At 41.1% G+C, this 144179-nt stretch overlaps 2 protein-coding genes across 3 annotated transcripts in view; both read right to left on the bottom strand.

Moving 5' to 3' along the window:
* Positions 1-28984: 28984 nt before the first annotated feature.
* On the bottom strand, positions 28985-101699 carry LOC115369531 (transmembrane protein 132C). Of its 2 annotated transcripts, XM_030066164.1 has the most exons (11): positions 101694-101699; positions 96896-97220; positions 91551-92472; positions 74251-74397; positions 60841-61012; positions 55167-55310; positions 51813-52021; positions 42868-43048; positions 42475-42588; positions 41369-41560; positions 28985-31466 (listed from the first exon to the last, which is right to left on the bottom strand). In XM_030066164.1, the coding sequence occupies exons 2-11, from the start codon at positions 97074-97076 to the stop codon at positions 29967-29969; spliced, it is 3762 nt and encodes a 1253-aa protein (XP_029922024.1). In that variant the 5' UTR covers positions 97077-97220; positions 101694-101699; the 3' UTR covers positions 28985-29966. The 2 variants fall into 2 exon arrangements, with proteins under 2 accessions (XP_029922024.1, XP_029922023.1); XM_030066163.1 differs by lacking the exon at positions 101694-101699 and having other exon boundaries at positions 96896-97268.
* A 15003-nt stretch (positions 101700-116702) lies between these two features.
* Positions 116703-144179, bottom strand: part of rimbp2a (RIMS binding protein 2a) — a 122937-nt gene continuing 95460 nt past the window's right edge. The window contains 14 exon segments of the mRNA XM_030065921.1: positions 116703-117415; positions 121008-121208; positions 122158-122229; positions 126166-126266; positions 126768-126936; positions 128849-129018; positions 132373-132507; positions 132905-133007; positions 135038-135184; positions 135516-135671; positions 136396-137244; positions 138474-138625; positions 141517-141540; positions 142622-143440. Coding sequence (XP_029921781.1) covers positions 117188-117415; positions 121008-121208; positions 122158-122229; positions 126166-126266; positions 126768-126936; positions 128849-129018; positions 132373-132507; positions 132905-133007; positions 135038-135184; positions 135516-135671; positions 136396-137244; positions 138474-138625; positions 141517-141540; positions 142622-143440 — 3326 coding nt within the window. The 3' untranslated portion in view covers positions 116703-117187.

Here is a 144179-nt window from a genome sequence, read left to right as displayed (position 1 = left end):
AGGACATACATTAAAAAAAAAAAAGTAATAAATTAGTGTGGTTAAAAACTAAATGTCCTTATTTTCCCATATGCTATGCTAAACCAAAAACAGCCTTAATCACATCTTTTGTTAAAGACGGCAAAAGCGCTCCAAACCACCCTGCTTGCTCTCTGGTGCGAGGAAATAAATGATTAGGAAATCAAAAGATAAATTACATTTTTCCAACACTTCTATGAAACAATATTACCGCTGTCTGAGCAGCTGATTAATGCGAGAGATTTTCAGCTATCATCTGTGTGAGAAAGAGCGGGGCTGGAGATTCCCACTTCCACAATCAATACGCTTAAAATCTCACTCTGCCGCCGTAATCCCACAGTAATCTAAAACCAGCCAATATTGGCATCTGGAGTCAGAAATATTTCACTACTCCTGGGCCGCTATGGTCAAAATGTCTAATCAACAGTAAACAGCAACATTTAGACGCTTTCTGTCTCGTTACGGTTGAGATCATTGATTATAGAAAACATTACACACATTAAGAGAGAGTGCTGGTGGTGGAGAGCTGGTAAGCAGAGCTGAACTGGTTGGGTAAAGAGGTTAATTGTTTCGACAATCAAACACGAGGCAGGCTGTTTGCAGTAATGTGCATGTGCATCTGTGTGTGTGTGTGTGTGTGTGTGTGTGTGTGTGTGTTGGTGAAGCTAGAGAGGCGTGCAAGTGGCTTGTACCCAGCAGGTAAACAGTGAGACCATTACTGTGTTTGTTACTCTCTTTCTCTCTCTCAGGGTCCTCACTTCAGTTTTAGTGTAATGTCCCTTTAAAAGCATGTAGTCTGCAGTGTGTTCTCTCCTCCTTTTCTAACTGCAGGGAAAAGATCCCAGCTAACACAGTTACTGTTGGAAAAAGGAGCTCAGTCACTTTTACTGCCAGGACATTTGAAATGAGACACTTTGGACTTTTACTGCAGGACATTTTTACTGCACTACTTCTACTTCTACTGCAGTAAAACATCAGCAGAGGAACAGTACTTCTACTTCTACTGCAGTCACATACCAGCAGAGGAACAGTACTTCTACTTCTACTGCAGTCACATACCAGCAGAGGAACAGTACTTCTACTTCTACTGCAGTCAAATACCACACCTTGCATGGCAGGATTTGCCGTCATTGTGTGAATGTGAGGCAAACACTGTAAAGCGTTTTGAGGGGTCAGTAGACTAGAAAAGCGATAGAAATGCACTCCATAGGTCGTTTATTCCAGCCCTCTAATCCGACCCAAAGGAGCATCTCCAAAATTAGCAGTGCACACGACCCACAGGGGCTTCTCTAATACGACCCAAAGGATCGTTTCCAGAGCTAACATTACCTACCTAAAAATGAACATTGCACCAGCCTGGACTTGCCCTCATGTCGGCTGAGTGAGAGTTGTGTTGTTGGACCGACCTGCCCTCCTTACGCAGATTTTGCTCCCTTAATACTACGCCGCAGTGTAGTTATTTACATGACCACTAGAGGGCGCTTAACTTTAAAATGTAACTTTAGGTCATAATAAGCTGCCGTACAAACAACATATGGGGTTGTTCTTTGCTGGAGGACAGACCCACTGTATGTGAGTTAGAGGAAATAACTGCCCGTGCCAGCAGGGGGCAGTAGTGTTAAAAAAAAAAAAAAAAAAAAAAAAAAAGTAAACCAGATTCCTCAGGATTGCAAAAAATAACAAAACAAAATAGTCCATCATTTCCAGCCCATAATCTGTTCAGAAACTTTTGCTTGTGGAAGCAACTCGCTCTCTCTGTTCGGACAGCTCGCTGGCTAGTTGGCACAAAATCATTACACCTTGAGACTTTTTTTTTCCGCTTCTCTGATTCGCCGCCTTGATTTGCTTAGGCGGAGCGGCCAATCAGGAAACTGTCTCACACACGGCCTCCGCTGCTGTGTCAACACGCTGAATCGGCCGGTCGCAAGGCCCAACAAGAGCCGACGAGGACCGACAGGCGACCGGCGGCCCAGCGTGTCGGGGATCTTTCCTCACAGTGCAATGCAACACGCTGAGGTGTGTTTGCTCATTGCGGGAACAAGCTGTTATGTGTGTGTCAAAATCCTTGTTTACCGTGGATGTACACCGTGCGCGCGTGTGTGTTTGCGTGTATCAGAATTGCGAGGATGTGTGATGCATCCGCTATCCAGGAGCTGTGCGACACAATATCAGAGGCACGCTGCTGCTGAAAAAGCGCGCTCTACCTCTCGCCTGATGCCCGACTTGTCATCAACGTTACTTCAAAGTCTCTCGTTCCCCTGCAGCAGATGATCTTGTCAACAACGACAAATCTGTAATTCTCTTTCTGTCTCAGCCACGTAGCACACACACACACACACACACACACGCGCGTACACACAGCACACAAACGCACACGTAAGGGCCCTCCTGTTGACAGAAAAATCCCCGCACAGCTTGCGGTCTCGATTCATGTGACAGCTTCCCCACACCTCGGCTCGTCTGCGGTGCGACACCTATTGCTTTTCCTTCACGGAGCCGTACAGGCAGCCCGAACGCTGCACAAAACTGATTAAAGATAATTGCTGTGGTAGACAGACTAGTGCTGAATTAGTGTTTTCTAAGCAGAACCGCCTTTTCTTCTCGGGCTGCTTAAAACACATTTAGCACAACGGCACAATTGACATAATGGCCTCCAGCTAAGCATGGGAGAGAGAGAGAGAGAGAGAGAGAGAGAGAGAGAGAGAGAGAGAGAGAGAGAGAGAGAGAGAGAGAGAGAGAAACATGCATTAACTGTTTGTATCTCTTCTCTCTGCTGTTGGGTTACAAAAAACACATTTGAGTACTTAGACTTTTTTGTGGTGTCTTCTAACCCAATGCTTTTATTTTTCAAATAAAGTCATTTTCTTACTGTAGGTACATTTTCAAATAAACAAGCTGTCACTTGCCTCACATTAGTATTTATCCAGATTCTTCTACTGGGGCAAAAACAAATTTAAAAAATCCCAACTTATGCTTCTGCGTATAGTGAAACACAGTTTAATAAATGACTGTAAAGGAGATATTGCAGTTGTCATTTCTGTTATTTCAAGGATACAAGGAAGTTTACTGGTCATTATACAACAGGTTGTATATTACCTTGCATAGTTAACAGTGGGGTAGTGAGAATAACCACCATGTGCAAGGCAGGGCAAAGGACTTCTGCTTTTTTTTTTTTTTTTTTTTTTTTTTTGTAATGCAAAAGTACTTTAACAAGTTACTTTTCTCAATAGATACTGCTAGAACACAACAACTTCCCTTTACTGGCATTAACATTGTATTGTAACTGGTTCCTTTTAAGAGTAACATGCCGGTGCAACGCGGCAGAAATGAGGGAAGCTGGAACGCATTAAATTTGAATAACATATTAATTATACATTCCCGACTTTCTTTGATTCTCCAGGTAGCTACGTGATGATAAACCCTGGAAGTGATGCGTTATTTATTGATATGCATTCAGTTTTAAGTGTGGTTTCGGTTTATCCCGCTGTGCTGATTTGAATAGGAAAGTCCATTCTACTCTACTTTAAGTTCAGTTCAACAAAGGATCTAATCTTACAGGATGAATGAGGATTTCTCTCATGTTGTCACTAATTACTTTACTGACTTGTCTGTCATTGCGACCCCCTACTGAACTGAATTTATTTTGACCTTGAATCGCGTGTATGAACTTGACTGACAAGCAGGAGGTGAACCCCCTCCCCTGGAAACGACTGGCGGTAAACAATGAACAAACAAAATAATCTCACACACTGCACCTTTAATCACCGCCTATCGAGAATTCACCCGAAATGCAAACTTAAATAGATGCACGGCAATTTATGACCCATGCAATATTGATAGACTGAATGAAGGCCAACCCCTGCAGTTTCATCCTGTAGCTGTCGTGCACGGTGATGTATTTCGGAGACAGAGGAAAGCGGTGTGTCAACAAAAAAACGACTCTGTGGAAACAAATATCAAGAGGATAGATAACTGCGGTGACAATAGCAAGATTGAGCAAACAAAAGCGGGTGGAAACAGAGGGACAGAGTGAGTTTGTTTGGGGGCGGCAGGTGAGATGAATGCAGCGTGTCTGGGAAGAGGGACTCGGGAAGAAAGAGGAAAGAGAAGGAGGAAGAGAGGGAAAATAATGGTTGTCAAGGATCAAATGCATGGAGGACAAAGAATCTGTTGACTCTTTGAACGGCAAAATACCTTCCAAAGAGGCTCAGCTTCTCTGAAATGTTCATCAGCTGAAAATAAATAATATATATAACTACATAATATAAAATACTGTATATTATAACCTCTGCCGCATGTGACAGGTCAGGTCTCTTTTCCTTTGCTCTCATCCTTCGCCTGCATACACACAGACATGCACTGCCACAAAGGGAGACGCATGCAGACCTTGAGAAGTATACACCCGTTCATGTTTGGACACATGCACACACACACACTCTGCTCATCAGATCAGACACAAGGTGGAAAAGTTGCAGTGAAGCCAGAGTAGAGCCTGAAGGTATCTCAGGGATGAATACAACGATTCTGTAACAAACATCTTTAATGTTGCATGGAACCTCTGGCTTGCCATACAGTCACGTCACTCTGTTTTCTTGAAAAGCACCAACACTATTACTCCAAGTTTGAAGAGAATTCATAATTCCTAAAAAGGATAAAGAGAAAACCAAAAATGTTCTCTTAAGGAGCGAGCATGAAAACGCCTTGACAGAGGCGATTCTGGGCACTAATGTGGCGCCAGGCAGAGAAAAAATACAAATAAATAAATAAAAATTGGCCCCCTTGTGACGGCCATACATTGTCATAACGTTACCCACCACTCAGCTCATGTTTAACTGATCACTCGCCAATGAACATTTCATTTTCCCATGTTAATATATACATAAATAGCAAATAAAATATGTAATTTTAGATGTAAAATAAATAGAAATAAAAATGTTAATTAAAAAATAACACAATCGCAGAAATCTTGGCAAATGCCATCAATGCCGTTATGAAGCTGACCTCCACTCTGTTCTTAATATTTACTCAATCAGCTTGACTCAAAGTAATGTTATAGCTGATTCAGTTCACTCAGGCCTTTATGAGCACGGCCACTGATTACATAATGTGGTTGTATTATACAAGTAGTGTAAGTATTGTGTAAGTAGTGTCTATGCTCATGAAGGTATATGCATTGTACTATACAAGTATGTTAAGTAAGTAGCCTTTGTTGGGCAAATAGCACAAGTTGTATACTGTTTACCAAAGACTTGTAATTTGATTCTATAGGAAGCAATCTTATATCTTATACTTTATTTTTACTCATTCATCTTGTAAGGTAATGCACTTCAGCAAATGCAAAGCCAATAAAGTGCAAAAACCTATATCTTATCAAGCAAGCTGCGTGAGAGTAGCTTGTAAATAGTGATAATTAATAGGCGCCTCCATGTTACTGACTCAAATGTACAAACAAGTCAAACCATTCGACCACACAGATCGTTTGTTCCACCTTCTAATACGACCTGAAGGAGCTGGATATTAGATCACAAGGTAGCAAGCTAGCTGCTAAAAATGCTTGGTTGAGGTTAGGAAATGGTTAATGTTAAGGTTTGTGCTTATGGTTAAGGCTGGACAAAGGTCAGGGTTAAGTTTATGAAACTTTAACTAATGTTATCTAGTAACACCTAAAAGTGAACACTGTGTTGAGAGACCTTAAATTAGTTTTCTGGCTCCCTTATCACTACGACCAAAGTGTCGTTATTTACCCCACCACTAGAGGCATCACTCAACTTCAGACCTTAACTATGGGTCCTGATAAGCTGCTGGACAAACGACTTATGGGGTCGTTTCTTGTTGGAGGACAGTCTCAAATACACTGGTAATGTAGCAGAGATAGTAGCATGTAAACGCAGGCTGTGTTTAACTTTACAAGGCTTTGTTAATGGCTTTGCTAATATAACAATGATCCTTATTATCATATCAGTTTTCACGTACCGCTGTCCTGCTTCTTCATCTTCTTCCTTTTTTTTCTTTTCTCGCTGCCAGAGGGATAACTTCTCTTCATTTTGAAGCTTCCAAAAAAAAAAAAAAAATGACACATGCAAGATGGGGCCCTTTACCTTTTCAAAACGACAGAGTGGACCTGAAAGTGTCGGCCCAGTAAAATCCTTGAACCCCAGAGAGGAAATTCAGATTATTGGGGCCGGTGACTGAAGCCAAATTAAATCAACGGTGCCGTGATGTGTCAAAGAACAGCACACACCTGTGGTAAAGCCAAAGCAAGATTAATGTAAATGCTCACTCCTCTTTCTCTTTGAATATTTTAATCTGTCGTGTCACAGCGGTATAATCTTGTTTGGACAGTGGGGGAGATTGTTATCCCACTGTCTCTTTTGACAAATCATATTCCCTGAAAGAGACATAATTCCCTAAAAGGTATATTAGAAGTAGTAGTAGTTGTAGTATTAATAATAGTAGTGTTAATATTATTACATATGAAGACAAAGTGCTGAATTGCCCCGTCTTTAACCACATCACTGTATCTCAAGTCAAGTCTAATTGTCCTAAATGCAGATTTGTGCTATGTGCCCGTAAAAGTGAGAGAAATCCTTTTTCCCACCACAAAACTTCATGTGAAACAGAAATAACTAGAAACAGGCTGTCTGACACAGGGACATTTTCCTTATATTTTGCTTTCTACTTTGGGAAAATTTCTAACCAAAGTGTTTTGAATTTAATCAAACCTTACCCCATGAAAAAACATAGAAATACAAACGCCCATTACCCTAAATTTATACTTTTTTTTTTTTTTTTTTTTAAACAAATCTACCAAGCATAAACCTAAAATTAACCTTAACAGAAATGTTTTAATTAAGTATCACTTCTGTCATTATGTTGTGTAAGCTTCTTCAAATGTACCCTTTTGGCATCACGGAGAGTGAAATGATTCATAAACAGAATATTGCAGAAAAAAAACCCACAAAACTTATATGACTCACATTCATGAAACACTGTTATTGGACCCCTCGATAACACACAGAGTTTGCAGTAACTAGTGAAATGAAGTCAAAGCTGAAGCTAAAGTCAGCAGAAGGAGAAATCAAAGATGTGGCTGCTATTCAAAGGCAAAGGGGGGGAAAAAACAAGCGAACAGAAAAAAGTTTACTGAGAGAAAAAAAAAACATCAGAAAACAAGAAAAGGGCGATCATTAAAACGTCTATCATTAAATTCTCAGCGACTAAAGCCACTGAAGTTTAAAGCATGTGAAAATTTATGTATATTATCATTATTATTATTTTTATCTTAAATGACAGCATTATCTGCATCTGCATGGGCCTGTACTGCTGAGATGCTGGTTGATACAGAGTCTGCTGCATCTATACTTCCTGAGCAAGTCCATAATTATCACTTGCATCAATTATTTGTATAGATGCAAGATAATCCGGCTTAAAGTGAAGCTCCTGACCTTCTCCGAGCAGAGAGACGGACGGCGCTGGGACATGCAGAGATCAAACCAGGCTGACTGAACCTGAGTAGGGCCGTGTTGTCTGTCCATCAGCCTGACACCCGGCCTACGCCTCCCGACGCTCCACCTTGTCAACCTGTTGCCCCGCCGGGTTTCCAGCTGATCCACCCAAACAAGTGGAAGCTCAGTCCAACAAATGTGAGCTGAGAGCTGCGCTGGGAAAACCAAGAACCTTGAAGATTCGAGGATTCGGGGCGAAGAAAATCGGTTGCTTTTACCTCTTGCAGTTCAATCCGTACTGAGCGGAGGTATTCCAGTGTGGAGACGGAGGCCTTCACATGTCAGTATGTGTTTCATGTCGGCCTCAGCTGTGCAGATCAACACCTCGGTGCATTATGTTTTTTTGCACCTGGCTAAGCGATGAGTGTTAACCCGCTGCCGGTGGCCTTGAAGGAGCCGCCGTCTTGTTAACATTCAACGAACAGCAGTCCCTTAACCGAGCGGTGCATCCCTGGAAACTCAGTCTAAGTCCAGAAAAGAGTACTGAATTTCAAAAATTACACTCAAAAGTTAAAACTATCACAATTCACATTCAATTATTTCCGAGCTATTGCATTCAAATTGAAATTATGCATCGCAAATTTAATTTTTGGAATTAATTTATTCAATAAATGCATGTTTTGAATTTAGCAGTTCAGCATGAGCATGACTAATTCAAATTTATGCAATTGAAACACAGTCTCTGCTGGAACTAATCTCTCTCCATAATTAATTTAATAAACTGGGAACAACTGGGTAGAGGGATTTAGTGAAAATGAACCTTAGCCTGTCAAAATCAAGTCGAAAAGGATGGAATATTTATCCCGGTCCACTGCGTTGAGCCAGGTTGACACAGCATCAGTGATACCTGTGAGACTTAACCCCTGACACTGATAACCCATGCATGGAAAATAACTCATGAGTAACAATATACTGAGCATCACCTAAAGTTTCATCCCAAATATTGGAAAACATAGATTTTTCAGGGGCATCCTCCAAAATAAAAGACAGCAGCACCACTATCTCGCAAAATTGACACTTCACACCGTCCTCTTCTCTTTTCCTGCCTGAGAAATGGGGCCAAATGTTCAAATTCAGATTTTTTTTTTTTTTTTAACTTGTGCTATTCAAATGTCTCAATGAATCTCAAGTATCGACTTTCCTAACCTTCTTGTTAAAACTAAAAAAAAAAAAAAAAAAAAAATCACCGGGCCTTGCTTCTTGCAGTACAAACCCACAGCTCTCTCCTCGGTTCCTGAATGAGCAAACCTCTTGCAGCTTCAGAGGCGCGAGGCTCTGACCCCGCGCTGAACTTGGCACAATTTCTTTTGAGCATCACTCAAACAAAAAAGAAACTGTTGGAAACTTACCAGCGAAACCGGAGGATTTTCATGTCTGGCTTCAAGGGTGACATGCAGAATGATAGCGTCAGCGACTTTTAACACTTTGTGGGCACTTTAATGTGGCGACTCTTTTTGAAGACTTTTTTTTTTAAACTAGTCCACTGAAATCCGACAGATGAGCTGCCCAGAAACTTTTTTTTTTTTTTACAACAAATAAAATATCTATAGAATATGAATAGACCTTTCACCTTTGAACTTTTACATAGAGTCTACGCAAAGGTTCAAATGTGAAAGGCGGTATAAATATTCCATAGATATTTTCAGTATATTGTATTTGTTATCACTATGCAAAGCTTCTTCTTTTTTGTATTGAGCTATTTATGTTGTCATTGTGTTTACAGTTTTTTTCAATCGCTTTTTGAAACTGGGATCCACTTTGTCATCATCTTCACCTCCAAACCACAGCAGAAGTTTTCTTTTGCAAATGTATTCATACCTTTTCATTGGATTCACACATTTTTCATGCTCTTTTGCACGACACTACATGGCCCTGACTCCATTGACTTCACTATGGTAGTCAAAAGCAAAACATCTGCACACAGCTGATAGAAATGTCCTGCATCACTGTGAAATCACTAGTACACCTGCATCACTGCCCTTTCCACAAATCTCCATTCACCAATCAATCAGGATGCACCTACAGAAAAGGGGCCTATAAATTGTATTCTGTATTTTTTTTTTCAACTCCTTTGAGTTTTTCTGTGTAATACTGTATGTGAATTACAGTATTTCAGTTTTTGCCATCAATACAGTAAAATTTCACTTCAAAGTCTTTCTGAGTTTGGATGCAATTCTTTACTGTAAGTTCACATTTGAATGTGCAGCTCACAGGAGAACCTTGTTCAAACTGATAGCTGTATTTTGTATTCTGCTGTCAGCTGTGTTACAGTACAGTAGAGCTGATTGAAGGAATCTACTCATTTGGGCAGAAGTTGAGTTGTTTGAGGGAAATATTGGCTTTTGCTATTGATTTACAATATGTAACTATGTAAATTGTCAAAAAAAAAAATATGACTGCAGTACACACAGGAAAAAATAAGGTTGAACCGGCTCACACTGAAAAGGGTATGTTGCATTTTGGTGTTGAGTATGAAGTGAGTGAGTGGCTGGATTATGTCGCTTGACTGCAAGTTGTATTGGGCGGTGACAAAATGTGCTTTTGCTGCATGTTTGAAATGTTTTGCCATGGTTAGAGCCTTTTGCAAACAAAATGTGTTATTTTGGGAAGAGCGCCTCTCATTAGGCCTATGTATTAACTGTTTTGATACCAGGGTTTCTGAGCTGACAGAGGAGGTAAAGCGATTGAAAAAAACTGTATTCAGATAAAAAAAAAAAAAAAAATTCTCTTTTTTAGTATTGAAAGGAATATTCTGTGTAACCTACCATTGTTTGTGTGCAATGTCTGGACACAAGAATTTCACAATTTGGATCAGTAAAGAATATTTGTCTATCTATCTGTCCACTGATTTTGTAAAATGAAAAATTTTGCAGCTGATGAGCCAAGGGATGTAATTTGTATTCTCTAACAGCAGCTGAAACACACTTTAACACCAAAAATGACAAAGATGCACACAGCTCCTGGTCTTTGTTAGTAAGGGCTGACAATGATAAAGATGTCCAAATATCTGTGAACAAGACTCGCCGCGCACAGCCAATATTTGCAATCAGGTGCTGCTCGGATACAGGAGCTCTCAGTGAAGTGTGAAAATTAACCACTGCACACGCAAACAACTTTACTGTGTCTTTATTTGCTCCCAATAAAGATGCAATAAAGTTATTTCAGTGTGCGGTGGTTAATTTTTGCCTTCACATGTCCAAATAGCTTTTGGCCATTTTAAGGCTGCAAAACTCAAACAGGAAGAAACACCACAAGCTCGTTCTTACAAAAAGAGGGAGCCAGAAGAATATGTTTGCAGAGACTAAAATCAGAAGCCTGCGCAGACACACAGGGAGATATAAGCTCTAATTATCTAACACTAATTGCAATTCTCTAGTCCTAATTTTTTTTTTAAAACGTCTTCCTCACGCCTTTTCGCCTCTAAGCTGCACTTCTCTCTCCTTTGGAGCTGAGACTTTTAACTCAGCCTGCAGCCCTCGCCGGCGCTGCTTCAAACTATCGCTCTGTCTCAGGAACACAGGGAGTCTTAAGTGCGTGTCCACGAGCTGACAGACTTAGTCCACCAAGGCAGACCGCTGGCTTCAGCTGTGATGTCTTACCTCTGGACCGCTTAGAAACAGTGATGTGCAGACGCTCTGCAGCCAAAACAAACTGTCAGCCATGAAAACACTTTCAGCCGGGATCTGCAAAACACTCCTCAAGCTAAAACTCAATTTAACAAACACTAAACAAGACCAAAAGAAAACGTATGTTGCAGAAAATCCCGGCAGTGAGAAAGATAAAACACAGGAAGTTACAGTGAAGTAACGAGGTACTACAGAAAAACAAACAGGAGCCGTGTTGCAACCACAAAACAAGGAATAACTGCCATCTGCAAGTCAATGAGCAAGACCAGGCAACTGTTCGGCAATTAGTGAAGCCAAAATGGCATGGCATGAAGTAAGAAGAAAACTACAAAAGCACAGAGAGAAAAAAAAAATGCACACAGTGGACGGTTTGGTTTGTTAGGACTTCAATAAACAGCGACTCCGACACAAGAACGGTAGCAGCGCTGAACACTCTCCATGGATTTTAGGGACAAATGTAATTATTTACTTTCCTCAAAAGACAAATTACCAAATCAATACCGGAGAGGGTAAGGAGGCCCGACCAGACAGGACAGAAACGACGGAGAAGCACCTGTACCGAACACCAAACGCAAGAAAGAAAGAAAGAAAGAAAGAAAGAAAGAAAGAAAGGAAAAAGGAAAGAAAGACTCAAAACATGAAAGAAAGAAAGAAAGAAAGAAAGAAAGAAAGAAAGGAAAAAGGAAAGAAAGATTCAAAACATGAAAGAAAGAAAGGAAAAAGGAAAGAAAGACTCAAAACATGAAAGAAAGAAAGAAAGAAAGAAAGAAAGAAAGAAAGAAAGGAAAAAGGAAAGAGACTCAAAACATGAAAGAAAGAAAGAAAGAAAGAAAGAAAGGAAAAAGGAAAGAAAGACTCAAAACATGAAAGAAAGAAAGAAAGAAAGAAAGAAAGAAAGAAAGAAAGAAAGACAAAGGAAAAAGGAAAGAGACTCAAAACATGAAAGAAAGAAAGAAAGAAAGAAAGAAAGACTCAAAACATGAAAGAAAGAAAGAAAGAAAGAAAGAAAGAAAGAAAGAAAAAGGAAAGAGACTCAAAACATGAAAGAAAGAAAGAAAGAAACACAAACAAACAAACAAACAAACAAAGTATTAAAAACAGCAAGAAAGAGCATGAAGAAAAAGAAAGCAAGCAAGAAAGAAAGATAAACAGAGAAAAAACGAGAGAAAGAAAGCAAGACAAACCAAGCAAGAAAAGGAGAGAAAGTAAGAGAAAGAAAGTAAGAAAATGAGAGAAAGAAGAAAGCAAGAGAAGAAGGAAAGAAGTAAGAGATAAAGCAAGCAAAAAGGTGAGCAAGAAAGCAAGAAATACAAACAAAGCAAGCAAGAAAGAAAGAGAGAATGCATGGAAGAAAAGAAAAGAAATAAAGCATGTGGAAAAAAGAAAGAAAGATATGGGCGAAATATCTGAGCTGCTGCAGAGCTCCTTTGCAGCCGCAGGTGCAAACAGGCGTCTGATTAATTGGACACACCTGGACGCAAATCTATAAAACATACATGCACATAAAATGTGCACACAATATCTTCAGAATGTATTACAAAAAAACAACATGGGTGGGAATGTATGTAATCCAAAAAATGTTTCAATAAAAATCTTGCAAAAGTCCAGCACCATCCCAACCACAACATCTTGCTCTGCATTATTTCAAAATCCTTCCTGTTTCTCCTCTTATCTTCTCTTTAGAAGAGTTTGTGGTCATATTTATTTCTCTCAGAGCAGTTGTTTGTGATTTAAGACATAATGCTCAATTCACATTATTCCATCGCACATGTGGAAGTGCAGTATGTGTTCAGCCGTTTGCTTCAGATGTGAAACCGCTGCCTAAAAAAAAAACCTGAGGATCTTCTCTGGCTCCAGTTTAACTTGTGGTGAGCAGGTTAAAGGGGTTGTGCAGCCATGCCGTCTGCGTTCGGGAATTACTTTGCAAATTAAACCGCCACTAATCTCACCTGACTGGAGGAGGCCATTCATGCATTTATCTCCTCTTGCTTAGATTAGTGTAATTCCCCTTTACCTCTCCTTTACCTCCTAAAGCCCCTCTCGCTCCTGCAGTTTCTATTCTACAGCTGTGCTGCCTGGCGTCCGGTGTACACACCATGTCATCCCAAAAATAATCACAACCCGATTGAGTTAGATCCACCACTGAAGGATCAAAAAGACGCTGATATATCAGTATTTTTCAAATGCTTGGCTGCTCTTGCCGCGAGTCCTGGCTCTTACTGCACAGCTTGTGTGTGTGAAGCTGAATCAATAACTAATGACTAAAACGGCTCCTGCTGAAAAAACTGAAGAGGAGCACTGTCTAAACTTTCTGGCACTCTTTCTGTTGTCCTTCAATGGCAGGAGAAGAAAACACTTATAGTTTTAACATGAGGCTTTTCTTTAAAATGAAGTTCTTACCGAAGACAACATGGACTCGATGTTGAGCTAAATCAGACTTGGAAAGAAGGTTAGTTAGTCCTTGCAGATAGACGAGTTTGCCTGACAGAGTGAATGGACTTTTTCCACCGTGGGGCGCAATTAGGCCCAGGGGAAACTGCCCCCTGGCTCTGGTGAGCAGCATGTAAACACGGCGATTTCATTTGACAGGCTCACAGCAACTTTTGACAGCTCACAAAACGCCTGATGGAGAGTTCAGTCTCCCGGCCCCAGACTGTTTGCATACCAATAGCCTGCCGTGCACACACACTAATACGGGCTTTTCTCCACATTAATTCAGTGCTACCACTGAAGGAAAATTAATTTCAGAACTAGAGAAAATGTGAAATGAAAATACCAGCGTCATTTAAGCTACATGGTGTGGCTCTATGAAATTGGATAATTTTACAGAGTGCAGCGCTGTGGTTAGTGTCATGAGAGCTTTTTGATTTTGTTAAGACTTGTTGTTTCTGTTGGTCATGTCTTCTAATTTGTCATTCTGTGCACCGCTCGCTCGCTCGCCGGCTCCTCTGATGATAATTTAATTCAACAAAAGCATCCGAAGCCGGCTCCAAGGTCAGCCGTGGTCCACAGCCCAAGGCGGGATCCTGAGAGGGAGCCCCTACGCTCGGCCTTAAAAATGAGACAACAGCAATGACAAACACCGTGTTGGCCTCACATCAAACATTTTCTGATAGCTGACAGGTCAGAGCGTCTCCACATGACAGCTGAGCCGGGCTTTGTGGAACCAGGGAGTGGGAAATATCAGGAGTTTTCTCCAGGGCAAAAAGAACTAACCTGTGTGGCGCTCCAAGTCTGTAAATATAAATATTTCACAGGTTTACGCCCGATCCAGCCTGTGATTGGATGGCGCCCTCTATGGCTGTGTGTACGATCTATGTCCACGTTCAGACACACAGCTTGAGCGCTGATGCTCATAAATAAAAATGCCCTCATCTCACACCTCACTGCCATCGCCGCGTCCACCTGCAGGCTCTGAGCCCTCATGAGACGCTGCTATCAGTCTCTTTGTCTGGACCGAGCAGACAACAGGAGCCACAGGTGTCTTTTAATCAAAATAAGGGTTTTATTTATTCACAAACATCAAAAAAGACACAAAGCAAGATCATCAAATGAAGGTTCTGGGCTGTAAAATGGGTCAACTAAACAGAACTAATCTAAAAATCGTCTCTCAGCAACTTAACGTGGACCGAACTGAACAAACTGACCCAACCGAATGAAACAACTAAGAAACTCATTTACCAGCTGATCAGCTCACTTAGACACACAACAAATCAAAATAGCTACGAAGAAAACAAAAACCCAAATTGCTCTCAAAAAGTTAACATAAAACTAAAATTATAGCTATGTAAACCATGCATAACTTTACTAAACTTTAAGTCAGAAATTGCCTTTAATGTGTGTGACTACAAATGAAACTGCAATCTAACTAACTGCAAAACAAACTGATAAATTAGGGTGGCTCCATATGCTTATTTAACATCCAATGAAGCTATACCTGCAGTTACCGACTGTAAAAAAACCCAAACAAACAGATTACTAACAGGAGAAAAACAACAGAAGATATAAAGTATGTGGATATATTGAATATAAATCCATATAAGCACTTAGCAAAACCTGCTTTCTCACAAACACTGATCCCAGGCATATTTTTACATGTCAAAGAATACTGATGGAAAAGTTTAAAAAGTGATGGTAGAAAACACTGGAATCCTGTTTCCAATAGTGCTCATCTTGTAGATATATGCAACACTGAAATTATGGTGTTTTATTATAGCACTTATTACAAATAAACTTACAGCAGCTGATTAAGTGGATGCAAATGAGCACATCGTCGCTATTTTAATTGCGATTAATATGACATACTGTATGATTTTGTATCAATCCAAGATCCAGTCTCAGTTTCTCAAGTGAATGTTAAACATTTATTCAGGAAGGCGTGGGTAATTTTCTCAAGATGAAAAAAAATCACTGAGCAAATTTACCTTTTTTTAGGATTTCAGGCTCTTCTCAACTCATTCCAAGTGGAGTTTAAAAATCAGAATCACCTCTTTTGACAGTAAATACATTGCGATTTGATTTTGGGACGATGGCATAGAAACATATTGAGACATGCAATGAAGCAGAGGCAGTGTTTCTATAGAGCGTCTGTTGGTAGCTTTACGTCATGTACTGGAAAGTATTCATAACAAATACAAGAATTATGTATGCAAAGAATGATAAGCATTGTTCTTGAGAGTGAAGAGGGGTGATATGAAAAGACATTCACTGTGAATCATGGTAACAGCAGCCGCTATCGTGCGCTTCCGTCACGTCACTCACAATGCGACACACAACCACAACATCGGTTCACAGTGCCGGAAGAGCACCGATAGCGGCTGCTGTTACCATGGATACAATAATTAATGTCAGCCTCCTCCATCGCTGGATTTGTCCAGTGCCACGGAGACGTTTTGCACCTCTTGACAGCGCGACTGTTTGGACGGCGAGGCGATGGATCTCCATTTCTCTTGCTTCCGTGTTGATAAACCGCTTGTCCAACGTGTAGAAACCGATGCCTATGTCATTACCATAGCAACCCATGCAGACACATTGGTGGTGTCTGGATCGCACAAATCCAATCTGGTCACTTGCAAATAAAGGTGTGGACAGTCCGTCTTAAAGATCTGATTTGAGAAACTAATCTGATTTGCAGTCTGAACAAGGCTTTAGCCGCGGGGGCAGAACATTATGAGGCGGCTGTTTGGACCAAAAATTCACAGTTGAAACTCAAGGGATTTCGATTATATGTTGTGTCATCTTTAGCACCCCCTATGATTTGCAGAATGGTTTGTTGCTCTGTAAAATGTGGCCGAATGAGAATGGGCAGCAAATGGGCCAAACCGCCCAAATCACTGGTGTGCTCCTTTAACAGCATGGGCTGCCGGGTGGAGCTTGTCCTTGGAACAGGACGCTGCAAAGCAAAACCTGACTGTGATGGAAGATAACGATGTTTTGAATATTTAATACTCGCTATTCAGAGGAGGTCCTGCACATGCATTTGTCATGGTTGGTGACGCAGCCCACAGCAGCGCTATCTTCTGCAAACTTCACAGTTTGACGGACAGATGGTGGGATGTACAATCATTAGAGTACAGGGAGCGGAGCAATCGAGAAAGCCCCGGTGCACCTGTGTTTACACCGCGGGGGGCTGAAACGTCCCGGCTGCACACACCGCCGTCTGTCAGGAAGTGGGGATATCCGTGCACAGATTCAGAGGCGACAATCGACCATAACAGTTTGAAGAATTTTGGTACTTGTTACCAATACCTGTAAAAATCCACAATTCCCAATATTTGATTTGATACCATGGCCAAAACAGAAATCCTGGTCAGAAAACACCCCTGTATTAAAAAAAAAAACAAAAACAAACTTTAACTTAACAAAAGTTTGGTGTTTGTAGTATTTAGATACTAGGCTACATTAGAGTAAAAACAACAACATTGCAGCATTGACCTGTAGCTTTAAAGTACAAAACAAATCAGCCCCAAAACTACTAATTTAACATTACAGGAAATGTACAGAATGTTCTGCTGATCATGTTCATGCTGATTTACAGACATGTAAATATGAGTGAGACTTTTAAGTATTTAAACATACAGGCTAATGCTATATTGGAATAACAGCACAGCATTTAAAAACACTGATATCTGTATCATTTTCAATAATTTGCTAATGCCTTGGCACCTATGTATAAATTATTTTGACATCCCTAGATCCAACATGATGATGTTGAATTATGCGAAAGTGAACACACACAAACTGGTGAAATGACTGCGATGAAGATGAGATGAGAAACCACAAAGGCTTCATCAAGGTTGAACGTATAGAAGAGATGCCAGAACACAGGGTAAAGATCAGCACAAGCGCAACTTCACCTGAATTGAACGACGCAAGACGAGACTTCAAGTGCTAATTACTAAGATAAGTGGGTAAAAATGTACATTAGGAATTCATCAAGGCAACAGCATATGGAATAAAAGAACTTTTGAAGTATATTTTTCAAGGCTTTAGACGCTCTATAGCGCCTGCCAGAGGGGAACTTGGAAGACTGATGAGATTCATTTTGTCTGACTGAGTTCCTTGACCTCTTATATAAAGACGAACAGGGTGTTGCTATTTACCCGACGTGTTTCGACTGCCAAACCCTGCAGTTTTTATCATAGGCGTTGCTGAAGCTTCATGTCAGCTGATTCGTTTGGGAATGGCTGTCCCGACAGTGCCAGGACAGCATCTCAAATGTCAGATTGTTGGTATGTCCCATTATCTCGATTTACCGTTTTTCTGGACCATTTTGCGAGATAATGGAAATGAAAGTAGCTCGATCGACTCCTCATTTAGAGGATATGAGGGGTTAGAGAGAGTTTGATGGGCTTTAACTCTTTTCCAGAGTACATATACACTATATTACCAAAAGTATTCGCTCACCCATTCAAATGATCAGAATCAGGTGTCCTAATCACTTGGCCTGGCCACAGGTGTATAAAATCAAGCACTCAGGCATGCAGACTGTGAAACAAGACATTTGTGAAAGAATGGGCCGCTCTCAGGAGCTCAGTGAATTCCAGCGTGGAACTGTCATAGGATGCCACCTGTGCAACAAATCCAGTCGTGAAATTTCCTCACTCCTAAATATTCCACAGTCAACTGTCAGCTCTATTATAACAAAATGGAAGCGTTTGGGAACAACAGCAACTCAGCCACGAAGTGGTAGGCCACGTAAAGTGACGGAGAGGGGTCAGCGGATGCTGAAGCGCATAGTGCAAAGAGGTCGCCGACTTTCTGCACAGTCAATTGCTACAGAGCTACAAACTTCATGTGACCTTCAGATTAGCCCAAGTACAGTACGCAGAGAGCTTCATGGAATGGGTTTCCATGGCCGAGCAGCTGCAGCCAAGCCACACATCACCAAGTGCAATGCAAAGCGTCGGATGCAATGGTGTAAAGCACGCCGCCACTGGCCTCTAGAGCAGTGGAGACGCGTTCTCTGGAGTGATGAATCACGCTTTTCCATCTGGCAATCTGATGGACGAGTCTGGGTTTGGAGATTGCCAGGAGAACGGTACATTTCAGACTGCATTGTGCCGACTGTGAAATTTGGTGGAGGAGGAATTATGGTGTGGGGTTGTTTTTCAGGAGCTGGGCTTGGCCCCTTAGTTCCAGTGAAAGGAACTTTGAATGCTTCAGGATACCAAAACATTTTGGACAATTCCATGCTCCCAACCTTGTGGGAACAGTTTGGAGCGGGCCCCTTCCTCTTCCAACATGACTGTGCACCAGTGCACAAAGCAAGGTCCATAAAGACATGGATGACAGAGTCTGGTGTGGATGAACTTGACTGGCCTGCACAGAGTCCTGACCTGAACCCGATAGAACACCTTTGGGATGAATTAGAGCGGAGACTGAGAGCCAGGCCTTCTCGACCAACATCAGTGTGTGACCTCACCAATGCGCTTTTGGAAGAATGGTCAAAAATTCCTATAAACACTCTCCTCAACCTTGTGGACAGTCTTCCCAGAAGAGTTGAAGCTGTAATAGCTGCAAAAGGTGGACCGACATAATATTGAACTCTATGGGTTAGGAATGGGATGGCACTTCAGTTCATAGTATGAGTAAAGGCAGGTGAGCGAATACTTTTGGTAATATAGTGTATCTCAGAAAACTGTCTCTATAGCTGTTGCCTATGATTTTACAGGCCATACTTGTAATCTGTGCCAGCTTGCCTTTGTTTTTCAAGTTGAGGACGTCCTGACTTAAAAGAATAAAAATGCTGCAATGGCCTCTTAAAAATGTACGCTGCATTAGATTTGAAGCATATAGTGTGTTGTCCAGAAAGGTTCCTAAATATTTAAAGTTCTCCACCATGTCTACAGACCAGACCAGTTCTTTTGTTTTTTTAATATTGATTTCCACCATCCCAGTAGTTCATCAGTATAATTAAAATGTGCTACTTCGCTCTCAGTGTTGTCCCTCTGTGTCAACCCAATCAGAGCCACATCATCAGCGTACATCTATACCTGAAAATATCAACCTTGAATTTGCATTTCGGTAGCGCAGATGGAAAATAAAACTGATGACAGGACATCCTGGATTAAGACAGTCTGTTCAGACAGGATACTGTTAACGAGACTTTCTCAGGACATTTATATCACCATGAACATCTGTCAAGACGCAGGACGGCTGGCTGAGTCCCTTCACCTGACTGACGGGAGGACACCCCGCGAAAATAGCTCAGATGGATTTACCAAATATTTAAGGATAATTCCCGTATTTTTCAACCAGAGCCTTATTTCTCCACCTTTTGGGTTTCAAATGACTGATAGGAACAATCATTTTTTAAAATTGGCCCAGTATTGAGCAAGATCGCTTCAGCCGGCAGCTGCGAAATGGGCTGCAGTGTAATCAAATTGTGACAACTGATGAAGACCAGGCCGGGACTCAATAGCACAACTCTGACAAAGAACAAAATTAAACTCAATCTTTACTTGCAGATCAGGTTACAAAAAGTAACAGAATCAGAATAAAAAATGCTTTATTGATCCCTGAGGGGGAAATTGGGTAACAGGCGAGTAATCAGGCAACATGTCCGGCAAGGAGAAGGCAAAAGGAAAGTTCAGGGGCAAACAAAGAGGCCTAATAACAGGCAAATAATCAGGCTTACAGGTCCAGAAGCGGGGAAGGCAAAGGCAAAGTCCAGGATAAACAAGCAGAGGTCTGATACACACCAGGAGGCTGATCACAATGCTAGGAGATAATGCTGGTGCACCAGGGACAAAGACAAAACCCAGAGACTATGTACACAGGCTAACAGGACACAGGGGCGTGGCTGCACAATGACAGTGGCGGGAACACACACACACACACACACACACACACACACACACACACACACACACACACACACACACACACAGGCAGGACGTGAAGGTATCTGAAACAAGAGGAAGGATGAGTAGGACCAAATACAGGGTGACCCAAAAAAACGGGAACTTTTTAACAATCCAGTAAAACCAAGAGTGATGGAAGAAAAATATTTTATTCATAGTAATTGAAACCTGAAAACATGCCATTTAAGAAACAATGATGGAATTTTCATTTTTTAAAAATTGTGCTGCCAATACGCACTTCAAAAATTCCCGTTTTTTTGGGTCACCCTGTAAAACCATGAAGGAATGACCACACGATGGAGAGGAACCCTACAGAGACATTTTTCTTAAGTCTAATAACACTCCAAGGTGTCTGCGCTCTTGAAGCAGCGTTTTCTTTTAGGTGAAAGTGCTCTGGTGGCTCTGATTTCTATTCCTCTTTGGCCGGCAGATGTAATCCCGGTCAACATGGTCACTGCAGGTCACAGATGGGAGTGTCTGGATCCATTTGTTGTTGAATCTACAACTTCAGTGTGTCCCAATCCTACAAAGCAAAGTGTGTCATTTCGTTGCCACAAGTCAGAAAAGCGCAAACGCATACTATTGTTGTTGTTGTTTTTTTTTTTTTATCTTTTATATAACTCTAAACTCTGTTTTCTGCCACTCTCATTCATGTTTCCGCCGTTGTTTTCCTTAAACAATTCAACTCACGCGAGATTTCAGAGCAATCCTTTCTATAATTTTGTCAGACACTGATAACAACAATCTGAACCTGTCAGTGGCAAAAACAAGCATTTTTAATAGATGTAATCTGACCTGTGTAAATGTCCTGTTTGATTACACTGCAGCCTGTTTGGCAGCTGCCGGCCTTGGTGTTCTCCCTCAATACTGGACTAGTTCCAAAAGTCATTTGTACCCCAAAAGATGGAAAAATGAGACTCGGGCTGAAAAATTCCAGAAAGACCCTTTAAGGTTAAGGTTTCAGACTGACCGCTCTCTCTGGTTGGACACTGATTATCCACTAATTGTCCAAATTTTGAAATATCCTCTTTCTGCACAACAGTGCTGCTGTTATAAACCGCTGCAGCAGCCCAGTGTCTCTCAACAATATCAAGCCATGCAGATCCCTCCGCAGATTAGAGGGTTAGAGCAGGATTACATCGCCTCTCACCTCCCATCCAAGCTAATCCGGAATTTTTACTTGGATGGAAAGACCCCGGATTTAAACTTCAGCTTTCTCAGACGACTGGAAAAAATTAGGTGACCTATCTGAGGATCACTGCATGATGTCCTTTGATCTAATGCTGCAGCAGTACGGTCTAAATTCAATTTCTGGAGATAGTTAGAAATTGGATATTTTATTATGAAGAGAATTACTTTAATGGGAAATAATAGTTGATCCTTAATTTAATTGAATTTATTAATGTGTTGTTTAATTTATTTTAAGACTATCTCTTTTGCGCTTTCACATGAAAATCTCTGTATTTTTATGATGTACTTGCCTCCAAGTCCTCCTTCACCTTTATGTCATTTGGAAAGACTTGAGAGGGAGACATTAACAAATCAGAAATGGCAAGGTATTCGAGTCTCTGCCAATAGCATTTCATTGTTTTTTTTAATCCACCCTGAAGATTTTTCCTCGATTTATACAGAATGGATGCAGGAATATCTCCTTTATGTCTCAAATGCAAAACAGAGCGCGGTGACATGGTTGTGTGCTAAGATACAGAAACAGTGGAGTGACTTAAAAGAGGGTTTCAGAGATTTTTGATTTCGCAGTTGAGATGGACCGCTTGTGCTTTTTTTTTTGCTGGGTTTCCCGGGCTGTTACATCAGAAACTGCAGCACGACGAGACTGTTTTCTTTTGTAAGCTTTCTGCAAGGAGAAAATAAAATAAAAAAAAAAAAACCCAAACAAACAAACAAACAAACAAACAAACCGTTTTAATGTTCTGGATCAAGGACTCAGCCTCAAGAAGAAAGAGCTCACATCCAGTGAATATTTAACACGCGCTGCTCCACAGAGGTTTTCTGTAAAGCGTGGGACTCGTGTCTTAACTCGTGACCCTCCTCTGGCTGCCTCATTATGAGGTGCTGCGTCTCTCTGCCCCGTCTGGCCCCTGGCGCCCTGACGCTTACACATTTTTGAAAAAGGTTTGTTTTTTTCCTCTCCTCATCTGCGCGATTATCTTTGACAATTTTGCTTAATTGTATCGATCCTAAGACTATCTCTCTCTCTCTTTCTCTCTCTCTCTGTGTGTGTGTGTGTGTGTGTGTTTGTTTGAGTGTACACATTTTCTCTCTCTCTCTCTCTCTATTTTATTTGTTATTTTGTCACTGCTGTAAATGTGGAAAAAGTTTCAAAAAAAAATTGTCAACACTGGTCAGCTTGTTGATGCGGCTTCCAGGCTCTGCAGCTCTCGCCTTGTTTTTGCTGCTACAGGAAATTGTCTACTTTCTCCCCCTGAGTAACAGGAGGTGACAGGTGCTGGGCTCCGGCGAGTGTGAGGAGAAGCGTGCCCTTTTCAAATCGCCTGTTAGTGAGTTAAGAGCCACTGGTTGCAGCTGGCTCTCCACTTGATCTTACACTGTTGCTTGGTAGCTGTGATGCCTCATTGAGCGGCTTTCTGCCCAGGCAATATTTATCTCCATTCCCCTTTCCTCAGGTTCTCACTTTCCTTAAACCTAAAGGTGTATAGACTGTGCCTCACAATGCCTTTGTCAGCTGGATAGTTTTCTGCACTGAAAAAACATACAGGACCAGATTCTGCACTGGATACTTGTAAACAGTTACTCAAAAAATGCAATTAAAACACTAACTAATCAAAATGTGGTTGATTACAAAGGGGTTACATCTGAATATATTTGTGCAGTAAAAAACTTATACTTAGAATATATCATTTACTCTGCTTTGCATCTTTTCTCCATGCAGCAATGTCCTCTTTTGGCCAGATTTCCAGACAACTGATTGATTTATTGGTTCTCCTTTTTGAATTTGCCCCCACCTCTCGGCTTGTTGTTTGTGATCTACAGACGTGGGGTTTGTTTCAGCGGCTGTGGCTTAAAAATCCAAACGTTCCGATCTTAATTCAAGTTCAACTGAAGAACTTTTAATAAAACTTTGACTGTCAGTGTTGGGTTCTACTGTGAGGTTTACACCGCCTACTTTAATTTATGTTTTTAGGACTTTTCAGCGTTATTGTCCAGTTTAAAACATTTGTTAGAAGAGCAATTAAAAAGTAATCAAATGTAATGTACTTTGATGAAGCCATTAAAATAGTTACATTACTTATTACATTAACAGGGTAACTAGTAACCTATTACATTTCAAAAGTAACCTTCCCAACACTGTGTGTCGAAGGGTTGCGGGTGCATCACTCATCCTCTCCCTGGCGTCATCAGCCAATCACGAGCCCCTCTGACTCTCTCACTTTCTGGCCCCATTCATAATTCTCCCTCAATCCTTTTAAGGCGCTTCCATGTATCCAATCAGAGTCCCTGCCTCCCACTCACCTGGCTGTCACTCTGTTCCTATATTTACATCATTCATTCATGTCTGTGCCGTCTTTCAGATGATTCGCCGCACGCCCCTCCGTCGCCCCGCCACCACCAGTGTAAAAGCTCTGGGGGGAAACATATCAGCCATCATCACCGCCACCCCCTTATCTATCCACCCATCTCTCATTTCCTGAATAAATCTGTTTTCTCACTCGGCATGTCTCTCGTTTATTTTCACGTTAGTCTTTCCTGACTGAATTACAGTTGTTAGAGGACACCAGGAAAAAGACTCCACAATTACGCCGTCTAGTTTTCAGTTCTGTTATCTGTTTCTGGCTTATAAGGATTCAGTTTAATCTGCTTTGCCTGCATTTCCTTGATGGTTCGAAGGAAAGGTCAGGGTTCAAACCTGGGATAATCAAGATTAATCCCAGGTCTGACCCCTTAATATCAATAATCAAGATTATTGACGATGATTGAGTTTGTAATATCTAGGATCTGATGCATCATTTGCTTCTGTCCATAAGAAACAGCGCTCCAGTTTCATGGCCTAGGATTCATCCACATTTATCAAACAAATGAATTTATGAAGATCAACACCCTTTCAAACGTTGCATAGTCCAGTTGAATAAAAGAAAAACATCATACAATGGGGGTTTTGTTTGAAGAGCCTTAAGGATGAAAAAAAAAAAAAAAAATATATTCAAATGTTACAATACAAAACTCTCAAAAAACCTTTAAAAACAGTCAACCTACTGTCTTTTTATACATAAATCCACATGCCAAATCAAATCTGAGGCAACGAAATGCTCTTCTGAGCGGCGCACAGTAGATCTAAAGATTTGTTTTTCTTCTTTTTTGTGTGTGTGTCTGTGTGTGTGTGTGAGATTGTTTTATGTCTTCCTGTTGGAAAGCGCTTTGTGCTCCGTGCTTGATAAAGTTTCCTATCAACCAAAAAGCTCATTTCTCTTGCCCTGAAGGACAAATATGTGTGTCTCCTGTCTACCTGAGATCATGGCTGAAGGTAGTTCCTCCTGTTCAAATGCAAGTTTTGCAATCGAACACAGTCAGACCATATTCATAATCTGGCATCCCTAATATGATGCCTTCATGTCCTGTTAAGTGCATTTCTCAGACAAAATGCTGAGCGGGCTGAGCACCATACAGGATCGAGCGGCTCCTCCTCACAGCCCGAGAGTCAGATACCTCAGCTTCGTCACACCCTCATGTGTCTGATCCTGCTGAAAAACGCGCTGATTAAAAGCCAAAAGCATCCTTCTCTGTCAGCGTTTGACGTGAGGGATGGTGACACAGTTCAAAAGATGTCTAAGGCAAAAGACCTTTAAGCTCAAGAGTGGAGTTTGATTCCTGTTTCCAGCGAGACTTTTCATGCATGTGTGACCGAGACCGTGTCCATTGTCCATTTTGTAGCCTTAAAACTAACCTTTCCCTAACCTTAACTAAGTGGTTTTGTCACCTACATGTAACCATGTGACCTGCCGAGCCAGAAAGTCCGATTCGTCTCTTTCTGATGGCTTTTGGCGTTAGAATCAGACGTGGAAGGGCCGTGACCGAGCTGCAGTATTTGACGTCCTGGGAATGAGAATGTGTTAAATCAAGCATCTTGTAACTTTTAGAGGATTTCTCTCACCTCACCTGTGGATCCTGGCCCGATCCCATTCTCATCACAAGAGCAATGACTCAGTCCTCAAAGTTTTAAAACACTGACATGTGTGTGCTTGCTGTTTTTGATCTGAAATGTCTCAGTGATGAAGTGATTAAAACACCTTCCCTGTGAGCCTATTTTCATCAGTATCAGATTACGACATGTTTTATATGGCTGCTTGTTTCATAGTATGGAAAGTATTGTGCCAGGTTATCATTATGTTCAATTGTTAATTCTGAAGAAATTATCTTTCACTGGGGTCTCAACAACTCAGGTCATAGGAATCAGGGTCATCATCATCATCATCATCATCAAGGTCATAGTGATGGTTTTATATTTCCCTCAAAACTAACAGAAAACAACTAAGGTCTATTGGCTGTGTGAATTTTGGTAATGCTTTACATGACCAGTATATCTGAATATGCAATTTTATATCTGAATTTGGAGTTTTTATTACTACAATAACATTGAATGCCATTGCATAACTACTTTAAGCTCTTTCCAGGAGTTGGTGGACAATTAAGTGTCTAATGAACTAATTTTCCATCCTGGTCTCTCCTTAAATATTAAGTAAAAAAAAAAAAAAAAAAAAACGTGTCGCTGGGGGATAAAAATAGTATTTCCTATTTTCCTCAGAGCTGTGGTTTGAAGGACCCTGCAGATTGCACAGAGACAGGCATGTACAACAAAACGTGACAGGTCATGATAAACTGGGCGAATCTGAAAATCAAGATGACAAGCCACCGTGTGCTTTCAACTGCAATTAGTGTATTTTCCCCTGTTTTGATTGTTTTGGTTTAGATTGTTATGACCCTGCTTATCATGTGACAGTACTAATTAGTGTCATCTATGCAAGGCTGTTTTCCTCCTGCAGCGCATTTAATACTCCTAATGCTCTGGCCTTTGGTTGCAACCTGATGGAGATGAACTGCATCAAAAAAAAAAAAAAAAAAAAAAAACTGCAAATCATTTAATAAATTTGTTTTTATACGGAAGTTGTGCTATTTGTTTCTGGTTAACAAAGTAAAATCAATCAGGATTCTAGTTTTAGTTGTCAGCATTTTTTTTTTTTTTTTTTTTTCAAATTTGGCAGCACATACATCCAATGCTCTGTTTTATGATGATTTATTGTCATCTGAGTTGTTTTTGCTATATTTGCCTCTGAATATTGGAATTGTATTTATTTCCTAACTCACAGATCACTGGGGATTACAAAGATCACACTGGTTTCATCTGCATTGCTTGTTTTAGATAGGACAGATTGTGTCAAACACACAATTTCCCTGGAAAATATGACCACTCTTTCTTTTTTTTCTTACAAAACTATTTCCCTTCCCTCTGTCTCATTAGTGTGAAGAACTCCTCTTGGTGCCCTTCTTTGTAAAACTGGTGACATTATCGTACGACGCGCACAGAGGACTGTCACTCTGACGGGCTGTGACAGCAACATGAGAGCACCGGGATGTTTGTCATACTTTGTCTTAATGAGCTGCCACACAGCCGGGGTTACCCTCCACGCTGACACACTGCTCTCTCATCTGCTCTCTCTTTCATCTTCGAATTGAGATCTATCTCTCCATCTACCTGTCTGTCTATCTGTCTATCTATCTGTACGTCTGTCTGTCTCATTTTCTGGCAATAACAACTATATGTACCCTGCTTTACTTTTTTAATCTCCGTCTATTTGATCATGACGGCAGCTGTAAAACCATTCCCAGTATGAACGCCGTTTTATTTTATTTTTTTTCCTAGTTTATTTTTATTACAATAATTTTCAGCAAAAGCATTCTCTTATCGCCTTCCCTCAACCTGTGGAAGGAAGCCAACTCCGTGAAGTAAGTGACCTTGTCGCTTTTGGCCCACATTATCGGGCGGGTGCCATGGAGAGGGTCCACTAATGCACACTAATCCCCCAACACAATGACCCCAATCCCTTAAATCTGTCAATAGGGAAGCTGATGCTGCAGATTAGAGATCTTCTGTAATGATACTGAAGGACTCTCCTCTCATCCAGTTGTTTGCAAGACAAACTCACTTTTTTTTGATTGAAATACTTCCATTATATGGCAAATGTCATATGTGCTTGTATCATTACATTGGTCACCATTATAAAGGGCTCTCAACCAATGAAACGATGATCCACAGCCTTTCAAGACAAGCGTGCATGATGAGGATGATTAGTTGAACTGCTCTTCTTGAACCACCATAAAGCAAAACATCTCGTATAGACAGTCTGGAGCATTTGTCTGATGTTTAGTTCCTCATTTGGGAAACTAAGCTATCGGCTAAAGTGATGGCTGAGGAAGGAAGTAAGCAAAATTTTTGATGACCAGACACAGTGAAAAAAAAAAAAAAGTTCTCAGTTTTATGTCTTATTGATCACATTCCTCTGATCTTGAATTCTCATTTCTGCATCCTCGCTGATGGTACAGCAGGTCTGCAATCAGAGATGCCGGACCACGATGCACTGCGGAGACCACTTTGAATCACCGCTTATCTCCGAGGCAAATTTGTTTACCTTTCCCACGGCTGTTGCACATTTAAATTGACAGGGAAAAAAGTGAAGACCCCTGGAAGGAAAATTTGAGTTGGGGAGGGTGAGGGGAGGCATGTTATTAAAATTGCTTTTATCAAAATTCCAAATCCGGTCGATGCTGTTGTGCAGCGGGGAGCGGCGATGCGTGCTGCCATCGCCACAGCTGCCGGTTGCTGAGGCGCAGGGCATCAGATTATCTGGGCTAGTTTAAGCTGGGTATAGCATTCACGCATGACAGATCCTGGAATGTAATTTAGAGATGTGTGGCCGTGGACAGAGATGGCAAAAAAAAAAAAAGGAGACAGTGAAAGAGAGACAAATGATTCAGGAGAGTACATGAGCCCACGTAGGTGATAAATACCTGTAAATCCCTGAACGCTATGCTATCATAATACATAACATGAAGATTACCCCCTCTTTGTTTGCCTTAGTCTTTGTCCTATCTTTCTGCTATTCTGGGAGTAACAGGTTTTTCCTTTAAATTATTTGTGAACAATAAAAGCCATAGGATCACAGGAGCCCAGTATTGGCAGATGTGTCAAATACTGCCCTGTATTCGTTGCATGTCGCTGAGAGACGATATCACTCCTCAGGCAGTCTTAAATCATTGATTACTAGTCTATAAAATCCCTCTGATGCATAGCATACATGTATGCTACAAAAAAAAAAACAATAAAGTATGTGCCCTTATGTATAATGTTTGTTTTATATGCCAGCAGTGATTAAAGGAATAACTAATGGGAAGTATCGTATATGACAACAACAACAAAAACAACAACAACAGCAACAAGCAGTGTGTCCATTTGTTATTTATTGATAGAATGTCAAAGGAATTACACACATCACATCTTGGTTTATAAAACAGGAGGTTGTTGCATAGACAAGGCATCATCCATCTTCATTTACACATGAAAAATCCTGTTCTGGAATATGCATTGTCTTTTGTCAAGAGACCAAGAATATATATTTATTTATTTGTTTTTTGTTTGTTTGTTTGTTTGTTTGTTTGTATAACTAGGCCCTCAAGGCCTGCAGCCCAAGCTGACTCCATTCAGACCGCCGCATGGACTGTATTTGAATGGCATGCATTTGATTTGAATAAACACTGAGTGAAGAGAAGACTGTGGTGGACGATCACTCAAAATAATTTCAGAAATGTTGCGTATTCTCTGAGAAATTGCACAAACTTGTCAGGTGTTCTGCAGAGGAATCATTAAAAAAAAATTAAAGTACAAAAGGCTGGAAAGCATAACATTATTTACAAGAAATAATCTGCCCCATACTGCATTTACCCTGACAACTAGATATTTCTGAAGCTATTACTAGAGCATTAATTGTACAAAAGTGAAAGGAAATTAAAGTTTATCATTTGTCTGCAGTTATAAATGTATAAATAACAGTATAAATAAATATGTGTTATTTACAGCACCAGATCTGTGGAGCATTTTTCAAATACATCAATCGTGCATTTAGAGGATAAAATCTTCCATTTAATTTGGATTATACTGAAGCTGTGTACACCAATATATACTCTATTTACTGTCTCCAAGGGAGCACTCTTCTTACTTACATAAAATGTCTCTATCCTAATCTTCTGAATAAATAGATCTACTAATCCTCTCAATAAAGATTTGTTGAACACAAAAATCACTTTGTCATATTTTCTTTTGGACAAGCCATGCTAAAACATATTCATATTCATTTTGTTGCACCCATCCACACACACACACACACACACACACATGCACATATACATCAACAAACACACTGGGTCTATCCCACTGGTTTCACTACAGGCCAGGGCATGTCAGGTAACGGTGTTTGGGGCTCCACAGGGATTGGCTGCTGATGTTGCTGCTGCTGCTGCTGGTTGCTCCAGTTAAAGTCCACGCCGTTTTTCTTCAGTGCAGCCAAATGCTTGATATCCAGGGTGGTGAAGGTGGTGAACTGGACCTGGTTCCTCTTACTGGTGGGGGAATGGAGGGGCTCGCTGCGCTGGGGTCTGGCCAGCAGAGTGGCCGAGCGGCACGCCATGGGATCGACGACCTTTGTTTGAATCAGCTGCTGCGAGCTCGTCCTGCTGCGGCCCAGAGTGGCCGTTCTCTCTGGGACGGCGGCGGCGCTCACCGAGTTCAGGCTGTTCTCCAGGCTGCGGTGGCCGATGGAGTCTAAGGAATGGTGGGACTCCAGAGGGCGGTGAGCTTCCCGTTTCAGCGTGGACACCTGAGCTGGGGCGCCCGGGGTCGGAGCACCGTGGCTGTTGCCTCCCAGCCACACCCAGTCATGCTTGTGGTCCTTCGGGTCCCCAGTGGGGGGTGGGGCTGCGTGTATGGGGGTCTTGTGACTCCGGAAACAGAGGTTGTACGAGGCACAGTTGAGCAGGAAAGCCAAGATAGCCACGCACGAGACCCCCACCAAGGCGTACATGCCGATCTCCAAATCTGACATCGCTCTGAATGTCCTGATGAGATCGCTCTCGATTATTTTGGGCGCTTTGGGCTTGGGAGGCTCCTTCTTAGGTGGCGGGTCTGCTTTGGGAATGTCCTGTTTAGGGGGTGAATCTAGCATGTTTCCGTAGCTTCTCTTCGACCCATCTCCTGCACCCACTTCCAGTGTTTTATCGATACCAGGCCCACTAGTGCCCAGTGTCTGATCTGTGCCAGGTCTGCTCACGGACGTGCCACTGGTGCTGACTGTATAGGTGGTGTCACTGGTGGCTCTGGTAGAGGTTCCAATCCACACCACTTGTGGTTCGACATATGTGGTGGTTGACTGTGTGTCTGAGGTGGTCGTCTCGGCTAAGGTGGTCTCTCGGTCAGGCGAAGTGCTTCTGAACAACCATCTGTCCCTGCCCCCGTTCGTCATCGTACGCTGGGATGTTACAACCACCTTGCGCTCTCCTGTCACTTCGGATGCATCGCCGTCGTAGTCTTTATTTCTATCTGCACCAACGCCACTACTCCCAACTCGTAATCCTGGGTCTTTGGTGTCGGTCTGGATGTTGATCTTGAGAAGCCCCATGCCCACGGCCAGCTTGCTCTTCCTCTTGGACTTCTGGCATTCCTCACAGATCCTCAGCTCCACTCTCACTAGCACCCCCTGGCCTTCGCCTTCACCCTGCGCCACCACAAACGTGGACTGTGGGGTGCGGCGAACGGTGGCTACCCCCTCGTCTGGAGTGGAGACCGTCAGAGAGTAGATGCTGCGGTCAAACAGCTCCAGAGGAGTCACGGCACCATCGCTGAACTGAACCCAGCAGCTGACCACCGCTTCCTGCACAGGGTGGGAGTTTGGAGAAAGAAAGAGAGAAAGAAAGAAAAAGAGAAAGCAGTTTATATGATGGCAGAGCAATGCAGAGTCCACATGCAGAAAAGTAGGTCAAAACAAACGCAACAAATCAATATTTTGCCCCAGCACTGAACGAAAGTAATTGACATATGCATGTATGCCGATTCCTCTCTACATATGCACTGGCATACATACCTAATGGTCCAGTGCACGAGTTACTGTTTAACACGTGCATGCTTTTACAGTTTTGAAATTCTCAATTTGCTCTGTTGTATTTTAATATTCTGCATTATATTGCCACAACTGTTTATAGCCTATGGCAGTTTGTGAATAATTAAGTAGGGTGCTGTAGTCTCATAAATCAATGTCATACAGTGCTATAGTGTGAAATATAATTTAACTATAGTGGATAAAATGATGAATATAGCAGATGTAAATATTTAAAAAAAAAAAAATAAAAAAATAAAAAAAGGATAGAAATGGGAAAAAAGAATATGATTAAAAGACAATTTGCTGATCCAGTCACATTCATAGAGAATGGCCTGTTTCCTGTTATTAAAGTAAGGCACTGGATCACCACAGACGCAGCCTATATTTTGGTTTTGAATACATTATGAGTGGCCTTGAGCAGTACATTACCAACTTGCCATCACAGAAACAAATGGCCGGTCATGTGCGCTGTTTTTTTTTTTTCCTAATAGATTAGTATTGATGAGTACGGGCTGGCCACTGTGACATTGCAGGTAAAATGGACTGTCGTTCAAACAGCTATGGACTGCCTAATTGTTGCCCCATGCCCGCGCTGGGGAGGCGGTGCAGAATGGGCTCGCTGCCATGGCTAAATGTGTGAGTGAACTTTTAAAATGATCATTTGTGCACCCTGTCTGCCTCTGGCTCTCTCTCACAGCACGCCTGCTGTAAATGATGGTCTGGACTGTGAGCACAATGACTTTGCCTTCTGAGAGGCAAAGAGAATTCACAAATGTTACTGGACCCACAGGGACAGTTAAATGTGGCCTATTGTTGCCATTCTTGTTATCCAAATCCTCTTTGCAGAAGTCCGTCTTTTCTTGCTTGAAAACAAACATTTAGGACACACTGATAGCACAGATGCAATTTCATCATGTTATGTTAAAAACGCAAAGTCAAGCGACTACTGAGGTTTACAGTAAAGACACGCGATGTTGAAAATGGTGCATCAAGTGCTTGCATTGTATTATTTATTGTTTGTTTGTTTGTTGTTGTTGTTCATGTGGGAATTTTCTGTAAGTAGTAGACATAATTATGTCCTTACAATATAAAGACTTAGAAAATAATGCCACAAATGACAACCTGATGATGATGATGATGATGATTCTTCTTCTTCTTTTATTATAATTACATTTAGGATTATTATCATTAGTATTATCATCCTCCTCCTCATCATCACTGTCATCATTATTATTATGACAGTATTATGACTCCTTGTCTGTCCTTGTTATTATTGTCATGCATCTGCATTTATGCTTTCTTAGTGGCTAGAAAAATTTTCAATTGACAAAAATTAAAATTTAATTTAATTAATTAATTCAAGTTCTGTAAAGATGTAAATCATGAAGTTCACAGAGCCTATTTCTTCCTGTTTTTAAAAACAGCAAAACTTTTAATCATTATGCATTACAGAACAGATTATTTCCAACCTAAATAATAATAATAATAATAATAATAATAATAATGATAATTGTTGCCCTGGAAATATTGGCTCCTGTGTTTAAAGCCGTGATGAATGTATCCTGTGACAACAATGACCAGATTCTACTTTTGTTTTCAGATTTGAATGTTACTCCACATCATAAATCAAAATGCTGATTAATAGAAAATAATGGATCTGCAACTCTCCACAAGAATATTCATGAGCTGCCAGACAAAGTAACGGAGCTGGAGCTGTGAAGGTCGAGGTGATCATGCATCACCTCGCTTGTCAAGAGAGGCTTGTTGTACACTGGTACACAAGATCCTCCAACCGAACTCCCACAGCAGCGAGGGATCCACGCTTCTTCCTCCCAGAGATGCAGGTTCATTTCATTATCCCTGCTCTGAGTAAGCGCTATTATTATCATTATTAATATTCCCCATTTGTCACTGCATCATGCTTGGTTGTATCCTTAACATGGGTGGAACCAACTACATTTCATCTAATGCATCATTTTTCAACCATTCTTTTTCTGTGATGACTCTATGACTCGTGACAGTGAAAGATTTGCAGAAGTTATTGTAAAACACCTGCTGCTAATAGTCAACCGGTGCATCTAATTCAACTGTTATCACACCACTGAATGGACATTATCAGTGGTAATCCCCCCCACCAGTTTGGGTTAGCAGGTCCCTACTGCAACTCCTAATGAGTCAGAGGTTTTTTTTTTTATCATCTATTTCTATTGTGACTCACTCTTAACCACTCAAACATTAGCTTTTGTTAGGTTAGCCTTCATTAGCTACTTGCGTAAGGTTGGAAAAGGGTCTTTGTTAGGGTTGGGAAAGGGACTGTCATGATGGTTAAGTTTTGGAAAAGGTCATGGCTAAGGTTACAACCCCAAACCCCTCTGTGACCGACTTGGTTGGTCTTTATACTGCATTATGCTACATGTGGCTCCAGGGTCCTGTTTGATTGGTTAAGACAGATTGATGACAGGAATAGATGACCACAGCGTGTGACCCACTAGAAGGTGCAGCAGGGACCTACTAACCCAAACCTGTCGGGGCGATTATGACTGATAACGTCCATTCAGTGGCGTGAGAACAGTCGAATCGAGTGACCTTTCATTGTCAGCCGCTCCGTAAGAGCCTCAGTCCCAGTGCACGGCGGTACATTAGTAATCCAAAAAGCTTTTTAAAAACTTAAATCAATTAAAACATGATGGAGCGCAGTGTGGTCTCTGAACTCTTAAGCTGGTGCCAACAGAGCAGCCAGTCCACCAGCCTCAGCAGACCTATGATAAAGTGCTCAATTATAAATCTGATCATTAAGATCAATATTTAAGTCTTACATTAGTTTGGACTACTTAAAGTTAGATCAGTGAACACTTAGACTGAAAATCTTTTCTAATCTAAGCGTGCACAGCATTTTCAGTTGGCACTTGGCACTTTATGCCTTTGCTTTATTATATATGCATTTGTGGGTGTTCCAAGGCTGGAGAACAAAATAGGATGGAAATATTGAAACTGTCCATGAATGTGATTTATCAGCGCCAGAGGCTCTCAATTATCTGCCCTTGCTATTTTGTGTTGTGCTTGTTTTTGTGCACTTCTGTCACTTTGTTCTGACTCACTGTTGACTGGTTAATTCTAAGCAAGCTTTCTGTAAAGCCCCTTGAGACATGTCTGTGATGAAAGACTACTTAAACAGGCAACAACATGGCTGCAGTGGTAGCAGCCCAGCGCACTGTCAAAGACGGAAATAGCCAATAAATATTACCCGGAAACGGAGAAAAGAACACGGTGCACTCTCACCTTTGATAATTAATCACAGCCCACACTAATCTGAGTGGAGTGTGTTTGTGCTCTTGGGTAAGCTCATTAATAAAACCTCGTCTGTAGTGCATGTGGGCAGTCTAATGCTCGTCCATGGCAGTGGATCAGAGGCTCCAAACAGACAATGAAATGACTTGGTGTAGCTCTAAAGTACACCGGCACAACAGTGAGAAATGACAGCTTTATTTTCAAGAACAAAGTGACATGAGAACCACAGTGGGGGAAAAAAAGCAAAAAAAAAAACAGACAGCCTGCTCAAAACAAAATTATCAACTTCATTCTACTCAACTATGACCTATTTATTAGCAATGGCTGTGCTTAATGGTTTATGGACCGCTGCTGACAACATATGCAGAGGCTTTGATTCTGGCAGCTATTAGTTTTGCAGACTTTAAAGTTGGGAGTTCATGATTTTTGTAATTTATCTGCACCTGAGTTCATTTGCATGGTTAGTCTTTGCAAAAATCTCGTACATATTCGACCAATTGTGCCCACCCTTTTATTTCTCTCACTTTCAGGAAGCCAGACTGGTAATGGTGGAATAAATTTAATTGCAGCTTTATCTTATCTGATGTATTTACTTGTTATGAATGTAAAGTTTTCATTTATAGGGCATGACCTACTCCATTTCTATCAGCTGCCTACCAGTTTGTAATTTTATCTCTGATTTCTCATTTCTTATTCTTAGAAACTTATCAGTATCCATTTATGCTGTCCAAACAATATAAAAGATCAAGATTTTCCAGATGTAATTTAATCTTTTAATCTTACACAGTCTCTGATAGCACGCTCAGTCACGTCATCACACTTTACAGACAAACACACAGTATCCATGAAGTGTTTGTTATAGCTATGTGCTGTGTACCATCTTTTCGAATGTAAGACAACTTGCAGCTTAATTTAGATTGGATTTCGCCGTCCCATCTGGACTTCAACAACAGTCTTATTGACTCAGCAGATATGAGTGAGTCAGTGCCAGCGGTAAACATAGCAAATCATGGCAGAAATTAAAGGTACAGTGCATGGGATTTACATGCAGTAAAAGACAGTAATGGGATGTAATAATCAAAAACATGCCTTTTATTAGTGTTTAAAAATAAGAAATTAAAAATTGTAGTGTTTTAATGAAGTTAGATTCAAGGACCTCCGTAAGGTCCCGGTTTTATTTATTTATTATTAGTTATTTATTATTATTATTATTATTATTATTATTCATTCATTCATTTTCTAAACCGCTTATCCTCACAAAGGTCGCGGGGATTATTATTATTATTATTATTATTGTTATTATTATTATTATTATTATTATTATTATTATTATTTATATTATTATATCTTAGTTTAACAGCATCTGTATATTTCATATTTACACCTGTATATTTCATATCTCATATTGTTAGATTTTTTTTTACTGTATATAGTCTTTATTGTATATATTTCCGCATTTATTCTATCTTTATTGTATATATTTCTGCATTTATTCTATCTTTATTGTATATGTTTCTGCATTTATTCTATTTAATTTTATTTATGTTTCTATTGATGCTGCTGTAACATAAGAACTTCCCAGTTTGGGATCAATAAAGTAAATCTATCTATCTATCTACCTATCTATCTATCTATCTTTTACATGTGCTGCCATGTTGCTTTGCCACGTTTCTACTCAAACAAGACAAACCAACCCAAAGGTCACCTTGCGATGAACACGTTTTTCTACTTGCAAGTGGCCGATAGAATAGAAAAGAAGAATATCGGTGCATCTTTTCTTCAATGGAAATAGCTGAAGATGACCAAAAGTGTTCAGAGCAATGCAGAAATTGTGCGTTTGTGTTTTTGTGTCATGATGTGGGACATAAACCATCGCAATGCCTGCAGTGTATCTCTGTTTTTGCTTCATATAAAATCACGACTTCTGAAGTAGAAATCCACAGACTATTCCCAAAAATCTCTCAAGGACTCCAACACCTCTACCATCTTTGTCTACTGAGTTCCAATAAATCTTTATAGCAGGAACTACAGCGCATTTTCTCCCTCTCTTTCCCTGAATGCTGTGTGATTTACACTCAATCTTCCTTTCAACCGTCACAGCATAATGTACAGTGCATTCACAGCAACTCTCTCTCTCTCTGCAGAAAGCACAAGCCAGAATCACAACCCTTTTTTTTCCCCCTCCTCCAAACACACTTAGCGCTTTACCTATATTTACAGTTACATCCATAGCTAATAGGGCAAAAGCTCATCCCCGGGATAAAAGGATGAATGTTCCTTGTCAGCGTACACAATTGGCTGCTTGCATTTGGGGTGCACTCCTGGAGGAAGATAATGTGAAATGCATACAGCAAAACACACCATTCTGAAGGGAAAACTCAGCCGGTGCATATCAAGCACACACACCTTACGCTTGCAAAGTGGTTTCACGGGACACGAGCAAATTTCATGGCTCGTCCTGACATCATTAGCTCCTATATGGGCAAGGAGCACTTTACAGGGGACACGGTGCAATTTTGGCATTAAAAATTAAGCTTGTACCTCCACCTACTCCAACCACATCTTTCTGTGTGCAGACGCTGGTGTGTGTGTGTGTGTGTGTGTGTGTGTGTGTGTTTTTTTTTTTTTTTTTTTTTCTCTCTGCTGTTGTGGCTTTAGTTGGCCAAGGTGCACCCACACACCTCTCAAAATTACAGACATCCCTTTTATGTATGTTATGCTTGCCTATTTCACTTTGATACACATTCTTCAAACAGTCCACAAGTTTACATGCACATCAAAAGGCAATTTTGATGCGATTAGGGCAATAATACAAGCAAGACGGCGTCTGTGCTGGGCTACTTTAAGGAGAGATTCTAATACCTCCAATACCTGTCATCTACAGCAGCCGAGGGCCTCCTCTACTGAAACTCTCCTCCGGAAAAAAAACAGCCCAAAGGCCATTTGCACAGCAGCTTATTACAACCTATAGTTACATTTTAAAGCTAAGCGACCTCTAGTGGTTCTGTAAATAACAACACTATAGTGCAGAATTAAGGGAGCGTCAAAGTCTGTGTAAAGAAGTTGACGGCTCGGCTAATGTTTCGTAACCTTGACCATGACCTTTTCCTAACCTTAACCAAGTATTTTTAGTGGCTAGTAAGCTAACGTTTGGTAATACAGTAGTCCCTCGCTGTAATGTGGTTCACCTTTCGCGCATCTCGCAGTTTCGTGGATTTTTTTTTTGCATTTTTGCAGTCTTTTTTTTTTTTTTTTTTTTTACTTTTTTTCTGCGAAGGTTTGAACTTTGAGAGTGTTTAAACAAGAGAGAAAAGTGAGAAAATGTTATTGCCTGTCTGAGAAAAGTGTATAAAGTGTGTAGTGAGGGGTTTTACAGCCTTAAAACATCTAGAATAATTGTAAAAAAATAAAGCTGACTACTTCGCGGATTTCGCCTATTGCGGGTTATTTTTAGAACGTAACTCCCGCGATAAACGAGGGACCACTGTACTGATTAGGACACATTAGATAACATTTCGTAACCTTGACCATGACCTTTTCCTAACCTTAACCATTACAACAAACCTTTCCTTAGCCTTAACAATAACCTTTTCCTAACCTTAACCAAGTAGGTTTAGTGGATAGAGAGCTGATGTTCAGTAATATGGGTTACCTAATTAAATAACGTTTCGTAACCTTGACCTTTTTTTTTTAACCTTAACCACGACAAAAAACCTTTTCCTAACCTTAACAATAGCCTTTTCTTAACCTAAACCAAATATTTTCAATATTTTTGAGCTAACTTGAAGAAACGGTCCTTTGGGTCGTATTAGAAACAGTCCTGGTCATAAGTTGACCCTACAGGCATCTGAAGGTGACAGAACAGGTGTATGATTTCCACCTGCAGCCTATATTTTGAGCAATGTGGTGTGCATTGTAGTGACTTGTGCCTGATCTGATGTTCGTACACAGGAATTTCTGTTATGCAAGTTGCAGGGTAATGCAACACATCAGCACAGCAGGAGCACAGACGGGGACATCCTGGTCATGCGCTGCAAGCAGCAGATCGCACAGTCCAATGAAAGATCCTCATGACACTCTCAACTTTAATCTCCTCTCTGCATCACTGAACTCCCTCGGGATGACCAGCTCTAACCAATCGCTAAACGGTGCGCTCATCCAAAAACGCCGGGTTGCTGGCGATTCATCGGCTGCGTGCCTCATTTCATTTCCAGCGTGTTTCTCTAAAGCAGCACTGAAATATGTCATTTTTTAAATTGCCACGGTGAACACCCTACAGCTGCAGCTCAGAGTCACGACTGTACTTTCACGATGTTATTAAATTTGACAGTGGCAGGAATAAATTGCAGTCATGTAAACAGGGTAATGATGGAGAACTGGTAATTCATAAAATCATGTAAACAAAACATACATGCTTTTGCCATAATTACAGTGCTGGTAGTACCACCCACGCTGTGCGCCTCTAAATACATTGCAGCCTCATAAGATTATGTGAATCCAAACTTTTTTAATCACTGTAAGCAACCCAAAAAAATACTGAAAGCACATTTTATTGTACCACAAAATCACACGCAGTTAGAACGGCACGTGATTATCATGGGAGTCGCGGTTCCATCAGAAAACTGTCAGTCCACATCATTACACAGAGAAAACAAGATGACACCTCCAGAAACACGAGCGCTAATTAGTCAGGGCGTCGTCTGCTACTCGACAGCGTGTTTGGGATGTGGCGTTTCTGCACGTCTGACGACAAAGACATCATTTTGGGAGGGGAGAAGCCGCTCTGGACTCTCCTCTCCATTATGAAATTGTCAGCGCATCCCGGTGCAGAGGGCACCGCTTTTAAAAGTAATGAAATGAATTCATTCACAACTGTGCCACAGGTCCAACCGGCAATGTCACACCTACTTAGGCCGACTCAGGTCACACCTAAGCTGGGCCAGCGGCATGAACTTGATTGATTGATTGATTAATTCACAAAAAGAGGGCACTATAAATAGGATATACAGGCCTAGACTTGCAAATTTAATGGTTATCATGTCTCTGAGATATAATATCAGCTAGACCCCCACAACAAGTTCTGCCAACTAATATTCTTCTTAATATAAGCAGTTCCCTGGACGCTGGCTTTGTTCTATCACATTTTCAATCTATATGTATCTCACTTCTTCTTGAGAAGTCTCTTGAAAAGTACTCTTATGTTTAAACTTTAAGCATGAAAAAAAAAGTTTATAAATAGTTGATTATTTGAAGAAAGAATAAAGTTACTGCAGCCTGGTTTTTTGCTCTGTGTAGTTCGTAGACTGAGACTGTAAGTTATGAGAATGTCCAAAAAGACTACAGAGTTTCAAGTCTGGCCGATTTCACTTCTGATGATTGCCTTAATCGATACCTCATGCATCCAGGCTTAGTGCTGTTTGGTTCCCTGTTTGGTCCCACTTGGAGGAAAAAAAAAAAAAAAAAAAAAAACCCTGTAGGCATATTAATTTCTGTTGTTGTGCTGATTATAAATGATCTCGCTTGCCTGTAACACCCAGATTAATGCCTGTGCTTTATACTGTAAATTACTTTAGCAGGTGTTAAATGCCCGCTGCCTAAAAGACAGATGAATCTGATGTTGTTATTTTTGTCCCACCAAATGGAACTTGCAGCTTTCAGAATTCATTAGACGTGACAAACAATATCAACCAGCCGCCAGAGGTTTGACTCTCGAATTTTATGAAAATCATTTCCAAAGAGCGGTTCGGGGCCGCGTCAAAAGACAAATGACTTTTGATTGTGCAATCAGCAAACAAACACAACTGAAAACTCATTTGACAAGTGAGCAGTGAAATAGCTTGGTTTTACATACATCATGTTCCTCCTGGAGTCTCTTCGCTTTGTTTATGTGCAAACTGTGAAAATGAATTTCCTCTCAAGGACAATCAAGGTCTCTATCTATCTATTTACCTATTGATTTCTTCATTTTGTTGAATGGTTCTGTAAAGTCCCCTTCGATGCTGAACTACTACTACTGCTGCTACTACAGATAATAATGTTTTTTATTAACATGATATCACTTTCATAGCTGTTTGTGCTCTGCCTTTAAGAAATAGTTTCATTTTTTTTAGCCTGCAAAGCAAAAGTGTCATCAAAAATTAAGTTTTTTGTCTTGTTCTTTGCTGGACATTCTTAAAATCTACATATTACTGTGCATGAGTCAAGATCTGTACAACTATTGTGTACTTGTGGTAACTTGTCTTGATATTAGGCACATAAGCTTTTACATATTTGTGCATCTCCGTTGCCGACAGTGAATATTTTGTGACGCTAACAGGCATTAAAATCACCGGCGAGGCAGCTGCACCTCACAGACAGAAGGACTCTTACTCTGTATTCAAGTCGCCTACCTGTTTGAGCTGTGTGATGACTTCCTGTGTGGTTGCCGTGGCGATGATGGCGCTGTTGCTCCCCGGGCTGAGCTGCAGGGAGAGTGTGAGTCCCGACACCAACTGTACCCCCAGCTCTGTCACACTCACTTTATCATCCAGCACCCTGATGCTCCTCTCAGCCAGGACTGAAGATGTCAAAGGCGACAGCACCTGCCACACACACACACACACACACACACACACACACACACACACACAATGTCACCTAAAGTTTGGACACGGCCACCACTTTGAGGAGAGACAGGGAGACAAAATGTGCATGTAGGTGGACTGCACTGAATCCTGCACATTTACAGTTAGAGCATCAGTATTTGGACAGTGACACCATATTCATAATTTTGCCCTTGTGCACCACCACAGTGGATTTGAAGTGGAGAAATCAAGACGTGATCAAAGTGCAGGCTTTCGGCTTTAATTTAAGGGCTTGAACAAAAATATGGCATTAATCGTTTAGGAATTACAGCCAGTTTTATTCATCGTCACGCCCATTTTCAGAGGCTAAGAAGTCATTGGGCACCTGACTAAAAAGCAGCTTCATGGCCAGGTGTGGCCTTTTCCCTCATTGTTCCAAGACAAATTAAGAAAATAAAAGCCCTGGAGTTCATTCCAAGTGTTTGCGTTTGCATTTGAGACATCAGACAGATAGCAACAACTTTAGCAGTAGCCAAATCAAAAGGTTAATGCCATATTTTTGTTCAGCTCCTTTAATTAAAGCTGAAAGTCTGTACTTTAATCACGCCTTGCTTACTCCCTTTTCAAATCCGCTGTGATTGTGCACAAGGACAAAATTACAAATACTTATGGACCTAAATGTATTTATGCTCACACAGAAAAAAGGACATTAATATGTGGCTGCAGAAGGAGCAGATGCCTTCGATTAAGCAGCGACATCCCTGGAAATTTTCACAGACAAGAAGCGCATGACCATCTTCATTTTACATTCACTGCACTGACAACAGGTGTGGGCTGTTTACATATTAGAAAAAACAGCTGCCACAACACACACACACACACACACACACACACACACACACACACACGCTCACACACCTCTCGTGCCTCACCTGTAGAGTAGTGGTGCCCATGGCCCGTCCCTGCAGAACCACTCCAGCCTGCAGCCTGGCCACATCAGGGTCTGCCACTTTCAGAGAGTAGCGCACAAGGTTGGTCACATCCACCTGCCGAAACAGGAGACCACAGCACATCCAGAAATGAGAAGAAACTATGTTGAGGTCATTAAACCTTAAGCCAAACGCCAGATTAGTTGTAATAAGACTTGATAAAATAATTCTGACGATTTCCTGTTGTTACACTGAACTTTTACACTAGCCATTTTTTTAAAATCTAGTTGCAGGGAGGTAACACCTGGAAGCCAGATCCTGCTAGTAAATGCTGGCACTTTGGTTTTATTTATTTATTTTTGATCGTTATTATTTTTGTCTGTTGAAGCTTTTTACCTGCCAGTCGGATCCCAGGAAGTGTTCGACAGACGTCGCCCCGGTCAGAGGGTCTGGCAGCGCCTCAGAGGCAGACTGGGCTATGAAAGGTGTGAGCACCCTGACCAGAGAGTGCTGGTACTGCAGCATGCAACCCCTGCCCTTCCTCATCTCCTCCTCCTCCTCGCTGTCCCATGTGGACCTGACACACACACAAACACACACCAACACGTTCATGCACAAATGCGCTGACAAAAATGCACACAAAAACATTTAGCCGCATACTCTCAGAGCAGAATAAGCACAAAACAAAAATACTGGTGTTGACTGTTCCGCGTATCCAAAGGATGCTTGGACACTTGATAAGACAAACAAAACTGTTAAGTTATAGAAAAGTGATTAATGAAAGGGCTCTGTTATTGCAAAAAAAAAAAAAAAAAAATGGTGTAAACATCCTGTTGTTGTTCAGCAAAAGCGCGAGGTAAATTCAGGCGAAACATGACTCTTGTTTCTGGGAAATGTGCTGATGTGATTGATGTCTGAGACCGGAGAGATACAAAAGAAAAAGCAAAGTGATGTCTGAAAGCAGGGGAGAAATCTCATTGGTGGAAAAGCAAACTAAACGGGGGTGTTGTCCTTGGAAAGGCAGGACGAGGTTTATGTTTATAAAACCACCTGTATTCGTATTGTTCTTTGGTCTTGTACCTGCAGAGACAAATTCAGGTCTTTTAATAATAATAAATAATCTAAACGATCTTCTCCTGTGCATTATCTTGCCTCTACATGCTACTCTTGTCTATACAAAGAACAAAACTTATATTCATAAATACAATATACAGTGATTCTACAGTGAGGTGTTGTTCCTGTGTGAAACTTCAAAAATGTGTTGAAAAAAAAAAAAAAAAAGCTCATTTCTGCTCATGAGTTCTCTTAATTGTTTGCCTAAACCATATTCATGAATTTGCTGAGTAAAACATAAGGGCATCCTTCACAAAATTAGACTTGATCTCAAAGTGAAGTCATGAAAGTTTCAATACTGCAGCATTCACATTTTTTTTTTTTTTTTTTTTTTTTTTAACCTGAATTTCTCTTTTGGTTTGGTTACAATCTATGAATTTGGAAGCATGCATGTGGCCAGATGGTGTCTATTTGGCAAGTTTTATTCTTTATGCAAAGTCACATAGTTACAGATCTCTCTTTAAGTCTGCGAATTTCCTTCGGGATGAATAAATTATCTATCTATCTATCTATCTATCTATCTATCTATCTATCTATCTATCTACTTGAAGTGGTAAAGTGGAGGGTATATGCAGGAATAAAAAGTAAACCCTTTTCTTACTCTGGAATTTTGGACAGTCAAGGAAATTATTTAGAAATTATATAGGAAAGTATAGCCACCTCCTCCTCAATAGTATATCCATCACTCTACTTGTAATAACCCTAAGAAAACTCTGTCACTTCATAGCCATAATAGGCATTTCTGTTCAACTGGAAACGTATGTTGAGCTGACAGATCAGAGTGAATAATTATGACATAAAGAGCCATGTGTAGACAGCCAAACCAAACAATGGCACGTTCGCTGTTATTGGAACAGAGCAGAGGAGAGAGCAAACCCTTAGGGACTGCACAGATATCAGAGACAAATGAATGACTCAACGTGCACTGTAGGCGACTCAGAGCAATTCTCCTGATCGCTGCAACACCCCGGAGTCACAAATGAGCAGGGGAATGGAAAAAAAAAAAAAAAAAAAAACAGGTTCAAGCTTGTCTCTCCATCTGTCCAGGTGCTGTCTGCTCTCGCCTTCCTAGCCGCTGTGATGGCCCACAGGGAGTTTGGTGACAGGACTGGCATATCAAATCCATTCGTCAGCCACAGCCTCCCAAGTGGGATGCAGGGTGTCATTATGCTGGCACCGTAATTAATCCCATATTCTGCTCCGGAGTGAGACTCAAATAAAAAAGGGATTTCCATGCTTTTGCTGGGCTGCAAAACATCCTTGGCACAATCGGCTGGCTGGAATTGTACATCAAAGCACGGTTTTCAAAAGTCTTTTTTTTTTTTTTTTTGAATTGCAAACAATACAGTCCATAAACTGTCCAGTAACACCAGTGTGTTACTGGGCAAGGGCAACACGAGGGATGGGGGAGATGTCCCACCACAGTTTACATCACACTTTATTCTCTCACTCACTCAGCAAGTTGTCCTCTTACTAAATAGTTCACCCACTGTCCCATCTCAACCCACTGCATGTTTTATGTATTTATTTATTTTATTTTGATTGATGTCAGATGCCTTTTACAACCATTCAATCCTTTGAAACCGGACCAAATTCATGTGTTTTCTTCCAAAAAACACCAGACATAAAAAAAAAAAAAAAAAAAAAGCTTAACAATTTTGCAAGAGATGAACTGAAAATGAGCAAGAAATGAGTAAAATGTTATATGGAAATGACCATATATATATATATATATTTAAAAAAAAAATAACTAACTACCCAAATTAATGAATAAAAAAAAGAACAAATTCTCCCCAAAAAATAAAATACAAAAAGAAATAAAGTGAATTTTGGTAGCAGGGTGAAAGCCTGCCCAAAAGCTCCTGGGTTTCAAAGCGTGAATCTTTAAACACAAAACAAGTAACACAAACCTACTGATTAATTTTTATGTTAAAAAAAAAATAATAAATAAATAAATAAATAAACATTCCACCCCCTTTTTGAAATGATGGCAGCGCCCCTGTTGCTGCAGACACAGCACATCGGTGAGTGAGCTTTTAAGTCAACTTCTACTTTTTTTTTTTGGTCCCTGTGGGGAGATTAGTCCTCTGTATTGAACATTTGGCAGCATTTAGCAGCCTCAGTGCAGCGGCCGGGGAGCAGCTCCTGCTCTGAGTCAGTGTCTCGGTCAAGGGCAGTGAAAGGAGCATTAACCACCGGATATGTTTTTGATGATGGGGGAGAGCGGAGCACCTGGAGGAAACACAACCATACAGAGGGCGAGCATGCAAACTCCTCACAGAAAGGCTTTTCTCCCGACTGAAAATGAAATTGATCAGCCTAGTTAGTCTCTCGGTGACAGAGTTAATCTCCAGTCCGACGTTAAGACAGCTAAAGAGCAAACGGTCATACTCCACACTCACTCATCCACACAACGCACACAACGCAGCTCCACTGACAGCCCAGTGGAGGGGCTCGGACACTCAATGCAGAAAGCTCCTGTCAAAAGACACAGTAAAAAAAATCAATAATTATTATATAGTCCAAAAGCTGAGCTTGCCATCTGATGGAGATGCTTCTTGAATTAAATCAGTTTCCAGCACCACTGATGACCTGACAGCAGTGTCTCTTAGTATTCCCATAATCCCTTTGACAGCACCCTGTCCTCCACCAGCATCGAATAAACTGAATTTATTTTGAGCTACACTCAGATTAGATTCTAACTTTAAGGCAAACTTTTACCTCTAAAAAAATAGATTTATTTTTTTTTACTCATTCTTGCCAACAATTATGCTTCAGACGTTTTAGTTTTTCTTCTTAGATCTTGTCAGTATAGTCTCTCCACATTTCCATTATTGATTTCTGTATGCATACAACCCTAAAGTCAACAGGCTTTTAAAGGACCATTACAGTGATTTTGCATAGATAGATAGATAGATAGATAGATAGATAGATAGATAGAGAATACTTTAAGGGGAATTATGTTGTTGCAGCAGCTTTATTCATTTATTACCAATTGTTTGAGCTTATTTTCTTTTATCTTTCTTGTTTTTTGGAAGCTATAAGCCATATCACGAGTGTATACTCTCTGTTAATGACAGGATTTGTGTATAGCTGCATGTATTATGTATTCCTGATGTGTGTGTATGTGTGTACTTGTAATAGATTAATAAGTGGGTGTAAGAGATGTAAAAGATAGGATGCATTGTTGTCAAAGTCCTATCTTCTTTTTTTTTTCCATTATTGGTATCACACACAGAAATTATGCATACTTCACTGCCAAAATAATTTCCAGTAATATTCTGCCTGTAAATAAACAAACCAAGCCTAACCAAACCAAAGACAACATCACAATAAATAAGACAGCCATAAGGCAATGTTAAAATACTAACAACCTAAAACCGATGTGCATCTCCACAGTGTTGTGAAGTGGAGGAGATGGACTGTGCATGATGGCCAGAGGTTTAGACAGTATACTCCTGTAGTTGACTCCCAGGACAGACCCACCGCCCACACAGACTGGTAAAACATTGTTCGGCATAGTTCTGCATGCATTGAAGGAACTGAGTAAAGTCGGCTCATTCCCTTTTTATATACAGCCTCAGTGTTTCCTCTCTGCTCCAGTCTGTTGTGCAGCTGCACTCCCAAGTACTTTACATCAGGTCAGCATCCTCCTCCTGGATGGAAAGAGGGTTATTTAAAGCCTTAGTCCGCCTTAAGTCCATCATCATTTCCTTCTTTCATTCGCACCAGTCAACAAAGTCAGCAATCACTGTTCTGTGCTGTCCCTCCTCCCCTCCACTCACATCCAACAATTGCAGTGTCATCTGCATATGTCTGTACGTGACATGACTCTATGTTGTGTCTGAAGTCTGATGTGCACAGAGCAAAGAGTAAGGGAACCAGGACAGTCCCTTGGGAGAGAAGTGTACTGCAGACCACCACATCAGGCCCATAGCCTCAGATACTACAGTCTGCCAGTTACTAGTTATAATCTAGTTCACCGAGAGGTCATCCACCTGCCTTGTACATAACTTGTCCCCCAGCAGGAAGGTGTGTATGGTGTTAAATGTATTGGAGAAATTTAAAAAAAAAAAATGTTGGGCTTAAAATGAGGTGTCAGGCACATTGTTGACACAATTCTATCTTGGGGCAGTTGAAAATTGTGGGATTGACCAACAAAAAACGGGTCTGAAGTAAGTGTCTTCAGTGTTGGCCTGATAGGTGAATTATAAGGCTTCTAGTCGTTCCTTTACCAGGAGTCTGAGGTGAGTTTTCATTGTTACTCAAAGGGCACATTATCAAGAAAGTAGGATAGTTGGTAGGTGCCAATACTCCACACACAGGGACGCCTGCTTCACCTCAGGGAGCTTTGATGGAGTCCTGCTGATGCTCAAGCAGATCTGTTGCCTCTGTGGAGAAGTGTTCCTTCTTTCCTGGAAAATGCACCAGTACAATAGCAATCAACAAAGTGCAAGCGCGCCTGGCTTTTAAAGGGAATGGGAGATGGCACTCTGATTGATTTATTGCATGTTACACCCAAAACACACCCATGATTAATTAAAAGACTAAGTGCAACCCTTTTGAACCATGTGCCTAGCGCAAAGAACCTTTTTTGTAACATTAATTAAATAGCAAATGTGGTTTTGGACACACCCTAAATGCATTCAATGTAGTCCCTCCTTTACCAGGGGTCTGAGGTGATCCAGCATGGATGAAAATCTGTTCCAATGCTTTCATTATGTGTGAGGTCAGTGTCATAGGCCTGTCAAGACACCAGGGCACCCTTTGTTGGGAACAGCAAATTGGCTAGATGTCTTCCACAGCACTGGAGCCCTTTGAAGCCTCAGGGTATGCCACACAGCTGGTCAGCACACGTCTTGAGGAGTCCAGATTTGATGCCATCAGGGCCTGCTGCCTTGCCTGCGTGAAGTTTCCTGAGCTTCCTCTTCACCTGGCTGGAGGTGACAGTTACGTGTGGTTGGGTGTTCACTGAGAGGCAGTGGAGCTGAAAAGAGCGAGGAGAAGCAGGAGAGCTGGAAGACAGTGTCGCCAGTGGGAGGTCAGAGGTGTGAAATCAGAAGTGAGGGAGATGGTGAGAGCAGGGGGAGAAGGGGGCATGACATAAGTTGCTATAGATGGTGTGATGGGGATAGGGGTACCTGAGTCAAAGCGATTAAAAAGTGGTTGAGCTTGTCCACCCTGGCTTTGTTCCCCTCTGTAGGTTGACCAGTCTGTGGGTTGTCTGTGATGATCTTCATGCCTTACCATACCTCCTTCACATTGTTCCTCTGCAGCTTGGCTTCCAGTTTCCTCCTGTGTTTCTCCTTGCACCCTGTTATCCTCACCTTCAGCTCTGTCTGGACCTGTTCCATGACCTTCCTGTTCCTCTGCCTGAATGCCTCCTTCTTTTCATTCGGGAGGACCTTGAGGTCTCTGGTGACCCAAGGTTGATTGCTTGGGAAACTGAACTATCCTGATGGCTGCCACATGGTCCTGGCAAACATTTAAATATCCTGTGATACAGTCAGCTATCTCATCAATGCCCTCTCCAAAGGTGTCCTAGAACTCATCCCAGACTGTTTATTTCCTTGTCCTCTTGCCTCCATCCTGATCATCTTGATGTTCACAGGGAGATGCTCAACAACGGGTCCTATGGAGGAGTTTCAGGTAGACCAAGTTGTGGTTAGATCTACCTAGGGAGCAGGCAAGGTTACAGTCTCCAGGTATACCAATGAAGGTATTAGGGTGGACTGTTTGTATCAGTGCTGTGACTGAATGAATGATGTCACAGGCTGACCTGCCCTTGGCAGAAGGAGGAATGTAAACAACCAGAAAATACGGTCGTAGGCTAACAGCCATCAGGTCAACCTTTTTTGGGTTGCACCACCTGTTGTTCACAAGCATGGCGAGCCCCCCTTCCTTTCTTCTTAATTCTCTCCCGATGGTCTCGGTCTGCCTGCGCAGACGGAAAGCTGTCGATGGTCACACTTGAGTCTGGGATGTGGTGAAGCAAATAATGCCACAATCAAGAAAACTCCCTCTGACTCTTCGTCAACACCGCTAGCTTGTCCATCTTGTTGGCCAGCTGGCCTCTCACAGTTTTCATAATGGCAGAAGGGATAGCAGATTTATATTTCCCCTTCCTTTCACACTGTTTTTCACCTGCTCTGCACCCTGTCTCCACCTTTGTAGCCCTTTTGACGCTTCCAGACTCTTCCCCCGGAATAGGTCTGACTCTCATAGTGCTGTCAGCTGGTCTTGTGTGAAAACAATGCAGCTAGAGTCAGTAGAAGTATTCCAACAACAAACAAAACAAGTAAAACCTTCAGCCAACAATTTGACACAACCATTATTGTGACATCCAAAGAAAGTTAAATCATATAAAAAATACAGTAACACACAGTAAAAGGATTAAAAACAAACAAGAGCAGCCACAACAGGCTTCCACTAGCGCAGTGCCATGGAATCAGAACCAACGCAATATCTACAAAAATTATAGACCTCATGTTTCTTATCTCCCAAGCAGTTGTGTTTTAGAAATTCAACATCCTTCTTCCTCCCTTTTCTCCAGCCGATGGTTTCCATTCATTCCAAGACAATATGAAAATTAACTTTCAGAGACTTTAAACTTTCTTCACACCAGTATTCCATCACTGTAATAAAGTCCTCCACATCAGTTTTCCTAGAAGCAGCAGCACTGTTGGGTTTTTATGACTTTAAATTGGGCGGAGTGAAATGCTCCCTCCGCAAGGGAAAACAGTACCCAGGGAAACATTTGCTTTAATGAAAACTTGCCTTGATTCTGTGGTTTATGAAAGTTGACGACTTTGTTCATAGCAGAAGCCTAACATTATAAGGTGGTTATTTTAACTAAAAATTTAAATTTGAAAATGGAGGGATTTTGATTATATGTTGTGAAAAATTTAGTGCCCCAGCATGATTTGCAAAATGGTTTTGTTGTAATGTAAAATGTGGGCAAATTGAAGTAAATGGGCCAAACACTCAAAATCACTGGTATGGGCCTTTAATGGTTTTATACCAAAGTGCTGCCGAATAAGTAAGAATGCACACTTTATATTTTGCTGAAATGTTTTTCAGGGATGAACAAAAGAACAATTTAATAAAAGTATTGTGAATGGAGCGCGATATCTAATGTCAGTCCATGTTGTGGCTGATCACACAGTCATATCAGGTGGCTCTGTACCACATCTCTTGTGCATAAGCATAACATTACTGTTTTTATAGGAGGGGGAACGGAAGCCCCAGAGATGTTTTTTTATCATGGAGAAGACTAATGGCCCCTCAGTGTGTCACTGTCATTAGTATTGACTGAAAAATAATGACTTTACTGTAAGTATTGAGTGAAATTCCACTAACCTTTATCCCCAGGGCGATTGTGTTGCGTCTGCAGTGTCCTGTCCATGGAGAATACCAATACACTAATGTAACTAACACGGATGTGATTATTTCCTATGGCTGACAATATATATTTCTATCCAGCTCTTTAATATACATTATGGCCTTGGCAACCATGCTAAGCTGCAGGGATTTGATGTTCCTCGTCTCCAGTGTTCATAGCAACCAATTTCCTGTACTGACGCTTTGTCTTGTTTTCTCTCATTTTCCCCAACTCCATTCTGTGCATCACCCGATCTGAACCTGTCTGCTTGTAAACATCTCAGCGATTTGATCCTTTGTCGAGGTGTTTCTCAGGTCTCACAAATACAAGCAAGTGACAGTTGACTAGAGAGGAAACTCTGCACCTCGTAAATCTTTCAGGCTGAAAATGAACTGAGAGGCATGTGGATTTAGGGAACCTCTTGCAAATATTCACATGATGCCATTCTAAACACACTATTCTCACAAGTGTGTTTAATCGGTAAGATTTTAATGCCAATAAGTGACCTCACGGATAGGTTTGAATTTACAGTGAAGCACCAAAGAGGAGAAGAGTAGGAACGTGACAGTGAAATCACGACTGCCAGACACTGTTGAAATGTAGACTGGCACACACATATCACCCAGTCCGTATGTAAAATATTAACCATATCCGTTGAAATTCTGACTGTGCACCATGCCTGTCTTCCTCAGTACCACTGCATAGTCACTTCCTTCTCAAGTACCACTACAGAACTGATACCTATAAGGAGTATAGGGTCACACTTTCACTTGATATCCTCAAAACACAACCACCAAACAGATATGGAGCTGTAAAATTGTTTGACCTTGGGCTGGTCATCCTTTACCTCCTGTTGCCAGTGGTAACAGGGACCCTCCACCCTTTGATCTGGCTGAGTTCGGGGTCGGCAACATCGATCAGCAAGGGCAGGCGGGGCATCCATACATTCATCTCCAGCTGGGCGCTCAGGAAACTGTAGGTGAAGTTGAGCGACACCCTGCTCTTCCCCCTCGTCTCCTTCCCGTCCACATAGACATAGTCGCAGCGCTCCGACACCTGGGCGAGGCAGAAAGAAAAGACAGACTCACTTTGCTGCAACACACAGTCCTCGGAGGAAAGTTTTCACTGCTCAGACCCATGAACAATGTATACAGTTAGTCTCGGTTAGGAAATGACAAAGCGAGTAAAGGGGACACAAAGAGGCACCTGTGCAAAGAAGCTGCAAAAACAATAGCATATTTTATTTATAAACTAAGTACTGTACTTCCAAAGTCTGGCTAGGGACTCTGGAGTATGTTTCCATTTACGTCATGTAAATTTATGACTGTGGTCTCCATGCAGCTGTTGCTGAATAAAAATTAGTTCTGCCCTATGACTGTTCCTGTAGTGCGGTATGGAGGAGCGCTGCAGTCCCCGCCAGCAGGAGCAATGTGGTGCAGCACAGCAGTCGGTGTGTCTTATTTAACACTGGAGGTCTATCTCCACCACCGCCTCACTTATCTTAACAAACCAGTAGCTCCACAGAGGTAATTGGAGAGCACTAGACTGGAGAATAGAGTTCAGGGAGGGAGGAGAAGAAGAGGAGGGGCAGGCGGAAAAAAAAGTGAGGACAAAAGCAAATATGGAAAGTCATGGAGGAAGCGGGCGTGAGACTTCCAGGGCGAGCCGGGCTGTCAACTCCTCCGAAGGCCTTTCTCCATCGAAACGATCGATTTGGACCACAATGCCTTTGGTCTTGCGTACATCGATGCACTGGCCCTTCAACGCGGTCCAACAGGGCCGACTGTCATTCCAAAAATCAACCCCACAAAGAATGACATTTTCAACACATTGATTGGCCTTGACTGTAATGAGACATTGCTGTGCTCTCTCTAGCTGTGGCAGCTTTAGGTCTTGAATAGACTGAAAAATAAATGCATATATTTCAACAAAGAGAAGGGAGTTTATGTGATGAAAAATTGCATGTTCTGCTGTGTTTTGGGGGCCCTATATGACCGCATTGGAGAGAGAGGCACACCGAATAGATGAAAGAGAAAGAGGGAGAAGTTGGATGGAGGTCAAAAACAGCCAGAGTTATGCTTCAGCTCAAGCATTAATGAAAAATGTATTTCTATGCCCATTGTGTGTGTGTGTGAGTTTGTTTGACATCTGCTCTTATGTTTGCACGTATATATTTCCAAGCTTCTGTACTGCATGTGGATCAATAAATAATATGTGTGCGTGCAAGAGTCTCGACGCATACACACGACCCCTGATGCGGCTGTATGCAGGTGGCTGTTTGCACCACGGAGGAGAGAGCCTGCGGTTTCATCTTTTAACTTCAACCGGTCAATGGCTTTGCTCTAAGAGGGGTCAGCGACCGCGGTAAGTGTAAGAGACCATTCAGAGACACAATAATAACTGGATTAAGTCCCACTACCATTACAGAAGTCATTACAAATTCATTCTCTTGGCCTCTTTCGCTGCCTCTTTCTCACTCTCTCTCTCGCAGAGGCTTACACTCTGACGCACTGCCTCGCAATCACAAAGCCAGTGGCTGGCCTGTCGTCTAATGGAAAACAACATAATTCCTGCTCTTTCTCTCTCGCTCTCTCTCTATTTCTGTTCCACTCTCTCACTCTCCGTCTCTGTCTCTCTCCCCCGCCCCTCTCTCTCTCTCTCTCTCTCTCTCTCTGTCACTCTCTCTCGCTCTCTCTGCGCCATGGCAACATCTATTTTCTCTTCTCTTGCTGTCCTAGTAACACAGATCCATTACACAAAGGTCAAATCACTGTGCTTAGGGCTTGAGTGGTGGGATCATAAGATCAGTCTCTAATGCCATATGGGAGAGCCTGCTTTTATCCACAATGCTTCGACACACAGCAGCTCGAGTCGGACCTGTTGAGTACGATGCCACAGCAGCTAGTGTTGCTGTATGTTTCAGAGGCACCGTGCACAAAGTAATCTGATGGGCAGGCATATACATACAGCGGCATTACCACGATGTATACTGAGCAAACTTAAACTGCATGCACCTATACTGAACCAGCAGCATATCCTTTTAGTGGAAATACGAAATATTTCCCTCTTTGGAAATCCTGTTGTTCAAATAAAAAAAAGTAGGGAGAAAGTCCTCAGATCCTTTATTTTAAAGTAAAAGCAGCAATACTGCAAAAATACTACAGTAAAAACAAAAGTCCTGCATTCAAATTGTGCCAAAGTATGAAAAGTACAAGTGGTCAAAATGTTTCAAAATTACTGATGCTGTGAAAGAATTTATCATTAAAATCATGTATTGCGTTAGCCTTTATATGACCTCAGAGATAAACTGGTGGTATGTGCAATGGAGCAGACCCTCTACCAGCTTTTCTCATTTAGAGGTGGTCAGTTACTTGTCTGGAATTTATGACTAGACCTGTTCATTAACTAGGTCTGGTTCTGGAAAGTTTTTATTGTTTTATTACCTGATTGACTATGTAACACTTGCAAAGTGTATGTAAAATCTGAAGACCTTAAAAGTGTCCTGTCACCTCCGTCATGCTGACAATCTACCTCCAAGCTTTGGTGTGTATGATTCTCCTGCTGTCACAGCATTAAAGGCCTGAAGACCATCTGACTGTTCGTTTTTGCTGTAGAGTTCCATGACAATGCATTAACCTTTTTTAAAAAATATTTTAATATTGTCGCTCTCATACATTGTTTGAATGTTTACACTGTAACAAGGCATCACATTTAATATTTTACATGCAAAAACGTGTTTTGCAAAGTAACGACTGCCTATAGATGTAAAATAAATGTTGCAGGAGAAAAACTACAATATTTCCCTGAAATGTGATGCAGTAAAAGTATAAATACTCAGTGCCAGTACCTCAAACCTGTGCTCAGGTACTGCACTTCTGCTCGTGTATCTCTGCTTAAATCCATTAAAGTGAGAACTGGGGAACCCACAGGCTCCTTTGAGGCTGTCCCATGGGATCCCAAAGCGTAATCAAAAACAGTTTAATTGTCCTAGAATTTAATTTATTAGATCTATTTCTACTTCACTGTTTATTTGAGAAGGGACAATGTACATTAATCGACATTCAAAGAACGTAAATATACCCCGAAGGTTAGCCCTGGGCAGCCCCTTTGCCAGATGTTGTTATGATGTACAACCGAACAACAGGAGCCATCTGATTTTTTTGGGGGGACACTGGGTGTGTGTGGTGTTTGAGAGCGGTACCTTGAGCACGTCCTCCTCTGTGGACCGGCAGCTGGTGCTGTTGGTGACGTCGGTGACGGCGCCGTCGGCCTCCACCGCCAGAATCTTCACAGGGACCGACGCCGTCTTCCCCGTCAACACGGCCGTGTTCAGGATGTCGCTGCTCTGTGTGGAGCGGACGCAGAGACGCAGGGTTAGCTCGCTGGGCGGCCACCGCATCACACACCCTCACTCAGTTCATTTCAATTTAATTTGTATGACTTCAAATCATCAAAAATCTCCTAAGAAGCTGGCGTTGGGTTTTATAAAGACGATGTAGTCGAAACATGCTGATTGTTATCCCGTGCAAAAAGATTTTTTACTTTTTTCACAATTAAAGTCCCTCATATTATCTCACTTTATTGACTTCCTTCATAAGAGCTTGACAGATATTTTTATTGTGCTGTATCGTTTGCCCTCATCCTGGAAGAGCATCTGGTTGTTTTCACATTTTCTCTTTTACTGCCATGACTTTTCCTTTGCTTTTGAATATTTATTCACTTCATTACAGCCTAGCCTGGGACTTGGTCGGGTCAACGCCCTCTAGCATTGTTGTTTTCATGGTTGTTTTATTGCATTTATTATTATTTTATTTGCTTTCTGTATGTTTAATCCTAGGTCTTTTGATTTTACGATGCATTTCTGTTTTCAATCTGGTTGTTTTATTTTATTTTATTTTTTCTTTAAGTCCTATTAGAGGTTGACCCATTAATCGGCACCATTGGGACGTTTTACAAACTATCAGCATTGGCAGAACTTGGCTCTGACAGTGACCAGTGGCTTACAGATAGGAATTAAAATGACTAATCCTCACCCTACACAAAAATTACTTTGTTCGCAATGACAATATCCGCCTTCTCAACTGGAATTACTGACTTTGAAGTGAAAGAATAACTCCAAAAATGAGAAAAGCTCCCACCCACTAGTTATATACTAGTTTTTTAATGTTCAATTCCAGATGCAGGGTTATTATATCGGCTGATTAATCGGCTACTGGCTTCTCCCTGCACTAAAGTACTGTTAAAAATCCACTATTAATCGACATCTTATTTTTATTACTCTGTTTGTTTGTTTGTGTGGCTTTATTTGTATTATCACAGGCCTGTAGGAGGGGAATGGGCAGGCAGACAGGCAGACAGACAGTGGGTTTAACTTGCTAGACAGGCATTTCCACTCGTCCATGTGAGTGTCAAAGCAGACAGGCGAGAGATTAGATGGGGATGTAATTCTGCCTCGTTTTTACACATTTGCTAGATTGCGGCGGTATTTTAGATCCAGCCCGGCAGACACTTGTCTGAATATCCTAATTAATATCCTTACTAATGCAGGATAGATGCATGATGGGGTTTGTATACAAAAGCTGCAGTGTCTTTAGCTGAGTGGTTGCAGAGGCGCAGTTTTAGTTAGATAAACAGTGTTTGCATGGGGGCGGAGAAAACAGGCAGAGGGGGGGTGTTAGCTCGAGTGCTAGGGATTAAAACACTCTCAGGCCAACAAACTTGCTTACAAATGCTCACACACATTACTTAGATGCAGCACACACACAAACACGCACAAATAGCCACGCACTGGAAACATGCACTAAAATATCTGTGCACTATGATGAATGATTTCTGTGATTTCTGTGTGTGTGTGCAGTTTATCGGCCACAAGCACCCCTACCTGAATGAAGGCAAATCCACTACGTTACACCCATAAATATCACCCACACTAACACCTAAACCTGATTACATTTCAAATCTTCTAACCCATTTTCCTACCTCGCACATCGACTGGATGTCGATGCTTAGCTGGACGCCGCAGCTTAGCCGCTACACGCCCTGTAAGTTGTCACCAACCCTGATCTGGCTTTTCCTTTACACTTTAAACGACTCACTCAGCATGGATTAACAACTGCTTTCCAGTTAATAAATTCTCTAATAACCTCTTTTTAATCTATTATAGGTGCTGGAGTGAATGTATGTGCACGTGTGTGTGTGTGTGTATATATAAGAAGAATCTCTGGGTGATCTTTTTTTTTTTTCTCTCCTGATGTTGTGAACTAAGCGTCAGGCGGCGGCCGGCAGATGTTCCCTGGCCGCTTCGCGTCCTGAGCTCTGTCGCCTTGACAGCTGCTGACCGCAATTCCAAAAGGACACGATCTAGTTCAGCCTCCGACGCTGACCCAAACATAAGCCACTGAATCGGGCTACAACAAAATCAGAGAGCAAATATCATATCAGCGCTCCGGGGGGGGGGGGGGTGCTGGTACTGCCGCACTGGGAGATCCTGCAGCTCGGCGTTTCGATGCTTTCACGGGCTCTGCAAGAACCTGCCGCACAGAAATCGAGTGCAGCTTAAGTGGCTGCTCCATTTGATTTCTTTTTTTCCCCAAAACAGCACGCTTTATATATTAGTGTTTGGTAATACATTCATTTATTGACTTTACCTGCTTATTCCTTTTTTAGGGATCACAGTGGGGGCTGGAGAGAGACCCAGCATGCACTTGGAAGACACCTAGAATAGCTCACCAGGCCTCCACAGGGCAAACCCACACTCCTTTTTGCATCTATGGGCAATTTAGAGTCTTCAGTTCACTTGATTTGTATGTGAAATATAGAGATAGATAGAGATAGATAGATACTTTATTCATCCCGCAGGAAATTTGCAGTTTTTCAGCAGTATCCACAGATTACAGATTAAATAAATCAATAAAAAAAGATAAAAAATAAGAATAAGATCTAAGTACAACAGAATAAGATCTGAGTACAACAGAATAAGATCTAAGTACAACCCAGTGTGCAAAAAGCAATGTGCAACAAAAAAAACAGAAAAAAACGTGTGCATGGGTGTATAAAATGTGCATAGAGGTAGGTTAATGTACAAATTTAGAAGAAATATGTCATCGTTTTCCCAAAATGTATAGGATTTTGAGACCGCTCAAAGATTATTTTGGCAAAACAGTCAGCCTCAAAAGAGACACGAGGTATGCAATGTAGACCTGCTAATAATCTGAAATTAATGTAAAATAAAATTCAAAATAAAGTTCAGTAACGCTTTATATTAAGTTCCTTGTTATAAGTGTTAGTTAATAGGCACTAAGGGCTTATAACTGCAAGGATTTATTAACCTTAATAAGCATTGTTCTCGCTTTAGATCCGGTGGCTGCAAACAAGCTTCGTTAACTATTGATAAGCGCACCGTTAAAGACTTCCAGCCGTTTATTAAACCCCTACAAATTATCTCTGCTCATTTATATACTATATGTCTCTGTTTTCTCCACACCACAGGGTGCTTTGGCTTTGGTGCCAGATGTGAAAAGGTATGACTCACACCAGCTTGTATATGATAACCTATCCATTCAAAAAAATATATGTTTTCAGTGAATCTCTTAGTTAAACTACAGTAATATTGCTCATGTGCAGCAGCCATTTTTCAAAGGGAGTAATACTATGTAAACCGTAATGTGACAATTAAGTTGTTATTTTAATCAACTGTGTAATGATTGTATAATAAATTGTATTTTTACAGTTTGTGTGACCTCACTGGAACATAAAAACAGCAACATGCAACCTGTTAAAAACCAAGATTACCTTTGTTTTATACTAATATCACTTAATATAGGCCAATCATATAAACTGCTGCGTACAGGAATGTAATTTTGCACTGCACTGTTATATGAGGAGGACATTACAATAGTTAAGGAGGGGCGAGCTCGTCTCTGTGCCAGAACAAAGGACAGACAGCATCATCACAGTGAGTCAGCAGGACACACACTCAGAGGCTAAATGACAAAAAGAGGCTCCGCCCATTTTGATGGCGTGACCCAACTCTGGATTTCTGTGATTGTATCGCCTCCCCCGGCCGCGCCCCCCTTTGTTTTTCCTTCAAGGACGTTAACAGGAAGTTTAGTCTGTGAAGCTGCCTTTTATCCCGGCAATAAAGGCCAACTTCATTAAAACTGAGTGAGGCGGCGTGAGACCCTTGCTGGCCCCGCCTCGTTGTTCTCCCCGCCGAAGCCAAGCAACCTGGCATGGGGCCTCTGTACAATTAACGGATCTTCGCCCCATCTGACATCTCTCTCCAGGGTGCTCGACTACACTTAATACACTTTAGAGGGCCTTTAAAGCCTCCTCAGCCTCCTCCTACTTAAACCATCAGCCCAGATGAGACTACAGTGGACATGAATTTATTGGACAGTCAGCGCTGACTTAAATGCATCTCTCAGGAAGCTAACTCCCTGCTCACTGTGTGTGTGTGTGTGTGTGTGTGCTCAGCAGAGAAAACAGCAGCATGAACAAACAAAATAAGTACATCATATTGGATTTTTTGGCCATTTTCCACTATTTTCCGTGCCGATACAGATACATGCACATATGTTTTTTTTTGTTTTGTTTTGTTTTTTTTTTCCCACCTAATTACAGAGAACATCAAGTCTCTCCTGCAGTGAAATTAACATTTCATTATTTCACATAACAGCATGTCATATTGGCAGGTATTTTCATTTCATTTTAAAGCCAAAATTGGCCGACACCGATGATGTGCAGACACGTATGATATTTATCTTATTATGTTTGTGAAGGTCCTCTGTGGCAACACCCATTCCCTGATCAAATCTGAACCCTAAAGGAGTAAAAGAAACAGTAAGTCATGCTTTTGGAGGTGTTTGCTGATATCTAGCTGTTGTTTGAGAGAGAAGATGCACCAATACCACTGATATCGATTATACAGAGAAAGAAAGTTTAGAATTAACCAATACAGAGTACCAATCTGATCTATTTCACTTACTGAACAGTGTAATTTCTATCATTAGTTTGGGTCACTGGACTAAATAATTGATGTATTTTTTTTTTTTTTTATAATTTTACTATTTCACATATAGAGGCTTTTGTGAGCTAAAAATGCAGAAAATCGAGACAGCTTTGCTTTTATGTCTGACATGTTACTCGGGGCTTTTGGCGTTTAAGAGTGTTGCTCTTAATGACCGTCCCAGTTAAATGATTGATGAGGCCGTGATGATGATGTTAATGATCATGATGTTAATTTCACTGTTTGTCAAGGGGAATAATCACATGCAAATTGGAACACTACAGCTAAACTGCTACTTTGATAAATTGCGTTTTTTGAGGGGCTTTTAATGTTTGTGCAGCTTCACAAACAGCAGCAACATGCAACCTGTTAAAAGTCCAGATTCCCTTTGTTTTATGTTTGTATCATTTAATGTGACAAATCATACAAACTGCTTATTGTTTGAAGAGTAATGCAATTTTGCATCTATATATGTCATTTACTGAACAGTGTTTGGGGTCTCTGGGCTAAATAATTGATGTAAAATAGTTTTTTTTACCCTATTATTGAGCTAAAAATGTAAAACAGCAAGGTATTTTGCTTTTACTGACACGTTGCACAGGGCTTTTCATGTCTAAGAACTTTGATATTTAAGAAATCAGAAAGATAGACATTAGTCTTGGGTGAAATCTCTAATGTGATGCTCAGTTTAACCAGGGATGCATTGTTACTGCATGAGGCGTTCAATCCCCAATCATGAACCTGTGACTCGGTGCTGCCGCCTGTGGAGAGTGCAGGTACAAACATTATCATTCAGACATTCATGCAGACACCGGCGTCCAGCACCTGTCGAACAGCACGCAGACACACAGACAGGTGCGGCTCTCACCATGACCAGCGGCGCCAGCCCCACGTAGTCTCTCTGGGTGGTGTAAATGCGCATTATGCCGACATCCTTGGCGTTCCCCGGTGACTCCAGACGCCAGGAGATCATCTGACTCTCGGCATGCTCTGAAACATCTCTGGGCACAAAGTCGAGCTGCAGCACCTCCAGCAGACCCCTGTGGGAAAGTGATATGTGGTTAGACTGTGGAAAAGACTGCAGCATTTTCACTCTCAGGCAAGTGAATGCACCTGATAAATGAAACTGCATGATGTGTTTGAGCAAAAAGAAGGGTTGGACACGCATTAAACCGGTGCAAAAGTATTGATATTCACACAGTAATAAAGTTTGATCAGGATAGCAGCATCACATCACAGAAACCAAATGAATAAGTCAACAAATTTCAATCAATTTTCATCAAAAACCAAAAACTACCTGTTCAATTAATTCAGCTCAACATGCATGACAACTAACCATGTGTTTGGCTGGCAAATGTAAATGTAAATGTAAATGTAAAAAACAAAACAAAACAAAACAAAATAACACTATAATATTAATATCTACCCCATAACTTTGTTGGAAATACATTTATAGAGTGAATGAAATGCAAGCAAAGTGTGTGTCAGTCTTGAACGCCACACACAGCGACGCAAGTGTGTGTGGCAGACAAAGTCATCTTGTTTAAGCTTCTACCAGAGAAAGAGGATGAAAAATACACAAAAGGACTATCATTGTTAAGCTCGTACAATATCTTAAGCCTGGAGGCAAATTAGAGTAATTTGGGGGATTATTTTAGTCAACCTAATGTGTAGTGATTAAAAGAGATGCAATTAAGTAAACAAGACGACCAAGAGTGGATTCACTTGGAAGACATTTGCAGAGCAAATCCAGCCAGCCAGCAGCCTGGCGGCCAGCCAGCAGATTGATGCCCAGGTTATTACCTCATGTTCTCTCCCAAAACCTCCAGACATCTGCATGCAAGTGTGGCATGATGCATTTGAAATCTGTAAAATTTCACATGTCATAAGCATCTGTAAGATTGTATATCTATATTGTATATAGATTGCAAGTTATGGAGACGTTTCCTCCATTATAAAACCTTGATTTCAGCCAACAGTGACAGTGATTAAACAGGTAGCAAACAGATGAAATAATATTCCTCAGGAAGGAAGAGCAGGAATGTTGTTAAGACATTTGCTTAGAAAAATGAAGATGTAAAAACCTGAAGCTGTGATGTAAAAGCTGAACAAAGAGTTTATAGGAAAAATAGGGACGGGAGTCAGCAGGATTCGATATGTATGGTGATTCTGTGAATTTTGTGATTCCACATCAGATCAATATCAATATCAAATCTGCGAGATCATGTTTTCCTTGCCCCGGCAGGCCGGTCGGACCTCTCTCCTGTTCAGACAGATTTCTACCTGACCAATCACAGCTGTTTATCTAACACAGGGCAGGTTTGATCTGATGACCGGCGTCGCTCAGGGGTATGCATCACATGTTTAGCTGCTCTGATTGGCTGGAGCGCTGCTAAGGCATTTTTGTATAGAACCAATGTGGAGCAGGCTGTTGAATCCACTCATGTACCAAAATATAAAACAAACAGGATGTTCGATGTTCAACCAAAGAGGAACAAACAACCGCACTCAAAGCTTTTTTTTTTTTTTGTGTCGCTCAGCGTTACGTCACACGTGTTGTCGCTCTGATTGGTCGTTCAGTTTAAAAGATATTCTGATCTGCGACCTCTGATGACGTCTCCTGGAAACTAAAAACAAACCTGAGAGGTTCCAGACTAATTTGCATTTACAAATTGGTTTGGTGATTTCAGGATAGTTCAATATCACAACATTGTGCTATTTTGGATTACTTTAAAAAAAATAAATAAAATAAAAAATAAATAAAAACACTGGCCTGTGAAAAACAGCTGAATCACACTTCCGAACACAGTCATCACGAGCACAGCAGTTAAATTTACTTCAGGCTTTTAACATTTACTGCAGACCTTATGATAGAAACCGAGGAGTAAAAGAAAAAAAAAACATGTTTTTCTGTTTTATTTTGGTGTTTTTCCTGTGTAATCTTTGCCTAACATGGACAATATGTGCTCGACTGTTGTTCATCTATATATGTGCTTTGTCCGTGGCCTCATTTGTAAACAACAGCGCTGACGTCTAACCCATCTTTACCTTCTAAACGATTTCCGCTGCAGTTCCTCCAGACTTTTAATTTACAGCGTGGGAGTGCAGCATGAATCTCCTTTCAGTCTTTAATTCCTGTGATGACATGCTTAATTCCCACAATGCTACGCCAGAAACTCAGAAGTAAATGTTTGTTTGAACAGGCCACGCGGCCATCTGTTGCATACTAAGAGGAGGTTTTTTTTTTTTTCCTCCCTCTTGAATGAAGGACAAAGTATTCAAAGTCAACATGGAAATACAGAAACTCATCACGTTAAAAACTGTGATTTGTCATCATCAACACATGAGAGGTTTCATCGGTGCATTCAGAAACAAGGCAAGTGCATGGAAGGATACACTATATTACCAAAAGTATTCGCTCACCCATTCAAATGATCAGAATCAGGTGTCCTAATCACTTGGCCTGGCCACAGGTGTATAAAATCAACCACTCAGGCATGCAGACTGTGAAACAAGACATTTGTGAAAGAATGGGCCGCTCTCAGGAGCTCAGTGAATTCCAGCGTGGAACTGTCATAGGATGCCACCTGTGCAACAAATCCAGTCGTGAAATTTCCTCGCTCCTAAATATTCCACAGTCAACTGTCAGCTCTATTATAACAAAATGGAAGCGTTTGGGAACAACAGCAACTTAGCCACGAAGTGGTAGGCCACGTAAAGTGACGGAGAGGGGTCAGCGGATGCTGAAGCGCATAGTGCAAAGAGGTCGCCGACTTTCTGCACAGTCAATTGCTACAGAGCTACAAACTTCATGTGACCTTCAGATTAGCCCAAGTACAGTACGCAGAGAGCTTCATGGAATGGGTTTCCATGGCCGAGCAGCTGCAGCCAAGCCACACATCACCAAGTGCAATGCAAAGCGTCGGATGCAATGGTGTAAAGCACGCCGCCACTGGCCTCTAGAGCAGTGGAGACGCGTTCTCTGGAGTGATGAATCACGCTTTTCCATCTGGCAATCTGATGGACGAGTCTGGGTTTGGAGGTTGCCAGGAGAACGGTACATTTCAGACTGCATTGTGCCGACTGTGAAATTTGGTGGAGGAGGAATTATGGTGTGGGGTTGTTTTTCAGGAGCTGGGCTTGGCCCCTTAGTTCCAGTGAAAGGAACTTTGAATGCTTCAGGATACCAAAACATTTTGGACAATTCCATGCTCCCAACCTTGTGGGAACAGTTTGGAGCGGGGCCCTTCCTCTTCCAACATGACTGTGCACCAGTGCACAAAGCAAGGTCCATAAAGACATGGATGACAGAGTCTGGTGTGGATGAACTTGACTGGCCTGCACAGAGTCCTGACCTGAACCCGATAGAACACCTTTGGGATGAATTAGAGCAGAGACTGAGAGCCAGGCCTTCTCGACCAACATCAGTGTGTGACCTCACCAATGCGCTTTTGGAAGAATGGTCAAAAATTCCTATAAACACTCTCCTCAACCTTGTGGACAGTCTTCCCAGAAGAGTTGAAGCTGTAATAGCTGCAAAAGGTGGACCGACATCATATTGAACTCTATGGGTTAGGAATGGGATGGCACTTCAGTTCATAGTATGAGTAAAGGCAGGTGAGCGAATACTTTTGGTAATATAGTGTATATACATATACATATACATATACATATACATAAACAGATAGATGTAGATGTAGATGTAGATGTAGATAGATATGGTGCTGGCGGAAACTTTTGCTAAAGATTCTGGTCAAACAAATGTCACAGAAATTGCAAATGATGGCTGAGTTGATGCTGGAGAGAGTGTGTAGGCACACCTTTCAGTCAAAACAGATCAAAGGACAAATTTCAGGGCAGAGCACGAATTGATCTGCAACACTTTGTGGAAAAAAACATGAAGGTCTGGCCAGCCAAAAGCTGCATTCAAAAACAAGACAAGGGACAAATACAAGAAAATGTCCAAACAGCACCGAAGGACTAAAGGCTGTGCAGCGAATAAAAATCACAGAGAGCTGTAAACGTGGTAAGACAGGTCATTAGGTAGTTACGTGTCGCACTCTACAGATCGATAATGCGAATGCAGGTGGGAGTGAGCAAGAGGCATTTGTTTTTGGTTCCGTTTCTCAAGTACAAGATTCAAAAATACAGCTTCAAAATACAAAAATACAGATTCAAAATACATGTTTACTGTGACCCAGGAGTTTTTTGATTTCTATTATGATGCATTTGTGTGCAGGCAGTGGCGAGAGGAACTACAAACTGCTACTGCAGTGGAAGTACTGTTCCTCTGCTGATATCTGACTGTAGTAGAAGTAGAAGTACTGTTCCTCTGCTGATATCTGACTGTAGTAGAAGTAGAAGTACTGTTCCTCTGCTGATATCTGACTGTAGTAGAAGTAGAAGTACTGTTTCTCTGCTGATATCTGACTGCAGTAGAAGTAGAAGTACTGTTCCTCTGCTGGTATTTGACTGCAGTAGAAGTAGAAGTACTGCTCCTCTGCTGGTATCTGACTGCAGTAGAAGTAGAAGTACTGCTCCTCTGCTGGTATCTGACTGCAGCAGAAGTAGAAGTACAGTGGTCCCTCGTTTATCACGGGAGTTACGTTCTAAAAATAACCCACAATAGGCGAAATCCGCGAAGTAGTCAGCTTTATTTTTTACAATTATTCTAGATGTTTTAAGGCTGTAAAACCCCTCACTACACACTTCATACACTTTTTTCAGACAGGCATTAACATTTTCTCACTTTTCTCTCTTGTTTAAACACTCTCAAAGTAGAACGCAGAACACAATGCGCGGGCTCTCCCTTAGCCAATCAGGACGCAGAACACAATGTGCTGTTAAAAAAAAAAAAAGAAAGAAAAACATGCAAAATTGCACAAAAAAAAATCCGCGAAACTGCGAGGCCGCGAAAGGTGAACCGCGTTATAGCGAGGGACAACTGTAGCGCAGTAAAAATCTACTGCAGTAAAAGTCCAAAGTGTCTCATTTCAAATGTCCTGGCAGTAAAAGTGACTGAGCTCCTTTTTCCAAACAGTAACTGTGTTAGCTGGGATCTTTTCCATGCAGTTAGAAAAGGAGGAGAGAACACGCTGCACACTGCATGCTTTTAAAGGGGCGTTACGCTCAACTGAAGTGAGGACTGTGTAGACTCAACTGCCAAATGTGGAATAAGCACATCATGTGCACAAGCACATCAGGTCAACTCACTGATATTTTTTCCCTTTTTTTCCACAATTATTCCCCTTTTTTTGCCAGTTGAGCCTAAATGGTCTTCTCTTCCATTGACCGTCTGCAGCTTTTCATTGTGCGGCTTTTATTGTGAAATTTGGGAATGACAAAAAGTAGAACCAACAAAATTGAAGCAGGTTCCACGTCTCCTCTTCGCCGACTGAGCTTTTACTGTGTACTGAATGTACTGAAGTAAAAGTAAAATTACCCAAAAAGCACAAAACGACACAAAAAAGCTACTCCATTACAGTAACGTGAGTAAATGTAATCAGTTACTTCCACCTGTGTGTGCAGGTAAAGGCCTGTCCGCACATACTACTCACATGAACGACACGTTTTCAACTCTCAAACTCTGTAAACTGTAAAATGTCTAAAAGCAGAGAGCAGACTCACAAGCAGCGGAAAACTCCCAGCTGCAAGGAGACAGAATCTGAGGTCAGTGCATTTGCCATTTGAGAGCCACCAGCCCACCATCATCAGTGCAGCGTTTGAAAAGCCACGGGCCGAGAGAGGACGAGGTGGCCAGCGACCTCCGTGAATTCGCGGGGCATTTGAGATCTGCTCCGGCAAAAATCAAACATAACAAGCGAGCAGTGCCACTAAACCACACCACAGCAGCAAGATAAGATAAGATAAGATAAGATAAGATATTCCTTTATTAGTCCCACAGTGGGGAAATTTCAAGCATTACAGTAGCAAAGTGGATAGCAAAATATGAAGCATAATTTACATTATAAACAGTATAAACAGAAAATAAATAGCAAAAAGCAATATAAAAATCTGCCTCTTTACTCCCCGAGCTAAAGCAGGAGCTGCACAGATAAATACAGAACTATAATAACTCTGATGAGTGGTGGGTTGTACTGAGGGAAAACCGATCAGGTGAGTATCATGTGTATCAAACAACACTGAACATTAAATTACTGTTAGTCTGCCTAATTTAGATTTTGTGATCAGCGTCGCACTGATTTCCTCATGACAAAGAAGACAGTAAACATTAAACTCGTGACGTTCATCGTGCCATTTGAAGGATATTTCTTCCCCTGCCTTCCCCTTTGCAATTATCAAGGCCCCTGAGATCTTTGAGAGACAGATGAGCAACCTGTTGAAGGAGCGCACGGGAGCAGCAGCAGCGCACATGAATGATATCTTTGTGCATTGGGATTCTCCTGAGCAGCATCAGAGCGGCTTGCAGCGGGTCCTCAAGACCCTCAGGTTGAAGAAAATGTCTTTGAGGGCAAAACGCAGGTTAAATTCTTGGGTCATTTCATTGTCAACCGCAGAATAAGACCTGACAAGGAAATAGCGGAGGCCATAGAGAACATGTAACCTCGTCCTGCAGGGCTGAAATGGGTTTTAGATGTTGTACATTATCTGGGATGTTACCAATCCAGCCTGGTAGACGTGACCCGTCCCTTCAATAACATCCAAAAAGGCAAACACAGCATTGGTAAGGGGTCCAGCACAAGAGCAGGCCTTCTTGAGATGTGAAGTTGCGCAAGAATAATGTGCCAGTGGCTTGGCCTGGCTTTTACAAAAAGTCAATGAATCTGGCATTATGTGTGCCAAAAGGGAAAATGAAAAGCTAGAGTGGAAGACATTCTGCTCCAGAGCTGTGAGGAGCAGCTACAGCCAGTTACCTGCTGTTTAAAAAAAAAAAAAAAAAAAAAAAACTGAACAGGTGCACAGACTCAACATGCACAAAGAGAAAAGAAGCACTTGGCTGTGGTTTGGCCTTAAGAGGCGTTTTACAAGTACCTGTGCGGCTCACACAGCTTTACGACCCAGATGGACCAAAAGCCTTTGATTCCGGTGTCATGTGCCAAGCTGACAGACGACACTGGGGCCCGAAATGAACACGAACACAACCAGTGCAACCAGTGTCTAATTCACAAGATGAGGTTCAACCCCCTACCGCAAACCACAAACTAGACACCAAGGGCTTTCAGAAGATGTCTGGTTTTGTGGGTATATTGACAATATGGGGGAGTTTCTGAGCAATTTCCAGAACAGAAGTGCTTGCCAGCCAATCAAAAAATGCAATTCTTACAGAAATCTCCAATTGTCAAAAGTTTTTGACCCCAAATGACAATAACGTGAATTTTTCGGCAGTGTTCCTAAAGTCTTGGTGTCCTAATGTGGTATTCTGGAGGGATTTTTGACCATTTTTATTAATTCTCAGGTGGTCAAAAATGTTTACATGTTGCACTTAATCTGTATAACAAATGGTATCAACCCAAAAATTGCTGCAAACCGATGACACATAACTGAGCATGGAAATCGCCATCATATGCTCCCATCATAATGTTCCAACCTTATACACTGTAAATAAATAAATATAAAAGCTAATAGGCACCAAACCAAAACACGTTTATTGCAGATTTTGAGCTGCAACTCAAATCAATCTTTAGGTTCCCAGCTTCCAGATGATGTTCACCACTTCTGTGTGGCATCTACTGTTGACCTTTTATTTCCCCATGAAGATCGCCTGCCCCCCCTCACTAAAACGGGTCTAAGACGGGGCCGGCATGGTGAGGGGTTGTAGAGAACACCAAAAACAATTCAGAGCTGTGAATCGTTGTAAAATTTGCAAGCACTTGATGGCTGAGAGAGAGCCACAGAGGACAGTCCTACTATCCAGCAAATGATTCCCCGTAAACCGGGAGGTCACAGAGACCCTTCACAACAGGCTCCAACGAATTTTCAAGTGCAATTGGCCCCGGAGAGTGTCAAGTGGCCAGGCATAAGCAGAAAACCACGTTTCACTGCAGGATATATCAAGTGCCCAAACTCTTGTGCAAGGACGAAACACTCATCATGACACCTTTACCGAGCAGACCCTGGGACAGAAGAGCCACTGCTACCTGGGGAGTGAATAAAATAAACGAGCAGTGGCGGTAGATCGCTTTTCCAGATGCAGCAATATTGCATACTGTCGAAACAGCAGAAAATATCCAGATTCATTACCACATCCATGTTGTTCTTTTTGTTTGTTTTGTAAAGCATCAGTTTCATTTTGATTTCTTTTGACAAAACTGTTTTTTTTTCACATCTACTTTCTGTTATTTTGTTCGTTTTCATTAAGAATAATAAGGACTCCGCCTTGATAAGTGGTTCACGCTCTATCAGGTGAACGCTCTACCATCCAATTGTTCCTTTTTTATCTTGCCTCTAACAATAAACTTTTTAATTTTGTACCCGAAACTTCACCTTGGCCTGTGTGCTCGAATACAACAGATTCAAACAAACATGTACAGTCGCTGTAAAGCTGGACATCGAAAAAAAAAACGTCAGCCCACCACTGCTTCTGTCCTGAAAAAAAAAAAAAAAAAAAATGCAGCACAAAAGGAACCCACTGGATCCAAACTGAAGCAGAAACTCTTGGTAGAAACACAACACACTTGCATCTTCTGTCCCTGGCTGTTTGTTTTTCCCGAGAGAGGAAATGGATGAGGAGAAATAAAAACCAGCCTGGAGAAGAAACCCACTTACCCATGACCCCACCAGCCCTATCACGAACTACAGAATAGGGCACGGTTGTTGAACAGCCCTCCCAACTAAAAACGTCAAACTTATATTTTGAATACAGGGCTTGCTAACCTCAGTCTACCTGGAAGCCAAGTCTTTGATTCATGGCGTGGTTTAGGGCGAAACATGCTTCACATATGAGGTTTCCATTATAATTCACTTACAGGTTATACTGCACGTCTGGCATGGATCATTTCCATCACAGACGTGGCGTCGCCTATAAATTTGAGTGATTTTCAAACCTTGTTAATCCCGTGTGAACGCATCGCACGAAACACAAAGACACGGGGCGGTAATTCCTCAGTTACACGAGGATAATACCGGTCTCATGCAAATGCTGCTTAAGTCTTTGGAAGCGAAAAGGTCGACTGAATGGAATCCAACCACTGGCAAAACAAAGAAACAGAATTAAGCAGAAGTGAATAATGAAGCGTCCAGTATGTCTGTCACGTCAAAATAATCTAAAACCAATTGTTGCTCACTCTGTGATCCGCAAGTTGCAAGTAAATTAAATACTGCTTACGGGCAAATTCCTTAGGACTTCATATGCCAAATTAATTATTAGATAAAAAAAATGCAGCAGAAAGCATTAATTATAGCGCGGTGCTGAATGAAATTACTGCCAGTCAACGCTTAATCTCTCTCTCGCTCTCTACCTTTACAGCATGAATGAAGCTCACATGGCTGGGACCGAGATTATTTGATCTGTTTGTGTGTCAAAGTCCTGCGCTAACTGCAGGACGTAACTATCTACTTTATTTGGCTCCAAAAGTTTTGTAAATAGTTTCCCTCATTTGAGTTACATAGCAATCAGGGGCTATTTCAAAACGGGGTCTGAAGCAATTAGTATTGTATTTAAAAGCCCTTTATTCACATGAGAAAGTATTAAAAAGTGGTCAAATTACAGGGTTTAATTACGGCGCAGCTGAAATGCATCAGTATGTAATTTTTGCCTGTCTGAAATAAAGGCTTTTACATGCAATACAGAGTCCCTCACACCCCTTTTTTTTTTTTTGTAATCGAGACCCACCGCATAGTTTTTAAGGAGGGAAGCAATTTCCAAAAGTTTTACGGGCAAATTTGGTAGAAACTAATCCAATCCAACCTGTTTCCAACCACCTGCTTTTTGCATGGACTCGGCACCACGTAGTCCTTCCAGCTTCCCATTTTTCATTCTGATTAAATTCTTTGACTTTGCTGTGTGTTTATCTTACATTGTTAAAACAATGAGGCGGTGATTCCATTCATTTCAGCTCATTCGCTCATTCATTTTCAAACCACTTATCCTTATTAGGGTTGCAGGGGATGCTCGAGCGCACATCCGGCGGAAGGGAGGGACAGTTCACACGTCCATCGCAGGATTTATCCATTGAATATTTTTTCATGCACAAGTTAGCATGTCATTGATAACCCTCTTGACTAAATTGGGAAAGACAGATTCCATGTGGTTCACTGGAACTTAGAGGGAAAGAAAGACCGACAGAGACAGAGAGGAAGCGCAGAGGGGGTTAATTCCCCATTTCCTGGAAATCCATCTATTAGGGGGGGTCTTTAAGCCTGTGGATGTATCATCACTTCAAAGCACTGGGGGAAGCATGTGTGTGTGCACGCACATTTGTATGCGTGTGTCCTGGTGTGAGCCCAGCACCAGGGACGCGACTTGGAATATCTCTCCTTCCTAATCTCCGCCTCTGAACGTGCAAGCGCTTAAGCCTGGATAACGTACCCGTGATTATGGATGATTACAGATAAGTGGGTCGTGCGGACGGCGGGTGCTGCGTCTGCGTGGGCGGAAGGTTGCCGGGCAGAGGTGGCGTCCGATGTGCGCCACCAGCATCCGGCAACGCTGATGTAATGAACGCTATCGAGTAAAACAGGCCGATGAAGCACCCTGAAAGTAATATTAACTCACTATTAACTTAACATTAGTTTGGAGGCAATTTTCTCACAGTACAAGCTTGTCTTTATCTTACCTAATAAGCAAATCAAATTTAATCCAGTGTAATATGCTGTAGTTACCTGCAACATGCACCTTTTACTTTATACGCTGAATAGAAACAAACCCAGGGAATTGTGAATAAATGTTATGCGGCCCAGCCTGACCCCAAACAAACTAATAGGAAGCTCTGGGTATTAAATCTTCACTTCTTGCCCTTGCTATGCTTCTGGATGAGCTTTAATGCATCCCAATGAAAGGCATATACAGCTACACCACCCAAAAAATTAACTTGATATGCATATGATATGAATATGATATGACGATTAAGAACGAAAAACAACCATTAAGAACTGTTCGTATGCGACTTTAGAGTTATTCCCTCCTGCACGGTTTTGTAATGCTGTTATCCCTGTCGTCATAATTTTCCGTAGTCATTAGGCCACCTGCTGACACTGGAAATGAGCGTTTAATGTCAAATTGTTCCGAGAGAGAGTGAGTCAGCATTCACTGATATCTGTTTTTTTTGTTAAAGGGACAAAAGAAACTTACACACATCTTTGCAGGTTTTCACTCGAATTTCTCGCAAAATAGATCATGCAAAATGAATATGAAACGTCTCTTCAGTGTACCAACAAAGGCGTCGTATTATAAGATAATCTTTGTTTTGTTGCCCACAGACGCGGAAATTTGGCTTTGGCTTCACAAGCTGGTTAGAACACGTCATACAAAATTACAATACATACACATAACAATAAAAGCACAACATGCAGAGTACAGACAACAATAACAGACATAACTCCAGTGTTCATCAGAGTTATTTCTTTTGGTATGACAGACTTTTTATCAGTGTACTTGGCTGCTGCAGCGGCTCTATAGCATTTTTATGAATTCTTTAAAAAGGACATGAACAGGATCATACATGTTTTTTTCACCTAGTTTTTATACATATACATCACAATTCAATTACTGCTGCAGAAGAGTAATTCAATTACTGGGGAAAGTCATTTTCATGATTACTTTTTCTTTTCTTAAATCCTCTTATTAATGCACATATTTTTGCATTGCTGTTGCAGTGTGGACATTGCTGTCAGATTTCATCTATCATTGTCAGTGTTGGGCACATTACTTTGAAAAAGTAATTCATTATAGTTTAAAGTAGCGATGCCAGCTTGTTCAGGTGGGGAATTGAACCCCCGATCTTCTATATGGCAGGTGGAGATACTATCCGCTCTGCCGTCGGGGAACACGTGCTTCTTGTAATTTGTGCTCAGTCATTCTCCATGCATGTTGATAAGTTACGAAAAACTGCAAAGTCCGACCGGTTTGAATATTGACACACCGCTTTTTCTCCTCAAGATGCATATTTTTCGAATAGGATAATAAAATATAATATATTTTATATATTATATAATAATAATAATAATAATAATAATAATAATAATAATAATAATAATAAGTATTAGTCTCTGCTCTTTCCCAATAATTTTACGGGTCATGTTTATAATTCTGGATACTCTGGTTCTGAGATGCAGATGCACATACGATGCCCGCATATTCAAACAAGACTTCTGTAAACATTCTCTAAAATTTCTCTGATCAAGTCCTAGCCCTTCTCCTTTGAAGTGAATTTACCGCTGAAGAAATTTGGCCATGACATTTGTCAGTTGTTAGTTTGTTGAAATCATCATTGAAAATTGATTGATTGATTGATTGAAACCTTTATTTATTCTCGGAAGACAGTTGAGGTTTCCCTCTTTTACAACGCCGCCGAGATACACTTTAAAATACATCAGCAACAAATAGGATATACCTCATACATTATAATGACAGGAAATACACATAATAAACAGAAAGAAAAGGAAATACACATAATACACCGTTAATAAAGTTATAAAACTGGCTTATGCCGAATTAGGAATGCGCCTGGACTTCATTTAAAACAGTTACAATTAGAAACACAGTGGCTAGTGATAATAGAGTTAAATTCAGCATAAGAGGGTAGACTTTCCAGTTTTAAAAAGCTTTGGAGAGCATTCCAGGATTTTGGGCCATCATGAGAAAAGGCCGTCTTCCCCAGTTCTGAGCTAGCCCGGGGGACTCTAAGAAACATTAAGTCATTGGAACGGGTCAGGTGAGGCCCTGTTTTCCATTCCAATAAGGATGTGATATAGTGAGGTTGCTTACCAATTAAGGCTTTAAAAATAAACTGAAACCAATGTTTGTTGCGCCTTTCGTTAAGCGACGGCCAACCGACTGCATCATAAAGAATGCAATGGTGAGTATCATATTTTGCACCAGTGATAAATCTAAGAGCAGAGTGATAGACTGCATTTAAAGGCTTAAGGGTGGAAGGAGACGCATCTCTGTAGACCACATCTCCATAATCTAAAATGGAAAATAGAGTTGATGGGGTGACGGAAGACAATATTTTTGTCAATTTTTGTTTGATTTTAAATGGAGCAAAAACAAGAAAGCAGAGGTCCTCCGAAAATGACCCACAGAAACCCACATGTACACACACACACACACACGCACACGCTCCCACCTACTCACACACAGTACGTACAGTGGACTGACCTCTTAGCGGTGACTGCCGCCTTCCTCTGGCAGAGGACGGAGACGGTGTTAGGAGCTGCTGCTCGGCCAGGCTCCAGGACGACGTCCCACAGCGCCGAGTCACTCGGCCGAGCGGCGTTGAATGACAGGCCCTTCTTTACCGTAGCCCTGCACAACACACACATTCATACACACAGACAGAAATATACACACACACACAGGAGCTTGATTAGTGCCCAACATGAATCACAATAATGAAGAATAATGTCATCATCACTCATCCCAGTGATTCCTTATTGACTGGCAGAGGTTTGGTGTGAGTTATCAGAAGTAAAACTGAAGAAAGGCTCAGCTAAATAAATTTTGTTTCTGTTGTGTCCACTGGATGACTCATGAAAACACTTCCCATTCATTGGCTATATAAACAGCCTTGCAAGACATTCACAACAGGCATAGCATTGCATTTCAAGAGACGGCGTGTCACACTGGCGTCTCCTCATTTGCATAAAGTTGAGGTCTGGGCTACTTTATGCAAATTAAAGGCTGTCCAGTGCGACTCACCGCCTCTGAAAACTCCAAAGAAACTCGACTTTTACTCTAACTTGAACCAGCCGTCACTGATCTGAAATGAAGACAGATTCAGCAACTGTGTGATTTATTTCTATTTCGACTAAATTGTTTTCAGAAACACATTTCGCCATGTTGGTGTGGTTTGAAATCCAGGAGAGGACAGGAGGGTTCGTCCAATCAGGTGCAGCTGGGTTTGGACCGTAGTAGGAGGGAGCGACTGTCAATCATTAGTCGTGGGCACACCCATCAATCAGTGTGACACCTCGCATCAAACACACTCCCCTGTGGACACGCACCATTACAAATAAAGGTCCTATAATGACACCAACATAGATATATTGATATAGTCACTGCCAGATTGATATACAGCATGTGCAGTTTGACTGTATATGTACATTTACTTTGCAATAAATGGAATATCTAAAAAAAAAATGCTTAAATTGTAACCATTTGTGCGTTTTTTTGAACGTATATCTACATTGGTTATCAACCTAAGTCATTGTAAGTGTATATATGATATGTGTTTGTTTTTTGTGACCGCATTTTTTCTTGAGACAGTGAGTGTGTACTTATATATGCATCTGCTTCACGTTTTTGTGTGTGTGTGTGTGTGTGTGTGTGTGTGTGTGTGTGGTTTTTATCTGTGTGTTTTCTCCATTCACATTGTGCTTAACGAGGTGAGTCACCAGCAGACTGATGTGTAGTCGACTGCCGACAGAGAGAGAACCAGCAGGGATATTTAATTCCCATTAGCACCGGGGAGAAGTAGGCATCAGTTAATCAGATGTCTGATTCAGAAACACACATCACTCCATGAGGAGAGCCAGAGCGCTCATTACTTATAATGTGAATGGACTAGACAGGCCTGAGGGCATAACAACCACCTATAGCTTAGGTTTTTTTTTTTGTTTGTTTGTTTTCTTTTTTTTTTTTAAATGACGGGTTGGAACCAAGAATGGATTGCAGGTATCTTTCTGCTGAGTTGTTATATGACAAGAGTAGCTGTATTTCAATTGGCCGGGTCACAGACAAAACTCTTACTCGGGCCATCAGCTGAAAGAGTTGAGTAAGCCCTGAATAATAGGCCTATTACACAGGGTTGATGTAAAATGCTTCAGACATGAGGAATAATACGCACGGAGGACGGATAGCGGCCGCTGGGAGCGTCACCGATTGCAACCATTATCGGCGTTGTTTCAAAGTCGTTTTACTGCATTTAGGACGCGGCGCCGATGATATTACAGTGCAAACGCCACCGCACTGTTTAGCAGCTGAGCGCCATTTGCCCTTGTTTTGTGTCCGAGTGCAATATCGAAAGCAAATCGGGCAAAGTATAAATGTTGCCTTTGCACCAAGAAGAAAATGGCAGCGAGGGAAATAAAAATGAAATTCCCAGACAGTGAAGGAGAAGTGCTGACCAACGAGGTGCAGAGGAATTATGCAAAAATTCAAGCGAGGAATCGTATTTGGTGCTTAATATTCCAGTCTGTCCACGCTGTGGCTGTTTTCAAAGATATCCTGTACAACACCTGGTCCTGAAGGTGCTCTGTACCAAACTGTGGTATGCGTACCTGTAAGGGTACGTTGGAGTACAGCAAGGGGTACATGAGATTTTTTATATGTTAATTTAAAGAATATCAGTCATGCATAACTCCTAAAATAATTTATGCTATAATAAGTTCAATAAAAATGTAAATGTAAGTTTGATAAAATGCATTCTATATTCAGTTTTCCCTCTGGGTTTCCTGAAGGTGTCAGATGTGTGTGTTTGTGGTGTAAATCTGCTGCCGCCGTCGTCGAGCGAGGACGTTTGTTCACTATGACCGGGAAGATGAGACAAAAAAAAAAAATCCAGAAAATGCATCAGTGGTTGAAACGTAGCAGCGATGCGGCTGAAAACAAGGAGGAAGAGGAGAAAAAGAAGCAGAAACAGAAACAACAAAATCTCCAGAGTGTCAGGTTCAGACACTGATGGAGCTGGACTGGACCTCATTACACAGGATTTATTTCCCACTTTTTTGCAAAGGTTAGGGGGTACTTGGTGGAAAAAAATATTTCAAAGTGGGTACATTATTCCAAAAACAGCCACTCGAGCAAACTAACCTCAGTGAAACTATGTTGAGACTGTAACAAAGATCTTTTACACAGTCCATGGCTGAGACCGTGAGTCTAGTAGACTAGTGTCAGTATGGATCCATGGATTCACGCTGTTTCTACCAAATTCTGATGCTGCCATCGGCATGTTGTGACAGAAACCAGGAGGCGTCAGACCAGGCAACATTTTCCACTTTCCAGCCGGCCAGCTGCGGTGATTACACGCCTTCTGTGGCCTCGTCTTGTGCAGCATTCGAGCCCGGCAGCGCTCGGATGCTGCTGTGTGTCCCAGGGTTTGAGCTGTGATGAAAATCCCTCAGTGGCAAAGAGCATTTACCAATCGACCTCTAAGCGTTGATTTTCTAACAAAAGCGAGTCAAATTGCAACTGCAAATTTCAACGCTTAAACAACTGGACCCATTCTGACTCGACGTATTCCTCTGAACGTGCCCAAAAACAATCACTTCATTTGATCGGTCGTCATTCTGGTCCGCTGCAGCCACAGACTGGAACAATCTCCAAAAAACACTAAAACTGGACAATTTTACACCCATATCAACATTCAAAGACTCTATTATGGACATTCTCACTTCCCCAGCCCGTTAATATTCCCTAATCTTTGTCTGCTAGTCTGCAGCTTTCTGTTTGTCCCATGCATATTCTTGCTCTCTTTGTTGCTGCTTTTTTGCTTTGCCTGTTTTTCTTCCTGCTTGTGTTTGCTGCTCTTGGTGTCGTCTGCTTGCTTGTGTGCTAGACTGCAGGCCTTTTATGTAATGCATGCATTGTATGTAATGCTTATTGTCACATGTATGTATGCTGTGATTGTATGTAAGTGGTGAGTGTGGTGGAAACATTTGGTCGTGCTCTGCTGTCTTTTTAGCCTCCTTCCAACCTCCTCCCCCTGCCATTTGCCAGGCCGCCATTGTAAGAAAGAATTTGTTCTTGATGACTTGCCTGGTTAAATAAAGGCTGAATAAAAATAAATTGTCTTTTAGTGCAGCCTAAAGTGACATGGTATGATCCCAGGTGAGAAACGATGGCACAAAAATACATGAACAGTCATAAAATGTATATATCATGCACGTCTCATTTCTTGCAGCTGATCATCAAGCGATCGACTGAAATTAAGTTTTCACATTTAAATTTAGAAGCAAAAAAAAAAAAAAACAGGATGTGAAATATGTTTATGTGCTGCAAGATTACACACTGAGTTTTTAAAGATTTTTTAAAGATTTTTAAATATGAAGAAACATCAGCTGCACCATCTTTCTGGCCACACATCTGCACAAATTGTTAAGTGTTTCCTTCTACATTGTTCGTGGTGCATGTTCACTTCATTTTTGTCAGGGTGTATCTAACCTGTTTTCATACTGCAGCCTGTTCTGTTTGTGCATCTTGTTGAACTGTGCAGATCGAACATCAGTATTCACCTACGGGCTCGTGTCTCTGCACGGGCAGGCCTTTCCCCTTCAGTTTGCCATAACAGTTTATGAATGATAATGCCTCAGACATTATTTCATGTCCTAACCAGGCCAGTGTGTCCTAAGGAGGCACTAATCTTCTCTTCTCCCTCCGGGTGTGTTCCAGCTGTGCCACTTGGCCTGTTATACAAACACACACTCGCACGCACACACACACACAGAAAAACCTCCCTGATTCTGATCCAGAAGCCAGACAGCTTGTCGGTGGTTTCCAAGCAAACATGAGGGCTTAGAGGGAGGAGGGGAGGAGTGAGGACACGTGAGGGGCCAAGGCGAGGGGCTGGTGGGACGAGGGCGGGCGTGCGGCCCAGGTCGAGCCAGGAGGCCAAGAAAAGGTTCGGGGCAAGACAAACGGAGGGTGGAGAGAGGTGACAGGAAGACAGAGGCACAGGGCGTACAGCCAAATCTGCTGGGCGCCTTGACATAGCTTTTGTTATGATTTGATGCCACATAAATGACAATGAATTGAATTGACTTGCACAGAGGATGAAGACAATGAGCGAAACCTGCTGCTCAAACTGAAGCCAGATTTTCTCAGCTTGTCCTGCAGCCAGGATGTAACTCTAAACTACAGAGTAACTCAAAATAAAATGTCAGTCTGTGTAAATGACCCCAGTTCATTCAGTTCAAACAGAGCCAGGAGACACAGGGTGGAGGGGCACGACTGACAACAGGATCTAAGAGACTGACTGACATGTAAAAGTTTAGGAAAATTCGATTTTATGCAAATATGCAGTGCCTCTCTCTCTCCTTCTCTCACACACTTTCACATTTACAGATTAGATATTGATACATGTTATAAGGACATTATTTGCTGCTTAAAAAAAAAAAAGAAAAAAAAACATTAACCTCACAGGTTTGCACATAGCTCCGACAGATTTTTCTGTTGGGCGTCTCGCTCTATCATCACCGTGAAATTGAAGATATTTTACAATTATCATTTTTTTTTCTCAGATACTGAAAGTTAAATTCACCTCCAACTTTCACAACTTCCATCACAATTGGTGATGGAGGTTTTCAGCATATTTATGTCTAGCTAAAACATTTTTTTTTCCTAAAAGATTCGTTCACACTTCCTGTTCATTCAGATTATTCTTTGCCGAGGCGTTTTCTGTCTGCACACCGCATTTAGAAAAATTTTCACGACATCATTTTTTTGAAAAATCACCTTCAGTCGTCAAACCTGCTGCAAGCTGCACTTCATCTGGGAACACGGTAAACTTCCTAGAAAGCAATACTGCATCTTACAGCACACAAATGAACTGTATATCTAACTACAGAGAATGGGCTTGTATGTACTAGATTGCAAAACATTTGTAGGCATAAATTTGGGTATAATTTTTGCTCCATTTTGGTGTTCTTCCAACAGCAATTTCACAGTGTCGAAACTGTCACAGACAAGCCCCCCCACACACACACATACACACACACACACACACACCCTTTGTCTTGTTGATTTTGTCTTTCCACCTTCAGCTTGTCTTTGTCTTTCCACCTCCTCTGTGAGTCTTCCAAGTTTGTCCAAGTTTTGAATGAAAAAAAACCCAAAAAAAAACATGCTATTTTTTTCCCTCTTTACAGTTAATTTTATTCTAACGTCAATGGCTTATGGAGTCCGTGTTTGGATTATCCACCCGTGGCTTGTATCTTCGTTATTGTTACACACCACCCCCCATGGCCACCCCACCCTAAACGCAGAAGGCCCCCAACACATCGCTCACGAGGCCCGCAGGAAGGCCTACCAGGTCAAGTCAGCTGAGGTCCGTCCTCTACCGCACGCATCACTGTGATGATTGACAATCAGCATCTGACCAATCACTGCGCAGAGCCTAGATTACACACTTAAGCTGCAATTCACCACATCAGAGCAGTTCAGCCCAGTCTCTGTATACAGGCTACAGTTATAATTCAGTTATTATTCAGTTAGATTCCAGCATTACCACCCATTACATATCATGTTAACGCCTTTACCTGCACAAAACTATGAACACTAGTGTATTTATGAACTGTCTTGGGACCCTTTCTATGTATAATACACACATATTTTGTTTTTGTTTTTGTTTTCTTTCATTTATTTTATTTTATTATTTTAAGTGAGCTGACAAAAGCTTATTAATGTAAGAAGGATAGGCAAATTAAATATTATTTATTTATTGTTTAAAAATATGTGTATACGATATTGTTTATTTATATGTGTATTTGATTTCTGCAAGTTGAAAATGACTGAAATAAATTCACTAAACAAATTCTGCATTCACCTCTGAAATGTCAGTGTTTTGTAAAACATCATTTCAGGTTAAAGTTACTTTTGTTGAAAGACACAAGAGTCTGGCTGCTAGTTTTTTTGTCTTTTTTTTTCTATTTCAGGTTGAAGTTTTTTAAGGAAAGCATCTGTTGTTGAGTATTTTTTTTTTTTTTTGTTATTAATAATTAATTGATGACCTAATTTATTTTTCATTCCAGATGTTGTGTGTTCTTATTAATAAAGATTGTTACGTTAAATGGCATTCTGTTAGGCACTTATTTTGTACCTGTTGTGCACCAGTTTGGCCCGGGGCAGCTCTGCACTCCTCCTTTCATCTCTCTCTCTCTCTCTCTCTCCCTCTCTCGCTCTCTCTCAGGTGCTCCTGATCAGCTGATTAGAGGTTTGCCCCGCCCTTTATATTAAGGCTGGAGGAGGAGGAGGAGGAGGAGGAAGAAGCCCTCCAATCTGTCTTGGTGTTTTGTTTCTTTTGCTCTTTATTATATATTTGCTCCACTGAGGCTGGAGGTCTGGTCGTCGTGTTTTGGCACAGCTTTATCTGTTAGTTTAGCTTAAGCCCCGTTTTAGTCGTTTAAACTTCCACAAGATTACGATCTTTTTGTACATAAAATCATTTTGTTTGCGCACAAGAATAAGCCAAATCTTACTGTGACCGTAACTCTTTTACTCTCTCTACCGCTTGTATTGCAACAACCTTCAGCAACACCTCCACTGCAAGCCCCCCACCTGCAGCTGTTACTGTAAATAGAGCATACTAGAATGAATAATGTGTCTACAACTACGACTATAACATCCACTATTAGAAGTGTTGAGACTATCTGCCTCTACAGCTGCTATATCTACAAATGCTATTACTACCATTGCTGCCACTGCTGCTTTTACAAAGACTGCTACTGGTCTTTATGTAATACAACAATCCTACTGTTACTTTTGGGCCAAATACTTCCACTTTTACTACTTCTCATACTGCTGCAACGTTAACTGTTATTACCTACCACGAAGCAAACTGATTACTATAATTAACAAATAAATTGCCTCCAATCAGTGCAATCCAAGCAATGAAAATGGAAATGCACTTCAAGCTTCAAACTGCTTCTGATTAATTTGTACGTCTTCCATTTTCAAATTTACTTTTAGAAACTTTAATCTTTTCAGGTTTTGATTTTCCCATTCAGCGAGGCACTATAGCAGTCATGAGAGCCTTTCAGGGTAACAACAACAGTTGAATCCGGCTGAATTTAGTCAGAATTTCCTGGAATTCATTACGCTCACCGTAAACTCCAAGAGGCAGTTAGTCTGTGTGTACGTGTGTGTGTGTGTGTGTGTGTGTGTGTGTAGCCGCTCTGTGGTGAACCCCCTCCTAAATTCAACAGGGCTTTGAATCATCTATTGTAACAGCCCTTGCATCAGAAAAGGAGTTGAACAGGTGCTCAGGTGGAGCTCTGCTGTTACAGCCGGGCCGTGTGTGTTGAGTCATTCATGTGTAACACGTTTTGCTGTATGCACTGTTTAGGCTGCACGGAGCCGCACAGCCCTGCATGAAGGACACAGTGTGTGTTTGTTCACCGTGCAGCATGTCAGCAGTAACCAGGGGTTTTCCAAATGCAACGGTCAAATCATCAAATTACACATTTAATAATTCTCTTTGTTGGGGAAGTCACTCAAAAAAAAAAAGTGATTAAAGACACAATGAGAAGGATGTTCTTAAAAAAAGCAATGTATAGACTCATACAAAAATAATCCTCTCCATCATGACCTGTGAGCCACCAGCAGTGTGTGTTGGTGTGTGTGTGTCTGCAGAGACTCGGCCCTCGTCCTTTGAGCTCGGGACTTTTCTGGGCGTCGGCCTTTGGGCAGCGGGTGTGTAGCTCCCAGCCAATCACAGCGCAGCACAGTGCCAGACTGATAGCACCACATCCAACAGCAACTTTGAATGTTGTGTTTACAAACCACAGCCAACAAATCCCCCTCATTCTGCCTTCAAGTAAAATTACTCATTACTCATCACTCACTTCACTTTACTAATTACTCTCTCTAGAAATTAATTAGACTACTAATTACTTTTGCATTACTTTCAAAAACCCAGATCAGCCCTCATCAGAAGGTGAGCAAGACACCAAATCATAGGAGTACTGATCAGTTTTATGTATTATATGATATTAAATAAAAGTTTATATCTGTATGTGCGTGTGTGGTTTCTATTCATTGTCCTGTGTTTTTTCCTGGTTGAATATTATAAGTGATAATTGTTCTTACAGTCACAGCAGTGTCAGCCGTGCTTGGAAGCCAGTTCAGTTTATGAAGTTACATGATTCAGATCCATTTCAGTGTTTTAGTGTTTGGATTACAGGCAGTTTGAGATGAAGCTGCTCCTCGCCCTCAGCAGACAGGAGGCGGACACTGAGAATCCATATCTTTTAAAAAACTAAAAACTCGACTATAGGAGGAATCAGTGGATTTTCCTGGATTTTGGATGATCTTGTACGATCTCCCCTGACAACCCGCCCACCTCTGTCACCGCTCCCTCGCCTCAGCTGTTTCCTGATGCACTGGACGATATGGACAGAGTGATTTTGATCGCTTGTTTGATGTGATTTCTGGGTATTTTTAATGCATTTCATTTTGCTATAATTCAACTGAAGTCCCCTGCTCAAGTATCAGAAACAAGAATTTTCTCTAAAAGTAACTGTAATCTGATTACTGAAAATTCAAATGTAATTAAGACATTACAAAGTTACTGAAAAAAGCCACCACAGCTCTTTGGAGGTTTTACAGCTAACAGTTTCACTCAGTATAATCATGTAACGCCACCCACTCCGCCAACGGAGCACCTACAAAGTCTTACCGCAGTTTTTAAATATTAACGTTTCCAATGGATCTGTCTGCTCGATACGGTGTGAACACGATCAGAGATCACCGTCTCTCCTCATCAGCCTGAGCAGATGAAGATGGAGAGAAACACCAAGCATCCTGGTGTGTCAGCGGTGTGAAGTGTGTCCTGCGGTCAAACACATCCCTGCCCCCGACTCTCTCTCTCTCTCTCTCTCTCCCTCTCCCTCTCTACTGCACTGTTCAGTCAAGCAGAAATGCCATGCAAATAATCTTTAACTAAAAAGACAGAGAGGGAAGTGATGTGAAGAAAAAAAAAAACAGCTGATTATTTACCACAGCCACATGTTGTCAAACAGCAAACAATCTGTTTCCTATTTGGCCACAAACTAGAAAGTAAATTGGGAATAAACAAATAAAGACACCAGAGCAGACAAACAGATCGAGCACGCGCACGCGCACACACACACACACACACACACACACACATGCAGAGAGAGATACACACCAGCTCTCTAGATGCTGGAAAGTATTTTAAAGATCACTATGCATAGCTTCCTATTCCAGACGCACACATGTGCAAATTCATTTAGAAATCAAATAGCAGCCAGACTAATCAATGGTAACCAGGACAGGGTCAAGGACAGGGTTAGCCATACACACACACACACACACACACACACACACACACACACACACACACACACACACACACACACACACACACACACACACACACACACACACACACACAAACACAAAATGATGTTGTTCTTTCAAGCAAATCTGGATCAAAACCAAATAGCCAGAGGCACAGATCAGTGAATGAGATTCCCAGGGTTGTATTTTTACAAAGGATTAAAAAAAAAAAAGAAGAATATTGATTAAATAAAATCTTTAAGTAATTAATTTAAGTAAAGTAATTAGAATATTAAAGTGCAGTAAATATGAATATGAAAATCTGTTCAGCTCAGATATTTTTGTGGAAGATCACTTTTTGGTTTCTGCGGTTGAAGATAAGATTTGCTCTGTATATGAGCACTGGACAGCAGAAATCCCACTGAAGTGAAGCTGCATAAAGCTCTACAGGAAGGTAAGCGCTAAAATTTTGAATGAAATCCGTCATCATGATGGCAAAAATGAAATATAACTGAAAATGAATTTAACTACAATTATCCTTTCATTTTCAGTGTTTACAAGGCTATGCTTCCATCCAGATTCCAGTGCAGCAGCTTGAATGACATACCCAGACTCCCCAGCTGCCTCGCTATCTTTACATCCAAGGGCGAAGCTGCCAGGGTGGCATGTGATCGACAAGTTCAGCCGACACCCTAAAATATTGTCTGAATGAATGAATCCACTGCTGGGTAGTTTAGGAGCTTTATCTAGGGTGACCATATTTTCAAACCCAAAAACCTTTAAGTGCACCACATGCACACAAACCCACTGTTCATCAACATACACACTTTAAAACTACAAGACATTATTGATTTAAATACTTTAATTATAATGTATAAAGTTAACAATAATCTGCTTCCACACTGCATCCAGGAACTATTTTTGCTAAGAAAGAGTGATTATAATTTAAGGGTTATATGTATGTTTAAAAACACCAAAATAAGAACGACTGTCAAAAGCAAATGTGTATCAGTTAAAGGGATTTCTTTATGGAACAGCTTGGATAAAGAATTAAAACTCTGCAGCTCAATCAGCCAATTTAAAACAATGTATAAATCCATGGTAATAGGTAAATATAGATCATTATTATAATTATAATCGAAATAATATGTACTTATGGATCTTTTGATTTCGCTTTTTTTTGTGTGTGTCTGAATTACCTGTTGTTTTCTGATATGTTATGACATCTTATGTTATTGCAATTGTTTTGTTTGTAATTTAATATATATGTAAAAAGGGTAGGCACTATAAGCCTCGGCTTCAGCCTACAATTTTTCGGACTCTGCAAAACTAATTTATTAATCTTTGAAAATGCCAATTAATTGTAACTGAGACCGAAATAAACTATCATCATCATCATCATCATCACACATGTATGAACTTACGCACGCACCAAAGGCGTTTTCATCAGGACGGGGGACAAAAATTTCCGCATTTATCACACATTGTGAGTACACTTCAGCACCACGGACAGCGCCTCCGCAGACGAGAAAAATGTTTTATCTCCAAAAAATCCACAAAAACACAGAGACAATGGGGTGGAAGTGCTACTTGGGTCTGTCAGATGATCACAAACAGGTGCTCTTTTGAAATTTTGGGTGTAAAAAAAAGAAAGATTGTTAAAGTACTAATCCACTGGCCAAAGAATAAGGAAGTGGGGAGGGGTGAAAGAGGGGAGGAAAGGGAATTTGGGAGTAAAATGTATTCCTACAATCCATCCCCTGATCCTTATGTTTTATCCACTGATAGAAACAAACATCGGTGCAATATAACATATGCACCGATTGTCAGATACCTTTTATGACAAAACACGAGGTGTGCACAGGCTACAGTGTCCGCCAGCTAGTCTGTGTTGAACACCGGCTTCTGAGGGCCACGGCGAGAAAAAGTCAAAGTCAAACTGCTTCAACCCCGGCACCGCTAGATTCAGAGAACGCTGAACATTTTCGGTATTTAATATGTGCACGTTCGGTTTTAATGGCTGGTATGAATCATGAAAAAAAAACGCAACAATCTGGTAGTGAATGTTGAAAAACAAGTGATATTAGTGTTTTACAGGTGTTTGTCATGACTCAGGACACCGAGCTAGGAAAGGCTTTGGGTTGTCTGTAAAGTAACTAGTAACTAAAAAGAGCAAATTCAGTCATTTATCTCTGAATAAATAAAACTTTTGCATATTCTGTTTTGAACATTTTTCATTTTTCTGTTGGGAGGCATACGCTATTGAGCAATCTGCAAAGTACAGCTGGAACCTTTTTTTTTTTTTTTTTTTTACACATATTTGTCATGAAAATATTTGTCATTGTCATAAACAGTGTGATGATGCTGGAATAATTTCCGCTGCTGTCATCATTGGTTGCTGTGTATCTGATTATTACTGTTAATATTATTACTGTTACTGTTAATGTTATTCTACATTTTTGGCAAGTAACCATAGTATAAGCGGGATAATCCACTCTGAGGTGCACATTAAAAGGTTTTAATGCATTCCACGAAGACAACCACCCTCCACTTCACATCGGGTGGTTCTTTGCCTCCATGTCATGCATTAAAACCCTTTAACACACATCTTATTGTGGATTATCCCTTACTTAGTGTATTTTCAAGCAAATGTGACTGGGTCTCTTTCTTCTGCTGGCGTGGTTGTGGAGTGAGTAGAGAGGAAAAACAACCCGGAATGGTGCATGCGTCCGAATCTCTAATTTTACTGCACATCACATGCCTGAGAATCACATTTGTGTAGTAGACTTTCTCTCCTGATGTCAAGAGAGGCGCTCTTTGGTTCAGAGGACACATCGCCGCAAAACAAGAGCGTTTAGCTTGTGATTGGGAGCGATCAATAAGGCAAAACGGAAAATCACCAAGGCACAGGCTCCTGCCAAAACATTAAAAAGCCTTATTGAATTGGCTTCATGCCTACGTGTTTTGACATTTCAGTCTTCATCAGGGCAGAGGAGTGAAGAGAGATGAAATTGTTACTTATGTGCTATCTTGTTTTTGCTAAAGCAGCAAAATCAGTTGTTCTTAAGGCCAGTCGGTTACTTTGAAATCAAACTCCTGGTTTTGGATTCGGTTGTAAAAACACAAAAGGGCTGAGAAGTCTGAGGTCATGCCTGTCTTCTCTAAATTTGACCTGCCAGCTTATGACTGTGCACTAATGTGATCTCAGCATCTGTTTTTAGGAGTTTGTCAAGGAAAAGCAAACATTTTAATTCTGAATTACACATAAAACAAAGCAGTACATCTCCTGTGTATATCTGATTCACGGTGTCGTCTGTCATTACTGGAGACTTGTTTTACATGCTATTACCCCAACTTTTAAATCGTTAAAATCAGGGATGCACAATATGGTTTCTTTTTTTTTTTTTTTTTTTTTTGCTGATATCTGATATGCCGATATCATAACTCCTTTGGCTGATGCCGATAGCAATATATGCACCAGTTTTTTCCCTCCTACTTGCAAAGACCATCAAGTCCCTGATGTAGTGTAAATTAATATGCGTACTCTTATCTTGATGGCCCACTGGCAGATGCAGACAAAAAAAATACAGTGCTTTTCAAAATGCAAGCATTCACTGGAGCATTAAGCATTTAGGCATACTTAAAGTGTCATCTGTCAAATTGGCAGAATTTTTTTATTTCGGGCTAATACCGATATTTCATTGTAAAGCCTTTATCGGCCGATACCAATGATAGCGGTATGTGTTGTGCATCCCTTGTTGAAACTGTATTTTTCACATTTTGTCATTTGTAAAAGACAGTTTGAAGTGAAAACAGGGATTCTGTTGTGTTTGGTGTTTAATGTTGATCATTCCTATGTATTTTTGTTGCATGTTGAGCTTTTACCCGTCTTCATTCATCAATCATCAAGTCCATTTTCTTTGTTGTTTACCCAGATCGGGTTTGCAGCGGCCACAGGCCCAGTAGAGCGGCAGTACGAGGGGAGTCACCTCCACCTCCACTGGCTCCTCTAAACGTGGAGGAGCAGCAGCTTGACCCCAAGGTCCTCCCAGATCACTGAGTTCCTCGGCCGCCGCAGAGAGAGGAGCAGACGCCCTGCCGAGAGGCCTCCTCTGGGCCGTATCCGTGAGCTCACCCCTTCAGTCACGACGCAAAGTTCGTGACCGCAGGTGAGGGTCGGAACAAATATTGACCAGTAAATAAAGAGGTTTGCTTTGCGGCTGACCTACTTCTTCACCGGCGTTGTGTCAAAGTCATCACTCAAACTGTTTCAAGATGTTGCAGCTTGAACCTGCCTGCCTCTCTGTTGTTTGAATACCAGCTTTCTCAGCCTCGGCAGACAACAAAACAAGTGCAAGGAGGCTCGTTTGGTGTTTGGTGGCAAATATCTTGCATATACTTCCACAATATTTGATGTCAATCTGTTATGTGCACAGTGATTTTTTTTTCTATGCTTGATTTTCAATTTGATTATATGTCAGTAAATTTGTGTAATGACAATTTTTAAAATAGATACCTTTAACAACAGTCTGTGCCGATCACATGTGTGCATTGACCCTGCACAAAACAAATACACACATACACACAAGCAAACACAAACACACACAGATGTAGAGGGTAAATCCTGGCAGCCAGCCCAGATCATCTCTATCCCAAAGGGTTAACCTCTCGCGTCATTTTCAATCAGGGCCACAGATTATCTGGCCTAACCCTGGTGGAGTGGACTCAATCTTTGGCCAAAGAGTGAAGTAGAGCAGGGATTTCTCCCAGGAAGAATCAATCACTTTGCCAAGCTCCTCAAAGCTCGCCTTCACTTGGACCACACCGCTGGACTCAGACCTCTCTTCTTGTCCAATCTAATTCTGGCCGGACAGCAGGTCAGAAATACTAAGGCTGAAATCACTGACCTAACTGGAGGAGCTTCAGTATTAGGGTCAGTGAATCTGAGTTTGGAGGAAGTTCAGGTGGAAAGGGAATATAAATCATTGCAAATAGTCAAAACAACAGCAGAATCCAGAGTTTTAGAGGGTTAGCTCCTCTCTATAAAACTTTACTCACATAATTTCCCCAACGCTAGCACAGCAAATTCAGGTCAGTGACTGAGTGTGCATATGTGTGTGTTTTTGTGTTTGTGGGTGTGTGTGTGTGTGTGTGCATCTGCAGGCATGCCTGTGCTTGTGTATGTGAGCGGCTATGTGTATGTCTTGGAGTTTCAGCACAGCATTGAAACTGGCAGGGCTGATCATTTCTGGAAACACTGCAGAGCAACCTGTGGGTCAGCACACACTGCATCTGTCCCGCTCTCGTCTCCCTGCGCCTTGTCGACAACTGACTGCAGATTACTGTACAGCCTGGATGTTTGCGGTGATATCACTAAATCAAGGGATTAAAGAGAAAGTTGTCTCTCATTTCAAACAAAAACCATTAAGCTGAGTAAAATCTGGAAAATACAAACCTCACCGAGATGGCTTTACACTTTAGTGATCTAACTCGTTCTAATAAAAAACAATTTTGCCCCACTCGGCGATGTGCATCAGGGGCGGCGAGTAGCGACTTTGAAAACAGATTGAAGTGCGCGTTTTGCCGTGACAGAGCTGCTTTTATATTAAGTTCACTTTTACCCAAAGGAGTCAGGAAGTTGTTAGTTATTTGTTTTCCTGCTCCATTAAATAGATGCATTATTTATGAAGTCAAATATCCTGAGAACCTTGTTCAAACATTAGTGGGATGTTGAGATATGAAAACTGGTGAATCATTTGCCAATTATTTCCCTGTCTATGGAAGAGTGCTCTCCATAACTTCCTCAGTAAGAGAAAGTTGAAGTAGACAGGATATGACATGTCTGTAATTTATGAAGCCGGTGGAGCTGGCAGACGACGACAAAGTCACGTTGGCATTCAAGCATTTTACTACGTGGCCTTGGTGGCACGCCCCATTGCTATTCAAGTGGTCTTAAGTAACCATTTAAATGCATGGAACTTATCCTTCATGAAGATGCTTGAGAATCAAGATGGAGTATACATCACAGTGATTCAACTTTTTTTCCCAGCCTCTTTTTCTGCTTCACATGCTTCAGTGACAATAAATTTATCTGCGAGCTCTCCTAAACTCTTGTCCTATGCAAATCGGGAAACATACGTGCATAATATGAATGTTTCCTTGGACTGACACTTTAACCATGCAAAACACCCTATTGCTGTGTTTTCCAGTTATGCATGGCCTCAAACTGTGACCCAGCAGGGAGCAAATGAGATGTTGGTGCGCTTACCATATGGATTGGTTCCCTGAAATATCTCTGCAAACACCCCCACCCCTCATACTGCACATACAGGCTGCAGCACTGACCTACATCAGTAGCCTATGGACTATCTCATCATCCATCCAAATGGAGCAACCACAGCACATCCATGCAGAATGTGTTCACAGCAGGCCTCAAAGCGGCCAAGGAACAATGTCGAAACACTTGTCATAGCTACAACATTCAATAAGTGTAAAAGTGTAAAATTTAACAAAACAGGAGTGGCCAGCATTCAAACTATGCTGCAAAATACAAGTCACTTTCTTTCAATACTCAAAAAGTGGTAAACAAGTATAAGATTGAATACATCCAAGCTCTTCCCAGATTTACAATTGCAGTTCACATATTTGGCAGATGCTTTTACCCAAAGTGACATCATATGAGATTTTTATACACCCACAAGCAAAGATCAATTCAGGAGAGAAAAATGACATCAAGTGCCATAAAGCTCCGGTTCTGGTCCAGAGAACAGAGGAGCTACCAGGCAGTGCAAGGAGGGAATATAGAGAGTGCATAAAGTGCATGGAGGAAGGAGGAAAGCAGAGAGGCAGAATTTTTCTTTTCTTTTTTTTTTTTTTTTACACAGTCCATTAGGTGAGCAGGTGTTCCCCGAGGAGCTGGGATTTAGCCTTTTCTTAAAGACTGAGAGGGACTCTGCACATTGAATGGAGTTTGGTAGCTCGTTCCACCAGCGAGGAGCCACAGAGGAGAGGAGCATAGCTGCTGATTTAGGGCCTTGTTGTGCCTGAGGCACCAGGCATCGCTCCGTGGTGGAGCGAAGAGGGCGGGAGGGAGCGTAAACCTGGAAGAGGGAGTCCAGGTAGGGGGAAGCAGTTTTGGTTGCTAGGCGAGAGTCAGGGACTTGAATTTGATGCGAGCAGCACCTGGGAGCCGATGGAGGGATGTGAGTGTTTGAGGCATGGTGGTGCCCATTAAGCTAAAGCCAGATGAATGATAATTGAGAGGGATTGTTTGTTTTGTTTTGTTCTGTTTTGTTTTGTTTGTATGACTCTATGCAATTTTTTTTTTTTTTTTTTTTTTTTTTTAGGAAAATCATAATGATTCTGCCTTAAAACATAAGACAACCCTAATTTTTTTTTTCTTAAAAAGAGAGAATTATGTATTTTTATCGATCAGGATCTCTTACCTCAGTGTGAAGTTTTCCAGGGTAGATGTGCTAGAGAGGAAGATATAGAACGTTGCCACTTCTGTGGTCTTCAGGGGTTTGGAGGAGGTCTGGATTACAACAGCGCCCCCTAGCCTCAGTCGAAGGAAGGTGGGGTTCCCCGGTGGAGCTCTGAGCAGGTTGACACTTCCTATCCTCATCATGGGCGTCCCTGATCCCACAGGTCCTCCTCTTCCTCCTACTCCCACTCGTTGTAAACTATCCTGGGGCACACAGTTTCCCGTCTGGTCGCCCCGGCTCTGGAAGTAGACCTCCACAGGGTTCCCCTGGAGCCCACTCGCTCCTTCAGTGCCTCCTGCCTCCCTGCTGGAGCTGCCTGACCGGCTGGCTGGGCTGAACCAGGCAGGTTCTGGCTTCAGCTGGGCCACGCAGAAACCACCTGGTGACACCAGGCATGACCCACGAACCTCCCGTGTCTCCCAGAACGCATACGCTGTCACACAGTGAGCCCCCTCCGTGGCTTTGGCCCCTGTCTTCCCATTATCTTCTCCAGACCCCGTGTTGCCCTGCACCATCATGATGTCTCTTTCTGTCGGCATGTGGAAGAGTATCTTGACTACAGGGGCTGAGGAACGAACCTGGCGGACCAAAATCACTGGCAGGATCGTGCGACCACTCAGGAGTAAGTCTGGCGGAACGGGAGCATCTACAGTCAGGGGGCCGTAGGAGGCATTGACAACTGGCTGGGGGAGCCCGGCTCCTGCACCAGTGATGAGAAAAGTTTGCGTCTGAGCCCTCAGGCTGGAGTTGCCCGGCTGCTCCTGGGTGTTCTGGCTTAGAAACACATGGTCCATATTGAGGACCTGAAAGCCCACTGTAGGATAGATTGGGGATGGAGTAGAATAAATCCCAGTGTCTTCAGAAACCTTCTGGCTGTCTGCAACTAGAACAGAAGAAATCACAAGGAAGAGGTTATTTCTTAGGCTGGGGACTGAACTTGGATATTTTTATGGCACCGACCAAATTGCTTCAATACAATCCAGTGTCGAAAGATGCCATGGTACCAAAATTTCAATACCTAAGGAGTAAATTCATCAGTGTCAGTGAGCCAATAAACATGCAGCATGCTCGTACCAAGATCTAGTAATGCTGATGACTGGCTGTCTGGTGTTACACATTGTAGAGGCATGCAGGAAAAACACTGTGTTATAAAATTGATTTTATAACAAGCTTTTCTAAAGTTGATATCGGAAAAGGGTATCGTTCAGAAAATGGTAACGAAGTCACAATATTGGTCCCAGAACCAGTATTGAAAATTTCTGAATAATACCCAGCCCTATTAGTGCTAATAACTACTACAACTTGAATTCAGCACAGCACTACTGGGTGTCAAAACTGCTGACTTCTTTGCTTGGATTGCCAACTTATGTGTGGGACTAAACACACGAGCTCCATTGCAGTGCCTCTTGGTAAGGACGAAACCCTGCAGAAGTTAGGTGCTCAATTTGATGCTTTGTGCTTTTGAGCAAGAGAAATCTGTGAAAAGGCTACTAGAAAACTAATTACTGCTTCATTGAGGCCATCAGTTTTGGGGTCACAGTAACTGCTGTGCAACAAAGAATGTGATTTTCTTTTTTTTCTTTCTTTTGCGAGCACATTTTCCTCTCTGAAGACATCTCGCTCAGAGACTCCTCTTTCAAGGGGTGACATCTAAAAGCCTGCAAACGTAGCTCCTCATCACACGAAAGATTTGTACAGATCTTTTGAACGAAAACTGAGCCACTATGTAATTCTGTTCTGTTGCATTTCATATATACGGTATTTGGAAAAGAAGGTTTGGCAGACTAATAATGGCACATTATGTAGATGGAGTGGCAGGCCATTTGAAGCAAAAGACTACGGAGTGTCGCCCAGGTGGTAAGATAATGAGCAGTGAATTTACAAGTCGCTGTTAAAATGGTCAAAACCATCAGAGAAAGAAAAGTCCAGACGCCATGTGCAATCTAAGGCTTGAAATGTCACATTTTGGTCTAAATGAATCTATTTTGGGAGCAAAACTCATAGTGTGTGCACTTGTCTTCCTCTTTTTGTGTTGATTTGAGCTCTGTTTCTTGTTCGGTTATTTGCTAAGGCTGTGATAATAACCAGGAATACTCGAAAGCAGCATCATTTCTGCTTTTTGTTTGTTTGCTTGTTTGTTTGGGCGGCTGTTTGTTTGTCGTTTCAGCCGATGTAACTGAAGCCATCACTGGCTCCACGGGCTTTGGCTCCAGAGATGCTCATTATCGCTCGCAGCACCCTTTGACCAGCCTGCTAGTTTGTTTGTTACTTTAGCACATGCACATGCTTACTCTATTGGCTTCAGAAAACAGAAGAAAACACCAACAACCTCATGTGAAGATTACTCCCACTGATTTAAGAAGCAAAGTTAAGGAAGATACTTGGATTTCCCTCAGTGAAAGCAAGCCTTAACTCGGCACTCTGATCTTCTCTCTTGCAAATGTAAAACAGAACACCAGACGAAATCTTCCAAGAACAGAAAAAAAAAAATAATAAAATTGCATATTGTGAACCAACTCCAGGAAACACCGCCAATCTTTTGCTGCACATGAAAGTAGGATATGGCGTAATGAAATATCTCAAAAACCTGAAAATGGATTTCCATTCATTTTGATGGACCCCTGGGCCAAAAAGCTGTTAAACGCTTACACTACATACGCCTGAACATTTTAATTAGTTGAACTTGATAAAACATTTCTTCGGGGTTCGCTCTTAAACATAATACTCTGCAAAGGTTAAACGGCTCAAGATTACAATTATAACCCGATTTTTATTCATGTCAATCAAGCCGCAAACCAATTAATGGGAGAAAGAAAACACAAAAACGAAATTGTCGTATCTAATCCAACGTGACCCTCTCTTTCTCCCTAAAAAATCATAATTAGTAACACTGCCACACTTCTGACCATTAACGGAGGTAAAGTAAGACAGCAGTAAGCCACCAACAAACTGCTACTGACCTAGTGGTTATACCCCGTGCTTATCGCAGCTGGATTTTACAATAATGGACCAGACTGTGCATCTCAGTCTCGATATGACATATATACAGATATTAAAGACAAAAGCACTTAAGATGAGATTACTTTACTGGGGGAAAAAAATCCATCTTAAGTTATTTAGTTTCAAATTCAGTCTTACAATCTGTTTCCCCTAAAACCTGTAAAAAAAAAAAAAAAAAAAAGGAAAGAAAAAGAAAAAATCTGCAAGAGGGATGAGATAATCCCACTTGTCTCCAGTATAGTTTCACTTGTTTGTGCATGGGAGGGATAATAAATATGTTGAAACAAAGCAGAGTAATGCAGATGAGCAAACTGGAGGCATTACTGTTATTGATAAAGTGACACTTGATGCAAGAAAATTCTCAAAAAACTGGGGTTAGAAAGAAATAAAAATGATTTTTACACTGCATTTGAAGCTCTTTTTTTTTTTTTTTTTTTTTTTGTCAGTTTCCACTTAAATAGAGATTTCAAGATAAAGGTGGTGGTTGGGATATGCTGCCCCCTCATCTGTAGACTCAAAGTTACTCCTCACACCAACTGGAGCTGCACTGCTCCATGCTGCTGAATATTATATCAAACGTTCACTGATAAATTCACTGTTAATTTGTGAAGTCTTGGCTGGTCTTTATGAAGCATCTTGACCCGTGCCACTGGAACCAAAAAAAAAAAAAAAAATCAACGAACACTTAAAATGCTATTATAAACGCGAGCTCGTCCTCGGATGTGCTCTCTGACACATCAGCGAGCACATCTCAATGACCGGACAACCGTGAAAGATAACGCTGCCATGCATATTCATGTATCACAGACACTGCTCCCTATCATTTAGATAAGCATTAAGAGCACAGACGCACACCTGAGTCCTAGAGTATAGATGGATGCAGTCATATCTGTACATCATAAATACACAGATGTGCGCACAAACGTGATGCATACCAACACACCCCATTCTCTAGTACATAAACACTCACACACACACATATACACACAAAATGCATATACACGCAGGTAATCTTAGAAAGTAGTCTTCTGATATCTTTATCGCCAGGAGACAGACAGCTTAACTTCATGGCTCCTAATGCAGGTTATCTCTGAACGGCAGAAACAGCGGCAGAACTTCAAGCCTCCCTAATCCCACTGATGAATTTTCCCAAGGCGCACTATTGTGTGCGTTATTTTACAGTGCATTTTTTGTCACTTCCATTTGGACAGGAGGGGAAACAGCAGAGCGGACACACAGAGGGTGGAAGGTTATCTAGGAATTCACCTCCCCCACTCCCTCAAAAAAAGACAACAAGTAGAATAAATGTAAATTAAGCATAATGCGTACGTTTTAGCAAAACGACTGGAACCTCCAAATTCAAGTGTCTGAAAGAGATTATTTTAAGTACCATAACATTCAGTTATCATTGGCCTACTTCATGTTATTTATACTGTCAGAAACATGGGGTGCAGTAGGAGTCCATTTCTGTCCCCCAAGGTACAATCTACACAAAAGTTCCTCCTATAAGGCTAATTATTGGACCTCAAGGTAATTATGTGAACCTTTTTTTTTTTTTTTTTTTGATCCAAAAAGTCACATATATGTTGCCAAGCAGTAAAAGGTACATATATGTACTGTTTCCTCAAAATGTTCTGGCACAATGTTGGAGGACAGCATTTGTTAGGCCAAATACATTGAATGAATGAATAAATAAATGAAGGAATTCATAAATATATATATAAACACGTAACTAAATAAATCAGTGAGGTAAAATATTCACTTAAGGTAGATTTTAATTTGTAGGCTATGGTTGAGTTGCCTTGAAATAAGTTGTGTAGATTTGTGGATATGAAAAATAGGTAATACAATTCTCCAGTCGATATTGTGGTTATAATATAGGTACAAGACTAGTTTCTATACAAACTACAAGGGGACAAATTAGTTCCCAATGTTAAAGGTACGAAAGCTGCACCTTAGAGGCCCCTGTGACAAGCCGTTGGACCTCTAAAGGTACAATCATGGGCTTTTATTTTTATTTTCTGAGAGTGTGACATCCAAAGTGCGTACCAAAATTAAGAGTTCAATTAGTGAAGATTCTCAATCCTACTTTATATGCGTGTGTGTGCCTCTACAAGTAGGCTATGCCTCTGTAACACGCATAATTAATTTTATCCTCACAGTATTTTTGAATCGTGCCTTGTGGGCCTTATAGGCGCTTTCAAGCTGCCCCTCTCCTATTCTGAAATCTGTCATTTCGGAAATTAATAACTAAGTTGAGTGAAGGGGTCTGGTTGGAAAGAGCCAAACGCTGTGGTCAATCTCACCTTTAGTGACAGCGGTTAGAACAGCCACCGCGACAACTGAGAAAGCAGGACGGAGAGGAAGGCTGAGCATCATCCTGGTGAGCTGGCAGGTCGTCGCCAGCTGCAGCTCTCCAAGGCGCACCGGGGGAAGCTTTCTGCGTGCGCGCTGCTGGGAGAAGAGGCTGCAGACAAACCATACCATTGTTTGGTGTCCAGTAAAAGGAACTAACTCTAAAGGACCAAAATGAAAAAAAGGCCTTCTGATTTGCTCTCCTGTAGGTCTGGCTGATTTCTTCACCCACACAGTGCCTCCTCTCGCTGCATCGGTGATGTTTAAACCTGGTTTCTCTCCATATGCGCCAACTTTCCCTAAAGCGCTCCACAGGGCAGTTTTCCCTCCAGTGGCAGGGCTCTAGAGGCAGGGCAGGACAGCAACAGGCGCGGCTATTCTCATGATAAAAAAAGAAAAAAAAAATCAGTAAACATGTGCAGTCTGTCAGATTAGAGAGAGCCACGTGGGTAATCGGCGTTAGGGAGAGAGCTGCGAGCAAATTAAATGCGCACAAGGTCAAAGGGATCAGTGATTTCTCCATGAGTCGTTTTGATGTTGATTTGTGAAATTTAAGATATGATTCTGGGCTGAAGGGTAAATATTGTTTGCAGAAACACATCAAACCATTAAGAATCTCTATTAGTAGATGCAAAATATCTCTTAACTCTTATTATAATGATTGTGCAAGTACAAAATGAGAGCATTGCTTTACCAGTTTAAATTTAGTTAATAATATTCAGTTAATTAATTTAGTTAATTAATATTTTTAGTTATTTATTATTTATTATTCTTATTATTATTCGTATTGCTGTTGTTGCTATTGCTTTTGCTGTTGCTGTTGGTGGTTAAATTACAGTGAGATTCTCTGGCAGCACGTGCGCCTGTTCATTTCCAAAATGATCTTTGTTTTGGATTGTTCTTATGGAGAAAAAGTCAGGAGTTGTCAAAGTTTTGCCAGCTGTCAGCTGCATATTTCCAGTCCGCAGCGTCACTGGGATCTTACCGCGCTGGAAAGGGATGGAGCAGATTGATGCAGACACTATAAAGCCTTGCAGTGTCATAGCACACTGCACATTTGGAAACATTATAAAATATAATAAGCACACAAACATGCAAACCCCCCCTTTAGTCTGTGTGTCTCGGCTGCCTAATGTGAAGCTCTTGCCAGTGTTCTCCCTCTGAGAATATTGCCTCACATGCAATGTTCAGGGATGTGAGACATTTTCTGTGGAGAGATCAATGTGGTGAATTCAAATAAGAGAGTAAAATGAATATAAAATGTATTTTGATTCTGTGTTCCTGCAGGCCCATAGGCCACATTTAACCTCTTGCATTCTGAGTAATTGTGTCTGTGTGTGTGAGTTTTTTTCTGTATTACCTCGTCTGTTTTGATCTAGAATGCCATACACTCATGATGATGAGATAGACTGAGCATCGACGTGAATAGAAAGCCTGAGCAGAAAAGTCCTGACGTCTTGCGGCTGTGCACTGGATGGACTGAAAAGATGGACTGAGACGATGAGAGGAGTTTGTGCTGTGAGAGCGAGCCAGGGGTTACGGCTCATCAACACTTTGTCATCCATTCTGGATTCACACTAAGACATCAGACTAGGTGCTGACACCAGATTTACAGTACAGAGCCCCCTACAAGATTTAATGAGCTGAGCCAACAGGCAGACTTGTCCTCCCTGGCATCCTCTCTTCAACATCCCCCTCCGACTGCCTCTTAATGCTGTCCCAGCTCCTTCCAGCCACTCCTGCTTGATTTTTGTTTGCGTGCGTGTCTTTGCAAAGTTAATGTTTGTGTACGTGCAAGCACACCTGTGTCAACAACACTTTATGCCTGAAATAAATCAGCTTTCCTGACAGAGATGTGTCTGCCAAGCAAACGCATGGTGTCCAGCGCCTCAGTGCATTCTGCTTTAATGGAAGGTGGCGTCAGTGCCAAGGTGACGGCATTATGCAAGCAGGCATCATTGGTGAATAAACATTTCCTTCCCTGACAGCAGACACTGATTAAAATAAATATGTGCCTTAGAGGCACATTTAAGAATATATAAATGCCAATAAAACTGTGGAGAATTAATGGCTTGTAGTATCTCAGGAGAGTACCTTGAAGTTACACATTACACCCTGCACCCCAAGTTCAGGGCTATCATTAGCATTGCATTTTTAATCCAGGAGGCTTTCATTTGAGCACTCAGTTTGTATTTTTTTTTTTTTTTTTTGACTGGATGAGATTATTAAAGGAATGCTCCAACATTTTGAGCAAAATTCTCCTTTTCTAACTTAACCAGACTGAGACAAGATGTTCAGTCAACATCTGTACATCCAGTGGCTCGGTTCCCATGGCTAGCATTTTGTGTTAGCTTAGCATAAAGACTTGAAGTCTATAGGAGTCGATAGCCTGGCTCCCTCAAAGTGAAAAATAAACGTCATAGCAACTCTGAAGCTGTCTTATTTACAGCGTATCATGGATTTGAAATACACGTCTGAACCACTAGACATACAGAGGTGAAAATGGTATCGAACATCATGTCTCAGTCTGGGTAAGTCAGAAAAAGGATATTTTGCCCAAACGTTGGAGTATTCATTTAAAGCTGACAGTGGCAGTGGCCACGGACTGTTGAGCCTGGGAAAGGCTCCAGATCTCAGCTGTTGTTCTGGAAACTCGACCTGCTGCTGCTGTCAGCTGATGGGGGCAGAGATGACTGAGAGGTGGTCAGATTCACCATGTGTGACCTCCGCTGGATAAAAAGCTGCTACCAGGTGGCTGAAATGTTTGTGGGGGTTATTTGAAGTGGAACAACATGATTTGCCCCCTAAATCCCTATAATGATTTTTGTTGTTGTTGTTTTAAAGAGTCTTGATTTTCATCCAGCTGTTCAGACAAAAATAGAAGGAGAAATTACCATGGAGGCTATGGGTCAGAGACAAAACTTACTCAGGAATATTCATAAAGGGAAGAGTGGACATAATACTCACTCATCCCTTGTTGGCAACTAATGGTGTTTACAGACTGTGATAAGCAATCTTCTAAGTTTATTGCAAGCCACAATGTGCAACATGGATCTAGCAAACTTGGATATGACATCAAGTTTGATGTATGTAGACTGTGCGACAATCACACACGGATATGGCGGATGTACAAGAAGACATCATCGGCGTACGTCATCCATCTGCACCGCTGTAGTGGTAAACAATGAAGCTCAGCAAAAAAATGAGCCCTTGCAATGGTGGTATTAATGTGTTGGGACAAAAAATCCAACACAGAGGATGAGGACAAACAACAAAGGGACTCCCTTCGGCGTTATCATAAGATATCGCCATGTTTCTTCCATGTCGTCCATATCTTTCGTTTGGGACAACCCAAATTTGCACAGTGTATAACCGGATCAAGCCAGTCACATACTAAGAGGAACAGCAGTCACTGTAAATAGTCACAAATGGAAGTCACTATTTCAAGAAAAAAATACAGATCTAGGCTCACTGGTGAGGTAAAAATGGTCCATGAATTTCATATTTTTTCGGAAATTCCTCTCTCACCGTCTTCCACAATGAACCGTGGAGAAGGAGTGTGAGTCGATCTCATTCCTACCGCTCGTTCATTTTTTCATCTTTCTACATGTTTTGTGTCACGGTATCTCAGACACCTCTAATTGGATTTTGACACTTCTTAGGGGGGTAGATTTGCCCCGCCACTTTGTGCCACCTTCTCAGTTCGGCTGATGGGCCCGAAGGGGGCACTGCAGTGTTTGTGTGTTCACCCATTTGTGAGGTGAGGTATCTCAAACACATTTTCCCCATCACATTTCTGCAGCAGGAAAATGTGTTTGTGCATAGTATCTCAAACAGCACTGATCTGGTTTTAATCAAATTTGGGGAAATTCTGCATCTCATCACTGCACTGCATACTTCCTGTTGATTTATTTATTTGTGGATTTTCATTACACTGACTTGCATAGTGGTCCCCTACGATTGCATATTAAAACATGATAACATATTTACTATTGAGTGGCCATTAAACAGGTTGCCTTATTTGTGGAGGACAATATATTTGCTGTGGCCATATGTAAAGATACTAGTTTTGAGTTTTGTTTTATTTTATTTGGGTAATGATTAAGCAAAATAAAGATGGGGGGAAACTGTACCAGTGAGACACAGTAAAAAAAAAAAAAAAAAAAAAAAAAATCTTGCTGCAAAAGAAAAGCAGCAGAACATATGAAAGTAGCTTTAAAGCTGTAAAGTCAGAGTGTTACTTTGAGTGAGAATGTGTGTGTGTGTGTGTGTGTGTGTGTGTGTGTGTGTGTGTGTGTGTGTGTGTGTGTGTGTGTGCAAATGTATGATGCCTCTTGAACGCAAGTCATGAAAGCTCTTCCTTGAGACTCATTTAGCTAAAGTGCACGCAGTGCTCATGACATCCCAGGATCAAATATGGACTGCTACCTTTGTTGTGGATGTCATCCCTCTTTTTCCCAGTCTTCCCTGTCTCTTTCTCCACTGTGATCTTATCAATAAAGGCAAAACGCCAAAAAACAAAGAAGTAAAGATGGGACTTAAAGAAGAAAGGGTTCATAAAACACATATAACGACATACAAAGGGCATGTATAATGGGTTGCCATGTGTTTGTGAGCAAGTCTTTCCTCGCTTCAAGACACAAAGTTATGTGCTTGATCCTTTTTTTTTTTCATGCATCCAAATAATGACTAGGATTCCAGTAGAAGAAGCTGTTATATCTCCAGTATCCTGAAATTCAACCAGCTGACACGGAAGAGCACCTGGATACCCTGTCGGCCTCGAAGCTGACATCCAGATGAACTATGACCAGGCTGTGACTGATCAGTGCACACAGGGGTCACCATATGATTAGTAGATCTGTTAACCTTTACCGACAGTAATCCAGCTCAGAGATGGAAATTGAACTATGGCACCGTTCCATCTTTTAATCAGTCTGTAGCCCTTCCTGTTACTCCATTAGCTAAATGGTGATAAAATGGACTTCCAACTATCCATCAAACAGCGTAAAACAGCATCAGTGTAAGTGTTGCGTCCGGTTGTCAGGGGATCGTGTGAATAAATTGGCTAATACTAAGATATACAGAGGCGTTTCAAGAAGACCCAAGACAACTGGAGTCATTAAGGTGTTTATGAAGCCCTCTAAGCCGCCATGATTGTAGACTGCTCCTCTATTCCTCTAATCTCCAAGGAGTTCGGGAGGCCGTTCGCCAAACATAAAGCTGTCTTTATACCGGTGTAATAACAGCCAGCGCTGCAGCCGGGCAGGGATTCAGTCGGCCAGCCAGTCATTTCAGCACGAGTGGCGTTAACTCCGAGAGCTCTCCAGCGGCGCAGGGAAGTGATGCCCTGTGGATGTCTCCCACTCCAAGCAGTCTCAGACAAAGATGAATCACTGAGGCCAGGCCTGAGCCCCAGCTTCTTCCCTTCACTGATGTCAGCCAACATTCCACAGTTGATGAAGAATGAATGTGCTTCTTGGAGCGTGGCTGCTATAAACATCAGTTTTCCACCCTGCGGGATACCCAGAATGAGTTACCAGCCAGGTGGAATATCCTCCCACTGACAACCTGCCCTCGGAGCGCCGTGATCGACATGTAAGGGGGTTTGCCTCCAACCACCTGCTGGGAAACACATTTATACAGGAGCAAATGAATGGACATGCTGGAAGGATACTCCGTGTAATATAGCTTGTTGCTGCGGATTTCTCTTACTCAGGCTGACAGAGGAATTATTTGGCACTTAGAAAACAACAGATCATTCACAGCATCGGGTCATATTTCTGAGCCAGGACGGCCTTGGATGTTTGTAGCAATGCAGTTTTTCGCATCTTTGATATCTGAGTATGCACTGAAATTCCTTTCACTGTAAACAAGGAGAAACAACTTCCATTAGATAGGTAGGCAGAAGAGACACTTTTCTCAAAATCACATTCTAAAAGGAATACTCCGACTTACCCAGACTGAGGCAAGATGTTAGATACCATTTTCACCTCTGTACGTCCACTGGTTCAATACTTATGGATAATATAGGAATTCTAGGAAGTCTCCCATAGACTCCCATAAGTGAAAAACTAAACTTTACAGCAACTCTGAAGCTGTCATATTTATACAGTGTATCATGTGGATTTGAAATACACATCTTTGGATTTTTTTTTAAATAAAATGAGAGCCACTTCAGGACAAGTTAGATGGATGGTGGAACTGAAACTGCTGAATACATAATAATAATCGGTTCGACTATCGCAGTGATCCGCTCACCGCTGAAGGTATAGAAAGATCCAACACTCAGAAAATGACTCTCACTTTTGTTCTTTGTTTTTTTTTTTAATTCCAAGGTGTGTATTCCAGATACACACAATACACTGCGTGAATAAGACAGCTTCAGAGCTGCTGTAAGGCTTATTTTATCACTCTGACGGAGCTAGGCTAATGACTCCCACAGACTTCAAGTCTTTATGCTAAGCTAAAATGAAATGCTAACCCTACCCGTAGCCACTGGATGCACAGAGGTGAAAATTGTATCAAACAGCTCGTCTCGATCTTGGTAAGCTGGAAAAAGGGTATTTTGCCCAAAACGCTGAGGTATTCCTTTAGCGCTGCGCTGTACTCACCGAGCCCCCAATAAAATATGCCAACTCTCAAACCTCATTAAGGCAGACATATGGACGGCATCAGGAGCCCAAATTCTAGCGTGCAGAAACTTAATAAGAAATCTCAAACTTGTCCAATGACAGACGACGTCTTGTCTTATGTCGAAGTCGAGTAAAAAATTCCACCTGTTCTGGAGCATCTGAGGAGATCCCTGCTGTGATACCGGGGCGAGGATCAAGTTGAGGTTGGGAGTTTAACTGGCACTCCGGGGTTTTGTGAAATATTCAGCAAGGCCAACAGAAGACGGATGGCTTCTCACGCCCCCTCTGGTGGAGTGGCGGGCGGGACGAAAGGCAGTGATAGAGAGGTTACAACCGGCGAGAATTTTAAACATCCATCGGCCCTCGGGGGACTCGCCGAGACTTACAGCTCTATACAGATCTGGTGTTTAGCAGAGGGAAATAAGGGCAGGAGAGGACAGAGGAGGAGGAAGAGAGAGGACGGGCGGCCGGGCGGGAGAGGTGGAGAAGAGAGATGAGGGGCTAATAGAAGGAAGGAGAAGGGAGGAGAGGAGGGGGCGTGAAAAGAGATGAGCAGTTTACAGCAGAACTAGCGGAGGCAACAAAACAAAAAATGCATTGATTTACGAGTTCAATCTTCTCTCTTTCTTACCCTCCTGACAAGAAAATATGTATTTCAGAATAAGCTGCTGAGCCACTGCAGTATTTCCTCGCATGTATCCCCCCGTCTTTCAGCCGTTATTCTCCGTTTCTGACCACTTTTGCCACAGGAGACGCCACAGATAAATGAATATGCAAAGATGTGTGTATGAAAAAGAAATTGGGACAAAGCAACCAGCAAGGTGTTGGCCCATTCTGATGGACAGTGTAAATGTGATGATGTGATGTGTCTGACTGTTAATGGTGTAAAAAAAAAAAAAAAATACCAAATATACCTGAGATACACGAGAACCAGGTTTGGCATGGCACACATTCATTACCCTCCTCTGTCTTCACCACCATCCACCTGCCCATCTAAATATCACTGCTGCCCCCCTGTGGATTTTGGTGTAACAGCATGAAAACAGGGACGGGCCGAGCAGCTGTACACATCCACATGCAACTCCATCCATCCATTTTCCACAGCCACTTATTCCTATTAAGCGTCACGGGGGCCTGCAGCCTGTCCCATCATGCACTGACCAGAAGGCTCACATTTACGGGCAATTTAGAGTCAGTTACCTTTTCACATGCGCAGAATCCCTGTGTTTCCTGCAGCAGCCACTGTCATCAGGCTCAGGCAGGCCACCTGTCTGAGCTGGGTACAGAACCGAGCTGTTAATTAGTTGTTTTAAGCAATAAGAAATAAAATGAAACAGGTTTTCCTTAACTAGGTTTATGTGTCTGAACATTGGCGATGTCTGCACCACTAATTTTGATTTTCTGTCGCTGTCAATCTGGGCTAAAGTGAGGGAAGGGGTCTCTTTCTCTCTCTGGGTTGACTAATTAAGGCTGGGGGGAGCATCAAAGTCATCCAAGGGGGAGAGTTAATCACAAGTTGCTCCCCTTAAAATATTGTTGGTATTTAAATTCTTGTTATGCTCTTGTTTGGGCCAGGCTTCATTGGGGATTTCTTGTTCTTGTTGTCTCTTGTTCCCATTCCCTAAGTAATGGTTTAGCCCACTTAGACTGGGGCCAGATTGTTATTTCTGGTTAATAAAACCACTGACTTTTTTTTTTTTTTTTTGCCCAGACTGCTGCCTCCTAAGTCAGTCCTCACCTCCATTTCCAGACATCCAGAATTCAGCCTAGAATCCCTCATCAATGTAGAGATACTAGTGTTACGAGCATGCGTTTGGAGTTCGGGAGGGTTAAAGAAAGCTGACCACTGAGCCACAGCCAGATGACAGGATCGTGACATTATCTAATCTGAACAAGATGTCAGTGGAAAACATATATTAAAAACAACAACAAAAACAATAGAATGCATATATATATATATATATATATATATATATATATAGCCCACTTAGATTGTCCCTTACGCCCGCTGTTATTCTCATCTATATATATATATATATATATGTATATATATATATATATAAACAACAGACAACAGGGCAACACTGTTAAGTAATGTGGTCATTAATAAAAAATACCAAGGTCACTTCTCTTATTCATAGATAGATCAATTTCACGGAGACAGATTGAATATAAAATATGGCCATGCTTGCATTACTGACCGGGCATTCTGGATAAATGCCCTGAGACCTTGGGATAACTTCATAATTCAACTGCACATGTGTACTCTAACACAAACTTTCAAACTATCTTGGCAATCTGGAGCAGAAAAACAAACAAAGCATGACCACTGCTGTGTGCAAAATTTATTTGGGGGAATGAAACTCACATTTTGCACTTTTTTTTCCCAACTTCACTGATAAAAACGCCAAAGGAATGTATACAAAGTGCAGAGAGTGCCCTCACCCTGTGTAAGTTATCATTTAAGCAAGGAAATAAAAAACTTACATTCATATCTGCAAAAACTGCTGGGCATACACAAAAACATGTGCAATAAGTTGCTAAAATAAGGTACAATCTCTTATTGAAAGCCTTCATTACATCCGCTGTTATTCTCAATTACTTTCATTCATTCATCAGTTCATTTGTGTGTCATTTATTATTTGCAGATTTATGCCCTTTATTATCCAAATATTTAATGCTTAGCCTTTGTGCATCTGAGCAGTGTCAGATATGTTGATCTTATTAACCCACTGCAGTCTGTTTCAGTGTTTTGAAGTCAGACTTTGCCAGTTTTGGATTACAAAAATCCCTCCATGTGTACCCTCGCACACCAAGACACAAATGAAAGTATTACTGTTTGTAGCGTCCATCCCAGTTTAGAAGGAGCAGAAGTCACGATCAGTAATAACCTGAGGCATCAGTTTAGATTGCAGTTCATTCTTCCTCCTCAGAGGCACTCTCTGTCCTGTGCCTTGTTATTTGGAAATGTAAATCTCACTAATATTCAGATCTGCGGTTCATGAAATGCAAAATGGACCTGTGTCAAGCCAGCACTCTCCCTCTCACCATCCCTTTTATTAGTGAGGTTCATTATGATATAGATGTCTTCTTGCAGGCTGTGGACTGAGTGGAAACCCACCCACTACTGCTAAAGAAAACATGAAATTAAAACAACAATACAGTTTCTTGCGTGGTAACTGTGCAGAAATACAGAAATACAAAAGCAATATAATTTTGGTAGCCACATAATCTAATGCCTTGATGAGTCGCTGTCATCCTTTGTCATTCTTTAATCTGCATGAAGCACCACAGAGATTATTTTAACACAGCCATGTTCCGGGGTGTTCCTGTCAAAATCAGCACTTGTTGCACCTGGGTACAATGTGCAGGCACGGTTAGATCAATTTAATGGTAGACCTGCTTTCATGCAGCTGTTGAAATGGCAAGCGGCTGAAGTGTACGTGAACGTTAATGGTGTTTGCCAAAGCAGGCCATTCGACTGAAAGCCTGTGACCGCCGGCTGTGGTTTGACTTGTTTCTTTTCATTATCGCAGCAAAATCTCACTGATTGCCGCTGTAATCATCAGCAAATTCCTCCGTGCTGAAAAGCTGGAAAGCAGAGAGTTGGCGGATGAGTTTCATGTCTCTGTGCAAGATACTCGGCTCCACCCATCACAGAGAAACCTGTCAGTGGAAGAGGGGCTTCAAACTTAATGCCTGGACTTACGGGCAAGCTGTTTTTTCATGGATGCGGTGATGGCCTGCGTGTTGCGTCTCTGTCTGGGTCCAAACTGATGTCTGGCAGGGTGGAGACTCATTAGAAAGCCCCTTGACATCAGATGTGGGCTTTCCTGCCCTAACCTTTAACCCTTAGATGCATAACTGGGTCAAAAATGGCCCGTGTGCATTGGAATAACTTTGCAATGAAAATATTTCATCTTTTCATTTTCTAGGTATTCCACAAAAATCTTGTTTTTGACGCCGTCCTGTCCAGTTTTTGTGCTTTTTAAGAAAACAGATGTTTTGCATTGCTACCTTAACTTTCCATAAGTGGGTCAAAAATCACCCACATGCATTTCCTACGGAGTCTAATGAGAACATTTGATATGTATGAGATATGAGGCCTGTTTACTATTGAGCACACTTCAAATGTCAGTCTTCATGGCACTAAACTGGTAAGAATTGCATATCATTGCACATTTATCACCACAGGTTGTAGAAGTCAAATCATCAAATCAGCCTTTCCATACAGCCAGCTAACACCACATGTACATGGTGTTAAGTAATAGTTTATTTGTATGGTACTGTTCAAAACAGCTTGCTAACATTATGAGAGGTTTAGAGAATGTTTTGTAGGATATGAGACAGGTCGATGCTCACGGTACCTGCCTAATCACCTGCAGCCTGAGCACAGATTCAGTCTGCGAGCCCATACTGAAGGTGGGTGGCCAGTTTGATTTGATGGTAAGTGTACCTGACATCCACTAGTTAAATACATTTTAAAACATGTTACACAAATAACCATATTTTATATTATGAGTCATTGTTGTGTACATAAAATATGTTTATTTGACAAAGTTTAGCAAACAAAAGGATGAAAATGATCAGCTTGGATGAGTGAATAATACATTGAATTTAACAGGGGGCATTTTTGATGCACTCGTGGAAGATGGCTTATAGCTTTTTTTTTTTTTTTTTTTTTTTTTTTTGCAGTTGTCTTTTGTTTTATTTTCTCACCGCTCAGCATCGATATCAGCCTCCTCTCCACTCATCCACTCAGTAACAAACTGTGATCTACTGACCGACACATCCCTTTCTATATTGTGGTTAAGCTCTTTTCCTGGGTTTAGCTTTGTTTGGTGATTTTCCCTCAAGCTGTGTGTGTGTGTGTGTGTGTGTGTGTGTGTGTGTGTGTCTCCATTTCTGTTGTGGCCAAGAGCCAAGTCATAACATCTATTAGACCCCTATGTGGCCCCTATTAGTCTATGAAGTCCCACTGTCTACTGCAGAGGGCTTTGACAAGAAGATAAGCCACTTCCTCTGCAGATGGCTGTGAGCAACACGGTTTTGTTTTGACAGAAAAACAAGCCGGAGCCCAGCAGCCAGACTGAGCTCTGCATCTGCAGCCGGTCACAGTGTGATATTGACGGGCCTCAAACACTGTGGTAGTATCACGACTAATCTGCATGCTCATAGAGGATGAATCTGTCTGTGGAGAACGAGCCGCTGCAGTTTATTTGATCATGTCCTGCACTTAAAGGATCACAGGGATCCACTGGAGGTCCAGGAGGATTCGACATGACTTAACTTCTCATGAAACAACGCTCATTTGTTTTTGTTTTTGTTTTTTTAATTCCAAGTTTTAGAGCAACAACAAATTTTTTCTAGTACTATTAGTATATGTTGGAAAATTAAATGAATACTCGCTCTAAACTTGTAAAATAGATCTTCATCTTACCTGCTTTAAATATGACTTCATGTAATTTGTCAGGATTGTAGTGTCCTCTCCTTCAAGGAATACACTAACATTTTGGGCAAAATACCCTTTTTCTGACTTCCCCAGACTGAGACAAGTTGTTTGATACCATTTTCACCTCTGTACGTCCACTGGTTCAGTTCCTATGGGTAGCATTTTATGTTAGCTTAGCATAAAGACTTAAAGTCTATAGGAGTCATTAGCCTAGCTGTCTTAATGAAATGTTTCATTTACACAGTGTGTTATGTGGATCTGAAATATTCTTCCTGGATTTATTTTAAAAAGAGTTTCTTTTTTTTTAAAAGACATCTTTTATAAGTATTTTAAATACATGTGTATACATAAAATACACTATGTAAAGTAATATACATGTAATATATGTAATATAAGGTTTATTTTTTTCACTTGACGGAGCTAGGCTAATGACTAACATAGACTTCAAGTCTTTATGCTAAGCTAACATGAAAATATTGCCCATAAGAACTGAGTAACTGGACATACCGTGGTGAAAATTGTTACCATGTCCAATAACAAAATCCTATAATAAAGAATTAAATTTTGTCAGTAATCAGACATTTATTTAGCTTTAAAGTTGTACATGTTTGTGTTATGTTTGTGTGCATATTTTTATTGTTATTTTCATGTTTAATAGTAGGCTGCATAGAATCCAAGATGCCAATTCTATGCTATAAAAATCCATCACCAAGGGCCAAATTTTGTTTTCCAAGTGTGCCAAAGGCATTTGAGTGCTGATCTTGGCTCAGCGGTTAAGGTTAGGTTAGGTAAGGGTCGCAGAAGAAACTCTGAATGTGCTTGCCACCCTTGCCACCGCGCGGCCATGTGTTAAACCATCAGCCCTATGCTGTTTGTGGGTTGTGTAGCGTTATCGCTCTTGCCCAGGTAGGGAGTTGAACCCTGGTCTCCTGCATTGCAAGCAGAGACACTACCCACTGTGCCACTGGGGCTTGTGTGGGTTTCAAGTTAGGGTTAGGGTTAGGTTAAGGTCAGGATTAGTCAGTCAGTTAGGTCATGACGGGGGGAACCAGTCAGAAAGAGCCTGTATCCCCCAGGTGAGTGTGTGACTGTGAAATGAACACCTGTAAATATTAATGTGTCATCTGTCTGAGAGGGACAGTATCTATATTTTCATTATCTGTGTGTATTGATCCATCTGTATCAGTAATCTCTTTGTTTGCATCATGATCTAAGCCTTTGGTCCTGGTCAAGGCTCAGCCATTGCCCCTGTAACTTGTCAGTTCATAGTTACTGAGCTCAGCGACAGAAATCATTCATTAGTTTTGAAAGTTTTCCTATGACGAAGATTTTTCCTTTTATGGTGAATAAAATGGGCTTGAAATGCTTGTAACCATAAAACGCTCATCATTGAATCAACATTGTAAAAGAGATTCAACAGGGGTTTTATAAACTGTGTACAGATAGAAAAGAGAGAGGACTGACAGCAGTTACACTTACTGTCAACTCTAAAATGTCTTCTCTAAGATGAGTTTTTGTGATATTGTGGTAATGTACGACAACCTCTACTATTTTTAGATTGAACAAAAAATGTTAATGAGTGTCATTATTTTTCAGGATATGGAAGTGACATGAAATTTAGGCCATATCGCTGCCATCTAGAACCTCTCTAAATTGAAATGTGACATCAATTATACATCAATTACATCCCTTTAAATAATAATAATGATGAGAATGTGATACTTGCTTGATTCCTAGAGGGAAATTTTCTTTTCCCTTGAACCCCTCCGGGGAGGTCTGAGCGCAGGGTCGGCTTCAGAGCGGCGCTCCAGTTCGGGAACTAGCTCAAGGACACTTGAGAAGGACGGCTGAAGTCGGCTGAAGGATGGTCTCTTTTTAACCACGAGGCCAGTCTGTGATTTTAAAATTGTATTTCCCTGGTTCTCTGTGTCAGTGCAGGAAAAAAAGGACTAAATGTCTGCATAGTGGGTTCTCAAATTAGCAGAGCTCTAATGTTGCTTAACCCCTTAATGCTCCAGCCGACTCACTGAAGAATCAGAATCAGAAAAAAAAAAATGTCTTTAGAGGCAAGCTGGGTAAACATTGCCCCAAAGTTCAGCTACATTTAGGTGAGGGAAAAACTGGCATGGCTATTTTCAAAGGGGTCCCTTGACCTCTGACCTCCAGATGTGAATGAAAATGGGTTCTCTGGGCAGCCACAGCTCTCCCCTTTGCAGACACGCCCACCTTCTGCTAATCCCATGCAGTTTGGGCCACAAACCCTGCAGTCCACATGTGTTCTTCTTGTGGCCTGTTGTAAAATGGTGTGTTTGTGCAGACTGGAGCCTAAACAGTCTTGGAGTTGCATCAGTTGGCTTTGACTGGAAAGCTGAGACTCTTGTGGATTCAATGAGCCACATTTGATTCATGTGTGATGATGTTCGCCCCTGTAGCAGCCATTTCATTTTATACGTCACTATAAAAATGACCTATAATAACCTCTCTAGGATAATCACAGCCTCATGAAACTTTACAGCCACAAACTAGACAGCGAGGCTGTTCAGAGGACGTCTGGTTTCCCAGGTAGACTGACAATAAAGGAGGAGTTTGTGACACATTTCCAGAACAGGGTGCTCGCTGAAAAATGCAATTCTTACAGAACTCTCCGAATGTGAAAATTTTTTGACACCAAATCAAAGCATGAATTTTTCTGTGGTGTTTCTCAAGGTCTTGGTGTCCTAATGTGGTATTATAGAGGAATTTTTGACCATTTTTTATTAATTCTCAAGTGGTCGAAAATGGTAAAATTTTGCAGTAAATCTGTATAACAAATGGTAACAACCTGAAAATTGGTGCAACAACTTATGACACATAATTGAACATGGGACTGACTATCATGTTCCTGTCTAAATGTTTTAACCTTTAGTCACTCTAAAAAAAAAAAAGTAAAAATAGGCACCTTACCAAAGTGCAGTGTTTATTACAAACCAGAGAGGTAAGGGGTTTATGAGTGACAGTGAAAAGCTGTAGCTCTCATTTGACACGATTCCCTGAAATTCCCTAAACAGGCCTATTTAATACAACAGGCCTAATACAATTTAATACAAATACAATTTAATACAATAGGCCTAAGTGCAATCTTCTTGCTACAATAAAACATCAAAGTCATGACATATACAAACGAACGTAGACGGTGATTTTCTAAAAAATATCAAATTTAATTTGGTTATAAAATTTGTATTTTTTTTTTTTTTTTTTTTTTTTTTTTTTTTTGCACATGCACACTCACACAGAATTAATCACCATAAATATTGTCCAATGACTTCTCTTTTTTTTTTTTTTGGTCTTTTTAGTTGTTATTTTTTTTTGTATCTTTGATTCACAGAGCAAGCACATACGGTGGACTGATACGTCTGATTTCAAAGGACACTATGGAGAATGCTTGCACTCTTTTACAGGGAGAGGAAATCTCAGTGCACTAAAAAAAGGCTGTCTTAAAATCAAGTAGAAACATTTATAAATTACCTATAAATGGATCAAAGTACAAAAGAGCTACAGCGTTAAGAGACACTACACCCATTCACAATTGAATGATTTGGTATTGGGACTGTATAACACCATATAATTTAAACTTTGCAAATAACTGATGCAGAATCTATGCATAAAACAACTTTGGAACAAAAGAAATTGAATATGAACCTATTGCCGGCTTCACTTTTCATACATTCCTTTTTTTCCCCCCCAAACCCTGTCAATGTCATTACATTTCATGAAAGCATTATCAACAAATCATGAAAATGCAATTAAAAAAAAAAAAAGAAGAAGAAGAAGAATTCAGGAACCCTGTTTCTTTTGTCAGATATGCACTAAACTCATATCTGGCTCATCTTTCAAGTGCAAGTCTTTGACACAGAACAGACGACTGGAGGTGAGGAATAGGCGAGGATGGAGCTTTTTTTTTTTTTTTAAACAAAGTAGAGGAAACACAGGTTTGTTTTATGATCAAGGCTATCATCCCCGCTGTTTGCTGTTTTTTTTTTTTTTTGTTTTTGTTTATTTGTTTGTTTTGTTTTGTTTGTTTGTTTGTTTGTTTTTTTCACCACCATCACACAGTTAGTACACCAAGTGTCTCCTCCAAAGCCAACAAAAAGAGAAGCAGGTATATGGAGTGAAATTTGTACCACCAAACTTAATTATGTATGTATGTATGAATTATTTCTTATTTTTATTGATTATTTTTGGCACTTGTGATCAGTGAAATTTAAGTCTACTATTTTAAACTGATTTTTTTTTTTTTTTTTTTTTTTTTGGACTGGGTAGGACTTGATAGAAAAGGATTCTTGTATATATATATATATATATATATATATATATATATATATATATAAAAAAAAAAAAAAAAAAAAAAAAAAAAAGATCATCACCATCATGTTGATGACACTCACTGGCCACTTTATCCGCTCCACCTGCTAATCTAATGTAATCTAATCCAACCTAATCCAACTGTTCCTTTCCTGTTGCCTATAATGCTCAGGTTTTCTTTTTGTCACAGTAATAGAGGTGTTCATTCAATTCTATGCTGTTGTACTGGACTGCATTTTATTGAGAGCTGTTTCAACTATTCTGTCCCCCCTCATCAATTATATATAGGGAGGACAAAAAATTGGAAACACCTCTCAATAAAATGTAGTCCAGCACAAGACCTCTGCAAACTACAACCTCAGTAATATACACAGAATTAAATTTAAACATTCTCCAACAAAAACTGAACATTATAAACTTAATTAAAAGGTAGAATTTATGGCATCGAACTGCATTAGACTGGACAGGTGGAGCTAATAAAGTGGACACTGAGTGGATATATGCGAGGAAATGATGAGAAAACATTATGCAAGAAAAACATAAGCAGTTTGATCTGCCTTACAGAGTTCCTGGAGCCAGTTTGATTTTTTTTTTCTGCAAGCTGCTGCTTTTCTGGCTGAAAGGTTGCCACAGAATGAAAGTAATTTTGAAACTGTTTTGAAATTAAAATGCAACTAAACATCGAAAAAACTGAATTTCAAACAACTCAAGTTTTTTTTTCTTCTTTTCCTTTTTCCAGATTGAGCTGGCAGTGTTTAATTTCACTGATCACATGTAAATTCGGCTGTCTGGCGGTAAAACTGTCCATGCCCGTGAAACCGCAAAGACCACGGAGACACTGTGTCACCGTGACGACCTGCAGGGTTCCTGTTGATCCAGATACTTTGCTTGATGCAGGTCTTTCACTTTATGCAAACGAATTCATTTGGTTTGTCAGAAGCTCAATCAAATATGCAAAACATTCAGCGAGTCAGCAGAGTAAATGGAGCAGAAACAGAGCCGCCACATCTCTGATTAAAGCCTTTGCTCTCCTGATTTCAGCTTTGGGAAGACCTGATCAGCTCATAAATTGTTTGAATTGTCCAAAATCACAGGGTTACACTTTATAATAACCATCATTAATGAATTGTTAGTTAATTAAACTTTAGCTAATAGTTGTTTTACAATTAACAAAACAATAGACTATTTGGTAACACTTTACAATAAGAGTACAACAATTAACGTTAGTTAATGCCGTAATGGTTAATTAACAGTTAGTTAATGATTATTATGGCATTTACTAATGTTAATAATATCTACAATAACCCTTAAATAACATATAAATGAATACCTTAGCATGAACAGCATTAGTACATGATTCTTAGACACATTAGTTAACGGTTAGTTAACTGTTACTTAATGTTTATTACCTGTTACTTAATGTTTATTACGGCATTAACTAACATTAATTGTTGTACTCTTATTGTAAAGTATTACCGACTATTCATTAACAGTTCATTTCATGTTGCATTTTATACGTTAGCCTATACTAAGTATTTATTAATGATTTATTAATGATTTGTAAACCTTTAAGAAATCATTTGTTAACATCTACAAACACTGATGGACCAGATATTAAATGGTTAATAAATACTTTGTCAGCTCTCTATAACATTATTCGGATGGCTGTTATAAAGTTTAAGCAGCTTAATTAAAACTATTAAACTTTATACGGGCAATCAAATTATGTATAAAGATGCACTACACAGCATTATTAACTATTTACCAAGCATTATTAATGTCTGCAGAAAAATTATAATAACCATCCAAATAATGTTTACAAACCTGTTATTAACTATTAATAAAGTGTTATAATAGAGCTGGTCCGTCTGTCTGTGTAATGTTTGTAGATGTTTTACAAATACAAATACTTAACATAGTGTATAAAATGTTATAATGCGTTCAACAAACTGTTCACTATGTAATAAGTAAAAATTATTTATTATTTTAGTGTTTGTCAACTGTAAAACGACTATTGAATACCCCATGAAATGGACTCTTAATTTCTTGATTTTATGTATTTCCTGTTGAAACAGGAAGTTTGTTTAAGGATTTGTGAATTTTTTTATTGGTGGAAATTTTAATAGCACAGGATGATGTCACCACTTTAACTAAACTTTAAGAAAAATGTAGTTACCTATCAATTTGCCATTTATTGATGATGGTTATTATAAAGTTTTACCGATCATAGGAGTTGTGTAATAAGATCTGAGTCCCCGCCGACTGAATATGATGTTACAACATGTTACATCTGTGTTTGTTGTAGTACAAGTCATGTTGAGCGGACGTGTTACGTGAAAAGCAGAATGCGGAAAACTTCACTCAAGTGAAAGTTCGTATTTCCTTCTACAGTGAGGAGACTTCAGGTAGATGTTACCGAATCAGGTGACCGTCCACACCTCCGTATCTCGGCTTGTTATTTCTACGAGGGTTCGGACGCGGCCCTCTGTATCGACATGAGACAGCAAAACTAAACAGTACACAGGCGATGGAGGTAGCAGCACATCACGAGATCACAAGACCAATAACTACATGGCCTGTTTTTCAGAGGAAAATTTAAAAAAAAAAAAAAAAAAAAAAAAAAAAAACATGTACAAACATGAATGCATCACACACACACTCACTGCCTGACACACACACACACACAGGCACACAAAACGTGTTTTTTTTTTGTTTTTTTTTACCAGTCATCACACAAAACACCCACCTTTGTGCAATAGGAAGACAGACACCAAATGTTGTCTTGAACTAGGCGTTTCATGACAGTTTGACAGCTGGGACAATAAGCGTTTGTGTTATAATTTTATCCTCAAAAGATGACAATGCACGAAAAAAAAAGTAAAAAAAAAAAAAAAAAAAAAAAATTGGTATAATCAGCCTTGTCAAATGTAGAAAAATGAGGAATGTCACGCTCGTATTGTTTTCATAAAGGCCACTGAGGCGGCTAAGCTCGCCTGATGTCGCTCCTGTTCGGTTTGCTTTAATGCCCTGTCGCCAAATCTGCAAATCTCGTTGATGTCGGCGGCGGCGGCAGCAGCTCCTCTCTGCTGAACCACAGACAAAGCCGAGCTGTTCCTCTTCCTCCCCTCTTGTGGTGTTTAACGCCCACATGCTACCACCTTTCTATGATATTGCACTGAATAAAGCCTTTGTGTTAGCAGCCAGCATTACTTAACAGAATGCCTCAATAACAGTGTAGTCTAGCTTGGATTTTCCCTAGGAGTATGGTCTATATTTCCTCGTACTGACATCAATACTCTACAACACGGACTTTTTTCTTTTTTTTTTTCCTTTTTTTTTTTTTTTGCTGAGTAAAGTCTATGGAAAACCTCGATGAAGGTCAATGTGTTTGCCACAGCTACCCTGCTTGAAATCAACGCACCTGTAAAAAAAATTATTCAACTGATGATAAAGAAAAGAGAAAAAAAATGTCATGAAAATCCTAGTTTTTTTTTCCTTTCTTTCTTTCTTTCTTTCTTTTTTTTGAATCATCCCTTGATTTAAAATACATCACAGTTAATTGTATTTGTGTGTGAGTTCACCTCTCTCTTGATTTTGGCACGCTGCACTGTACATAATTAAGTTGATTTGTATTCATCACTCGACATGAATAATTGTATCACTGATTATATTCAAATTGGCTCACACAGTCCAAAGACAAAGCTCACATCCTCTCTGCCATGTGGTTCAGAGCTGATTGCATGTGTGCAATATACAGAGCCCGGCATGTGCACTTATTGTACATGTATGTGTGTGTGTGTGTGTGTGTGTGTGTGTGTTTATTTCACAGGGGAGAGTCTCTTCAGCAGTTTCTTCCCCTTGGACAGAAGTCCTTTCTTCTTCTTGGCTGCCAGATCTTGGGAATCCCGCGGGTCCAGGGGGAGGTGGGGGCCCCTCGTGGGGCTGAGGGGCCGCATGGTGCCCGGGAGGAGGGGCCGCACGATGGGGGACGGCGCTCGGACGGGGGTGACATCGTTGTCGGCGGTGTCGGTGGTTTCCGTGGTGACCTGAGGAGAGAAGCCACGGGGGGGGCGTGGAGGCATGGGGCAAGGTATTATAAAGCAAGCAGCAGGCTGACACTGCAGACTAGGCCTCGCTCTGTGATCCCTTCAGTTCTCCTTGGATTTTATTATTTTTCATCACGCTTAAAAAAAAAACAAAAAAAAAAAAACACTAAAGCCTGCCTCCTTTGACCTTGGTGAAAGTCTGACACTGCGCTTTTACTTCCAAACCTCAGCTCTGAGTAGATCTCTCTGTGTATCTACTGTCTTTGTACATTTAAACCTCATTTATCCAATCCTAAAACATCTAATGTATCTACTGAACATATATAAAGAGCAAAATCCCCACTGATGCAGTGATATCTGGTGGATGTTTGGATTTCTTTGATGAGAAATACAGTCAATTGCTTTTCAGCTGCAATATACTGTAGACGAGTGGGATTTTATACTCTCTCCTCTCCTTTTATTTTATATTTATGAGTCAAATATTCAAATGAGTGAATATTCAACCTTGTATCTGTTGCGTTTCACCTGTCCAGAGTCGATGTTCAGCTTACCACCTTTGTATCAGCTGTGTTAGAGTTAGGGTTTGGGCTCGATCATAGACTGTAAACATATATATTCTATATTCTACAGTCTATGGGTTAGATACTAAGTTGATATGAAGCTGAAAATGAACCCTGGACACTGTGAATTAAGCAAAGTCGATACAAAGTCGATGCTGAATTCATACTAAGTTTAATATAATCCTCGGAAACTCAAAATAAAGTCTTACCGAACAGTGTAATATCTAGATTGGATTAATAATTACAATTAAGGTAATTAAGTGAGGTTTCTCTTTTACCCAGAGCATGAACCAAGTCTAAATGCCTCCTCCATCCCCGAATTTCAGCTCATGACCCTATAAATCATTAAATATGTGCAAAGTCCAGTGGAGACAAAGCCACTGTGGAACTGGGGAGGCTTTGTGACTTTTCATTTCGCAACATATCGATTAGATATAATCTCAGCATGCTTTGGGAATCCCACAGTGCCTCCTGTCCCAGCTTAGCCACTGTGTGAAATGTGCAGCGGCATCGAGAATAACGTGGAAACCTTACAGGAGATTTCTAGGAATAGAGCGACTAGAATATGGAGGTTGCTGATTTTCCTCGTCTGCTTTCAGTCGATGAATTACGGTATTTAAACCCCCTGCGTTACCTGATAGTGTCCATACTGAATATGATCCAAGGTATATTCTGTACATACTGTGTACTACCAATGACAATTTAAAGCATCAGAAAAAAAACTGAGATGTTCTGATGATGATTGTTGTAATTTTGGCCAAAGCTGTTTTAAAGTTTGCCTGTCACTCTGTATGAACAATCATCGTTTCTGAAACGGTGTCACAAAAGATAAGTGTGCTTTCTCTCTCTCTCTCTCTCTCTTACTCAGATACACACACATACACTCGCATGTACACATGTATGTATACATGTAGAAGAAACACTCAGGAGAAAACCATCGAATGGTTAGCACGACATTAGCACACCACAGAGCCAGGTAGGTTCACCATCAGTAGGCCATGAGGGAACATACAGTACAATCAGATACAACACCCATGGACGCAACTGTAGATACCAGGCATCTCATCTAATGCATGAGCTGGATGCACAAATATGTGTCTCTGGTAAGACCACATTTCATTTTTTTTTTTTTTTTGAAGGAGTTTACCAATTAAAAAGGTAATTATAAATGTTGGGGGAAATCTAAAATTGTTTCACACTAAGTTCAAATTGTTAGAGGAATAGGAAAAGAGCAAATTACCCCTTTTTATGACTTACCCAGACTGAGACAAGATGTTCAATGTGATTTTCACCTCTGTACGTCCAGTGGTTCCGTTCCTATGGGTAGCATTTGGTGTTAGCTTAGCATAAAGACTGGAAGTCTATGGGAGTCATTAGCCTGGCACCGTCAAAGTTAAAAAAAAATAAACTTTACAGCAACTCTGAAGCTGGAAAAATGACAGAATGATCCACTGTGTAAATACAACAGCTTCAGAGTTGCTGAAAAGTTTATTTTTTCACATTTTGACGGAGCTAGGCTAACGACTCCCATTGACTTCAAGTCTTTATGCTAAGCTAACATGAAATGCTACCCATAGGAACCAAACACCTGCAAATACAGAGGAGAAAATCACATCGAACATCTTGTCTCAGTCTGGGTAAGCCACAGAAAGGCTATTTTGCCCAAAACCTTGGAGTATTCCTTTAATGGTGCATAAAAAACAGTATTTTGGGGGCAAACATTACAAATACGTCTTCCAAAATGTTCTGTAAATGGACATGTTTATAATTTGCAGTAGATCTAAATATTTTTGGGTGCACTCAGACGGGGAAAAATCACTGGTTTTTCACCGGCGAGCGAGGCACTTCTGCTCGTCCCTGCGCGCATTAGAGCGTTCAGTTTGGTATCTCAAGTTGCTGACTTACTGTACAAGGCAGACAGAGCCATTTATGGTGTGAAATGAACAATCTTCCTCTGTTTTGTTTTGTTTTGTTTTGCCAAGCAGGTGAGGAAAAGAAAGAAATCAGATGTGGCAGCATCGTCACCGTCAGAGGTCAAAAACCCACACCACTAATGAAAACTGAAAATAAAAACAACAACAACAACAACAGCAACGTCAACAACAACACCAACAACACATGAACACAAAGCGCGAAAGATTTTTTTTTTTTTTTTTTTTTTAATATTGAGGTTTTTTTTCCTTTTATTGTTCCATTGTAACAGTACAACATGGACGCTGTCTCAGTGTAGCGGTTTAGCTTCCTCTTTTTTTTTTTTTTTTTTTTTTTTTTTTTTTTTTAGCTCAGATCAAACACGGCATATCTGAATCCACTGTCAACAGGCCTGAAAAATAGATTTGATGTGTGTGTGCAGTATACAAAAAGAAACAAAGCCTCTTTCAGGAAATACAGCGGTCAAGCCAAGAAAGATATTAGAAAATGTATCAAGTTTCAATTTTGAAAAAGGCATGCTTTTCTCTCTTATTAACCATGTAAAGTTTTTTTTGTTTGTTTGTTTGTTTTGTTTTTTTTTAAAGTCAAATCTTTTCTTTCAGTGTCATGGGGAAACAATCGGCATGTGTTTAATAAAGCACTTTGTTATTACACACAATAACCATGATTTTAAATTTTTATGATTCAGTGCAAAGAGATACCAAATTATGCTGTGCGAGGAATGAGTTTAGCCTTTTTCAAACCTTCTCCCTCCTTTGCCAGTGCTACATGCATAAATAATCCACAGAGCTCCCGCCGTCTATTCTCGCTCTCTGTCCACATCAGGCTTTGCTTCTCCCTTTCTCTGAGACTCAGAAAGGAGTTAGACTGGATTGTTCCCCCCTTTTTTTTTTTTTTTTTTTTCCGAGGGATGGAGGGGTGGAGGGGAGGGGGTTGTTAGTTTGTATAGAGTCACCACTGTCACCACATGGACAAACACACACACTGAACAGCACACAGACGGCAGGTGGAGGAAGAAGCGAGAGACGGAAAAATCAAGAGAGAGGACGGAGGATGGATGGACACAGGGCCTAGCGCTGAGAGCGGCGATGATGATGTACCCGTTTGCCCTCTGAGACGGCGGTGGCGGAGGTGGCGGCGGCGGTGGCGGTGGCGGGGTTGGCGGCGGCGGGGGCGGGCCGGCTGGCAGGCTCTTCCTGGGGGTAGTGGGACGGAGTGTCTGTCAGGTACACCTCCACGTCATCAGGCACTTCTTCCAGGAAGTTAGAGGGAACCAAACCACGGTGGCCGTTGATCTCACCCTGAGGACAGAGAGGAGGCAGCACACAGACGGACAGATGTACTTTATTGTGAAATTCTTGTGGTCCAGATATCACACAAGAGCAATAATTGATGACACAAAATATACCTAACAACACTAGAAAAGAGAAATATATAACTTTAGAGAATTAAACTTAACAATTAACAAAATAAATAAACTGGATCAATACATATAAGAAAAAAGAAAAACCTCTGCACACCCTATAAGACTAACAAAATAAAAATAATAAAATAATAATAATATACAAAAACATATCTGTAAAATATCTATAGACCCTTCACCTTTTAACACTTGCATAGACTGTACATATAATGAAATATATCTGCAAAATATTCTATAGAATAGAATATTCTATAGAATATTGTTGTATATTGTTGTATATTGTATACAGGTTGTATATTGCATACAGGTTGTTCATTGTATATAGGAATGTCATATATTCTTTCTATTTTATCTTTATTTTTATTTTATTTTATTTTATTTTTTTATTATTATTATTATTGTTGTTATTATTATTATTTTTATTTTTTAGTTTTATTTTTTACTTGCACAGTGCTGGAGTTGTTGCAATTACATTTCACTGCTGCTGTACCTGTACATTCATGCATGTGACGAATAAATCTTGAATCTGAATATATAGAATAAATGTCTACTCATAATGTATAATTTTAATATAATTTCCCTGATGCTCGGTGCTCAATGGCAGAGACTGTCAGACTTGGTCCAGCCTTATGGAAAACATTTTTTATAATTTAGATAATTCAACTTATAAATATATATTAAATGTGTATCTATGTGTAATTACATTTTTTAAAAAATGACATGAGGCCATTTCAGGACATTTTTAAAGAGCCGAAAGTGTCTAAAAATAATCTCTCCATCTCTAGACCGTGGAAGCAAAGAGGCTAATGTGGACACGTGGCACTCACATAATAAAACCCGTCTTCATCAATGTCTCCAAACACAGCGATGATGTCGCCGGCACAGAAGGTCAGCTCAGCCTATCAGGAGACAGACAGAGACACACACACAGTGAATGCAGAGGGTATCTGAGGCAATTAGAAGAAGAAAGAAAAAAAAGACACACTGATGAGGTGAATCCAGGTAAAACCCATTATCCTCTCATGACTTCCCTTATTAAACCTGGATAAAGAGAAGCAGATGAGGGATTTTTTTTTTTTTTTCAGCTTGGGGACTGAGACGGCTGAGATGTGGGTCGTGGAAAAGTGGCTGCGACTCACTGACAGGAAAATGTCCCTCACATTTTGTACATTCAAAATGACACACTGAAAAAACAAAAAACAACTCTATAGGTTGTTTGTACAGCAGCTTATTACGACCTACGGTTAGATTTTAAAGGTAAATGACCTCTAGTGGTCATGTAAGGAACAACACTGTGATGTAGTATTACCCTGTAACCTTACATATAGATACATACTGGCCTGTAAGCCAATTTCTGAAAACGTTACAGTACAATATTGGGTCTTAATTGCTTTTTTATTTATTATAAGATGCTGCATGGTGCTGTAATGCTTACATTTACTAAGACAGCTTAGCTTAGGTTAGTGTATATGAATTGTGCTATGTAAATAAACTTGCCTTGCCGTGCTGCTAGACCATCTATTCATATTTATGTGATATTTTTACCCATTATGATGAACAAGTTGTATGGCGAAATTGACATTAACATCAATAGCATCAATAGTATCTTCTTCAACATATACTGTTACTATTTTACTTGTTTTTTTTTTTTTGTTTTTTTTTATAGGCTACATACAGTGATAAGGGATGGGATCTTACACACATTCACCTTTTAGTACACTGATATACCTAACAACAACAAAAAGCATTCATATGGTTGTCCAGATGTACTTATTCAAGATCTACCAGAGTTCCTATGTAGTGAAACAACCTTCCAGGGAAGTGCACTGATGTTTTCCTAACCTTAACCACGGAGTTTAAGCGGCTGTCGCACGAGCTGGCGGGCAAACGTTGGCCAGCTCACTCAGGAAACGATCTTTAGAGTCGTATTGGAGGGCTGGAACAAGCGACGTACACTATGTGGTTGTATGAGTTGGATGATTTGTTGACATGTATTTCATTCATTCATTCAACCTTTATTTATTCTCGAATGGACATTGAGGTTACCCTCATTTTCGATGCCGTCGAGTTTACAAGCGCCTTAAAAACAAAATAACACATCCATATAATAAGAAAATCATTTAAAACAAATACAATCAGACACACAGTGTTCTGAGATTAAAGTCTTAAACTGTGCGAAAGAGGGGAGTGCTTGCATCTTCAGAGTGTGCTGGAGGGTGTTCCACGAGTTTGGGGCATTATGGGAGAATGCAGTTTTACCAAGTTCGGTACAAGCTCGGGGAACTTTTAGGAGTAATAAGTCAGATGAACGGGTCATGTAAGTGCCAGAGTTCCATGCTAAAAGGTTTGTGATGTATGATGGTAGTCTACCGAGAAGGGCTTTAAAGATGAATAAAAGCCAATGTCCTTTGCGCCTCTCTTCAAGGGAGGGCCAACCAACTTTCTTGTAGAGCAAGCAGTGATGAGTGTCACATCTATCGCCAGTTATAAATCTAAGGGCAGAGTGATAAACAGTGTCCAGAGGTTTCAGAGTTAAAGCAGCAGCATGTTTGTAAATTACATCCCCATAATCCATGACAGACAAAAATACAGCTTCAACAATTGTTTTTCTCGAGTGTACTGGAAAACTTGATTTATTTCTGCACAGAAAGCCAATCTTTTGTCGCAACTTGGAGGCTAGCTCATTCACATGGAACTTGAATGAGAACTCCTCATCAAGCCACATGCCTAGGTATTTGTATTCTGTGACTCTCTCGATTTCTGAACCAGTTTTGGTGTATAAATGCGCACTATTATAGTCAATGTTTTGAGATCTGGAAAACAACATGAATTTTGTCTTAGTTGCATTAAGAAGTAGTTTATGTCGTGTCCAGTGTACCAGGCGATGTTGCTGGATTGTTCAGAGTCGGACGCGCTGATTGGACAGCCTTGATCAAACATCCTGTGGCTTTATTGTCCATACAACCAGGGCTGGACTGGGACAAATTCCCCTTAAATATGATGATGCTAATCTCCCAAACCACCACACAGCAGAGGAATAAGAGCTGCAGACAAGTGGACCAGTTAACTCAATTTTTTCTTAATTTCTCCACGCCTCCCTTGAGTTTCCTCTCCATTTTATCTTCTGTCTGTGGCGTGACTGACTGATTGATTGATTGATTGACTGACTGACAGCCAAGGAGGAGGGGGCCTCGGCTGTGACTGAGCCAGTCCAGTGTCAATCATGAATAACGGGCCGATCAGACCACAAGAACAACTAAAAAAAAAAAAAAAAAATGGTGTGCAGCCAAAAGAACCAATGTCAAAATCAATCATGAATAATGGGTCGATCTACCTGATTTATGGGTCAATCAATCAAAATAAAAATAAATAAATAAGTAAATAAAGGTCGTTCAGCCCAAAAGACACTGACAGTTGCTTCCTTTCCCTGCATTAGCTGCAGATTTGGTCATGAGGAAGAGGACGTTATGTGTTTACTTCACCACAGTCCCATGTTGGCTTTCCTCTGGCTGCTGTTAAATGATATCTACTGTATAAAATGTATCACTGCAGCAAAGCAAATGTGCATGTTGAAATTTACACCCACAAGAAAATACGCCTTCACCTGTGTCCTAAATCAGAGTTCTCAGAGAGGATTCATAAATATGCAAGTCCTGGAGAGAATGCTAATATTTGCTCATATGTTTTCTTTCTTGTTTTTTTGTTTTGTTTTGTTTTGTTTTTTATCTCCTTTGATTTATTTTGTTGATTGTGCAGACAACTCTGTGATTGCTGTTTCTGAATCTGTTGTTGCAGCCTCTCGGACGCCGTGCTGCGCATCACAAATGGGGAGTTTGCACGCTTTCGCCTAATTGCTGGAAGCACTGCAGGGCTTTTGTTGCAAAACTGATCCGCGGGCCTGTGGGTTCAGGACTCGAGACAAGAGGACTGGGCTGAGGAAGCGGGGTTCAGGGGTTTAGGCGAGTCTTCTCTCACCAGTATATCATGGTGATCAGTATGCGAGGCTGCAACAGCGTATTGTAATCACTGTGATGTGCTTGCACTCAAAACAAAAATAAAAAAAATAAAAAATAAAAAGGAGCAAATATCATATTACAAGTTTGCAGCTTCTGGTCCATTCATTCAAATACTGACTCACACATGTCCAAAGTTTTCTGTGAATTAAAATGTAATAAACATGTGCGTCAATACACTCTGTCATTATACAACACAGTATCTTCATAAATATGAATCTCTCCATAAATTAAAGTTAAAATGTTTTGCTCTCCTGGTGCTCTGCTCAGAATGCACAACTGAACACCGTTATGCTGCTTGGGGAATTATGTTCAAAACATTAAAAAACAGAAGTATTTTCCTTTTTCTGATCATTTCTGTAGTATCATTGTATACTGGGCGAGGAATAAAAGATTTTCTTCTAGTAAGGGTGCAAAAGTTTACTCTCCCGGCATTCAGACTCTGTCTAAAGCTAAAATGCTATAAAAGAACATTAAGTTTTTACCAGAACATTCTGGATGGTAATATATGAAGCACAGCAACAAATCTTCTCTGGTACTATTGCTACCGTGTGAATAAAACAGCTTTGAAGTTGCTGTGAGGTTTATTTTTTTACTTTAATGGAGCTAGGCTAACGACTCCCATAGACTTCAAGTCATTATGCTAAGCTAATATGAAATGCTACCCATAGGAAGTGAACCACTGGAGGTGAAAATGGTATCAAACATCTTGTCTTAGTCTTGGTAATGCGAGAAAAGGGTGTGTTTTGGAGTATTCCTGCAGAGCGGTGGATGATCCCTGACAAATGCTTTTGGGAGTGTGTCTGCGACGGTTTGCCGTACCTCGACGTCGACATTCGGGGAGCTCTCTCTCGGGTCGTAGTCGTACAGCGCCACCATCCTCCTGGAGGCCTGATCCCGCCGGAGGCCTCGCCTGTTCTGCTCTGGAAGGGAAAACGCAAAGATTTTTTTCTTCTCCGGACAAAATCTGACCTGAAAATTTGTTCACAAGCCATAAAAAAACAGGACCTCCCCAGATTTTCAACCCAAACAATTACTTTAAGATTTCCAGCTTTTTCACTTCAAATATGGTCTTTTCGGTCATGCCTGTCAAAAAATACGACACGGTATCTATTGTATAATCTGTTGGCTCTGGATTAAATCCCAGAAAGGCGATTCAGAATCAGAACCAGAGATATTTTATTGATCCCTGAGGGGAAATTCAGTCAGTTGCAGCTGCTCAAATTCTCAAGAGAAGATTTAAATTACAACAAAATAGAAAGAAATGCGAAATATTAAAATATGTGCCTTATAAATTTTAAAAAGTAAATGCATAAGTGGTATAAGTTGTATGAGAAATATGTCCATTAAGTCTCAATATGTGCATTAATCCTACAAAACGGTGTGTGTGGATGTGTGTGTACGTGTGTGTGTTGGTGTTTTACCTATCCGGTCCACCGGCGTGCTGAGCGGCAGGAAGCCCTGTTTGATGAGCTGCTCCATGGTCTCGTCGTCCTCGGCCCTGATCTCTGACACCATGTTGCAGGGGATCAGGCCCGTCCGGCCCCTCACCTCCCCTCGGTAGAACCCGTCCGTGTCTTTATCGCCGTACACCTGGAGAACGAGCCAGAGAGGGTCACTCTCCCCTCGGGGGATCGATAAAATATTTCTGATTGTGTAAATGTTAAATCTATCTTCTCCCTTTTTAGAAGAATATTGCAGTTCTGCTCACATTGAGGCTCAGCGATTTTTATGATTTTAGTGTGGCATAGGCCAGAGGTATCACAGTTTTATATTTATTAGTTTTTACTTTTATTTATTTTTAATTTTTGTGGTTGATTAACTTCAGTTTCGGTTCATTTCCAGAGTGGGTTTGCTTGTTTCAGTTTAGTTTTAGTTTACTCTTTGTTGGTTTCGGTATTTTTTCTTCACCAATATATTTGTTGAGGTTTCCACATATTTTCATATCAAATGCAACAAATAGTTCCGGTGCCTTTTAAGCAAAGCACCCACTAACAATTAGATCAGACTGTTTCTCAGACAGTCAGACAGACATAAATCCAACAGCGCAAGAACAATAATGTTGTTTCATTATCTTCACAAAGCTGAACTCCACCTGACCGACTCACAAGGTTTCCATCAGAAAATACTCCCTCCTCCTCTTCACCATCTCAGACAACAAGACGCTCCACAAAGGCAGTAAAAGGTCACCGTATCTTTTCAAATAAATCCTGTTTTTTAATATGTCACCTTTTCTAAAGGAAAAAATGATCAGCATTTGTCTAACTCAGTGCATAACAACTGATCTTTTTTTTTTTTCATTCCAGTGCACCAGAACACATATTTATCATTATCTGTTCACTTTTACTGAAATTATGTTTTTTGTTTGTTTGTTAGTTAGTTTGTTTTTTTTTGTTTGTTTTTTTTTATTCCTAAAATAAAAGCCCAGGATCCACTGGAGCAATTTTACAAGTATTTTTTTCTATGATTTTTTGAACCCCTTCCCAAAACAGTTTAGTCTCACTGCACTGCCAGACACAATGAGACAGTGTCGCCTCTCCTCAGTGCATTTTTTACAATAAATCTGGATTACTGTTATTATATTGGTTCAGTGCAACTGGTGTGATGGAAACTCTCATTATCCATTTATATTGTAGTAATCTTAATCAAGTACTAATTGATTGAGTTTGGACCTCTTTTCAGACTGATTCACAATCTTTCAGTCTTATATCTGTTTGACCAAAATGACAAAGACTCAAACTGAACACATTTTGTGTGGTTTTATTTTTTTTTAATACCGTTTGTTTTCTTTTTTTCCCCCCAAAAAAGTCTAGTTTTCATTTTTATTTCAGCTAACTAAAATATTTATTCACACCTGGTTTTACTTTTTAGTTTTAGTTAACTATCAGTAACTTTGGTATGGACACCCATTAAATGATTTTTTGTCATTATTTAATACCAAAATTAGCATTTACTGTACGACATGCCATGTTGAGATGTTGACATCAATGTTATTCTCTCTAAGAAAGGTTCAAATTTTTTTAAGAGCTAAAAACTATAAAATCCCGACAGTGTGGTTTTACCCTCAGGGACAAATAAACAGCTGGAAAGTGACTAAAACTGTATTTTTTTTTTTTTTTCCAATACTGGCTCTTTGTTTGAGTATCCCCATTTTGTGAGGCTTTAAACTTTTCCTGCACTACAGTTCAGAGGGAAATCTTGTTCTTTTTACAGCACAACGTTTATCTGACGGCTGGAGTTAACAGTTACTTAGCAGAATCAGATTTTACGGGGAAATTTAACGCATCATGTATTGACAGATGTAAAGGATATGGAGCCGTAAGAGCCACGACATTAAAATACCTCTTACAGGTTAATGCATCAATAATTTACCACTTTTACTTTTCATATCTGAGTGCATTTTACTGCCAAGACTTCTATTCTTTTATTTGAGTGACATTTTAAATACGGGACTTTTACTATGACGGGGGTAATTTCCCATTACAGTACTGATACTTCCACTCACCCGGATGATCTGTCCCTCCTTGAAGGGCAGCTCCTCGTCGGCGGCGTCCGGGTTGGGCGACATGGAGAGGGGATCGTAGTCGAAGAGCGCCACGAAGATCCGGAAGGATTCCTCCGGCTCCGACTCGTCGTAGTACGGAGGGGAGCGGCGTTCCCGATCCCTGTAGCCATCTTTAACACAGGGAGGACAATCAATCAATCAATCAATCAATCAATCAATCAATAAAATCCCATCATCCTGCATCACAAAACAGAGCAACCGATAAAAGTGACCTGACACAGAAACACAGGCACATTGTAGATTTGATTTATTATTATTTATTTATTTATTATATGTTTATCTTTATAATAACCATCATTAATAAACACTCAGTTGATAGTAAACCCTAATTAATACTTATGTTACAGTTAAGAAAGAAGAAAATGATAATTAATAATGTATTTATTACCATGACAGTTTATTGTTGCACACATTATGTCATTTTGTATACTAGATCAAGTATTTGTTAATGAATATAAAATAAAGAAATTATTAAACATTTGCTAACATTACACAGCTTAACGCTTTGTCAATGGGTAATAACTGGTGTGTAAACCATCTATAAACATTATTTGGATGGCTATTATAGAGTTGCTACAGATATTAATATTTAGTAAATACTTAAAAAATACAGTGTAGTGTTTAAACATGATTTGGCTGCTCTTTATAAAGTTTAATATTTCTAATTAAGCTGCTGAAGATTTATGGGTTTACAAACTGATTATTACCCATAAACAAAGTGTTATAAAATACCTGGTCCATCTGTCGTTGTGGTGTTTGTGGATGTTTAACAAACTATTTCTTAAAAGGTTACAAATCAACATGTAATCATTACCAAACACTTAATATTGTGTGTAAAATGTAATAATGCAACAATAAACTGTTGATAAATAGTCAACTGTTTATAGATGAACATTGTTATTTATCATTTCACTGTGTGTTAGTTTGTCAGTTCACTCTTTATTAATGATGGTTATCCATTTATCTTATCGTTCAGAGCTTTAAATGGTACATAACATATTTGGAGTCAATAAAATATAAATTATTGGATCATCCGGGTGTTTGTTGATAGATTTTCTAGATGATGTAAATTTGGTGTCCTGTGAAATTAAACGTGCCCGGGTTCATTCAGTGGAGCAAAGTCCAGAGATTCGCAACACAAATTTTGGGGCGAAAGGCAAAACAGAAGTCACCACGAGGACATGTGAGCCCGTTTGTGTTCATGGTGACGGAGATTAGCCATGCTTTTATGACGTATGAGATTAATCAACAGATTATTTTTGCTGTTTAAAAGTCATGATATCGATTCGATCATGCAGTGTCACACGATGGATCGGATTCGGACGTCCAATCAGACGTCTGCTTGTCACCATGTGGGCAGAAATCCCTGGACAAGCTCTCACTGTGTCACTTTGTCATTCAGCACACACACACACACACACACACGCACACACATGCGAGTGCACACACACACACACACAGAAGCACATACAAACAAATTACATTTCTTGACATTTCTTTTCATTTGAATATGTTTATGCTTAATTATGCATCGTGAGGGACAAACGCAGGGCAAGACAGACACGGTGTGTTACACATGGAGGTGAAAACACACTGACACGTTCAGCAACACACACACGACACACTGACATGCAAGCTAACAAACGTCTACATAACAACTACAGCTAGTGTCTGGTACTAGTTTTAACGCCATATGCCTATTATCAGTTCATATCTGAAACATTAATGCATTTTCTCGCCTGCAGTTGACTGGGTTTCTACAAACTGAGGTTAATCAAACGGTCAAAGCGAAATGGATTTCATTCGGGGAAAGTGGAAAGTCTGCCGAGCGACGTGTCTCGCCTCAAATCGCCATCATATCGAGGAAAAACTGCCTCATTAAACGTGTTCACAAACAGATCGAAGTGGTCAGTATGATATTGTTTATTTTTAACAGGCCTATCAGGATTTTCTCCCTGCAATATATTTTGATAAGCTTGTATGTCACAGTTGAATTTAGCAGGCTGAACACACACACAGTGATGTGGTGACGGAGCTTTAAACGCTTCAAAACAGGCGGCCGGAGTGGAGGCAAACTAATTCTTTTTCTTTGCAAATCATTAAGCTAAATGTGGGTAACAGTGGGTTCATTTCATACTTCCAATATGCATTTTCCACCAGAGGATCCCAATCTCTAGTTGACAGGTTACACCTTTTGCAAAAATATCTTTATTGCACAGTTTATGTTGGGGATTCCTGCAATTTTGAACGGACCAGAAAATTAACAGTCACAATCAGAAATGCATGCAAAACTAACTACTTTATTAAATAGAATATTTAATCATTTGAATTTATTCTAAAAAAAAAAAAAAAATCTCTTTTCCAAAAATATGTCACAATTTTATATATGAATAATTTTGAAAATATATAAAATATTTACAGCTTTAGAATACCATAGGTTCTGTATTTATGGGATAAGAAACCAGGTCCCACAAAAATTCACAGCGCTGTGCACGTGCTGTCTCAGTGAGCGATAAAGTGGTTTCTTGTTGTTTGAAGATTCTGATTATGGCACTGAGAAAATTAGGCGTATTTTGAGATGTCATTTTAATTTGAAATGTTCATTTTATTTGGAATAATGTCACAAATAGCAGTTACATTGCCTTGGTCTGTTGGCGATCACTTACTGCTATTTGGACAAGAATGAGGCAAAGGGATAAAAGGATCTTTTTTTTCTCAGTCCCTTTTTTATTATTAATGCAATTATTAATAATAATTAATTATAATAATTAATAATTAAATAATTTTATTTATTGATTAAGTGTACGTTTAGTTCCTGTGTTACTGGATTAACTAGTGTTGGAACGAACTGCACTGCCAACAATCAGGAAATCAGAATTCGAACAAAAATGCCAAAAAAAAAAAAACAGCCAAAAATAAATAAATAAAAATAAGCAGTGACAGTGCAGTTGCTCTTTTTTTTTTTTTTTTTTTTTTTTTTGCGTCTTCCCCTTCACCTTCTTCCCCGTTCATGCACGACTACAGCCGGGAAAAGTGCGGTGGTTTGCTGTGCACCAAAAAAAGGGGAAGGGATTCAGCAGGCATCTGGAGTTCAGTGCAGTGAGGGAGGCATTCTCTGAGCAGTCAATCAATCAATCAATCAATCAATCAATCAATTATGTCATCATCTGTGCGATCGGCCATCTTGGAGCCCAGGTGCGGCTTGCCAGTGGGTCCACCGTCTCAGTGCAGTGCAGTGCAGTGAGTCATGCTGTGCGACTGCAAGCATATTACTTCAGGAAGTAAAGAAAGAAAGAAAGAAATTAATAAACGAGGCACCATCACATGGCACAGCTACGTCTTGCCATTTGCCAGCTGTTTGTGCTGTTTGAGTTCTTGTGCTCTGGTGGAGGGGGTGGGGGGTGTGGGGGGAACGGGGGGAGGAGGAGGGCGGGCCCGGAGAGGCCGCAGGCAGCAGCACGTACCATACGGAGACCTGGCGCCCACGCCGCCCGCGCGCCTGCAGGAGGACCACGTCCTGTGCCGAGCTACTCTGCCATAGTAAAGCTCCTCGCTGACGGGGGAGACGTTCCCCTCACTGTTATTCTCAGAGGTTATCTCTACAGGAAACACCAATCAGAGGGCGGCGGGGGTTACAACGCAAAGCTCAGCCTAAAGTCCCCCAAAAGTTTCGCCAACCCGAAGCTTCCTATTGCAACAACTCCGAGGCCTGCTGTGCTGTAGCGGTGAGGGACATACAAAGAGAAAAGCAGCTGATTATGAACCATCATGGGTGCACGCTGTTGTTTTTACGTGTGTGTCGGACTCTGGCGTCTGTGAGGGGCATGGGTTATGGTTCAGAGACACAGCAGTGAGACACAAGGAAGCTCATGGAGGTTTTAACGGAGCGACACAGAGCGCTACAGCACAGGGAACATCAAAAGTAAAAAAAAAGACACAGCTTCCAGAAATTTCCCCCCTCAGCCCCTCTCTCTCTGGTGTCATGCTCGTACTGACCAATAGAGGGCACCATGAGAGGTCGCCGCTGGGGTTGGGAGCCGCCGTGGGGAATCCGTCTCCCCGTCTCCCGGTCGATCCGACCTCCAGCAGGAGCGTTGGCCTGAAAGGAAAATAAAAACACACACATACACGCACACACACACACACACAGACACACAGAAATATACCCAAACGTTCATTCATGTGTTGCACGTATGTCCACAAAATCTTGCAGGCACACGCAGACAAACACAAACAGAAAATACTCATATGTGTACACAAGGACACACACACATGAGCACACGGGGGAAAAAATGGAGCGCTATAGAAATAAGACAGAAGTGATAATATACAGAATTGGAATAAAAACATGGAATAATTTGGCACACATCCGGATATTTTGGCGAATAAGGTCCATGTGCCACTCTGCAGTGTGGAGATGCCTTTCACGGTGGCTTTTATTTTGCAACAAATTTTTACAACTATGCTTCACTTAATAACAACAGTACTATTAATCAACATCAGATATATTCCTAACACCGTGTGACTTTGTCCCTGATTCTGGTTCAGTGGTTCGAAAGGCCGGTTTTTCAATGATTTGTCTCCCTCTTGTGGCCGTAAAATACGACAACGCTTCTTGAGAAACAACCTCCAGTTCACCTCAGGGTAATGCTTTTCACTCTTCATGTACAAAAGAAAAATAAAACGGCAAGAAAAAAAATTAAATAAAATAAAAAGCATTTTGAGAGCGTCATGGAATCATCACACAAAGAAATGAACCATGCTGTAATTTTAATTGAACATTTCCAGAGCAAATTGTGAAGTGTTGTTGAAGTAAAAGACACACAACCTGTGCCGTGTTGACGGAGTTTTAATCTGTTGGTGATTATCATTGTGTGAGTTCGTCTGGCGTTTGATTGAAGGAAACAAATGTTTATTTATATGTGCATGTTCCATACTGTAGATTTATTACTTGCTGCCACCTGTAATGAAACACATCCTCTTCCTCAAATTGCAAATGTGGCCTGATTGTGCCGCTGGATGAAAGGTCACCAGAATCAGTAGGTGCAGCAAATTAATTTATTCCCATTATTTTATTCATGTTTTTGTTTGATTGATGTTGCTTAGTTTTTTTTTTTATTTTATTTTCATGTTTATGGATTAAGTGATTCCTTCTATAAACCTCGAGGATTTTTTTTTTTTTTTTTTTTTTTTTTTTTTTGGTTAATCTCATCTGCACATCTTCCTTCTTTCATTGTTGTTGTGTTTGTGGTGCTGCTTTGTTTTATATGTGCAAATAAATCAAATTTAAAAAAAAAAAAAAAAAACTTAAAAAGAGACGGATAAAGGGTATAATTTATAATATCCCTGACGCTGTCATTTTGGAGATGGAATATAATCATCAGAAACAATCATCATCATCATTATTGGTCAAATACAAACAATATAAACAGTGCTGCAAAGTGTTTTATTTTACAGAAACATTTTTTTTATGAACAGTCAGATGTTGTGCGCCTAACTTACAGTAACTAAAACAGCCCAAAAATATAACGTAGAACCGAAAAGTTACAGTAAAAAAAGAAAAAAGAAAAAAAAAAAACAACACAAAAACACAAAACAGCGGCCTAAAGTTAGTTTTATTTGCTGTATTGTGTTAACTGCACTGCAAAAACTCAAAATCTTACCAAGATTATTTGTCTTATTTCAAGTCAAAAATGTCTTATTACTAGTCAAAATATCTCATTACACTTAAAATAAGACATGATCACCTCAGAAGTAACTTGTTTTTAGACAATTGTCTCTCGTTTCAAGTGAAAATTTGCTTGTTTCATTGGCAAAATTTGTTTCTTGTTTCTAGCTAATTTTCACTTATTTCAAGTGAATTTTCACTTTTTCCACTGGCAAATTTTGCCAATGAAACAAGCAAATTTTCACTTGAAACAAGAGACAATTGTCTAAAAACAAGTTACTTCTGAGGTGATCATGTCTTATTTTAAGTGTAATGAGATATTTTGACTGGGAATAAGACATTTTTGACTTGAAATAAGACAAATAATCTTGGTAAGATTTTGCGTTTTTGCAGTGTGTGTTAACTGTGTACTTCGCTGGCTAGTGGCGGATGGGGTTAAGACTGAGGGCGAAAAAGCACACCTTGAGTGTGTTGTGTGAGTTGCGTCTCCGTCCCTCTTCCAGCTGCATCTCAGAGTAGAGCTCCTCCTCATCCTCCTCCATGATGTCAGACAGGTCGGAGCCGCGGCTGCTCTCGCTGTGATAATCCTCACTGTGACTGTAGTGAGGCTGTTGGCGGTCACACATGCAGTTGTGTATGTCCACGTACATGCACACACACAACAAAAATATACATACATACATACATATGCCCGCACACACATACATGAATGCACATAGAGACACAGACACAAATGTATGCATGCACACACAGCCATACATGTAAACACAAACCCAAAGAGGTCACCGCATGTTGGTCGAGAATCTAGTTTTTGTACTCGGTTCTCAAAGTCCTGTTTGTAAACCATGTAAACTGTCATTTTTTTTTTTTTTAATTTTTCCAAAAAACAAACAAAAACAAAGGTAAAGGTAAATAAATAACGCATCGTGCTGCTCTTACCGGCCGCCCCAGCTCGGACCCGCGGAGGAATTCGTCCACCGAGGCTCCTCTCCTGCGGCCGCGAGCGTAGCCTTCCTCGTCCTCCTCTTCCTCGTCCGAGTGATGCTGGTGATATGATTGACCCTGCTCTCCGTAGCCGCCCTGCCTCCTGTCGCCCTGAACAACATGGAAAACACAGAAAGACGTTACCTCACCATTGCTCATTACTCTGTTTCTGTAATTTGGATTATTGTCTTCACAATTATATTTGCTTGGCTGAACAAGCCCCTTTAAATGATTGTGCATTTGTTGCATGGTAGTTTCTGCTATAAGTGTGTGAATGTGTGTGTGAATGGGTGAATGTGAGCGCTTTGGGAGGTCAGCAGACTAGAAAAGCGCTGTAGAAACGCAGCCCATGTACCATTTACCATTTGTTAAAATGGAGCGTCAAATTGAAATGATCATTTGTGATACAGAGGCCCGTGCTGTAAGAAAGAGAAGGTTACACATAGTTTTTTTTTTTTCTCTGTGATTCTATTACTGAGGTGACATGAATTTGTGGAACAAAGTGCCCCTGGATATCAGCTCGCTTGCTGTTTTTAAAAAGGAAACTAAAGACCTATCTTTTCAATCTGGCTTTTATTTTGAGTATTGATAAAGCCTTAGTTTTCACATTTATTTTTGTCCTTGTGTGTTCTTTTAATCTTGCAATTTGAGGCACTTTGGGCTGCATGTTTGTATAAAAGGTGCTATAAAAATTAAGTTGAATGGAGCTGAGTTGAGTTCACAACCAGGTGTTTATCTGACAGGTAGATAATCATTGATGGTCTTTTTTTTTTTTCCTTTTGTGACGGTCCAATACCATTTTCATCACAGAAAGGCATCTGTAATGTTACATTACAGTTTGTTGTGTGTTCAGTGAGACTGAATGCTGCAGTCTCGCTTCTTCACATTTCCATTCCTATCATACCTTGCCGCTTTCCGCCGCCACCCTCTGTGCTGCCTCCCGGGCGATGGCCTTGGCCACGGTGTCGGGGATGAGAGTGCCTCGAGGCTGCGGGAGAATCCTTTGAGGGGAGGGCGAGCGGGGGTTGGCAGAGGGGGGGGCCTCCAGGGTGTGGCCTTGCATGGGCACCGGGGGCTGGGCGGACGGAGAGCGGGTGGGGTCCCAGCCGGGCTGGCCGGGTGGAATGGTTCCTCCGTGGTGGGCCGCCTGCTCTTTGGCATCCAGATCTCTGGCACTTACTGGTCTCTGAGGTATGGGGTGGGGCTGGGGGTGGGGCAGCAGAGGCAGTCGGTGCTGGGGCCTGGGGCCTTGGTGGGACGGGTGAGGCTGGAGATGTAAGGGCTGGGGCTGAGGGTGTGGGTGTCGAAGCTGGGGCTGAGGGGGGCCTCCTGGGTGGGCGAGGCGGGGATGGGGCTGAGGGTGCGGAGGGTGGGACGGGAGAGGTTGTCCATGTGCCTGGGGCGGGGCAGGCAGTTGAGGCTTGGGGTGGGAGAGGTGAGGAGACTGGAGGTGGGGTTGAGGATGGGGGTGCGGAGGGGGGCCTGTGTGGGGGTGCATGGGCGGGGGCAGCGGCAGTGGGGGTAGAGGCACGAGCAGGTTGTTTGGAATGACGGCGACTTGGGAGTCCTGGGATTCTCCCTGTGCAGATAGCGTTCGGACGATGACCTCCCTGGCCTCCAGGCACTGAATCCTCGTCAGCTCCACGGTAACGTAGTCTGCCATCGGGTACAGCACCTCCGCTATCTGAACATTTCAACAGGAACAAAAACATCATCAGCAGTAGCGGTGTAATCACCTTCATCAACAAAACACAATCAGTGTAATCACCACCACCAGAGGCCAAAAGCATAACAAGCATAATTAGCCTGAGTCCCGATTTAGAGGTTATGTAATGGTATGTCCTTCCTCTTTGCAATGTGACTTTCTTAAAACTAGTGACATGTTGCGTGAAATTAAATCTGCAAGAAAAACAACTCTAATGAAATTACAGTTGCTAATCAAAATGCTGGTGTTTGCATATTCTTTTCAGTAAAAAGCTCATATGCAGAATACAGCGTCTTTTAACCGTGCAGGAATATCTCCTTTCTGGCAGATTACCAGTAAAGCTGGTGGGATAAATTTGAGTGCGACACCATCAGGGGTAGGAGCGTCTCCACGTCTAGACAGGCTCCGTTCGTCTGGAAGCAGGCGCTCGAATTTTGAGCGTTGTTTGAATTTGCACCGCCTCTCGTCTGCCAATCAAATCAAAGTGTGTCGCTCTAACCAGCCGACCACATCAAGACAAGAATGCCTTTCACTTCTGGAAATTCAACAATATTTTCCTTCTGAAATCAGAAAAGGGCTCTAACATTACAGTCCAGTGTACTAAAGCTTGTTTAACAACGAAACAAGTAATCATAAAGCAATCAATTAGTGATCAAATTTGATGAGGTAAATATAAATTCCTCATTACATTTTAAGAGGGTAGTTACATTTCAAACATGACCCTCCCAGCTGTGGGTGTGTTGTTGTGTCACGGAGCTCACCAGAGGGAGCGAGAGACCTTCCTTTGGCTTCCACTGACTGAGGGACCTGCACAGGCACTGAATCACAGGTAGGTGGCACTGCTGACTGCACCGAGGCCACTGATGACATAATGCCACACTCTCACACACAGACTCCTGACTACATTAACTCTCTCTCCCTCTCTGTGATGTGTCCTCTCATCTGTAAAAAACCCTGATAAAACCATTTTTCCATGCTTTAAGCCGTGCATTAATGTGCACATCTTGGAAGTGTGAGGCCCATACGCGTTACATCCCCCATATGCCGGCGAACAACCTGCCTCTCCGCATTATGGATGAACAGTTTAATTTGCTCTCTTATCATCATTAATGGCGCTCTAAAAACACCCGGCATGCCTTCTTTTAATAAAGCGGGGCTGAAATGTAAATTAAGGATTTGATTCCTGCGGGTGATGCTTGCTAACTCACCCTCTGTCCTTTAGTACAGACTGCGTAGCCAATGACATTTGCACCATTGGATGTCCCTGTGGGCGATAGGATGGGGGGCTTCCAGCAGACCTGCAGGACCCCTGGAGCCTGGCCACAGAGCACCTGCACGTCCTGCGGGGGGAGGGGAGGGCCTGCGGGGGGGAGGAAAACACGTGTAAACAGGAGATATGTTTTTTTTTTTTTTTTTTTTTTTTACGTAACACTCTCACTGCAAAGGATGACGGGTGCAGCGGCACTAACCAAACAAGGAGGGAGGGGCGTGGAGCGCTCGTCGAATGCATCAATGCACGTACACACACAACCATGCACAAGATGCCCACACAAGAGAGGGGGGGTCGAGGGGCATTCAGGATACAAAAAAAAAAAAAAAAAAAAAAAAAAAAAAACTCAGCTAATTTTTCATTTGTGCTCCAACAGTGATTCACGTGTGTGACGGGATGACAGACCACTGTGTGTGTGAGCCCATGCGGATCGTGGTGATGGGTAGTGGGGCACGTTCATGAGAAACTGTGTGCTGTGACATATTTTGTGAAATGTCACGTAAAGGCAGAATAAGTAGAAGTTTCCTAAAAAAAAAAAGAAAAATTACTATATAGACTCATAGAGAAATAATCCCTCTCAATCATCACTACTAGCAGTGTGTGTTGGTGTGTGTGTGTCTACAGAGTCCCTGCCCTCTGCCTGGATTATCTTGTTTTGCTGAGCTCGGGACTCTTCTGGGCGTCGGCCTTTGGGCAGCAGGTGTGTAGCTCCCAGCCAATCACAGCACAGCACGGCGCCAGATGGACAACACCACATCCAATAGGAAGCTATGAAAATTGTGGATTGTAGATCGAGTAAAAAAATATCAAATCTAGCAAGGCGAAGCGGCGAGCAGACAAAGTTTTTTCCTAGGATGGCAACGGAAGGTTTTAAATCTTGGATAGTCATTTCATTCCTTCGCCATCCTAGGAAAGAAAACAGCTTAGCTTAGCCAGCAAGGAGGGGCCAACTTTGAATGCTGTGTTTATAAACGGCATCCGACCAGTCCTACTCATTCTGCCTTTGAGTGTGACACAAGCTGTATTAAATCAAGTCATACTGAATCGTCCACTCCATCATAAATCAAAGCTGTGATAGGAAATCGTCGTAGCGTCGCTTCCCGTTTCCAAAACACTTTCTGAACTTGTGTCATCGTTCTCTCTGGGTAGTTTCATGATCTACTGCTATTGCACGATCTCAGATTACCCCTCACGACAGCAGATTAAATTCAAGGAAAAGGAAACAGGGCCATCCGAGAGGGAGAGTATTTTGTCTGTGTGTGTGAGCAAGAGCCTCTCCAGCGAGACTGAGTGCCATCCATTCGTTGTCTCCGACTCTCCTGGGTCACTGGATAAAACATGCACAACTAGGATGGCTGCATTCGGGCAGAAGCAAATGCACACGGATACGGTGTGGTCATTTCAGCGAGCGGCGGACGAGAAGAGGCAGAACTTCCTTCAGTGGCCCTCCTTTATATAGCGTTTGTTAACTGAGGCTAGGCTATAGGCTGAGGAGGTGACTCATCAGAATAACAGCTGATCACATCTTACAGTGCTCTGTTTGCAGCCTCATTAGTGGTGTGCACTGGGCAGTGAGCAAACTCAGGCAAAATTGCATTTGAAATGGGTTTCAAATATTAAAGGACCATCCCAGTGATTTTGAAAGTTTGGCCCATTTACTGCAATTTCTCCACATTTTTGCTAAATTACGTGGAGGTACTAAAGATTTCACAGTATATAATCAAAATCCCACGATGTACAAATTTGAATTTTTAGTCCAGTAGTTTTAGGCCAAAATTGGGGTCAACCTAGGACAAATTGCAAGAAACATTGAATTAAAAGGTTATTATATATATAGTAACCTTGAATTAAAAGGTTACTATGTAACAGTGAAAGGTTATTATATATATATATATATAGTAACCTTTTAATTCACTGTTTAAATATCTGTTCTGGCATTTATTCCTTATATTCCTTATTAGCGCATATCAAATCAGATAATGTGTGATATGCATGTGTAAACAGAATAATTCAAAGAACTTGCAATTGACTTTTTTTCTTGTCTTTGTGTGTGTAATCAACTTGTGAATTTTTATAGTGATATCTGAAAGTAAAAAGTTGAACCCCTTTCCCCTGTGTGTTAAAAACAGTGTTTTTTGGTAATATGTGGTCATAAATAGGTGATTTTCAAAACTTTCCACCAATGGGATTCCTTGGGACTTTTTCCCCTCACTCAGGACAAACTGAGGATACAAAATCAGTTGAGTTTGCTTCTCTTGCAATTTGTCCTCGGTTTTTTCATAAAATGACTGGACTATTTGGGCTGGAAAAAAACCTTACAATGTTCTGCTCCTGTGGCTAACGAAGACGTCGCCATTCATAAACCACAGAAGTGATAATTGGCTGCGTAAAGAGACTATTTTCAAGTCATCCAAACACAACAGTGCTGCTGCTTTTAGGAACATTAACGTGGACGTTTTTATCACGGTGATGGAATACTAGTGTGAAGAAAGTTTGAAGTCAAAGTTCATTTTCATATCACAGTGGAATGAATGGAAACCAACGGCTGGAGAAAAGGGAGGAGAAATGATATGGCAGCTCTAAAATATGACTGCCTGCTTTGGGAAAAGATTAGGAGAAACGTTTAGACATTTTGTATTACGCTGTGGATGAAAAATCACTGGTAGGGTCCGTTAAAATGCATCTGATCTCCTAGTCATCTCAGCTGATGTGTGCACATCAACTTCACTCATAAATAAACTTCTTTTTTTTTTTTTATTATTATTGCTGGAACTCAAATGCTATTTTGCCCGTCTCTTCTCATATTTCTCATGCCAAGCATCGTTTATGTCACAGTCAATCTCAGTTTCATGACTATAGCCGTCTCCCCAAAAGTATCATAGCACTAGTATCATCTCTGCCCATTGTTTTCCAACAGAAAAAGATCATTTAGTGCTAAGACTTATGAGAAACCTAGTCCAGGACTGGTGTTGCGTTCTGACCTGTTCTGCAATATGGTGTTGGACCTGGACAAAATACAACAGACAACAATGGCAGGGTGAGGCAAGGGCTGCTCCTCGCTGCCGCTGGCCACAACACAGAGCTACAACCCAACCCTTAACACAGCAAAGGACAATCAAACACACATACAGAAGTCTTTCAATATTCATCGGCTTTGTAGAGTAATGCCACAGGATTTTCAAAACATGTAAAAGAAAACTAAAGAGACTTCCACAGAGTGTACATTTGAAAACTTTATAAGTCCAATTTTACTTGGTTTTGTGCTTTTATTTTCAATTAAAGCTTTAGATCAGGGCTGTCAGACTCATATAAGGCAGCGGGTTGCGTTCGTTCAAATGAGACCTCACGGGGGCTGGATTATTTTTTTTATGAACGTCAATATGGCTCGATATTTTCTGGGTATTTTCTGTTTTACTGTTTTAAATCAATCAATTTGTAGCCGAACCAATCAATGAGAAACTGCATGCTGGCTCATGAGAATAACACATAATGTAGGATTATATAAAACAGAAACAATCCATGTCAGCCTGTCACTTTAACATAACACAGCAACAGCCAGTGTAGCAACGAGCCCGCTGGTTTTTCCTTTATTTCCAAATGATTCTACTTAATTTATCATCATGTATCATTAATCATTAATTAATCAATTTGTTGATATCAATTTATTTTTTTTATTATTATTATTTTTTTGTCATAGAAACTTATTTTTTCTTATTACACATAGTTGATTGAACTGAATTGATTTGGATGAAAGTATTTCAATTTAAAAAAAAAAAATATTTTCATTTTAAAATATGTGTGTTTGTTTTTGTGTTTTTCATCTGTTGGTTATCACCATTCTACACCTCTTCAAATGATGAGACCCTGTCAAGACACACAGGGTCATGTCCAAAATGCACTGTAATCAGAGTTAGATAAGGCTGTTTTTCTCAGCTCCTGTAGAAACTCGGAGGTTATATGAGCTTTTCAGCAGACAACAACAAACTATGTTGACAAAAACCCTCTGATTGTGTAACATAAGGAGCGGTTATTAATATGGTGCTGAAGCTGGAGGATAAACAGGAAGTCAAAGTGAGCCTTGCTGACCTGCAGCCTGCGTGCAGAACTCCACGCCGGCTTCCTTCTTCTCTCTCTGCTCCAGCGGCAGTTGCCATGGCACCTGGTGCGGCCGCGCCACCACCGTCACCTTGTAAACCGTCATGGCCTTCAGGTTGACGAAGCGTAGCCTATACCTTCCCGGCTTCATCGCCGCGTGCTCTGCCCCGTCCAGGAACACTGTGTGCCCATAGTTACTGTTGCTAGGCAACCAAGAGAGCTCAGCAGTGTCACGCTGAATGTCGTCCACCCGCAGGCCACACGGCGCCACCACCACATTGGCTCCCACCAGCAAGGTGCAGCGCAGCTCGTCGGACAGGCCGCGGTCGGTGCTGCACTGCACCGAGACGCGGTGGACGCAGCCGTCCAGGTCCAGCTTCTCCAGCAGACACTTGGTCCGGCCCCCGAAGGGCACGGTGGCGCGAAGTTCACCGTCCACCAGCACGTTGTAGCCGGAGATGTTCCCCCAGCCCATGGGCACCAGCGGAGGCTCCCAGGCCACGATGACGCTCCGTGCCAGCTGCTTGATCAAGGTGATCTTCCGGGGATAAGGCACAACGTCTTCGGCCAGGTCTTCGAGGTCCAGGGGCCCCCCCGTCCCGTTGCTGCAGGGTCCCAGGGTGTTGGCTGAGCCCAGGAGGCCGTCCTGGGACGACCCTCCATCCACGCCCATCAGGCTTAGGGGTGTGTGGTCCAGTGGGCCCAGGTCCTCCCCTCCCTCCCCAGCCTGAATCGCTGGTTTCTCCTTGTCCTGGACAAACTCCACGAAGTTGGAGGGGACGAGTCCTCGCTGGCCGTCCAGCAGCTCCCCTGAGACACAGAAGGAAACACAGTAAATAACTCAGCCTATCATCCCATTCATTCATTTACTGTTATCGTCAATAGTATTCATCTGAAAAGTTTTAAGGGTGGCGCCACGTCTCATAGATTATCAGCATCGTCTTCTCTGAGGAGGAGGAGCCCCCGGTCGATTCCCAGCCGCTCTGTGTGGAGTTTGATCGCTCCTCCTGCGTTCTTGTGGGATTTTTGGGGCGTTGTGGTTTCTTCCCTCTCCAAAGACACACTAGTCAGAAGGATAAAGAGACTCTACATTGCCAACATCTTTCTATCTGCATTCTGCATTCTGCATCTATCTGCAGCCCCATGTGACCCTGAATAGGAAAAAGCGGGTGAAGACAATTAATTTATGAATGAACGCGATATTATGCACGTTTTACCTCAATAGTGATTGGCATACTCTATCCTAAGTTTTCACTTTACATGCCATATCTAATCATCTAAATATCCATGGTGAGGCAGGACTAATTGAAAAGGAAATTATGAAAAGTCATGCTAGAAGAGTTTACAGTCTTTCTGATGCAACATGTGGTTCACAGGATATGGTGATAAATATCTTAGAATGTACTTTGTATTTTTTGTGGCTTGTAATAATAATTTACTGAGGTCCTACGGAGATTTTTTATTTTCTCCCACGCTGGTTCCACCCACATAATGATCCTCCTCTATGACTATGCACCTTCTGCATCTATAACAATATTTATCGTATAGC

The sequence above is a fragment of the Myripristis murdjan genome, chromosome 12, assembly GCF_902150065.1.
Source record: "Myripristis murdjan chromosome 12, fMyrMur1.1, whole genome shotgun sequence".
Taxonomy (NCBI): Eukaryota; Metazoa; Chordata; class Actinopteri; order Holocentriformes; family Holocentridae; genus Myripristis; species Myripristis murdjan.
This window is presented reverse-complemented; position numbering and strand designations above follow the sequence as displayed.

What these genes read in the sequence shown, in the direction of transcription:
- LOC115369531 (XM_030066164.1), bottom strand. Translation starts at nt 97,076, where the DNA reads ATGGTATGGTTTGTCTGCAGCCTCTTCTCCCAGCAGCGCGCACGCAGA. An exon ending in GCGGCAGTCACCGCTAAGAG is followed by an intron (nt 61,013 to 74,250) that starts GTCAGTCCACTG and finishes ACTTTCCCACAG; the next exon opens with GGGTCTGCTGGAGGTGCTGC. An exon ending in GGCTGGCGCCGCTGGTCATG is followed by an intron (nt 55,311 to 60,840) that starts GTGAGAGCCGCA and finishes CGCTCCACACAG; the next exon opens with AGCAGCGACATCCTGAACAC.